Source organism: Pholis gunnellus (assembly GCF_910591455.1).
Source record: "Pholis gunnellus genome assembly, chromosome: 1".
Taxonomy (NCBI): Eukaryota; Metazoa; Chordata; class Actinopteri; order Perciformes; family Pholidae; genus Pholis; species Pholis gunnellus.
Window position 1 is genome coordinate 7,106,530 of NC_136528.1, and position 144,179 is coordinate 7,250,708.

Sequence of the window (144,179 nt, forward strand, 5' to 3'; positions counted from 1 at the left end):
AAGAGACTCTAAGTTACTTTAGAGAGTCACAAGCCACAAAGGTTGGAAACCACCAGTCAGGCATTTAAAGGATACGTCTGGTGATATTTATATATTTCTCTTATTGTCGACAAACTCCGCACAAAACACCCACACCGACGATGAATTGATCTAATAAGTATTCTCTGTCCTGATGTAGCTTATTCCTCTGTGCCGTGGAGCCCTGTTGTTGTCCAACATCTAATAAAAACAGATCAATGAGCCACACTGCTGCTCTGGCTGACATGTTCCTTCATTACACGCACGCTGCAGTTTATTTTGCTGTGATTCATTCTGAGAAAAATAGTCTCCAACAAAATGCTCGACTTCTGTTTGAGTAACAGTGACAAACCTTTATGGGTAAAAAAAGAGGAGTTTTTATGTTGTTCCGATTTTAAAAAGCCCTTTCAGGCAAATTTGTGATATGTAACAAATATAATTATATTAAAAGATATGGATGAGTTTATTTACCTGGAAAAAACACTTAGAACATTACATTGTTCTGGTAAACACACTGGAAATACTTAGGAAATTAGGAAATCCTAATCTCTGTTTTAGACGATGAGGCCAGACACTTGTGTTAATGAGTCGTATCTTAACATCACTTTTCAAAGCAATGCAGTGAAAATGCTTTCTTGACAGAAACAATAACGCTAACAGAAAGTGATCAGAGGTGTTAAATCAGACGACAACCAGCACAGACAAGCAGAGGAATATACGACACTGAGCGCGGCTGCTGAAGCGGAAGGTGTTTTCAAGCTTTGGGGCGCCGACATCAAAGACTCAAAGTCACGTTTGGTGCTCTGGCTCCAGCTCAGTGGGATTAAAACATGTGAGAGATGGAGCTGGGAGTCAAACCAGGAAGAGGAGCATCAAACAAGTGGTCCTTGAGCATGCAGCCGTGACTGGGCAACTGGCAACCGGGCAGCAACCTCCAGGTCTGAAAAGTGAAGCCGATGCTTCATGTCTTAAAGCTGCATTCTCTCTAATGTCCACCAGGGGGCGACTCCTCTGGTTGTATAGAAGTCTATGAGAAAATGACTCTACTTCTCTCTTGATTTATCACCTCAGTAAACATTGTAAACATGAGTTTATGGTCTCAATCTCTAGTTTCAAGTCTTCTTCAATACAGCATGATGTTCATTTAGTAAATGATGGTCCATTTAGAGTCAAACAGACCATAAAGCAGGGTATGCTTTCAGTCTATTCATGCGACGAGAGGAGTCGCCCACGAGTGGCTACTATAAAGAAAGCAGGTTGAAGGCACTTCAGCATTGGCTTCACTTTTCAGAAGCGGAGGTCTCCTCCTGGCTCAGACCTCAGCACATCACCGCACGTCAAACAGTCTGAAGTGAAATGATTTGCTTCAGCCTGCCAGCGTCTCTGGTGAGGCTGCTGGGTTTAATAAGTTCCAGACTGTGGTTGTACTGGACATTTCCCCGGGGTGGTTCTACACGGTTGACCTTCCCTCTCCCCCTTTGAAGTGCAATCCGCCCAGAGAGGCCGTTAACACGGGAAGATATCGCCCGTCTGTGATGTTCGGTGCCTTGCAGGAGATATTTTAGGGCGTGTTTTTATACTTAGCTTGAACAACTTCCTTTTCACTTAATGATTTTCCTACGAGAAGAACCGGAGAAGAGTCCTGAACTTGTATCACGCTGTGGGTTACACACAGGAGCCTGCAGGTGTGTGGACACATCTAATAAGTCACACAGTTCGCTCCACACGCACGTTCCTGTCGGGTGTTCTGAAACCTGGTGGCCTGCTCATGGCTTATTATCTGACTTATTATACTGAGTTCACACACAGGTCCTCTGCATGGACAGTCTCTGCATCGTGTTTCGCTCTCACACGACGGAACTACTGGAAACACAATCTCTCAATGCCTCACTTAGTTTGTTAATCCAAGGAATTCAAATGAAGACATCGGTGTTTCCATTATTGTGTCGTCCCCTCTGAGTCTGCAGGTGATGAAGGGATGTTTGGTGGAACGTAAAACCCACAGCACAAAACACACACAGGTGTGAATAATAACAGTAGCTGTGACTCTTGAGGACCCTGGTGTTGAGGCTGACGGCCTCCTTGGACGCTCAGCCATCGTTAATATCGTCACTTCCACCCGATTTTCCTGCTTTGACAAGTCAAAGTAACCAAAGTGAGTTCTTGTTTTGCAGAAACTACAGGAACTCTTGGGGATGAAAGGCTCGATCAGTTATATTTTTTGTCATTTAAATTATGCGTTTACATGTAATGAAAAAAATGAAAAATAACCATTTTATCTAAACGGATTATACTTAAATATTGCCTGTTTTAGTTATTTTATAATTAGGATGTAAAGTAATCTTTAAAAAGCTCTGATGCTTTTCCCCCCATTTAGATTTGTACTATGAATAATTAAGTCTACAAGTTTTCAAATCAACTTTAAATACTTTGGGTTATCTCAATTGAAATAGTCTCCGATGTTTAGTCTGCGCTCCTCTAAACGGTTTATCAATCGCCATAATTAATGACATTTAGGGTTTGTTTTTGTATGTTACCATGCAGTTGGTTATCAGCACACAGCTAAACATAGCAGCTGAGCGTTTCTATAGAAGCGCAGTGTTCATGTTAAATGATTTGATCCATCACTAAGCCCTGCTGGAGCCATTATACTCCCAGATTGACCCAACTCACCTATAAGCCGCCTCACGCCGTCTCTCACCAAAGAAAACAGAAGATACTCGGCAGCTTAGCCGATGTTTCCTCATTTAGACAAGAATGTTTCATGTTAGGGACATATTCAACACTTGAAACCGAGTTCTTAAGATCTATAAAACCTTGTAGAGCAACAAAAAAACTCACAGCTTAGACTTACATGTTAGTCTGGCAGGCTATTATTAAAGACCTGCCAGACAATTAGGGAGCAACAACAGCACCTTTGTTCTAAATTCTAGTTCTGGGTCGATCACGTTGGCTTCTATTTGGATTGTGGACGGACGGACGTGTGAAATGGCCTTAAAATAACGGGTCAGCACTCCACAAACAACCCAATTGAATATCTGTCGCTGTCAACTTCAAGACTAAACGCTGTTGCAAACAGTCCTTTCACCGTGTGAATAAACGTGATACAGTTAACACATTTACTTTAGTCCTTAATTAAAATAATTATGTTTTTCCTCACGAGTATGAGTAATAGTAACAATAGTAAAAGTAACGTGTGTGTGGGCACACACACACACACGATTGATGCCTAAATTCGTTGTATGTGAAAACACACTTGGCAGTAAACGGTTTATGCAAACAATCCATTGTGAAGCAGGAATCCGGTGAACAAACGACCAGAGCAACACAAAGGCCTGCGTGCCTCAGGACGGTGGCGGAGGACAGAAATAGCTCCGGGCAGCTGGCAGAGGACGTCCACTTCCAGCTTCTGACCAGTTTGCTGCTAAAAGAATCCAACGGCGTGCAGAGTTTAGTTTTGCCCTGCCAGCATCTCAGTCTGCAGGACCCTCGATACCTTCGACTGAAAGCCGGTTTCCTCCGTTTCAACACTAATTACGGTTGATGAAAAGAATCATGCACACAACAGAAGTTAGCGAGGCGCTTCAGAAAACGATGCGCTGTCAAATTCAGCTTTTCTAGCAGCTCTGACAAAGACACCAGCAGGAAGCCCTGCATGTTTAGTATGCACGCGGACAGATTGTGATGCATTATGGCTGCGTGGGCTGCAAGTAGCAAGGCTGCAAACACCGTTAAAACAGACCCAAGATGCTGGTTTAATTTGATGAACGAGGTCTGCATTAGCTAATGTAGAGGGCATCTTGTTCGTGTATAAAACGGTTGTATATATTTAATACAAATAGCAAAAAATTACCAATCAGCAGTCTAAATGCAAACAGTTCAGCCTGAATGAAGAGGCTTTACTTTCATCGCCTTTGTTAAATAACTTGCTCTGCCCATAATCAAAATACCCAAAATATCTGGAGCAGTTTTCACCAAAGTAGAGCTTTCATTATAGAAACAAGCTATGTTGCTGTACAGTAAATAATGCTGATCACAATTTCCCACAGCCCAAGGTGACTTGCTTTGAATACCCAACGATATATTTAGTGGAATAGCTTAGAAGACAAATATTCAAATTAATAAGCTGGCAGGTATTTTATCATAAATCACTGTATAGAGACACAAACACCTTGTGATGGCGTTAATACGACTCGACCTCTGAGGATTATGAATGTCTGCAACATAAAATGCAGTAAATGTGGAAACAATTAAAAAACTAAACAAAAATGTGGTCGTCACAGGATCACCAATGTTGTTAGAATTTGTCCTCTAAGGACCACAAAATAAATCCTTCATAGCTGTTGATATATTGAGTCTTTTATTAAACAACAAGATAATAAATGAGTGGATGGACACAGAGGGGTTAACGGTACTAAAGCAAAGTTTATTAGAATAAACAAAGAAAACATCACAGAGACAAAATAGCTATAAATCTATCGTTTTCCTCCTTTTGTTTTTCACACAGCGTGGTTACTCCAGACTTCAATAACAAACTTGAAAAGCGTGAGTGAGTCAGATTTGAGCTGATAGGTGTCGAGGTCATTCTAACTGCTTCGACCCGCCCGGATCGCTCACAAATACCCCAGAGAGATGGGTTTTGGTGAGGAAAATCTCTGGTTTGTTCCTATTTATAGTCACAGATTATTCCACACGGACGCAATCACACACGCAAACACACTCCGACCAAATGTCTTAACTTTGGTCTTTTTGTCGTCCAAACAGGCTGCACCTCGCCCCAGAGACTCTTTTGTCTAAATGAAGCGAGCCACTCATCACCTTCAGGGCCTCACCGGTCGACAAATCACTGAAGTCTGAAGGACGATCATGCACACGCCGTTTATTTATAATTATTTACAAATCTGTAAAACCCATACTGTTCTTCTCCTCCGGACCCTCTTCTCACTCGGGGGAGGGGGGGGCGGGGACCGGCTGGCTGAGGTTCGGGGTTAGTGGATCCTCGTCAGCTCCTCCACAATCTTAATGACCTCGTCCACTGTGGCCTCACGCTTCATGCCGCTGCCGTCATCGATCTGCAATTGAACAACGACCACACGGTGACCCAGCAGATGGGACAGATAAACAGGAACGGGGCTTTTTAGACACTCTCCACCTTGTTGTTTTGCTTCAGTTGTTTCGAGGTGAAGATGAATTTAGAAGCTTGTATCTGTTATCTGTATGATTGACGGCTTCATTTTTCCCTGGTCGTTTTTGAAATCATGCATTTTATCATCGTATTTGTGAATCTCTTCTCTTCTGTATCTCAACGTGATTTTACTGAACTCAGCTCAAAAAAAACTGTCATCTACTGTCATTGTTTTAGTCTTTCTTCTGCTGTACACAGTCTTGTCCAGCAGGGCTTTATATACACAGGACACAGCACATTAATACAGCAGCAGACAGCTATTGTAACTCCCACCCTCCAGTGCTACCCTCAGGCTAACGTTGTTAGCTCTGTCAGCACTGTTACATTGTTAACGCTGTTACTGCCGTTTGCGCTGCTAGCCGCCAGCTCAACTGTCATCTTGCTGCGAGCTGTTTAGGGACGATAGAAAAGCTCCCAATCTCGTATTTAGCTCTTTTAAAAAGGTTTGAATTAAGGCTTTTCAATAAAACTTCAAAAAAGATTTTACAATGAAACAATTAGTTCATTTTTTGGATAATTAATTCATAGTTAATGCCACTTTTTAAAAAGTAATGTCAAACATTTAACAGTTCCAAGATGTGAGATTATGCTGCATTTCTTTGTCTTAAGTAAATTGAATATCTTCATTTGTCTTCGAGCCCCTACCTCCTCCCCTACCTCCTCCCCTACCTCCTCCACTACCTCCTCCCCTACCTCCTCCCCTACCTCCTCCCCTACCTCCTTCCACTACCTCCTTCACTACTAAGATTACAAGTATACAATAAATTATTGTAAAGGTGCATATTTTTAGCTGCACAAGGATGGAAGTGAGCAACTGCAGCTGCAGCATATTTTATTTTTAAAGTAAATGTTGGAGCTTGGTTTGAGTTTCATGGCAGAGAAATCTTTATCAGCTGCTCTTGAGAGGCACACAGGGAATAGTCTTTGTTTATGAGCTAAAAGTGTGATTTCTTTTTTTAATACCTCGAGAGTAAAGAGAGACACAAAGCAGAATATTTTTATCTGCCAAAAGTGATATTGCCACCTGTTATTTATTCCCAGTTCTCACTCACGGAGCGAATAAAAGTGTCTGAAAGTTCAACAACGCTTCGAGCCAAATACACAAACGACTTCACGGCTTCAGTTTGTTGAGCTTGTTATTGTGGATTTATTTTCGATGGCTAAATACTGGTTCCACACGCTGCACATGTACTGTGAGCTCCTACCTGTAAAGTGCTGACGACCTCCTGCATCTTGGCTCGACCGAGGTCCAGGAAGCTCTCAATCAGATCTCCGTCGATGAATCCTGTGGCCTGCTCCGTCTTTCGCTCCGTGTGGAAGGACCTCCAGGTGCGGCGGAGTCAAGGAAAAGCACTACAGGTCGTACAGCAACAAGGCTGGACCGGACATACAGATACAATATCGCACATTTGACATTTCTTCCGGGCAAAATAATGCAGAAAGACGTGTGGGAGGTCTAATAAAACCCAGCTCTGATCATAAGAGCAGACAGAATCCAGCGTTGGTGCAGCTGAACCTGTAGAGAGTTGTGTATATGGGATGTATAACACAAAACACCTAGTTTACTGTGTTTGGGTTGTAAGTGTAATCACCTTTAGTTCTATATTATCATACAAGTACGAACATATAACATATTCTGCAACTAATGCGTGCAAAACAGTTTCCCACTGGTCTGTACAAACATGCGATTTTAATGACAATTGTTAATTATATTCATTTAAATGTTTGAATAAATGAATTTGATTTTTGGAGCCTAATAAATAAATGTTAAAAAATATGGAAAATGCCGCTCCAGATTTCCTAAAGCCTGAGGTGAGATATCTTTGCTTTGTCTGTTCTAAAAGCTAAATATATTTCCTTTATTACAGTAACAGACTAAAGAATGAAACTACATCTCACACCGGTGAAGCTGGAACTACTTGCACATCTTTTGCTTAAAGCCACTACGAGGAACTTTTATGTTGTGTTGCTGTGGCGGTCCCTTTAGAAAACCTCTCATGTTACTGCAGCAGGGTCTGCCGGTCGGCCCCTCTCAGTCCTGGTTCTGGCCTAGAGTGGCCACGACCACGACCACTATTAAATGCATGGGATGTCTATTCCAACACCTTCCGAAGCCAATTAAAGCATCTGCCACTTCACCCTCCGGGTCTACCGCCTACAAATACGTCGCTCAGTGCCGCTGGTGACGGACGGCGAGCGTGAAGTGTAAAGAAGGATATAAGCTGTGCTCGATCTTGCCCACACTCTTGATGACCTTGTTGAGGCGGTTCTGCAGGTCCAGGAGGAGGCTGTACCAGCCCTCAGACAGGGACGTCACCAGACCTAACACACACACACACACACACACATACACGTCAGTCGACAAGAACATGAAGGCGTTATATTCACAACAGATTAACATCTCGCTGCATCAGACGATTTCTCTTCAGCGAGCTTCATAATAACTAAATTAGAATATCATTAGTGTGAGTGTGCAGTTCCTCCCGATGCAGCTTTCATGCTTGTATGCTGAGACCGCGTTGGGAGCAAAGTAGTGCGATTCTAATACCTCAATAATTCAAGACTATCCCAAAATGTTGTATTTCGAGAGCGATTCCCCTGAAAAGTCAGATTTTTTTTAGCCTTTCCTCTAAATATTCAGGATGTGTGACAGCGAGTGCATCGTCGCGATGCTCTCGGGAAATAATATGCACTGAAATTGGCAGCATGCAAAAAGGCAAACGTGTGAACAAAGAAGGTTTGTAACACAGAGCTCGTTTCTCTGCAGTGAACCAATGAAAGTGTCGGCAACAGTTTGGCTGCAACGGATTAATACTTTCTCTATTTATCTGTTGATCACTTTCTTGATTCATGGATTTGTTTTGTCTTCAAAATGTCAAAAATGAATGACAAAGCAAGATTGTTTATACAACACCTGTATGTTTACATGTTGGTTTGTTGTCATTCAGGTGAACAACAACGTTTTCATTTGTCATTATGCTTTAGCATTTCATTGTATGTAATTCTAATAATTATTTGCATTATTATTACAAGGTTATATTATTGTCATTGTACAAGGCTGCGCAACCAAATGCTAATTGAAGTCCCATTTTGCTACACAGCAAAACACAAAAACATATTAAGTGCTTTTCCATTCTCATATTTCTATTAATGTGGACATTTTTAAATGTATGAAAAATATACTGGAAAGGCTGAAAATGTAAAAAATATCGAATAAATGTAATTAAATGAAATCCATGCTTGGCGGAGGTGGAAAAGTTGGAGGACGGATTAAATGCTAATTAGAGTGAAAACCGCTCTCACATTCGACAGGACACTCAGGACACTCATGACACTCATGACACATACGTCTTAAGCGTCCACTGAAGCATCTGCTTCACTTAAAGAGCCACTAAAAATAAAACTACATCAACATATAAACATAGAGGCAAACACAAACATCACATCTGTGTGGACAGGTGAGACTGAAACCTTCCTCTAATCAACACTTTCATGTGTTAATCAAACCTACAGATATTTCACAGGGAAACATAAAAACACCTAGAACGTCTCCAGAACAACCTGCAGCAGAAAGCTTTGAGTTTGGATAAAATGATTTGACATGTTCTCAGACTCTCTCTCCTCCTTCACCTTTAATCTCCTTCACACAACGTCCGGGTTTTTCAACGACAGACCGATACACGTTTATTAAAACTTTCTCCACTTGTCGGTTGGGAGACTAAACGTGTGGCCTGCAGGCTTCTTCCCAGAAACATCTAACTTATCACATGCTCCATCTTGACGAGCACGGGGGGGGGGGGGGGGGGCATTCTTCTCCATTAATCACTGAAGTCCATTTCAGTCTACCTCTGCAGAAAGTTTCTACTGCAACGGTGGTTCTCATTTCCTGTTCAACTTTCCTGAAATAATGTGCTGTGTTGTTGGCTGTAAATGACTTTGTCCAAATGATGTGCACTCCCAATCTTTCATCTCCGCCGTCATTACAGCCGGCCTGAAAGCAACTAGTTTAAATCTGAGCAATGAGGTGCAGAACTACCAGTTCTTCTCTCTCGGAAGAGGAAACATCAGCGCTGAATAAATGGTTTGTGTATCCTCTAAGTGGTCTCCAGTCTGCAGTCAGCTGCCTTTTGGGATCGCGATGCACAGATACGGACATCGATCCGACACCGAATATATAACTGAATAACAGTTCAGCACACTGATATTTCTGTATTTCAACAGTTATGAAAGCAATGTTTAGGTCAAGCTCGGTGTTGCCTTCGACATAACAATAATAACCCCAGTCATAGAGCTTATTAATGAGACACTATCGGATCAGGACTCATATCTCATATCGGCCCATAACCAAAGACCAGGTGCTGCAATCAGGACTGAAAATAAATCCATATTTTTTAGAAATACTGGGAATGAAAAACAACTCAGTGCTTCAGTGTCAAACTGACAACAGCTGGTGAACTATTTAACTATGAAATCTCGTGCTGACTTTCCTGCATTTGCTGACTTGAAGACAACTTTTTTCCTCCACAGGATTTCATGACCAAATATATATTTATTAATATCTGTGTGCTCGGTGGGTTTACTGCCGTCACTGTGAACTGTTTTCTACCAAAAGAACGAGATGTTTGTGGATCATCCTGAGCAACAGGGACAGTGTTTGTCTAAACAACATCGAAGACGCTGTGAGCTCCACAAACTTTCATTGAATCAAAGAGAAAGAAGTCTCAGCAGCATTTGCAAAACCTCGGAATGTAAATCCACAACTGTCTGTACGGCTAGATAGTCCCCGAGGTAAGTGGGAAAATGTGCTGTTCTTGAGTGAACTAACTTCAAGGGCAAACCACTGTCATTTCTCAGTTAGCGTAGCTTAGCACAAAGGCTGGAAACAGCTAGTTGTGTGTACCTTTGACCACCATAGTATCATCACTTCATCCTTGAGTCCAGGTGGATATTTGAGCCAAATTTGGAAGGAATCTGAAATATGTTGTTCATGAGGAAGAAGCGGATGGACGGATAAAACCCTAAGCAGCCATGGCAGCCATGGCCGGAGGCATTTTGTTTCTGGGTTGTCGTAAAAATTGTTATATTGTTATATTGGAGGGTTAAGAGCAGGAATATCTCTTGGCTCTAACCAGTTACCAGGGAAACAGTAGAGAATCCAGGAAATGATTGCTTCCAGCCAAGAAATAGTCCAAAATGCAACCTTCCCATAAAACCCTGAATTAAAAACAACATAAAAGATGTTAATTAGTGAGCTCTAAAGTGCCAGGAGGGAGATTGTGTTCCCTTTGGACAGAACCAGGCTAGCTCTTTCCCCCTGTTTCCAGTCTTTGTGCTAAGCTAAGCTAAGCGGCTGCTCGCTGGAGCCTTAATTATTAATAATATTCAGCTGGCTATAAATGATCGACCTTGAGTATCCACAAGAGAAATATTCCTTTCAACGTTCAGTGTGTAGGATTTGACGGCCTCTAGTGGTGAAGTTGCAGATTGCAACCAACTGAAACTTGCGTGTAGGAGAACTAAAAAGGTCACAGAGGCAGTGTGTGTTTTGTCCGTTCTGGGATACTGTAGAAACATGGCGGAAACACCACGATTCCTATTTTATGAATTAATACACTAAAGAAAACATACTTACACTCATTTTCTGCCAACAGATCTCTCTAAATGCTTCACACTGGCCCTTTAACAGATTCATTTAAACAGTTTGGATCAAATGAAACCCTTTAAAAACTCAAACGTAGAGCAAGGGATTTACCTGCAGCAATATTTGTGTGTACATGCTTCTGTGAGTGTGTAATTGTCCGTGTGCCTACCGATCATGCCGTTAACGGTGCCGAAGAGCACGGAGCCCTGGGTGGGCGTGGAGCTCTCGCCGAGGTTCTGCAGCACCAGCGAGCCGTGACAGAAGACATTCACAAACTCCCCGAGGTGGAAGACCCCCACCTCCTGCAGGTGCTGCCGCTCCTCGTCTGTGGTGGCCGCACTGGTCACAGGAAGGACGGGGGGGGGGGGGGGGGGACACACACACACACAAAGAGAGGGGAGAGGGAGGGGTTAGAAACACAGAGGGAGGGAACATGTGGGAGGTAGCGGGGTCAAGACAGGAGCAAACAGAAAGAGTAAAAACAAAGAGAATACGGTTAAAAAAAAAAAGCAAGATGTGCAGAGATGTCAGAAGTGTTGGAAAAGGTCAGAGAGTAATAGAGAAGTAATGGATAAAAGGGTGAGGAGAAGTGGAGAGAGCAACAGGAAGCGAGATTGTGATACAAAAATAAAGGTCAAAAGCATCGAATGGTGCGACCTGATGCATCAGATGCATAATAAGTGGCGGCGTGAATGCAACGCACTCACTTTCAGACCACATCGTTCTTTCCGTCCCATGAAATCAACACTTAGAAATATGATAGAAAGAATGACTAAGGTGGGAAATGAAGCCGAGCACATTTGGATCGATGATGTCGCCCTAAAGAGCATCGCGGGACTCCGAGTAGAAAGAGCAGCCTCCGAATGACATAATGTTGATTGCGGCGGATAAACGTCGGCGGTGATTCAGACGCTCTTTGGCGTCAGAGGAGCAGCTCAGGGGACCAAAACGATTACCGGAAAGGTTGAAATTCATGCGCAGAAAAGAAAATCTCACCGCACTCCAGCTCATGTGTAAAGAATCAGACTTGACGTTTTCCTCACCTGTCCTTCTGGCAGACAAACAGATTGAATGCGTTCTCCGCCCCCAGGAAGTTGTCGTCGTCCAGGATTTCCACCGCACTCATCCAGTTAGGATTGAAGTCACGAGCAATCTGACCAAAAAAGGACAAACAAAAGGTGTTGAATTACACAGGAGCTGTGGCCTAAAAGGTTAGAGAAGCGAAATTGTGACGCTTTACCACCACTGGGGTGCCTTTGAGCAAGGCCCTTAACCCCAGAGAGCATTGCTCTTAATAAATAAAACAATGTAGTTCTCGCCTCCAAGTAAATACATTATCTATGAGCAGAGAAATGCTGACTGCACACAAGAGCTGAAATCCAAACAGTATGTTTCGGTACAATAGACTTTTTTTAAAAACCCTTAAAGACACTCGCATATCAAACTAGAATTACCTCGTGTTGCAGTTTACATGCATGTTTGCATCCATTTTATCCCGTTAGATATTTGTGGGAAATTGTCGCGATTAGCTTGTGAATTCTCGAGTTAAGGCCAAAAACAGTTCATCCTTGAATGCAAGAGGGCGTTTGTGCCAAATTTGAATAAAGTCCCTCGAGGCGATCCTGAGACGTCACGTTGGCGAGAATGTGACGGACACGAGGTCACAAACGATCTTGACCTCCAGAATATGAACAGTTTATTCATGGCTCCGTGTGGAAGTTTGTGCCAAATCTGAAGGAATTCTGTCCAGCGTTGCCGAGTGATCGCGTTCCCAGGAATGGACAGGACGGACGGACGGACGGACATCCCGATAACATAATGCCTCCGCTCGTTGGCACAGAGACTTAAAACATGATCCACACTTCATCTGTGAGCAAAGAAATGGATTTCAGGCCTTGTGTGCTGTCAGCAAACAGTGAGTATGGTTCAGAACAAGTACAGGGGCGATAAGATGCTTTATAAAATACACTTGAAGACATAAAGGGGAATAAAATCCCAAATAGCCCAGAACATCTGTTTTATCTGTTCAGGCAAGTATTCTGTGAGCATTGTGATCAGAGCCAAAGGAAAGGCTGTTAGAATATTTGAAGTGCAGACCTTTAACGTTCTAGTGTAGCTTATTATGTCACATCACTGTAATTAGTGGGTGATGTATATGCTCGACAGTAATAGGAATCTGGCAGTTAAAAGGAATTGTGTTAGAGTTATACGAGGAGATTGAAACCGCTCAAATGAAAAGAAGCGGCTGGAGAGACGAGAGGAACGTTAACATGGCAAACTGATCAACGAACAGCGTTTTGGTCCGAAGGAAATCTCTGGCTCTTCAGCTGCTAAATGCTCCACTATGTTCACCAGCTGGTCGCTAACGGATTCGGTCTCACAGACCGTCTATAAGAAGAGGACGTGGTCACCGTGATGTCAGCACTTGGTTTGTTGACTGACGTTTTGAAGCCACGAGTTCGCAATTTTGACCGTCACCATCTTGGTTTTTACAACCAGAAGAGGCACAAGAGGACCGAGTGAAGTACAACGTTGAAACATTTTTAGGCCATCAACTTTCATGTATTAATATCACACTGAGAAAGTTGTAAGACGTAAACTCCCGGACCGGACAACGCTGTGGTACTGACCTGTCAATCACTGTAAGCCCCGCCCCAAAGCATACCCTGCTTTATGGTCTGTTTGACTCTAATTTACTAAATGAACATCATGCTGTATTGAAGAAGACTTGACATTAGAGATTGAGACCATAAACTCATGTTTACAATGTTTACTGAGGTAATAAATCAAGAGAGAAGTAGAGTCATTTTCTCATAGACTTCTATACAACCAGAGGAGTCGCCCCCTGGTGGACATTAGAGAGAATGCAGGTTTAAGACACTTCAGCATTGGCTTCACAACAAGAAGTTTTAAGAAATCAGCCATAACTGGGCCGCCAAAACTTTGTATGCAGTTTGCTGCAGCAGAATACGAGATTAGCCGTGGACAGACACTGACAGACAGACTCACTCACTCACTCACTCACTCACTCACTCACTCACTCACTCACTCACTCACTCACTCACTCACTCACTCACTCATTGACGGACGCATACAAACACACGACCGGCTGCACGATGCTCCTGCTGCACAAAATTACAAAAAAATATATAGATTTTAGCTGCTTCAAGGACAGAATGATTTCAAATGTGTTTTCAACAATTACAAATTCCTCTTTCCAATCTATCATTTTGAGGCATTCTGAGTCATTTCATGTCTCAGAATAAATTCAAGTCTCTCACACTTATTATAGCGAGCACTGCGCCACAGCATGCCTTCACAACAGCCTGCATGACTCGTCCTCAAATCTCTTCATCTCTCTACCACAAATCAATTTTGAACACTCCGCTCATCAAAAGGCTGGGGGGGGGGGTCATGATTTGTAGAGAGAGAGGAAAAACATTCATACACCAGCGAGAAGCTAAAACATGCAAGTGTGGATAAACAGACACCAACCAAATATTCGTTTGATGTGTGATAGTATAATATAAACCTACTACGTATTTTCACAACCAGCAGCCTTTGCCTGATGGAGAAGAAACCTGATTATGTTTCCACAGCCTCTTCTGACGGAGCGCACTGACATGTGAACCCTTTTACTTGTTCGCCCTTCACAGCTCTCCTCACTAAGTCTTCCTCACCTCCTCAAAGTTGCCCTCCATGGGTTTGTACGCCAGCAGCAGGACGGACCTCATCAGGTCTCCCACCAGGATGAAGTCTCCTTTGGTCTTGAGGTAGAGCGCCATGATGTTGTTGTAGTGGTTACACTCGGTCCTCAGCTCCTTCTCAGCCGTCCACTCGTACAGACGGACCTGAAACAAAACAGATGAGTTATCGTTTGCCGGATCGGCAATTACAGCTCCAGGAGCGGTATTGATTAACGGGCTGGCATTTTTAAGTCCCACGTTGCGCTCAGCGAGCGTTGATTAACAGTCTGAGTTATCAGCTGCCCCATTACATGATGAGTTAACGGCTAATTACGTAAGCACGTTTCACACGAGCCGCGCAACGATTCTTTAAAAAATGGGATTTGAGGGATTCGATGAATCTGTGTCTCTGGATCTAATTGCTGTTCCCTCGATGTCAGAGTGATGTCGAGAACACCTCCAAGACTGTTCATCAAAGATTGGGATGAGGCCAGATGTTCAGAGCTCAGCGATGTTTGAAAGATCGGCACGGCCATTAAAAGTAAAAAGCGTGTCTTCCACTCGATCTTAGGAGCAGCTCAGTTTAAAGTGGCATTTTATTTAATGAAATGTAGCTTTCATGCATTATTCTTTCTTCATGTGGCTTTCATTTTTTAGATGTTCTTTCAATTCAACCCAGTGTTTTGTTTTTTGTTATACTTAATTGTTTCTCTTTTAACCTTTTGTGTCCACTTTGTTCTAATATTCTTTGTTTTCCTCATCCTTTAATGTGAAGCATTTTTGCCAGAACAATGCTGCACAGTATATATATTTATATATTAATACTTTTAGGGGCAAATCCTCCTCATATAAACTACCTCATCCAGTGATCGGTATCTTATCTATTTGTTTATTATACTGTATTGTTACCCAGCAGCAAACCTTATCTCCATTATCTAAAAAGGAACAAACGGTGCGCTTATCAGTTTTCTTTTAGTCCTCAAAAATAATAATAGTCTTTTTAAATGTATCAGCCAAGTTTATCAGAGTCAAACAGGCTTGTGGTGTCTAATGCAGCAACGGTAACATTGCTGTTTAAAAACGTCTGTGTCCATTTCTACCACAGCTGGGAAAACATTCATCATGTTGACATAAATATGAAGTTTCTGCGTGTGACAGTGATGAAGAGTTCACCATTTTCAGCCAAGAAAATGTCAGAGGAAAGAGAACGACGCACCGTGTCCGGCTGATTCAATTGTTCAAAAAAAGTCATTTAAGAAGACATTTCACGAGCAGCTAATGTCAGATGTTGTTACCGTGTTGTATTATGTTGCACTGAGGCTGCCGCCAAAAAGGGGGAAATGATGGATTCGCCCTTAATGACTGAATTCAATGTGGTGTGTAATAGTGAGTTTAGAGGCAACCGTTGGTTCTCTGATTCAGAGAAGACAAAATAAAACAAATTCAAATGTCTTCTGTGATTAAACTTTGATGCAGCTGCACCCAGAAAGGCAAGGTTAAGTCACAATTTGAAATATTGCTCATGTAATTTAGAGTTTGAAGATAATGTTGTAGAAAGGATCCCATCACTATTTGATTCTCGATATCTTGAGACAAAGCCTCCCTTTCAAGCGTTTAATCCTTTAAATCTATCTATAGCTCGGTGTGGATGAGCTTTGGTATCACAGCACAGCAGGGGGGAAGCTGTTTCTTTCACTGTATGTCAACTGATCTCACAGAGCAAATCCATAGGCGACGCTTCTATTTAGATATTGCACTTTGAAATAACCGAGGAGGCACTTTTCTTCCTGAACAGAAGATCACATGCTTCTTTAAACTGTCAGTTTGATGTGAGCCTCATCCAGACTGTAACGACTACGGCTCTCTGTATCGAATATCAATCTAAATGTGGCATGAAAACCTTCGGATTATGTGCATTTTTTGGGATGAGATAATCTCGTCAAATTGCAGTTTACATCCACGTCTGTCCAAAATCTCATCACTTCATTCTGTTATACTGTACATTATTTGGGAAATTAGCATCAGAATTATTGAGTTCTGGCTAAAAGCATGTTTTTTGAGGACCGTTGACCATCAACATATTTTCAGTTCTTCCTTGTGTCCAGGTACATGCAGGCTTGACATAGTTTCTCACATTACGTGTGAGGAAAAGTGCAGTTTGTCTTGATGTTAAGGTTAAACAAGGAAGTGAGTGATAAGTCTCCCAATACCGAAAGCCTGGGCTTTAAAAATGGTCGAGTGTGTCCAGAAATTTGCATCGACCTCCAGTGAAAACGCAGTCATATCACAACGGACAGAAAACAGAAGCACAATTGACCCTTTGCTAAGCCCCGCCCCACCACCGAGCCCACACTGTCACTAACTGCACTTCCTGACAAATAATAGGACATGACTTCAGCAGCTAGCAGAGCACAGATGTGCTAAGGATAGTTAACGATGTGCTAACGTACTCTGCTAATGTTAGCTCCACAGGTTTTTAGGTAGAAACGTAACGTTTCAGAAATGTATATCTCCTTTCAACCTCTCCGGGTAACGAGTATCACTATTCAGATGAGCTCCAAATCCTTAAAAAACAGCCTGAAAATGTAGAGAATTTGAAAAGATTGGATGAGCAATGGAGCAGAGCCGGATAGTTGGCAGATGTTTTGCTATGATTGGCCAATCTACATGGCCAGGGACTCAGCAAAGGGTTATTTTAGACATTTAAGAGTCTCTTTTTGACATTGTTGCATCATCTGAAGTTCATATATTTCAAAGTCTACCTTGAAGCAAATCGAGCGGTTCAAACTACATTTCTTCTTCAAGTTTTCACATGAACTGTGCAAGTGCAATTCAGAAAGAAAAAGCCACGTGCCCTGTGTGTCTGGCTGAAAAGGTTTGACACCATCAAGCACCACTTACTGTGCTATTGATGCTGGCCAGCAGTTTGCCATTGAATTCCACCATAGAATAGACGGCTCCTTTCACCTCCTTCTCAGCCACCGTCTGCAGCTTACCTGCAGGAGAGAGCACAAAGTGAGAAGTTAACACTCTCAATCTCAAGCGTAACCACTAGATCTTAGTTAAGCAGAGGAAATATAACTGTGACAGAGAGGAGAAGGTGGAAAGGAGTGGGTTAAAAATCCACGATGGTGGATTGGAAAGTTAAAAAGGAGGGTAAATGAAAGAAAGTGCACCTTGAGAGGGACAGAGTAGGAAAGGAAATGAGGGGGAATCAGTAGCGGCGAGAGGATAAGAAGTGATAAGAACATGATTAAGTGAGGAGGGGAAACAAGAGCACGATAGGACAAAGTGTCCGTGAGGGAAGAAACGGGACAGAGGAGAAAATGAAACCCGTTGAAGGATGAAGAGAGCAAAATGAGCCGGGGCGAGAAGACAAACAGGATACGGTCGGCAAACAAGACAAGAGAGTGGGTTTGTGTTTGTTTTTCCTGGAGAGACACGGAAGAAGCTACTGACCGTCGGTGTAGTGGAAGACGATGATGCGTCCCTGCTTGGGCTCGGCCTCCTCCGGGTACACCATGGCGGTGCCGACGATAAAGTACACAGACGGGTCTTTTCCCAGACGACACGACACCATGCTGAGGGCGTACTCGCTGGGGAGGAACTGATGGGCGTGGAGGACTGATGGAGATACAAAAAAAAACACAAAATACTTTAGGAAACGAAGTGTGAGAGCAGCTCAATACATCTCTCTCTGTTGATAAGGTTTTACATTCACGCCTGTCCTCCAGTGTTCACTATGAACAGACGATTCTTTTTGTTTTTCTGGGATCATTCCAACATGAAACAAGAGGTTTTACAGAAGACAGATTATCTAAACCAGTGGTTCCCAAATGTTTCCCCTAAAGCACCCATTCTCTATCATTGACTAGGATATCTTATGGATATCTCATTTTTATTTATTTGCACATATATATGAAAAAGTAAAGGTTTGACCCATGTGCAGGAGAGATTAGAAGCCAAAAATGGTTCATGAAGATACTTCCCTAATTAGATAACAGTCATCCTTAAAAACGGGATTAAGGATAAAACAAGCATACAAAGATATATATATATATATATATATATATATATATATATATATATATATATATATATATATATATATATATATATATATATATATATATATATATATATATATATATTTTAAATCAAGGTTTGAAGCAGTAACACAAAGACCGATACAAAAAAGTACAAAATACATAAAAGGTGATGTTTACAAGTTGAGATGCATTTTTGAATAACGATGGTGTAGCTGCTGATTGTAGTGATGGTCGTTGTAAAGAGATGGTTTTCTGTATTTCAATGAAAGTGATTCAAATGAGACGGAAGATAAAAGTTCTCAAGAGCGTCTTGTGGAATATGAGAGGAAGTCTTAAAAAAAAGATGAATTTGTGATCATTTTCAATGCATGACAACAACCGTACAGAACAAGCGATGAACTGAACAATTCACCCAAACAGTGAACACAATAACTGCAGGAAGTTTGTGTAAAAACATTCTGAAACATTTTGATTGTTTCCGGTGAATATTGTATTATAAAATGATGAGTTCTGCTATTTGTAGGATCCTTAAAAAACCTTCAGAATGAGAACTTTGTTTTTAGTTTGTTTTGTAATCATACAAACTTAATTGGATTATTTTTCTATTATTATACTCCCAGGACTGATTTTCTCTTAAAATAAGCCTAAGTAATCTAAAAGTAATTCTCTTTGCAGAAATGAATGAAATGCTGAGATAAAAAAAGCAACGGTGTGTTTTATGTAAAAGTTTTCTTACATCGTTATCGGTGGAACTTTTAGCTCCACACATGAAGTCAACGTGTGACCCGAGATCTAAATAAATGAAAGTTAACTCCATGTAAGACAGCTTTATTCACAAATCATGATCCTGTTGTTGGTTATAGTGAGGCTTTATTAATGCATTAGACTGAAGGTAACTTAACAGCGAACACGGAGGCTCGTTTACAGCTTGTATGGCTCCACTACACGTCCTTTTTTACTGATAGGCGCCGCATTCACCGTTAACTCAGGAAGTACAAAGCCGGCCAAGAGCGTTGAGATGATGTAATGAACTGGATCATCCAGGTACCACAGCCACAGTTCATGGACTGGGGTGTTTTTTATTAATTCATTCATCTCCCTCACTCTCCTGTAACTTTTACTGCACCTGTCAGGGAAGGACACCTTTCATTATCATCACTGGGTTTTTATGCCAAATACAGTGAATAAAATGAAGCGGCACCTGGGGAAAGGCACCGCAACGGTTCGCACGTTCCGTAACATCCAGACATGCAGATAATTACGCGGCCATTAGACAAATTGGACACCGTCGATGTTGATTATACAGCAGCTAAAGAAATCAAGGCATGCACGCTCATTATGGACAAATCTTATTAAGAAATAACTGCATAATTCAGTGGAGTAGCGGTAGCTAGATAAATGATTGCCTATGTACATGAACCCCACATTTCTCCACAAATAACAGACTGCCAGAGCGGTTCAATGTCCATCTGTAAAGTCAGTACCAGACCCTTCACCGCTGCATTAAAACGTCTCCACAGCCGACTGATCAAAATCTCCCCCCATGTTAAGAGAGCGCTTATCCGACCGCGCGTTGATAAATTGAAGTCAGCTGTGGACACAATGTTGCTGAACCAGGCCCTTATTTACATATCATTAACATATAAGCTACACTAATGTATGCTGGTGTAATAGCTCTTTTACAAGGCACGGCTTGCTGCAGCGAAATCTGCATTGCAAAACAGAATGGAGCCCAAAAAACGCCACATTCAGTGGGCTTCAACATGGAAAAAGATCTGCATGAAGCCCAACGTGTTCAATCAATAAGTTATACAAAGAAACACCTGTTTGTGTGTGTTGGATATTGAGCAATAATAAAAAAAAATAACTTTTGCCCCCTCTTCTTCTGCCTTTTTTCATGCTGAATGACTTATTTCAAACACATATCTCTGCTAAACACAATATCTAAAGTGGTGTTTTTCTGTGATTCTTTGACTGAATGAAATTTCAATTTCTTTGGTTGAGGACAGCCCTCACAAAATGTTAAATATCAATCATTTTTTGGAGCACTCTAAATACAAAGTACAAACTAATAACATAAAATGAAGGACGATGACGGTGAAACAGATAAATACAAGCTTGATTGTAAATAAGTGAGAACCCATTTCAAAATCAGATTTGAGCTTTTAAAAGCTTGACGGGTGGATTTTGGGAACCAGCAAGAGTTTCTGCACTGACCTGGTTCCTCTCCAGGCTGAGCACAATGTTTTAGCGTACGAGAAGCGGCTTTGTGAGATCAGATGGAAAACGTGCACTCTGCCGTCTCACCTTCAAAGGTGTGCTGGTCCACGACGAGCAGACTGTGAACCTCCACCTCTTCGCCAAAGGAGGTCTCGTGAGGAGAAGTGCTGCTGGGGAAGAGCTTGCTGGAGCTCACGCTGCTGGAGAGAGCCTGAAAGGAAGTGGAGTTATGAGACAGGACAGGAGGAGAGGTAGTCGCAGGAGAAACCTAATAAAGGTCATAAAGCAATTCAAATCTTGTATTTCTCAACAATACAGACGGCACCATCTGTTGCACCAGATGTGCGGCATTTCAAAATCAGGTAAACATCTTTCTGGTCATCACGCGTAAAGAGGCTTTGTTTCCACAGAACACAAATGAAAGAACACACCCGTTCCCCTTTGGGAAAGCTAAAGAGCCAAGCTGAATGGACACCACACAGGCTGTCGCTATGAATCTGGCTGAGAGGACTCTTTGATAAGCTCTCCAGGTAGAAATCTCTTTTAATTGTTGGTCCTGTTAGTCTGTGCTGCCAGCTGAAACATCGTCAGTACTCCTTGACAACAAATTCAATGTACTTTGAACTTGGCTTGAACTCTTGCAATAGCTACATTCAGAGTATCCTTCATTGCTACTTCAACGGCCACTGCAATACTGTGCGACTGAATGAATACAACCCACAATTGGCTATGTAGTGGGGTTAAATATCAAGTGAAAAAAGAACGAAAACCGGCTTATATAACAATTTTTTACACTAAAAAAAGTAAATGATCAGTAAAAACACAACAGCATTAACATTTAAATCCTGGTTTAGAAACTCTAGCTCCAGCAGACCTGCTGAGTGACTAACAGGACAAGACATTTGTTTGTCCTGACAAGCTCCCAGTCTCCCGCTATAAATAATGTGCTTAGTCAGCATGCCTGGTTGGATAAGAGTGCAAAACAAACAAGCCCTCGGGTGTTTATTAGCCGAACAAAACATAGAGCTACAGCACCTGAGTGCTCGCGCTGGGGCGCACGGCAGATGTGGTGCCGCTCACATCCTGGATCTCCACCCTGCTGGATAGAACCCCGAAACATTGGGAAACCTCCTGGTAACAGATCCGCCTGGTGGGGGGTGAACAAAGGGAGAGAGACGGAGCAAAGGGAAGACGCTGGTAAACATGAAAAGAGCAAACAATGGTAAGCTGAACAAAAGAAGGTGGGCGGGGAGGCTGGTTTCCGACTGGATAGCACAACAGTGAACCTCTTCATAAATTATTGAACAACCTTGAGTCGTGGTTGTCACTTAAACGTTTGAGCTCAAAAACAAGGAACAAAAAGTGTAATTCTGCGGATGTGCAACGGCACCGACAGGAGCACGAAGCTCGAGTCAGAGCAAACATGAAGAATACACAGCGTGTTTGTCAAGTCGATGGGTCTGAAATGTTCAATTTGGAGCTTCTGAACTCAATATTTGAGGATGGGACTGACCTGGGAGACTCATAGAGAGGAACGGTGCGAATGTGGAGTTTCTGAATCTCGTCGATGGTACCGATGGTCAGCGTGCTGTTGTTGGCCAACGCCAGACTGTAATAAAAATAAATACAAAAGCAAGACGCCGCATTAGCACAGGGGAAACACGAGGAAAATACACTCACTTCCTGCAAGTCAAATCGAAGACTGTTTGCATTTCTGTAGCCAAAAGAGAACACACTTCTGAGCCAACTGCATCTGCTCGAGGATCAAAAGGAAAGAAAGTGGAGCTGACGTGTTTATGAATATGAACTCCTCGAAGCCCAGGGGGAGAAAACACAAAACAACAGTTTCCCAAAGCCGACTGGCAAAAAAAAAACCACACGAGCGGTAAAGCGCCCTGCTGCCGACCTGTCGGGGTAGCCCTCGGAGTTGAGTGGGCACATGTAGTTGACCTCCTTGAGGTTGACGTTGGAGAAGACCAGCTTGTGGTTGGAGGAGTAGATGACGGTGGGTCGGTCGGAGCAGGCGAACACGTTGGAGGTGGACAGGGACCTGAAGGTCCTCAGCACCGTGGGCTGGGTGCCGAGGGTGACCTTCTTACGCTCGCTCAGGGCGCCTGGGGAGGGAAGGATGGAAACACACGTTAGTCCAGTTTGAAAGGTGGGTGCACCAATCATTGTGGCTTCAGCCAACAAAGTTTGTCCTTGTGGGCAAAATATCTGTCGTTTCTTTTATGGTCGTAAAACCATCCAGTGAGCCCTGCATGGAAGCATCCGCTTTCTTTTCTCCACTCATTAATTCTGATTGTCTTTCCTTTCATTTGTGCACAACTAACAGTCTTAATAGTTCGTATAGTTTGCATTTGATGCCCTTGTATTTTGTCCCTTGACCACGGCACACATGAAGGGTGTGACGGATCATAAAACACACGGTTCAGACGGTATCGCAGCTTTGAGTCACGGATCGGAACAGAAGAGAAAAAGAGAGCAAATATAACTTCATCATCATCACAGATCCATATCGGCAGATACAGATTGTTTTTGTTGTGACAGCAGCTGGTTTACAAAGCTCCAGACTGCATCTACTTCGCCATCGTCCTAAAAATCATTTCAACTGTTCTGAAGTCAGTGTAAACCAACAAAAGTTCTAAATGTTATCTTTTTACTTTGTTAAAGTCATCTATAGAGTTTATTTCCATAAAAACACACAATTCAAATGATATTGAAATAAAACTATTCTTTTTCTTGTCATTATTTTAATGATGCGTTATAAGCGGCTTAGAGCTCGTGTTAGCGAGTTAAACAGCTCATAACTCATCTCTAGTGTCTGTGCATTGCTGTGAAAACATCTCCAAACAACATTTTCACCAAAACTACATTTTACAAGATAACATTTGAACACATCATATGTTATTATTTACCTTTGTCCAACACTATTTTTTCACAATGTAAGTGAATAGAGCCTCCGTATGCCAGCTTTCATCTCGTCCATTTAAACACAATGTAGCATTATCAGGAACCCGCAGCTAGAACGTGTTAATGCTGATGTCCTGGTCGCATATATGTAATTAATCCGCGGTTCGGAGCACATGTGAACCGCGGATTAATTACATATATGCGAGGGGGGGGGGGGGGGGGGATCAGTGGTCCGTAACACCACTAGTGCACGTTATGACTCTGAGCTGATCTAAGAAAAAATTATATTTATACATATGTTCAATATCCTATTAAATTCAGAACAAGATGGAAGAAGGAACATAGAATAACCGGATTAAATGAATATCCCCGTGTGCGTGATAATAACGTCCAGGTTTCTCATCACCGCTAGAGCTGAAACGATTATTCCGTCAACATAACATCATAAAAGGTTGAATAAAGCATCCGGGCTTCTAAAGGTCGAGAGAGAAACCCTACAGCCAGCTTTAGTTATTTGATAGTGCAGCAATTATAAAAGGCTCTTCACGGGGAGAACTACACCGCTTGTAAAAACAGTTGTATATTGTTTTCTGTCGGCCTTAATTTATTTTTTTTATTACTTGAAATTACATCACTCGGGTGTCTTGACCAGGTGGCGTCCTTTCAGTTACATCACCCGGTCTCGGTCTTGGAGATTTAAGATATTTAACAGACCTCATCACGAACTGGGGTTGAGAAGCTTGAAGGCATTAAGCAGGCAGAAGAGACTACTGAGCTACAACAGGAGGATAAAGCTTGACCCGTACTTGGGACTGAAAGTCAGGACGTATCGGCGATCAGCTGCTTCCATTTTGAACAGCAATACAGAGCAGAAAGAGGACGAACACTGGTTTTACATGTGGCTACAAACACGACTCCAAATGACGACAATAATCCTCCTCGATAGTTAGATGTAAAAAATAAATAATTTGCTCAGAGGTTTGCTACAGGCTGCAAAGTTTCTCTACCATTACACGCAAATATAGAGACCGAGTGCAAGGAGTCATTCCCTGAAAATCACGCCCAACAACCGGCGCCACAATATGCAACGACAGCAGTGAAACGCTAACGGAATGCCTGTAACTATAAAACATTAGATTTCAGCATGTCAGGATTATTTTAGCACCCTGTGTCTACCAGGGGTAAAGTTAGATAACTAAAATGATGAGATGGAACAACTTAGCTGTCAGCAAGCTAATGTTAGCAACTTACAGTAGGTAGCTTAGGCGCGTGCAAACTGGATAGCTTTCTGATTAATCCACACGTCACTATAGCACAAGTCAAAACACGTTAACTTAACTTACAGAAATATATTTAGCATAAAACCGACATTTGGACAAAACGCTTGCTGCAGACGTAACATTAAACATACTGAGTGTCTTTAACAATCTTCCTGCTGACGCTCTCACGTCTTTATTGCCTGATTTTGCTTTTGAATGATTGTAACAGTGAATAAAGACCAACCGGCTTTACAGGAACAGTGTTGTTCCTTAGTTCCATTGTCTTCTGTCTCGATCCGGTGATGTGTTGGTTCACTTTAACTCTGTGAACTGTAGCTTTAGCTTCTATCTTTTTACCTGTTTTCACTGATGAATCAGTTTGACATCCTGGATATTTCCTTTTAACACATATTGTCGACCATTCTGTATCCCTTTTACATTTCACACACATTTGATAATGTGGGGGGGGGGGGGGTTTGCAAAGGGTCACCTGCTCTCTGTCTCAATAGTGCTGGCAGTTACGCAAGTCTCTGTGAAATAATATTCTAAACATGTTTTCAGACAGCTGCTCGGAGAAGTTTGACAAAGCTCTTATCGAGCAGTTCCAGTGAAAGACCTACCGGTCTGCAGGTCCAGACCGAAATAGAAGAGCGCTCCGTCTCCCAGCGCACACAGCAGGTAGTAGCTGCCTTCAAAGGTGGTCATTAGGATGGAGCGAGGGATGATCTCTGAGGACACACACACAGTCAAATGGGTTATTTTTCTCGTACTCTGGAGAAACCAAAGTGAAAACCAAAGTGATGAACGTCTGCAAAGATGTTGCTGTCAGAAAAATCAATAAATGTTGTCGGCCAGACAGGCTGGTAAGTTTTTTTGGGGGAAAAAAAAAAAATAGCATTTGAATGCTGCAGGGTAAATATAAAGTCTTCCGTCTTTTCCGTTTACCAAACATGAGTTTCTGTGGCTGCAGGCCAATTACATCTCAACAGCATTGGCTGTGATTAAATGCTTGTTGGCTGACTCTCCACAAAGCTGCAACGGTAAAAATAAAAGTCTGCAAAATCTTTACCGTGGTAGCGTTGATCCAATATAGGGCATCCAAAACTCATGTTTTAACTGTGCAACGTTGCAGAGTAAAAATAATCGGCAGCTAGAAATATCGACAATTAAAGCAGCACTTTAGCTATAAATGTGACGGTTTGCTGTTTAAAACATATTAAAAAAAGCTTAACTCCGCAGTCAGACCGTCCTCGTTAGGGGAGTCAGCGAGAGAGCAGTTTGTAGAGTTTGCGCATTGAGCAGCTGTCAATCAAACGCACTTGGAAAATAAAGTGTGACACGGTGGGAGAGTGTGCAAATGTATTATTCGTGGGTGAAGCACTCTAATTAGAAAGTGAGTAAGAGTCCTGCCTGTGCCGCTGCAACGCCTTATGAAACTTTGTCTCCAGAGACCGGTGGCTTTTTGATAAGTTTAACCCAAAAAAAAAAAAGGCCCTCTCTTGCATATTTAAACATTCTAAGTTTTAAATAATTTTCAAGCGTCTAAATGCTGCACTATAAGCATTTTGGGTGGGCAGCAAAGTTAATATTCAAGCACACACTAAATAATTAAGTACTCGATGGGAGATGCTATTTAACGTTGAACAAATATGGAGATACAATTCATTTGAGCTACTTCTGCACCATCATAAACTCATCCGTGGACTTATTTAGTGGACATATTAAAAGGAATAAATCGACATTCTGTCCACTCCAAAGGAAAGAAAATTTGCTTATCAATCAACATGTTGCAACTTGTTTAAGTCGCATTAAAATAGGGAAAATAGTTTATCTTTTTGATTTTGTTTTAGTCGTGATTTTCACACATTGTAAACCGGTAACTCATTGAAATTTACTATACAAATATAGAATAAAAGAAATGAATGTAAGTGATACTAATAGCCACATTTATACAGAATAAAAAACATGTTTTTGGTCTTTTTCACTGTTGGGTTATTTCATCTCTCCTGTTACCAAATAGACAACTGTTGTCTGAGATGAAAATGATTCACACACATGGAGCTGTGACACTTGCTGTGTGCTTTCAAACAAAGTACAGTTCGTCAAGGTTGAGAGAGTTTAAACTGTAGATAAATTACAAAAAAATAAACCTCTCCTGGTCTGTATTCAGGCCGTCTCTTGTTCAGAGATAACAGGCAATGAATGACAAAACATTTTGCCCTTCTGCTCCACATTTTCCCCCTTTATATGTGAAAATGATTGAGCTTTCTTGCTTTCTGAGAGAGCCTGGTTTAGATTAGGACTCATTGCTTTTGTGTGATCTGTGAAGTCCATTGAGACATTGTATGCGCTATAGAAGAAGAAACCCATGACGTGACAGTATCTGCGTCTACCCATCTCTCTCCACGAGTCAGTAACAGCTTTCCTTTCTTGCTCTCACCTCCTCCCAGCATTTCCTTGTGCAGGGCTGTGAAGCACGGCAGTTTGAGCACACGGGCAGAGATGTCGGTCCAGAGTCCCACAGCGCAGAGGGGTGACTCACCGCCACCCTCCCCCAGAGGCGTGATGTCCAGGCAGGCCACCTCGTGCTCCATCTCCGTGGTGCTAAAAGAAGGCGTAGAGCACGGGAGGACATTTATTTGAAACACGGTGGAACAAAATGGTCATAAATGTGTTAGTGATGTAATACAATAATGTGGGTTTTTTTTCCCCTCGCATGACATTTGAGAAATGCTGCAGTCGTCCACAGCTGGACTTTTTGGTCTTTAAAACATGTACAGCCACTTTGTTGCTCTTCCTTGTGTGAGCTCTGTGTGTGTGTGTGTGTGTGTGTGTGTGCAGGGAAATTAAGTATTGAAAACAAATGGTGGCATCCAACAGGTGAGAGCAATCACGTCTTTAACAGACTTTGTATTGGTTTTAAATCGTCAAAATTATGAAGCGACAAGAAAGAAAATCAGCAAAATGAAATCACATTTTGACACTTGACAACTCCAATGTCTTGACATTTATTATTTAGTTTGTGAGCGACAGGCCGATATTAATTATGTTTTCCAACATCAATAAGGAAACTGATTAATTTGAATGCTAAATGTCCGATTACTACTCACTATACAGTATTTTAGAGCTTGGTAACATGACAATACGTATGGTGAGATTAGCGGGTGCTCCGATCAGGATTTTTTGATCACGAGGTCTATTTCTCTGTGATTCTGCTTCTCTTATCTTAGTAGGTGTGCATCATGAACTGCATATAAGAAGTGGACGTAGTCGTCTTGACGTCATGCATATTTTGTTGTGGACTGCTGATTTGGAGCCTCGAGTTCGGCGTTTTGACCGTCGGCGTCTTGGTTTTTGCAACCAGTGAAGTGACCATATTTGGACTGCGGAGGAGTGATGTAAAGAAGCCGTATACGGCTCTGGTAGAGACCTGTCAATCACCATATTGCCCCGCCCTAAAGCATAACCTGCTTTATGGTCTGTTTGACTCTAAATGGACCATCATTTACTAAATGAACATCATGCTGTATTGAAGAAGACTTGAAACTAGAGATTGAGACCATAAACTCATGTTTACAATGTTTACTGAGGGAATAAATCAAGAGAGAAGTAGAGTCATTTTCTCATAGACTTCTATACAATATACTTTTTGCAACCAGAGGACTACTGACTTTATAGTTCATAGAATATTTTAGATCCTAGAGAAAAAAGTTTCTATCTGCTATTTAAGCACCATGGACAGCGCCATTGGATTCATCAACACACAGCCAAATTAGGCTACTGATATTTCAGAGCCGTGGTCGGGGCCACAGAATCTAACTTTCACCAACTTCAGATAAAGGATCAATGCGTGAGGCAGACCAGACGAACACATTCTGCTGCCGCTCTCGCTCTACTGGGAGATGGAGGCGGCTGGATAACAAGGGGGATGCATTTTGGTCAATTTGCTAACGAGAGAGAGAGAGAACATCCAGCCTCATCTCTGCTATTGCTCATACAGCCGACCAATAATATTGTGGGCAATGCTGCAAATCATGGCATTCTTTTTACATCCATGTTATGTAAAAATCTTGATTTATCAGGCATTTCAATCATTGGGTTAGACAACAACAGACATTTCTGTTCGGCTATTTTATCCACAAACAGGTTCTGAATTGAATTTTCATACAATATAACAATCAATATCTTAAATATGATGAAAAGAGGTAAAGCTGTGATGAAAATGAGCATGAATTACATTTCTAAAAAGGCCCTGTACCCCTGTGTTGTAATGGAACCAGGCTACTAATCAATAATGCAAATATAATGTGCAGTGTGTGGAGTACTTACACTATTACGAAGAGCATTTCAGTCACAAACACCTTTAATCCAGCTAGAAATATCTAGTATTTACAGAATTGTTTGCGACTCGCAGCAAACCAGCAGCGTATCGACGTCGGCCAAACAATATTTCACAGGTCTGGCGAGACTTCTCACTGTCTACATTGTTTTTCGTCAGTTATGAACACTCTCAAGGCTGCAAACACTTTGTGCTTCAAGCGAGCCTGGTGGCCATTTTTACAAGCTGTGTGTTTCCGACTCTCTCTCTCTCTTTTTTTTTTTTAAGCTACAAATAGTGTCTCAGGGCAGTTTTATTGTAATGGTGGCACAAAGGCAGCCACCAGGGTAAACCATCGCGCAATAGGATGCAAATCCCTCACCTCAAACCTTTCCACAGATGAGGAGAGGGGAAATATATATATATATATATATATATATATATATATATTCTGAATACACAATACCCAACAGAGCCGCTGTTTGAATCCCAATATACATACACATACATACATAGATATATAGATATATATACACATATATATACAGATATACACATATATATACAGATATACATATATACAGATATACACATATATATACAGATATACATATATACACATATATATATACAGATATACATATACATATATACATACACATATATATATATATATACATACATATATACACATACATACATATATACAGATATACATATATACACATATATATATACACACATACATACATATATATATATATATATATACACACATATATACATATATATATACATTTATATATACATACATATATATATATACATATATATATATATATATATATATATATATACATATATATATACACACATATATATATACATACATATACATATATATACATACATACATATACATATATATACATACATACACATACATATATACATACATACGGAAGATTATTCCTTGCTGTGATATATTTATTGATCTATTAACCTGCAACTCTAGCAGTTACAATAATTTGTTCACAAAAGTGAGTCAGAGTACAATATCTGATTCATGAATCGTCTCTGCAGTCGACTTTGTCACCTAAAGTTATAACAGCCATTTATTTAAGGGTTTTTCTTCGGCTTTTCTGAACTTGCAAGCTGACCCAGTTTGCAGACGTCTCCCCATCAAACGCCCGGGCAGACACGGTGAGGTTTATATGAATAGTTTGACGTTTTGGGGGAAAAGGCTTATTCACAGTTAAATAAGACGATTGATAGAAATCACTCTCGTGTCTGTGCGGGCGAATTTGTGCGAGTACACAGAAACTGGCTGCTGGTCTCAATCTTCTTATCTAACTTTCACCAAGAAAGTTTAAAGGGACAGTTCACCCCAAAAATCAAATGAACATATTCCCTCCCTTCCCTGTAGTGCTGTGTATCAATCTACACCGTCTGGGTGTGCGAGTTGCTTAGTGTTGACGCTATTGTCCGTCTCCTTTCTCTCACCTTGCAGAGGGAAGCGGGCATCTACTCCGGGACGAGAGGACTCGTGAAAGCGCAAGATGGAAACAGTAATGGCGTCGTTCTCCGCTGAGCGGTAACGTAAGCGAGCGGTATCGAGTATAGACGAACGCTTTCCTTCCGGCGAGTGTAGTTCGGTAGAAAGAAAAATAGTTCTGTAGGGAACTACAAAAGAAAAGAGTTCTGAGGGAACTATATTCTTTCAACCTACATGAAACTGCTCGCAACAAGGTCCGTGGATGATCTTGAGTAACCGGGTCATGAGTGTCATACTGTACTGCAGAGAAGGCAGACAGCTCTACGGCACAAATCTACACAACTCAAACCCAAACCATCTAGATTGATAAACAGCACTACAGGTAAGAGGAAAGGGAACTGTCCCTTTAAACTATTCTTTTAATGGTTGATCTCTCGTAATGTCATACCAGGAGATTCAGACATCCTGAATTCAGTAACAGAGATTTATACATGTATCACAAACAAGAGGCTCTGGGTTTGATACTGTATTCAAAGTGCTGTTATAAAACTGCCTGTCTGCGTCCTACCTGATCTGTTTGAGCTCTCCAGCCAGGATCTGCAGGTAGTAGAGGGCTCGTCCCACGGCGAGCACCACCTGCGTGTGGTTGCAGGCGGCCACGCTGATGTTCCTGCCCTGTGGCTCCTTCCACTCGCTCACCAGCGCCTTGCTCTCCTGGAGCACCAGGCGCACAGAGCCCGACGTGATCTGCAGGGCACACACAGTTTGACCTCCATTTAACAAATGTTATTCGGCACAGTATTTCTGGGGAGTGATATGGAGACCTGGAGCCGTTTCAAAGCAAATCCCATCGTTTATATGAGGTTCTGTGCCAGGACTGTTTGCAATCAAGCACAATGTATTTTAAGTCATTTAAAATAGTACATGTTCTGTAATAACATGGTAAAAACTGAAAAGATGGAACATTCAAGAGCTTGTATGACTGGATCTTTTATGGAGAGGACAATAAATCACTTTCCATTTAATCATTTGAGCTCGTTATCATGTGGCGCATGTACCAGACTCTTGAGTCCTGGGATAAATGTTTAAAAGGTTACTGTTCCCGTTCAACCGTCAAGCAAACGTTTTAAACATGGGGGGAAAATAAAGGAATGTGAATGAGGCGCATTTCCATCAACTGGTTTGGAGCAACTGAACTCAGCCACAGAGTAGTTTGCTCCACCGGTAAACAGAGGAGGAGAAGAAGAGGTTATGAACCAGAAACAAAACAAGTTTGAAGAAGCAATAATAAAAAATAACAGACTGCAGCAGGTACACACAGAGGTCAAGCTATAACAGAGCTGATGCACTGGTGGAGAACAGGTACCATGAATGTGTTATGAGATGGAAAAATAAAGCATTTATTCCAGAGAGGATCCTGGAGTCCGAGAGAGCAGCTCTGAAGATCTGTCTTTCAGCTCTGGCTGGGTCTCCAGATCCCCCTGACATGAATAGCTGGGTGCTTCCAGATCCTCAGCCTCGTTTAGCATCGTTTGCAATTTCCGGTTTGTCGGATCTCTGCCTTCAGTTCTGTCGTGCAGATTTAATTAGAGCAGCAAAGCTCAAGCACACAGTCTAAGTGGAGGACAGAGGAGCAAAACAAACTAAATCAAGGCTAAAAGATGCAAAGAACCGCCGAGTCAGGCATTCATCAAAAGCATCCTTAAAATGCTAAAGAACAAATAAAAATGGGATGCTGTAGTTTGCTTTCAGTCCATTTATTCTATTGTCTCAACTCCGTCCTCCACATGGTCTCTTTTAATAAGACAACTGAAGGTCAAAGTTTAAACTCTGCAGCAAGTTGACGGACAACTGTGACCTTTTAACATCTGAGTCAGAAAGCACAAGTCGTGTAAACTATCACATTAGGCCAAATGACTCAGTGTAAATATACTCTGAGAGGAAAGAGTTAGTAAAGACATCCCCGCCTTAAAACTCCAGCAGTGTTGTCATAACAACCAGGACTTCGGGCTCTAAGAGTTGGCAGAAGACCCGGCAGGTTTCATCCTCATTTAAAGAAGAAAAAAAGGCTAAAACTTGAATTTAAATGAAGTGCAATATTCATCTCTACCAAGTGTAAAATACATGAAGTCCTTTTTGCACTTCATACTCGCAACTACCCTTTCAATCATGGATGATTCCGCTGCAGCAAAGTACTTCGTATTAAACAGAGAACGGCCACAGTTGAATAAGTTATTTCTATAATTAATTCAGAATTTGGGAAATTAGATGATATTTCTGCTTTGAACTGGGACGTAACAAGTACTGAGAGTCAGCTAATTCTACACATTAAATGAGCGTCTGCGTTAAACTAACCAGCGCATGTTCTGGCACGGACAGCACATGTAACACGAGTGCGTGTGTGTGCGTGTGTGTGTGTGTGTGTGTGTGTGTGTGTGTGTGTGTGTGTGTGTGTGTGTGTGTGTGTGTGTGTGTGTGTGTGTGTGTGTGTGTGTGTGTGTGTGTGTGTGTGTGTGTGTGTGTGTGTGTGTGTGTGTGTGTGTGTGTGTGTGTGTGTGTGTGTGTGTGTGTGTGTGTGTGGACGAACTTGAATGAGTTGCTGGTGCGCCACGTTGCCGCAGTAAAACGTCTGCTGGTTGTCCACGAAGCCGGGAAGTTCAGTCTCCTCCACTTCCTCGCCACTCAGCATCAACACTCTAGAGGGGGGGGGGACACACTCTGGAGATTAGATAAAAGGCATCCGGGATCAACTCCACACTTATCCGGCGCGCTCGCGCTGCAAACACTCACCGCGTTTGACCCACGAAAGACAGCACCAGCATGTCGTCCGTGTCCTTGCCTGCCTCGGAGCGCAGCGGCCACAGACCTTCAGGGGATTTAGGGGAAAAAGGGAGTTGAAAAGAAGAACATTTTTTACTTTCTGCACCGTTCCGCGGAGAAGGAGAAATGCAATATCTAGCAGGTGTCCCGGCCGATCTTTAGCTACTCCATCTGTCAGATGTTAACAGGAAGACGTACAGGTTACGGATCCCTCTCAGAGAGCCATTCATTGGCTGGTGAATAATTGTCTCTCATCAAGAGGCCGGGGGCAAGAGGGAGCAGCTGAGCCGTTTAGGGCAGAGGCGGTCGATAAACAGCTGAAGCCTAACGAGTGCGAGCAGACCTCGCCTCACCTGTGAGTCTCCTTTAAGCACCAGAAAACAGTCTCGGGAGAGAAACCTCAATTTTCTGGGATTAAGAGGTGTCTGCTGTTGTTAGACCTGATGGGGATTCTTCAACTTGACACTTAGCTACTGCAGACACCGCAGTGCTCACTGGCTTGCCGAATGAAAACAAGTATTTCCAAACATCCCCCCCTTGTTCCTCTGACCTATGACATCCGCGCCATCTGACGAGCAGCAACAGCTGGGCGTCTCGGCCGGGGCGAGGCGAACAGATGTGCAAGCTGGAGCGAGTCTAAGGTCGAGTCAGTAAAAGGAATAAGGTGCGGAGAGAGAGACAGAAGAGAACACACAAACCTTTGATTCCCGGCAGGTCGATGCTGGCGTGCTCGTGAATCCCAATGCCGTTGCGAATGATCCGGAGGGAGCCCTCCTTGAACGCACCGGAACACGTCACCAGCTGAAAGCAGCAGAGACAGACAAAAAGACATTGAATGAGGTTATTTTTACTCTTTGCAATCTTGTGATAAACATTTCCTTTCAATGAAACTGGTGCATAAGACTACACATAAAACAATGTTACATTCTGCTTTAAAGCTGCATTCTCTCTAGTGTCCAGCAGGGGGCGACTCCTCTGGTTGTATAGAAGTCTATGAGAAAATGACTCTACTTCTCTCTTGAATTATTACCTCAGTAAACATTGTAAACATGAGTTTATGGTCTCAATCTCTAGTTTCAAGTCTTCTTCAATACAGCATGATGTTCATTTAGTAAATGATGGTCCATTTAGAGACAAACAGACCATAAAGCAGGGTATGCTTTAGGGCGGGGCTACACAATGATTGACAGGTCGCTACCAAGGCATTGTCCAGTCGATACAACTTTAACCCTTTCAAAAATTTGGGTCGCCTCCCAAAAAAAAAAACAAGATGGCGAAGGCCAAAATGCCAAACTAGAGACTTCAAAACCGTAGTCCACAAACCAATGGGTGACGTCACTGTGACCACGTCCGCTTCTTATACACAGTGTATAACATTGCTGCACATGGCGACTTACAATGCAGCAAAGACTCAAACTGAGCTGAAATGAAACCAAACTTTCCGTTTGGTTCCGTCACTACGTCGATACAGATTTTAGAATCAGTGTCAGTTTATAGAAAAGCTTGTCAGTTCAAACAGCGATGAGATCCAATGCCCTGAAAGTAAATAATCCTGGTGTCTGTGCAGTCTGACTGTAGAGCGACATGCATTCATCCAGTCATGGTACACTAACAGGATTAATACCAGAGGCCATATAAGCTCCGCTTCTACCACCTGCCACCCAACAGCTTCCTCCTCATGGAAATAACAACTGTGAACCTGGCAACCCACAAAACTGTTCCGAGTGTCCCCAAATGGCCTCACACGCTCACGGGACAGAATGAATCCTGTCATCAGCATTTTGTTTGTGCATTTGTAATCATTTAATTTCATCCTACATAAATCCCAATATGGAACACAATCACTGTCCGGTTATAGTTGATTCTCGTCTGAAGTGTGTTGGAATGCGTCCGCACCAATTTACCGGGTCAAATGCTCTGTGTGGATTTACCGCAAATGGCGAATTAGAACAATTATTGGATTTAGTTTGTGGGCCTCAAATGAGCTGTGAGTGTGTGGCTGATTGTGTGCTGGTCTGAACCCAGAGAGTGGCTCTGTGCTCTCTAGTGGACCGCTGCCTTTGGATCCACATCAAGTACCCCGAGGCCTGGTGTCAAACCCTGCCAACGAAAACCTTCTGTGCATCTCTCTCTCTACCTCTCTCGTTACCTCGCCGTTTCATCTCCCTCTCTGTCTCACTGATTTGACACAAAGACGGATAAATGTTGAAATCAAGGAATGTCTTTTTGACAAACCATTAAAAACATGTTAAAGAATGAGCCAAAACCGGTTTCATTTCAACATGAAATAGATAGAATGACATCAAAAAGGGACAAGACAGAAAACTATTCCTTTAGAAATCTTGTCTGCCTTTTAAACTTGACATTGCAATATGGGTTGTATCGCATTATACCCTGAAAGCTGGTTGAAGCCTGCTGAAGGTACACACAGCTTAGTAAACAGAAGCACTAAAGATGATGGATTGTTCGGATACATGCAGACGGGGAACAACCCGATACCAAGTCTTCACTGTCAGTTTTAAATCGTGTAAATACTATTAGAGGAAATAACACACCGCAGCAATCTGCTTTTTGCAACGAAACAAGACAGCCAATTTACGCCTGTGTGTCAAAGACGCCTTTTAACAATCAGGTGTAACAGAATGAATCATATCTACATGCAAATAGGATACCGGCTGCGCGTTAATACCAAGGTCTCTTTTCATTCTTAATTGTGTGCCTCCTCGTCTCCTCCATCCCTTCTGAGTTTGCATGTTCTCCCCGTGTCAGCGTGGGGTTTCTCTGTCTTCACAAAGTCATATTAGATGCAAAATGACTGCTTCCTTTTTGTTTTTGCTGATCCCATGAGCTTTGTGATCCGCTGCACCGCTAGATCTCAGCACTCCCTCTTGAAAAGGCGTCTCAAGGAGGCTTGCCGGAGGAGCTCAAAGCGAGGACACGGCGGTGTTTCCTTTTGCAGAAGCGTGTTTGCATGAAGGAGACGTGCTAACGGACAGTTGTGCTCCACATCTTATACAATCAACGTCGCTTTAAGCTCCTCGATTCCTCCCTCCTCACGTCTCTTCCTCGCCACCTAGACTTGAATCTCCTCCGGGAGGAGAAAGAACGGGACAATGGGAAAGGCCCCAAGTGTAGAGGGACCACAGTCAACCAGAAGAAATAGACTAGACATCAGAAGAACACCCGGACTGCTTATGAAAATAAAAAAAGGCACAGGAAGCCGTGTATTTGATGTCGGCAAGAATCTCCCGAATGCTTTCCCCCAGTTATTCTGGCCAGTGGCTTGTTTGTGCTGCAGTCTGTTTAATTCTGCAGACAAAAAGAGTCAAGAAGCCGGCTGCATGAGCCCAGACTCCCTGAAGGTTGTGACAAAGAGGGTGATGAAGAGGAAAACACAGATGGAGACTCACTATGAGCTATAAAGTGCATCCAGCGAATGTTAAAAGGAGGGGTTTTATTTTCCTCGGTAATCACCATGTCGTGTCTACATCTGCTGGCGAACGCCCCCAAGAAACCTTTCATTCTATCTGAATCACTTGCTTTCAATATGTAGCGGTAATGAAACGCCTGTTATGCCTTTGCTGCTTTGTTGGCGGCAGAAATTCTTCACTTTTTCACAGAAATAAAAAAGGATTCAGCAGTTTCTTTTTACCTGTCCCTGGCCCTGCCTCTCCAGGTCGACCACACACATGTCCACGATGGGGCCCAGGTTGGTGAACGTCTCCATCACCCCCACGTACGAGCCCTGGTCGTTGCTGTCCACGTTGAGCTGCCGGGGAAACAAACACAAGCCTCGTTTTAATAATCCGTGACAAAAGGGATGAGAGTAGAGAAGTGATACACGTTGTATAGACTTCTGTGAAAAGATCATCGCGATTAAAAGCTCAAGATATCAGAATGCAAATGTGAAAAGTCTTGGAAAAAGATTTGCCGTCGCATTAATGAAATCATTTGTTACCCGCAGTTTACTGACATAAAAAGCTTTATTAACAATTTAAAGATTAAACAATGAGTTTTGTCACAGCACAGAAAAATGTGTCATTAACCACCCAGACAAATTTGAATCAGCAAGTATACGGAAATTAAGTTTCAAAAGAATCCGTATTCTCTGCTCTGAAACAGCAGGTCGTGGGTGAGCGCTGATTACGTCTGTACAGTGACATTATATACGACATCTCACTGTTCGCTAACATGTTCGTTATATTGACGGCTTGTTTCCAAAGTGCCCAAAAATAACAGTTGTTGCAGGTTTTAAGTGCTACAAAAAAAAGAAGAAAATTCCAGCTGCTGATGACGATCATGTGATATGACAGAAAGCTCCAGAACAGCTGCTAAATAAACCTCGAGGTGAGATTGTTAAGTCAATACAAACTACATGACTTAACACCGTTTTGACAAACATTACATCTCCGACACTACTTTTGCAGAATGCCGACGTGCTCTCTGGGCACCAGAGCCGAGACCAACAGGCTAATGTCCGGTTTAGCTCAATGCTAACTTGTGTGGGGATAAAACAATTCAAGCAAAGCGGCTCTTCCCGACTTCGCAAATGTTTAATCCGACCAAATTGATTAAATAATAATGAAACGTGTCATTTATACTCGTTTTTATTCTTGTATCTCACGTTTTCCGGCCACTCAAAGCGCTTTAACACTACATGTCATCATTCACCCAGTCACACACGGATGACCCGAGGACACGGAGGAGGAGCCGGGGATCGACCCGCTCTACCTCTGAGCCACAGCCTCCCGTTACTACTCTATTGTTTACACGTGTTTACTATATTGGTTTTCTTATTCTTCAGTGGTAGTCTTTGATGAATCTCCGGCACAAGGATTTCCTTTGGGATCAATAAAGTTATTACCTCATCAAGCGACGGAGGCTAAGAAGTTAGCACAAGTTTAACGGGAACAGGCATGCAAAACGCTCTCATGTCACCTCAAATGACACACAGACGGCAGGAAACCACTGCTGTGGGCTGTGGTGAGCGAGTGTTGTAACTAGTTATTGTATAATGTTCGGGGAGGGGATATATGAACAGTTTAGAAACAGATCTCAGACGGTGTTGAACCGTCTCTTGCTGCTTACCTTCACTAACTGGGAGTCGCCCAGTCTGGAGCCCACGAACACCACACCGTTATCCAAGTAGGTCAAACACTCAGCGATGGATGTCTGTCACCGGAGAGAGAGAGAGACACAAAAACATCTCAGTCACAGAGGCCACGTCCACACTCTGCCTGCAAATAATGGTTGTCTAGCAATGTAGTTTTTATCTTTTAATTCGCTGGTTGAATTATTTTGTTTTTGGTCAAACAAAACGAGCAATTATGAGACATCTACTTGAGGCTCTGGTCGTTTCAGATGGGAAGCGATTATCATTTTTGACCTTTTACATTCCAAACCATTAATTTGAACATTAAACCCGACTCGTGCGATTGACAGCAACAACAGAAATGTCACGGAGGACGACTCTGTTCAGAGTTCACAAATCAAGTCACAACAGTGAGAGCAGTTAATGGCGTTAATGCAACATTTTGTTTGTTTTTTGTCAAATGGAAAAGAAAAAGAATCCTATCGTTTTTAAATTTCACTTTTAAGACTTTTACTTTGTATTAAAGTGGTAAAAACAGACAGAACTCTGTTGACAGATAGGTTTGTCGATTCACCCTCATCAGTGTGAACACTTTAAGGTATTACTGATACACGATAGAGGTTTTGTCTGCCTGACACTTTAATGTGCGGCTGCTGATGCCTGTAAAGATAGAAATTATTTGAAAAGCAATCCGCCGCTCGCTCAGCAGTTGTACTCTGCGTGATTGTTTCGAGCTCCAGCATCACTCAGCGGCAGCTCACCTTCCTGAACTCCTCAGCAAGTCATTAGAGGAAGGAGCCACAAGCTGTGTGCCGCTAACATGCGATTTAGCTTTGAGCTCAGTATTGACATACACTAAAAACAGATACGTGACATCTCGGAGACGTGGAGTAATTTTTTCCTCGCCTTCTCTACAAGTGTAGACGGATCCATTAGCCCGTCAGGGCTGCAAACCATTAAAAACTCAAATCGTAACAAAGAGGAGTGAGAGGAGAAGGCAGCAGGAGGAAAATAGTCTCAAAAGGGTCACAAATGTGTATCTCATGCCCTACAAATGAAAAACATGTTTCATAAAAGCACACATCACAACCGTCCTGTGGATCCAAAGGTCTACAAATGTTTGTGACATTCTTCTGTATTTATTTACATATTGTTAAATGTGTGCGCACAGATCAGGTTACATTTGCGTCTGGAGATTCTTTTTTGTTGTTGTGATTTCACACAATTTCACCGAAAGCCCAGATGTCCCAGGTTTCTACCAGCACTTAAACGCAGCACGTATTCGTGGTTCTGTGTGGAGCCGGAGATCGTGAAACGAGTCTCTAAACACGCAAATGTAACCGGATCCGTGCGCACACATGAACAATCTGTGAATACATCAATAAACTAATCTTCTTATATTTATATGGCACCTTTTAAACAAATTAAATGCAATTTGAAGTGATTCACAAATGATTAACAATACAAAACACAAGACGGAACTGAAGAGAAGACGAAGAGACTGATGCACACCAAATAAAATTAAATAAAAACACTGAAATTAGAGCAAAATGTTATTAAAATTAAAAAAATAAAATAAATACTAAAAAGCATAAGAAAGCTTTTACGAAAGTGAAGATGAAGTCGAAAAAAAATGTACGTAAAATTTGAATAATTATTCAGGTTTTGATGTGTTCAAATCACTCGGTGTCCGAGTGTAGATTGGAACACACGTTTGTGAATCGCTAAAATTAATCTCCATATTTGTAAATCTTATTTATCATATTTTGTAGATCATGTAAAACACAAGTGTGATCATTTTGAGACACATTTCACAGAAAGTCAACAGGCGACAGAAAGGTTGGATGAACACAGTGAAGAGACACAGAGACATAGAGAATAAGACTTGAGGAACCTCTCCCAGCAGCTCCACATGCAGGTCTTTGAGCGCCACTGTGCCGTCCATTAGCTCCTCCTTCTCCAACAGAAGCATAAACAGGCGTCCCTCCATGTCCCCCAGCAGGTAGCGAGAGCCGTTGGGGTCCACCCGGTTGTGACAGACAATGGTGCTTTGCTGTAAACGAGAGTGGAACAAAATCAGTAAAATAACACTCACAGTGGAGGAGCTGCAATCAAGCTGCTCCTTGAACTACGCCAGCACAAAAGACGTCTTCCTCAATCGTCTCATGCATCATCTATTATAAGCAGGAGAGACCGTCCTTCACAATGTTGTATTATGAAATCATACTCTGAGGAGTTTACCTGACGAGCATCCTAAATCTGACTCAAAAGAAAATGTACTTTGTTCAAGACCTTTCTCCGTCTCACGAGATCTGACAATTGAGGTTTACAAACGCCCCAGCTAACAGGTTTTTCGGGGGAACAATGCATCATAAAACTCAAAGTTTGCATTGTTTACAGCTTTGAAAACATCTTTCAAACAACTATATTCATTCAAGTGTCTTGCCAAAATCTACATTTTACAAGATTACTTTTGAAAATATGATGACATTATGATTTACATTCGTCCAACACTCACTGAACGGAGCATGAGCGCATCGTGATGGAACTGAATGGAACCTAAAAAACGTTAGCTGTTAGCACCGACCCTGCAAACGTGACTAACTCTCCTGTTTGTGATCTCAACATTGGGGGGTTGGCGACTAGAAAGCATTAATCTCCCGATCGCATATTTTTACTGAATATTGGTCGATAATGATCAGTTTATTTCACACTATGATGGTAAACTGTGAAATGAATCCGTGGCTCACATGTGTGGCGAACCGGGAGAGCAGATCCACGGCCCAAAAAATAAGATAGTGATGACCAAAAAAAAACAACAACATGGCGACGAATAATAATTCAGGTGGCCACAACCCAAAAACCAAGATGGCCACGACAGTCTGTGGTTGGCATGTCCTAGAGTAAATATATAAGATAACTGCATGGCCACTTTAACAGAGTGATGTTAAAAACTTTACGAATACAAACAGGAGCAACACTTCTCTTTCCACTTGAACAAAACCTTTGGGACGTTGCGAGTCACTCTCAGCCTTCAGTCCTGGTTAGATCTCGCCTCACACACAAACATGAGCCCAACCAGACTCAACTACACCAGAACATGTAAAAAACATCTTCGGGGTTTTGAATTTGAGCTGCTGGAGAGCCAAAGTCTCCGGTCTCGTCTAGGAGTCATAATTGGAATTGGCATTTAAATCACGCAGTGTGACTGAGCTTCCTCTCCTTTCCCTTCAACAGAAGCCATCGTCATTGTTGTTGTCTACAGTGAAAGCAGAGTCAATTTCTCACTTGATCGAACCTTTACAAAACTCCTTTTCACAATCCTCCCGCCTGCTGCATTGTTTACATGTTCTGTCAAACCGTGGATCCACTCTTCTCTTTCTAAAGCGCTTTTCTCGCGTCGCTCTGTCGACTGACTGGGAGGTAGTTAGCTTTAAGTGGGCTTCAGACCTGTTATTGGATTGATTTGGTCCGGACCAAGAGAGAGAATTAGACTTTAACTGCGTACCAAATGGTATACTTGTATCTTTTAGTACCTACTGCAGCTGCCCTTACAAAGTACCAACTATTGTATGCTGTATATATTCAATGAGGACATACTACTTCTTAATAATAATAATAATAATAATTATTAAAGCTGCGAGCAGTTATGAACGGGGCCGAGAACGTGTGCGACTGTCGGACAGCGAAGCCGCTAGTCTTACGGTTTTTATCCTGCATGGACCGCCTGTTGCTGGAAATTATGCTTTGCAAATAGTTCACCACTTCTTGTCTACAGAAGACGCGCGAACATACATTATGGTGCTTCATATCAAGTGTAAACCACATTGTGTAAAAGTCATGTAATTCGGATGGTGTTTGTCAGAAAATGCAGATTATCTTATGCCAGCAGGTGGCACTGTGAGTATTTGTGAAAATGAGCTTGTAGACATCCTCAGGCTATGAGGTTTATCAAGCATGTGAAGTTTGGGACAGTTTGGAACAAGTCCAGTTGAGTTAGATTAGCTTTTTTCATGGGGAATCACGTAAAGTAGCCGCCCGCTACGGCTAAGCCATTCCGTCAAACGTAAAGTTTTTGATAACTTTTAATCACAACGGTCTGGAGATTGTACTGACAAAATTTGAAGTGGATCTGACAAAGTCCCTAGGAGGAGTTCGTTAAAGTATAGCGACTAGAAATAGGCCAAAATCTATAAAAAAATGACGTCAAAATCAAAATGGCCGACTTCCGGTACAGTTTAGAGCATGCTCCCAAGAGACTTATTTTTAAATCTTTATGAGATACATGTTCTGACCAAGTTTCAAACATGTACGTCAAGCATAGCCCCGGGGCTGCTCTTTTGAATTTGGTGAGTTTTCGAGTATGGCAAGTCCCCCAAATATGTGCTCGAGTGCGCCCGATGTACTATGAGTGTTCGAATTTCAATAAGGCCTTCGCTGGCCCGACATTGTCGGTTGCTCGGGCCCCAATGATTGTGGTTCAGAATAGCCAGAAAAGCATGCTTGAATAGTGCAAAATGCGACCTGATGCAGTACATCCTGGTATTTCTGGCATACTACATTTGACACACTGTGTTTTGGAGCGTACTAAATCCTGTTCTGGCACACTAAATAGTCTGGTAATATGGGTATTGGAAGGCACAATTTAGTTCTGGTTCGGTTCCTGTTCACGCTGACTTTTTACAAACCAACCAAGAGGAGTAAACAGGAAGATAAACTGACTCACGGGAAACTCGTTGATTGGACCGTTTTGGTGGTTTTGGCGTCTTTCTGCATCGCCAGAATCTAATTCCATCCATTCAGTGCTGCAAAGCTACGAATTATACTGATTATAAGCAGTATTATTGGACTGCAAATATAATGAATGAGGTGGAGACAGGACTTTACAAAACGCACCTTTGCACGCTCCCACACAAGGCTTTTTACTTTTGGATTGCCGTCACACACTTTTTAATGAAGTCGGATACAAGCACAGCAGTTTTAACAGCTTCGGACCCATTATTCAGTGCATACGCGTTGATTTACATATTTATATACAGGACCTGACACAGATTAATAGATCGCTTCCAGATTTCACAATCAACAGATGGATTCTTTGGTAGTCAACATTTTAGAAAGTGCTTTCACACCACAAACGAACTGAATCTGAGACCCACATTTCCGGGCGTTCTCGGTTTTCAGTTGTTTCATCCACACCAGGGTTCGATTGACAGCTTTCACACCGGCCCAGATGAACCTAACGAACCGAGCCTAACGGACCCGAGTTTGTTTTTAAAGCACCTTTAGATTCAACAAGTGAAACCAGTCTGCTGGCCCACCGTAAACCGGTCTGCTGGCCCACCGTAAACCGGTCTGCTGGCCCACCGTAAACCGGTCTGCTGGCCCACCGTAAACCGGTCTGCTACAAACTCAGATACATTCAGCAGACTCCCACGCTGGCAGAACCTTTGATGTTTGTTTTTTCCACTTCTGTGCTCATGAGTGACAACTTATTAATTAGCTGCCAAAGAAATGCTGTTATACATCAAAGCGTATGCTTCTGTTTCCGTCACACTGCTGAGAGAATCATGTGTTTCAGCTGAATACAGCTGAAAACTTAATTTAGAGAGCGGTTTCATTAGTCGAGTAGCACTAACAGATGCACTGAGTAACTCTTCCCTAAATCACCTGCTGTGCGAAGTCGTCGCGATGCTGCTGTGAAATCAGAGGTGTAACAGAGACATGACAGCGTGCAGGCTGTCGACAGAACCAATCAGCAAGATACGAGCCACGCATTCACAGCTACGCTTGTGTTTAGGGAGGCCCCCCGAAAACCCAGTTCTACATTAGTAAAACCTGGAGCATCGATAAGGTCCGGAGTTAAGGGCACTTTAGAGGTTCCAGAGTGAGATGTCCTCGTCTCAAACCTCCTCTCTCTGTCTCTTTGTGCTTCACTCTGACACTCCGACTCAGTGCAGCGTGGCTACATTTTACTCCTGTAGATCTGAGAACTCTCGTCGTCACAAATGCAATAAAACCCTTAAAAGTAAGGGAGGTAACAGCAGCAGTTTATCACAACATCTGGCCAACAAGCAGAGCGTCAATCGTTTGTGGAGCAGCCGTCCGTCTTCATCCACTGCAGGTAACGTTAGCGATGACATACGGAGTTTGATCATAAGAACGGGCTAATAAATGGAAGAGAATCAATTGCTGCTCAATAAAGACTATTTGTTTCCATACGAGAATAATGAAACAATGTTTCTTTTCATAATTTAATGTCTTTTTTCCTGACAAAATAATCAAAAAGAAACACAAGGAGTATCGATAAGGAACCGAACCGATAAGCAGAATCAATAAGAGTTCTAGTATCGATTAAATCCTAACGACACTCATCCCTAACTGTGTTGCATTTAGTGAGAACGACAACTAAAACAACACATAAAAAGTAATGAAACACTTTATGGACTCTTAGTTGTAGGATGTTTATTCACATGGATTTTGATAATCAATATTTCCATGTTCATTTCTTTTCGTTAGTGAGTTTTAAAGTTTGGTAAAACCATGGGCCATGTCCGATCATTTGAAGGCCACATCTGTGTGCATGTGACATCAGCCGATCAATGAATCAGCTTCTTCCTGCTCTGAACTATCGTCATAATATCGGCCTTTAAAAAATCCCCCATCGGTCGACATCTAACCAATCATCAACAGAGCCAATAATCATTATTATTTCATCACAAAGCCAAAGCTGAGCGACGCTAAATTAAAAGCTGAAACTACATCTGAACAACTTGAAATGTTCTTTTCAAAAATGCACGAGACGTCGGTACCAAAGAAGCTCCCTAATTATAGAAGCAGGATGCATCCGAGCGCTGCTTTGGGCCTCGAGCTTTGTTAAATGTGAGCAGACTGCAGAGTGGCACAGACCGCAACTTAATCTTGATAAGATAACACTAAAAGCAGCGGCGTGCGGGGAGCTGAAGTCATCATCACAGTCGTTACGAACCTGCACCTCCATTATCAATCACTAGATTCATAACAACTAAACCCCCAACGCGTAAACCCCGGGGTCTCCTAAATGGAGCAAAATATTAATAATTTGTTCACATAATGGAGATTCTGAAGACTGCTTTCACCACCAACACTTTTAATTGACTTTCCGTGCACCTGGGACTCAGTTTCCCACAAAGCATCTGTTTGACTCGACACCCTCTGAATACTTACTGAACTCTATATTAAAATGATAAAAGTCCAATTCTACAGACTATTGGGAAATCTGGTATTACCGATAAGGAAACCGATGACGGTGCATCACATAGACTCTGCAAGTGGCTTTATATTATTTAGAACTATACTTTGGGTGTCCTTAATACAGAAATGTTTATATATTTGTTGGGATATAATGGTGAGCAACACATTTATATAAAGAAAGTGATCGTTGTGATGCATAGGGGTGCACCGCATCACAAGGTGTTTCGTATCGGATCGTGGATTTGAGGGACCAAATATAGCTTCTGGAGATTCTCCGATCACTATTTTTTGCCGCAGATACCAATTACTGATCGTTGCTGATCCATAAGAAAAGATAAACTGTTTCTGTTGATTTGTTTTGTTATAACAGCTGGTCTTATAGTCTCCAGACTATCGTTTTAAAATAAAATACGTCCGACATCAAAATCATCTTTTTACTTAGTTATAGTCATCTATAGAGATTATTTGCATTGAACACACAATTCAAATGATGAGGAAATAACACCGTGATGATCTACCTTCAACCCAACGCTCATTTTGTCTGAGGGAGCTTGAATGCATCATAATGGAACTGAATGGAGCCTCTGTGCCCTAACGTTGTTAGCTCTCCTCCCCTCAACTTCAACTCTTGATTTGTTGTTAACAATGTAACATGATCAAAGATCAGCGACTAGAAAGCATTAAATCTCATCTCCAGATCGCATACTTTCACTGAATATCCGCCGAATAAACTTTATTTCGCACTATGATGGTTAAACCGTGTAATTAATCCTCAGTTCACATACACTTTTCTTGTTATGTTACTATTAATTATACATTACAACAACTGAAATATTAAACCATCCTTCCTTCGGACTCCTGAAGGGTTTAGAAAGAACTAAAGATTTTACTTCTTCATGAGACAGATGACACATACAGCACTATCAGAACCCATCATGTGATGTCTTTACCTTGATGGTCGGTGGTGCAATGGCCAAGTATTTGTCTCCGTTGTGGTAGGTGATGGACTCTTGTCCTATGATTATAGCGCCCCCAAATGGCTCTGGCACTGAAATACAAGCACACAGGCATGAGAGTCACAGCAGACTATGATTATAATATTCTCATTATGAATTCATCCACAATACAGAGGTCTCTGAGAGGAGGATAAAGCTTTAAATATACGTCACATAACTGAACCACAGTTCACTTCTGTCTGACAAGCTGCTGACTTGTTAGAACTTCACACACACACACACACACACACACACACACACACACACACACACACACACACACACACACACACACACACACACACACACACACACACACACACACACACACTAACTCAAAATGAATCTGAATCATCCCGTTAACAGCTTGTTCAGGGTTCCCTCTCCTGTTCTAGAGATCATTTTTCAGGACATTTTCAGCGACAATAGCGCCATAAATGAATATCTGTGTCTGTGGACGTCTGATATAACAGACGTGCAGTCTAGTGCTTAGAAACGATACGTCAACTCAAGCAAATGAACCAGACATGCTCAAAGATTCAACACTATTCACTCGTTTAAAACAGGTTGGGAAGAAAGAAACGTGATGTCAAGTCATCCCACCTGCATGTGACAACATGTGACGTGATTTGTTCACAGCGTTTCCACAACGTGGAAATCTTTTATTTCCAGGTTTTCCAGGATGTGAGGGAAGCCCTGTTGTTTGTGTTTGACTAACGGGTCAAACTAGTTTTAATCAGGTCGTTATTCTGAATCTTTTTTAATGAATAAAAGGTAAAAATCAGACGATCATTTTCTGTATTTTCAGTTGTTGTACCAACTGATGAATCAACTGATCCTTCAGTAATGCATACATTACATAGAATACGCTCCGATTACCTGGGATGACCATGGATGCCTCAGCCTCCACGTTCTCCTGTTTCCAGGGGCCCTTGTTGAACTCCTTCTCCCTCAGAGAAACCTCGTAGGTCTTCACATGGCGCCCCTGAGGGTCCTAGGGTACACAACACAAAACCACGTTAAAAAAAATGTCTTCAATGGAGGACAGGACATTGAGTTGAGGTTCCCAGTGGAGTTTTGTGCCTCTAACAGCACCATGTAGCTGTTTTTCTATGGAAAAGGGTTAAAGCTGGAGGACAAAAACCCGGAGAACTCACAGACCGGACAACGCCGTGGTAGCGACCTGTCAATCCCCGTGTAGCCCCGCCCTGAAGCATCCCCTGCTTTATGGTCTGTTTGACTCTAAATGGACCATCATTTACTAAATGAACATCATGCTGTATTGAAGAAGACTTGAAACTAGAGATTGAGACCATAAACTCATGTTTACAATGTTTACTGAGGGAATCATAATTAGTTCTTACATGAAAATGCTCACAACGAGATCTGTAGATTATCTTAAGTAACCAGGTCATGATTTTTCAAACACATTTTTTGGGGTGCTTTGAGCACCACAAGCAGAGTTCCATCTAGTCTCATTATATTGGACAGAAGGCCGACATCTCTACGATACGATGTCTCCAAAAATAACACCAAAACAATCTAGATTGATAAAAAGCAGTACAGGTAAGAGGAAAAATATGTATTTTTGATTTTGGGTTGAACTGTCCCTTTAAACTGCTGTCAAACAATACTACAATACAATATTTTACGATCACTATGGACTGTATGAATTTACCCACATTGTCCCATTCCCGTAAAAACACCGTCAGTACCTGGTAGATGAAGCAGACCGTCGGCGCCTGGCAGCCGTACAGGAAGTGAACATCGATGACCTGCAGCTCCTCCAGTCGGATGTTGAAGGCCTTGAGCTCGCGGTTGTCCCGGTCCAGTGGGATCACCTTGAACAAGCCGTCGTACAGCCGCAGGCCGATCATACGGCATTCTGGGTCCACAATGCCGATGATACCCGTTTCTGACGGACGCCCGATACGATCCTGCAAGAGAGGAATTTGGCAAACATGTATACGTTTTTATAGTTTAAGGTGAGACCTAAGAATCTAATAACACTTGTCGTGAATGTTGAATGATTTTGGCAGTTTAACTGAAGTATTTTTTATAGATATTAACAGTGAACTGGTGCATTAAACCAAGGTTAGTGAGAAAAAGGTGAAAATAAATTCAGTTCTGCATACGAACCGTCTATAACAACAGAAACGCATGTTTATTGAGAAGATGTGAGAACACAGTGAACTCTGGACCCACCTGGACGTTGCCGTGGGCCCGAGTGATGATGTCGATGCTCTCCCCGGTCTGTTTGTATTCCAGGATGCAGGCGTTGTACTTGGATGTGAGAATGAACAGCAGGTCTTTGCTCTCACCCTGAAGGGAGAAAGAAAAGGACACCAAAGTCATTAAACATGCAGAGGCCTGCTTTAAATGTAACTCCACCACCCTGATTAGTATGGGCAGCCTGGACCGGTCTGTGAATCCACGACAGAGTCAATAAAAACTATTCTACAGCGATTAGTGTCTTTGTTTTCTAGCAGAGATGCATATAGTTTCCTTTTCAAGGCTCCTAGAATTAAGGTGACCGCGTACTACGTGGCACAGACATCTGCTCAGCACAAGGATGAGGAGGAGATCCCAGCTAAGTGTTACAGTTGTGTGAACATCCTGTTTCTTGACATGCATTCTGTCTCAAAGAAGAAAGTATAGTACAGAGTAAAGAAGGAAACCAAAAACACACGCAACTCTTCAATAAAACGATGCCGACTGGTTCAACAGTTACTCCAACAGACCACCGACTCATTCCTTCTGTAAACAAACCCACCTTAGGCCTGAAGAGCTCCATGACGGCGATCTTTCCATACATGCCCACCTCCTTGACGGGCCTCAGCCCCTCCGCTGTCACCACATAGATCTCCAGACGAGTGTTCTTAGCTATGAGCAGGTTGAGGTCATCCGCAGACGTAAAGTGACCTGGAGACACAGCGGCGTTTATGTTAATGTTAATGACGCCGGTGTTTAGTCGTCAGGAGACGACTGAGAAAGGTGGACAAATGTTTATATTTACAACAGCAAATAGTTTAAATGATAGTGTGGCGATATTATTGGTGCTACTAAAAGATACTTTATTTTCGTCTTAGTCGAATAAGATTTCTTTATTTGTCTTAAGTTGTGCGGTTTTCTGTGGGAAAACTCATTTTTAAAGATTTGTCACTCATGAAAAATCCTCAAATAAAATCACGATTGACTCAGAATGTCTTTGATCGAGGACAACCCTAATATTTGGACTAGGACTAACAATTACTTTCACTATGGATTATTGCATTAGTGACTTGAATTTACTCATAACAAAGTACCTGAGCCCTACCTGGCCGTGATGTTTTAAAAAGTACTCCAACTACTATAGTATACTATTACACTATAATAATGTCAAACAGAGAAAGGCAGGAAAAAGCTCAAACAACTAGTTTATTAATCAACTACATGGTCAATTGTAGTGATTCATTAAAAGTCATTTATCAAGTGAAAACACAAACATTTGCTGTTTTTAAAATGTATAAATACAATAGTGAGACCAAAATAAGCAAATTTAAGATATGACTGAGCTTCGATAACTGATTGGCATTTATTACTTATTCAACATCTTTTTGACTCTTCACTCAATTAAAGAAATGATTGAAACGAGAAATGAAATGAGTTAACAGCTGCAGACTTAATATTTGTATATTGTCCATCTATATCCACACTGAGATGTAATGAGATCCAATAGCCTCTTTAGAAGTCTCTTTTTGACTTTTTATTGTATTTATACATTTCTAAAAACAGTCCCTGACATACGACCTTTGAAGACAAGGCACATGATCGAAATAATAGCAGTAATAATAGTTTAGCGAGTACATATCTAAACATGTGTACACCTTCAAATACATGCACAGAAATATATGCATCTACATAAACATAGCCACCAACATACACACTCAGCATACCAACACATATACCATCCTGCATGTACACACTTTTACACATGTACTCAAAAAAACATAAATACATTTAAATAATGTGTACAATAAATATATACAATGATGGCCTCTTTAGAATGATAGGTAGACACTGAAGGTAAGACAGTCATGTGTACATGTCAAATTAAAAGATGAATGTCACGTGTTCATGGGGAGAGGTGTGATGTGATTAAATAACAACACTAAAGCTGAGATTTCAGCATCAGTTTGTCTTCACGTGTCTTTATGGCCCAGAATGCACTCTGTCTGCACGTTTAACGATCATGTATGTCAGCGAGAGAGTAAAAAATAAGCATTTTATCCTGGAAGAAACACGACAACAGCTAACGTCTAATTCCTCAAAAATAAGAACCGGCTAACGGTTCCAACCGTGTGCGTTAGATTAGACATCACATTAAGTAAAAAAATAGGTGTGTCTCGTGACTTCGTGCAGACAAGTTATTCCTAAACAAGCACGAAAACATTTGGGGTTAGCATAACAACAGCTAGCGGCTACTACAGGCCCCCTTTCTGGAGCACTTTGCTGGTAGCGCGGGAGCTCAGCTAGCACGCGCAGGTGGAAAAACGTTCACTGAAGAAGAAGGAAAAAAACAACAAGCAGCGGATATATTTCTTACCTGTGACGCAGGCGTTCACCGCCGTAGGTTTCTGCGCTGTTACCACGTAGTTGTACGACATTTTTCTTTTGACAACAACAAAAGACAAACACCAGAGTAGTGTGTGTTTTTTAATCTCGCTCAAGTGACAAAATCATTGATAATAAAAAACTTCCGGAAGTAGTTAGCGGATCCGATTTGAGCATGGAGCGTAGACCGTGAGCGGAAGCTGAAGGTAGAGCGCCCCCTGGTATATCGGAGGCCGGTTGGTCTCAACGGTTAAAACTACTAGTGGTGGAAATTACTTAAGTATACTCGAGGCACTTAACTTGAGTATTGCTATTTTCTGCAACTTTATACTTCTATTCCTCTACGAATCAGAGTGAAATGTTTTACTTTTAACTAGAATACATTCAGTGGTGAAATAAGTGAGCTTATATCAAAATCAGAATCAGCCTTATTGGGCTTGTATGTGTACGCATACAAGGAATTTGACTCCGGTTTTCACGTTGCTTTCAACGTACAAACATAGAATGTACAAATAAAAAATAAAAACAAAGACATTAAAGACAACAAAGTAGAACAGAGGTAAGCATAAACATTTAAACATTTAACTACTATGTACAATATAAATATATATCCAAAAGTATATATATGAACACAAACAACAATAACAATGGATTTTAGATATTGTTCGCTGAGGTAAAAGTAACAACATTCCTATGTGTTGTTTTTTAAAATAATATTTTAATTAAATTTTCTTATTTTCCACAAGAACAAAAATAATAAAACAAACAAATAAGAACACAAACAAACAAAAACAGTTCAGAACAGTGAAGCAGAGGTTACAGGAAATAATGTAAAATACTCCTTGTAAAATAATGGAGGAAGATCTAAATAATTCAGATAGCCCCCTAACCCCTAATAAAGACTTTCTGGTCACCAGGGTGGTGAATTCAATTTCCTTTTTATTCAAGTTGCTAAAAGAGCTCACACAAATCTCTCATTCGAAATATCTAAATATGCTCTAACTTGCAGAACATGTTGTGTTTATTGTACATTAGGACCGCATCACTCATATTAAGAAGCTGGCTGAGAAAATAGGTCACCATGCAGGGCCTTTAATGCCTCGAGGATCACACACAATATTACATTTCTTCTTTTTTTCCACTATGAGCTGTTGCACCACCACCAGCAAAGTTTGCCTTGAGAGCAGTGACCCCTGCTGCCCCTGTAGCACTATTACAGAGTTACAATATACACATGTTCCTGAATACAGTGGCAGTAGAAATACTGCTGTGCATGAAGAGAATAAAGACTGAAAGCTGCAGGACAGACTCAATTATTTATTACCTTGATCCAACATAATAAGAGAAAATGACAGCAACATTTTACCACTGTAGTGAAAATAATAATATGTGTAATTGTTCTTGAATAGCTTTCACTGTTGAATACAAAATACATTTAAAAAAGGCAGAATCATTAAAATGGTCGCTGCAGTAAGATCATGCAACACAAAAGCAGAAATGATGTTGCTATTGTGCTTTATAACCGGAAGTCTGATGTTGAGTTGCTGTTTGTTTGTTTTTTTGTGGTGGACAGTTATTGCTGTTCTGTCAGTTCGTTGGGAAATATCAGATTCCACCTGAACGCACCATCATGTGTAGCGTCGTTTTCATGGAAACGGAACTCGAAGACGAAGAACCGAGCCTCAAACCGGTGGCTCGCTAACTTTAATATTAGTTTACCGTTAGTCTGACGTTGAACACGATGGAGGCTGCTGAGAATACTGTAGAAACAAACCACAACACTATCAACATAACCGTCGTCCGTGGAAATATCCTGGTACGCTCGTTAAACGTTGTAAACGTGTCGTTTAATACAAACATCGGGTCAGGACTTTAGGATCTGATGTTAATTACTATATTCTGTTTCCTCTCTTTTCAGCAAGGTGGAAAGACGGGCCGCCTCCAGAGTTTTGTGCAGGTTGAAGTGGATGGAAATGTGCTGGGAGAGTCGGCGAAGAAGCAGCTGGACCCAGCGGAGCAGCGCATTGACTACGACTTCACCTGCAGCTTCCACTGCCCCAGTACCGCCCAGGCCCTCAGTGACCTGGCCCACAAACCCATCATATGTAAGCTGGATCTGTACATGTTGTTCTGTGTGTCCTGATATCTCACAGTGGAGAAAACCAGCCTGACAAGGACATGTGTGAACATTTATCTCCATCTCTTCTTTCAACTTTTGTCAATTCTCGTTTGACAAATTTGCCACCAGCGTCCCCTTTAAGGCAACACTTAGCTGATTATGTCCAGATTTATAGGCTGCAAAGTCTGATATATTGGTATTTTAATTTAGAAAATGTTTCATATTCCTGCCTTTTCTTATTTGTTTATTTGATAAGGGACAGTGCACATTAATAAAAACATTGCTGTAAAGTTAAATAGGGTATTTTTCATAGTCCCAAGAGGCAGATGTTACAAAGTCAACCTAAAAACAGAATATAAGATTACATTTACAAAGTTATGTAATATTCACCCTTTACAAAGCGTGCAGAAACAATGAAAGAAGTGAGAATATTAATATAAGTATTATCATCATTCAGGAGACTCGTATACGACATTGTCAAGTACTAACAAGACAACACAGAGGCTCTCAGATTCAACACACACAAAGCAAATGAAATGAGGGATATGTTAAATAAAAACATGGACTAAAGACAATATCATGCTGCATTGTTAGACACTAAAGAACATCCATGTCAGAGGCACAAAACATAAAAGAATGCAGAGTATGTGAAATATATAAGTCAGTCAGACACAGCTAAACAACAATTAAAGACATGCATGCAGGTAGATGAGGGTCGACCTGCAATTTCAAGACAGACAGACAGACAGACAGACAGACAGACAGACAGACGGGTGACGACAGACAGACAGGTGACGACAGACAGGTGACGGCAGGCAGACAGACAGATGTAACACTTTCATAGCTCACTGATAACATACAGACAAAACAGATTAGAAAACCCTAATGTGTGGCTTTACTGTACGTTATTGTCACACTGGCTAACTACTTTCATGTATTGTTGCCGTTGCGTTTCAGAAGAACCGGCTTTAATAGCCTTCAACATCTATAATGTCCAGATTTCGCTTTTGCTGCAATTTCGTTGTCTGACGATGACGATATTTATTTTAGCATAATTAGTAGGTTTGTCATTTTCCCCCTGATCAGACATCCTGCATTGACAGCCCTCCGTTTTCACAGCTCTGTTTGATGAAAGTTGGTTTTGTTGTGGTCAGTGACGGTGATGGAGTTCCTGCCCGAGGAGAAGAAAGTTGAGGCGAAGACAGCGATGCTGGGCCAGGCTGTGGTCGACCTGCTGCCGCTGCTACAAGGTACAGCTGGATGTGTCTAGATTGAAAGCACGCTGGTGTATCTCCCTTAAATGTCCGTTTCTGTTACGTGGAGGTCAGAGAGATTTTCTCTTCTGTCTTCAGGTCGGTGCAGCTTCTCGTCCACAGTCCCACTGAATCCAGGGACGGCCTCCTCAGCCACAGAGTCCTCCCTGGACTCCTTCTGCAGGGTTGGTTGGTTAATGACTCGACAATAATAGCCTCACTCATTATTAAGGGCAGTGTCACGGCTACTTTAGACAACAGAAAGGCCACAACCCCTGTTTATTTGCAGTTGACAGTTAATAGGAGAAAGCAACACACAACGTGTTTCTTTCCGTTTCCATCTGTGTGTTGACAAAAGATCATTGTGTGTGATTCAACTACTCACTCAGGAGACGTGCTTTCATACTTCTTACTCAGAAACGTAAAATCGATACCTGTTGTCAAATTAATTTTAGTTATCTGTTCTGAATTTAGATATAATAAATGTTCCTAGATTTGCTAATTCAATGAGTGAGTTCTACCTTTGTATTTTATGTACTTTATTTGAGTTATGTATTTTGTCTGGAAGTCATTTTAACGATACTTGCGATCAAGGCTGGATTACCAACCAGACTAATCTCACATCTGTAAAGGAATCTGAACCACTGAGCACAATAAGAGTACAATATCAACTGAGGAAGACACTGCAGTATCAGCTTATGAGCAGATGCTCATACGGTCCATATTCATTATTAATACTTAATAAAATGATTTTAATGGACTTACCACAGTAGGGGCCCACCAGCTTCTTTATTTTCTGTAGGCCCCTGAACATCTGCCATCGATCCGGCCATTCCTGCAATGAACTGCCAGACATTGCCATCATTTAAAACATTTGTTCTGCAACGTGAGGGGTGAAAAGTGGTTTAATTAAAGGTTGTGCAATATAATATTTAGAGTGAGACACTGGAGAGTTATCAATCTGTAGACCTTCATCTACTGAGGTACTGTAGCCAAGTCTTTCATATTGCTTGTATTTATTTAGTGGATTAGCCATAAACGAACATTCACGTGTGCTTATTTAATCTATTAATGCTTGCTCTATTAAGACATTTACCACTTCACAGTATGATTTTATTTTGTAGAACAGTCCTATTTACATCCGCGAGATTAGATTATCGCCCACCATGGTTCACAGAGAGCGAGTGGATTGGATCTGAAACAGATGGAAGTCGTTCCTCCCAGATTTCTGTAATCAGTGAATGTTCCTCAGTCACAGAGCAGCTTGAATGTGCATACAGCAGTTAGAGCCAGAACTAAGCAGATGGCCAGCCAAGTCCTTTCAAAGTGGACAAGGAAGGTAATCGAATCAACTCACCAGAGCTTGTACAGTTAAAGTTTGGGTGGATCTCAAAACCTCCCAACATGTCACCAAGTGTCACCTTTTACTGTCACATGGAAAAGGTCTCGTGGCGTTGCTACGTCACGGTCTCTAATCACACCTGCTCACGGTGGGCTGCAGTGAATCCATATGGACATCTGGCAGATAGGTACCAAGAGAAATAGTTCAAAAAACGACGAGAATCATTGTAATCCAACACATTTCACACTTCATTTCAGGCCACAGAAATCCAAAGGGCTGAATATTTTCCCTCCGGGGTTTGGAAATGCACTGAGTACCTTCAGGACAGTGAACCTCTGTCACGTTACACTTTACATCATTTAACAAATTGAATGGCATTTCCAGACAATGTCATTAAACAGTTAATACATAAAACGTGAATGTGCCTCAGGTTGTGACCCCCCAGCAGTCCACCCTGGATGTGTGTGTCAGCGTGTCGAATCCAGTGCTGTCCGAGGCTGAACTATCAGCCTCCAACCTGCTGACGGTTACAGTGGAGACAGCGTTCTCCGTCCCAGAGTCATGGACGCTGCAGTCCGGCCCCACCTCCACTCCCTACAAATATGCTGCTGCCCTGGAAGTCCCGCTTACTGCACAGGTTTGTACTGTTTAAAGCCCTCCAACAAAGAAAAAAAAATGTAGAGACATTTAAGCACGTCATGATCTTAACATCGTCTGAATCTCTCCAGAGGGAAACATTTTAACACTGTGGCTGTTCGATTCCTCCGACTCCCAGAAAGACCAGGTGCTGTTGTTCTCTGAGGGGAAGCTGAAGGCAGGCGGGCAGAGGGAGCAAGATGGCCGACAGAGGAAGTGGCCCCATCAGGCCCCGCTGGTCCCGGGGAACCTCTTCCTGCCCGCTGCCTTCCTCCAGGAAGAGCCCGTGGAGCAGGAGGATGGCGAGCTGACTGGTTTACAGGTAACCGCACATGTGGCCTGCAACAACTGCTGCTAATTGCGTTAGCTGGAAGGCCTCGGTACGTTGATAGATGTTGCCGTTGGGCACATCGCTGCCACCAACTGTCTAAATATAAAACAGCGTGAAAGTGAAGGATGTCACATGAATGTCGTTCATTTCATAGATACGGACAGACTTTAAGGACATTTGACAGGCTTAGATAGTGACTAAAGAAGTTTAAATACGTTAACAATATCAAAAGTAAATATTCATAATAGCGTATGTAATACTGTAGAAGATCTAAAATTATTAAAGGCACCTTTTATGTGGATTTCCAATCAGTGTTGATCATAAATGTTGTCAATTAAAGTAATGCATTTCTCATGTGAGCTATATTGACCCAGAAAGCTGATTGCTTCTGCTTGCACAGCCCTGCCAGTAGTGCCTACATGTCCCAGGATGCATTGCATGCTTCAGTCCAACGGAAGACTTCTGTTGGTCTTGAGGAGCCGCAGCATTCATTTGTGCACAAGCTGCAAACTCGACTGTACATTCACGTGAAATCCACACAGCTGAATTTCAACTAAATCCAAACTCGTCTTTCTCGGTGCACCGAGGAGTTCATTGCTTCAGTCGACCACATTTACCAATCACCACTGATTGGACACGCACATAAGAGGTGCAGAATTTTCCCTTTACATTAACTCACACACAGAGTTACAGGGCTGAACGTCGAAATGTTCCTACAGGACCGGGAGTTTCGCAAAGTGGCGGAGACCATGAAGAATAGGGTGAGCTGGGACACTGAGATGCGCTGCTTCCTGGATGCAGGAGGAACCACCAGGTCTACACACACACAACACACTCCTCCTCCTCCTCCTCCTCCTCCTCCTCCTCCTATCTCACCATCGTACCTGTTGTTCGTGACTTTTAAGAGATTATTCTCGAAAGGGAAAGTCAATCATCAGTTTTTTGGGGGCTATGTCCGGGCTTTCTTCAAAATAATCACATTTAAGGAGCATAGCAGAGTGTATACTGTAAAACGTGGTTCCCCCATTCATTGCGTTTAAAGGCCAAATGGAAATGAAATGAGGAAGTCACAGAATTCACCTGATCTTGAAGTAACACCCTTATAAAATACGGAATGAGAAATACAGATACAGAAAAAATATTTGAAAATATGTGCTTGAATGTTCAGGCTGCAGCAGAAGATCACTGAGTGCAGACTGTGGCCGGTGGAGATAATGAGGTCGACAAAGGCAGTAAAGATGGTGAGACAGCTTTGTTATCTAAAGATAGTTTCAGAATTGGTCCCTCTCTCTCTCTGTACTATTATGTCCCCTGCAGTGTTAGCTCTCTAGCCTGAACCAAATATAAGAAAAATGTGGGATAACATTCATATTCGTTTCAGGCAAAATAGCAAAAAAGGTGAACCAAAGCTAATGTGAAACATTTTGTGAGCACTAAACATGTTTTATGAGTTTAAAAACCTGAAGCAATGATCAATGACCAAGCAATGTGTCATCTAGTCACACGTGTGTGTGTGTGTGTGTGTAGCTAGATGAGGGGAACCCAGAGATCCCCTTCCATGGTGTGGCATTTGTGGACGTGGGGTGGCTGCTGTATCCTGGAGTCCGCCGCATCCGAGGAGCATACAGCATTCAGTCCTTCTCCGAGGCTGAGTTGCTGGAAAAGGTGGCACAAACATACACGTACAACTCATTAGCTTCAGATTTTTGTTCATTTATTCATAGTTCTTGATCTCGGTCTGTTTACTGGATCAAGCGTCGCATAATGACGGATACACAACGCTTTTTTAGAGGAACACTTTCTGGAAATACGTTTGTTGGCTTTCTTAACCAGAGTCTGATGAACTGATCAATATCAGCTCCACCCCTGCGTGCCCAGTACATAAATATGTTGCTTCTCATTGATCTTTTACTTAAAGGCCAAGCAGAGCGTCAGTGTGTTGAAGGAGCAGGTCAAGGCTGCAGCCAACGAGGTCAAAGATTGTGCTGGCTCAGCTACAGGCTCTTACAAGGCGAAGGCAGGGAAGAAATTGGATGGATTGAGATCGAAGGAGCCAGACAAAAAGGTCAGAATTTTAAACATGAACTTTTAGTTTAGAGAATTTTCAGGAGCATGGAGACATAAAATAGGCCCTTAAAAGCCTTCCAACTTGAGCAAAACAAAAGCAGGATTTCTGCAGCTATTTTTTTTGTTTGTTTCACCAGCCCTGAAAGTATTTAAAGGTGCTGTATACGAGATTGGGAGCATTTATATCGGCTCTCAACATGGTGAAGGCTGAGCCAGCGGCTAGCAGCTAACGGCGCTAACGGTGCAAACAATGGCAGAAGTGCTAACAGAGCTAACAGTGTTTACCTGAGGGGTTAACCAGAGGGTGGGTGCTATGATTCCGTATGAGAGCAGTGCAGAGCTGGCCCGGCTATGTCAACAGCAAGGTGAAGCTCTGCTAACAGCACACACAGAGGGAGAGTGACTCCACTACATCTTTACATAGATGATAGTTGTTTGCTGCTACATTAGTGCTGAACATCGTATAGAACACCTTTAAACTTTACACCCAGGTTGTGCTTGTGAAGGTGGGACCCTAATGTTACCTGTTTCCGTTATGGCAGCAACCTGCTAGTCAGAACAAAATGACTGTAGCCGCCGTGGTGGCTGAAAGTGAGCCGCACGTCAATATGAAGGGAAATGTAAGTTTTTACAGAACAGCAACACAACTCTGTTCAGTATTAGATGCTTTACTGGAAACTGTGGTTGTAGTTAGTCTAATACAGATAATAGCATATTAACACCTAATTCCTGTTTATTGCAGATTTACGGGGAGGCCAGAACTTATATTATCATTGAGATAGCCTTGGAGAAACCGCTGGTACCCAAACCATCTCTCGAGGAACTGTCCAGAAGGTAATTTGTTATAAATCCTCAAAGTGTCCCGTGGTCACTAAGTTTGACCTGGTTGTATTGGTTACTCTGTCTGGCTAGAATGAATCATACTCGTTTTAAGGGACCGTTTTTATGCACTCTTGTCTATTACATTTGGTCGTTGCACGAAGTATGTGCTGACATGTGTCTCTATTTCCTGCAGGGTGAAGGCGTTGATCCCACCCAGACCTCCATTTCCAGCGGGTCCCTGCAGAGCAGAACGAGTAAAACACAGACACAGTTAAAATGAACCACACACCAGCAGAGAGTTTGCTTCCTTGCTGAATACTCTCCACCGGTGCGTTTTCCTGCAGGCAGTGCTGGACTTCCACAGACAGGTGGGCAACGTGGTGACCAATGTTTCGGACCAGTATGGGGAATTGTTCGGAGCCGGATGCAAGCCGCCGGAAAACTGCAGCCGGGAGCAAATGTATGTTCAGATGATGGGATCGCTCAATGACTCTGGGAGATATCTCGCCTTCAAGGAACAGATGAAGGTCAGAACATACATTCTAGGTCGATGGATAAAACTCACAGAAACCCTGAGTGGATCTGTAGCCCATCGGGTTTGTTACTGAGGGGGTGGCTCCTCTGTAACTATTTGACCACATAAATGTTGTGTGTGTGTGTGTGTGTGTGTGTGTGTGTGTGTGTGTGTGTGTGTGTGTGTGTGTGTGTGTGTGTGTGTGTGTGTAGCATGCAGTGGTGAGGATCGTACGCGACAAGATGCAGCGGACTGAGTCATTCACTGACCCTCAGGAGCTAAAACATTTTGTCAGCCAGCTCTATGTCTACCTGGTGGACGAGATGCACATAGTGCTCAACAAGGTAACACACACACACACACACACACACACACACACACACACACACACACACACACACACACACACACACACATAAAGTGTATGTGTTTCTACTGTATACACATGTACATATTTATGTTAATATTTATCCTCTCCTCACCAGATTTATTCAGATGACGTCGTTGATGATGACTCCCCGGATGAGATCCAGTTGAGTTCTTCTCAGCTCAGACATTTTGCCAGAGAGGCTCAGCTTACTGGGGATTATCAGCAGGCTGTTCAGTACTACCAAGAGGTACAATAGCACTAAAAGGCATACTCGCCTCTCGTTATACTTCTGCTCCTCACTCATAATAAATGAGGAGAAGAACTTGCTGAAGAACTTCACAGAAGTCTATTCATCCACTCTTTTCAGGCCTCTAAATGAATTAGTTGCCACACATGTCCACACATGTCCACACTGGCTTCTGTTTGTCTGTAATCATTGGAGCATATCAGTGTTTTGGGGTGTTTGTTTCTTGTCCTAAGTGACCACAAGTCATGTGCAGTGATTAATAATGGCTGGTAAAATAACTAAAGTTGCCACTGAATGTTTGTTTTCTGTTTTGCTGCAGTTGGTGGTGAGGCACCCGAATGAGCCCTCCCACAAGTTTGAGTTGGGAAGCTTTTACATGCACACCGGAGACTACATGAAGGCCAAAGAGTGTTTCCATAACGCCGTGTCCGTCCAGCAGGCACACCAGCCCAGGTTAGAAATGCTCCAGTTACACTTAAAATATTAATATATATAATTATATAGCCATGAGCTCAACACAGAGATCCTGAGCCTGTGTACTGTATATATCAATGAGAATAAAATAGTTGACGGGTGTCTATTGGCATTGTGTAACAGGACACAACAAACATAGTTCCAGTTCTCTGCTCCTAATCAGCGCTAAGCCACACAGCAACATCGTTAATGGTTAAAAACTCACCTCCACCTCATCACTCATTGTCCATCACTAGAGATTTTAACCGCAATCACAACTGATACAAAATGAAAAATCAGGAGCAGCGCACCCTGACTTTTCGTTGGAAGGTGACTTAATAGTTATATGTATTCACAGGTGGCCAAAGAATCAGATTCACTGGTCCAATCTAAGTGAACTGGGAAGTGGTGACCTGTGTGTCTGTGTTCTCTTGTTTCTCCAGCCTGATGATGTGCGGGGTCTTGGCAGCGATGTATGAGCGTCACACGGAGGCCCAGATCTTCCTGGAGAGGGCCACCAGCATCGACCCGCCCAGTGTGGTGGCCTGGACGCTGCTGGGTGAGATGTAGTCCTACTCGCTGCTCTTTAACCGGAGAACCTGCTGCTAACAAAGAACACGTACTGGACAGACCAACGATCGGATATTATCCAGTCAGGGTTGTCTGTCTACCCACAATATGATGGAGGCTCCTGTGAGGCTTCAGCTGCACAAGACACTTGAGAAGTCTTTGTGTATTGGCTGGTATTGTTTTCTTCTGTGGACACTGCTATAGCGTCACAACCGTGCAACACGCAGTTGCAACACTTTGCAGATGTGTAGTTGAGATCAAAATGAAGGCAGAGTTTCAAAATTGCCGTTTGTTGAGCAACGGTACCGGATGTAGGGTGGAACATTTTTTACAAAGTTTGAGACAACTCATATCTTAATTTACTTGGTCAATCTTACGGGTATTTATGAGATGATGTCCAGGTCTAAGTGTGTTGAATGTTAGTGCATGTACGTGTTTACTAGAATTTATAATTTTCCCCCTCCCCACTTTACAACACTGTGCCATGAGTTAGCCGGTGTGATCCCATCACAAGATGGTCTCTAGTTTCTTTTATTTTTAATTTAACCGCAGTAATGAGCCCCAGAGTCTCACTTCCTTAGCTAGGTGGGTAAATCTTTAAAAGCTCATAACTTTAAATTCTTCAGTCTGGTTTTAGTACAAAGTTTAAAAATGCTGAAAAAAACTAATGCAAATGCACAAAAATGGTAAATATTCAAAAGTAACATTCTTTCAACCATCACAATCTCTGACCCTAAATGACTGTGAGTGGTTAAGACAGATGCATGCTGGGAATTGCTCAGTCTCATTTCACGTTTCTGTCTCTGCTGTCCAGGTCTGCTCCATGAGATGCAGAGCGACTCCATCCTGGCTAAGAGGGCTTTCCTGGAGGCCAGAAGGCTGCTGAGGGCAAACAAAGCAAAGATGAGGGAGGAGGAGACGACGGACAGGGAGAACGACAAGGGGGAGGAGGAGAAAGACGAGGGAGAGGAGGAGAAAGACGAGGGGGAGGAGGAGACGACGGACAGGGAGAAAGACGAGGGGGAGGAGGAGAAAGATGAGGGGGAGGAGGAGAAAGATGAGGGGGAGGAGGAGACGACGGACAGGGAGAAAGACAAGGGGGAGGAGGAGAAAGAGCAGCGAGAGGATGAGGAGATAGACACGGCTGCATGTCAGTCTCCCACCGATAAGAAAGGTGAGCAGCAGTGCGATTAAAAGGGTGCGACGCCTCTTCATCTGAATGTAGTCATGTGTTGGTTTTCTCTCGTCACGTGGAGGGAAACCAGGCAGCCGGCATGAAGCCATTAAGACTTTTAAACAGAAACGCTAGAGGCCACTCCTGTTCTAATGGATCTCGTCATGAGTCTTGAATACATGACGAAACACACTGAGCTCTGTTAATAATCACATCCAAAATACTTTTTATTTGTAACATTTATTATGAAATCTAAAATAACAGGAAATGGTGCATGTTGGACAACTTCTCAAATAGCAATGGATTGTAGTTTTGGTTTTATTTCTATTCTTGTGCACTTGATTTAATCTATCAGGACAGAAAACCCCAAATGTTGATAAAGAATGTTGATTTATATAAGTTTAGATGCAGTCTGTTGGTAAGAACCACCGAAAAAGAATCTCTTCTGTGTGCGATGCTCGCTACCTGACAATGTTACCGTCGTATTCTCTCAGACCCAAAGTGTGGAAACCAGAACCAGAACCAGAACCAGGACTCAAAGGTGCAGAGAGACTCTCCAGTACAGCATGTCGGCTCCAGATCAGCTCCAGCCAAACTCTCCTCCACCATTTACACAAACACTGTTCAGTTCCTGCTGCAGAACTGTGCTCTGCAGGTAAAACACACACACACACACACACACACACAGTGGCTGGTGGTTTGTCAAGCTGACCAGCCAGCTGGACTCACAGTGATCGAATATGAATGAAAGCAACCTACGATGTTCCGTACGGCTGTAGTTTTTGGTTTTTGTGACTCTTTAGTTTAGTGAGTTATGGAGCAGAAGTTATTTATGACCACTGTTGATGCTCCAACATCTGGAATATGACAGTTAGCCGTGGAAAGGTCATAAATTGTGGAAATCGGTTTTCAGAGAGTCAAAACACGTTATGGAAAAAATGGAGAATCTGCAATTTTTTTTTAGATTACGCATTTATATTTCATTTATATTGGCATGCTTAAACAAACAATTGTCAGCAGTAAAGTTTCCATAAAAGTTAGAGACTCTCAGATATCGGACCAATACTGACACAAATACAAATTCTATGTTTAAATAATTAAACATTATGAACTGGCATTCTGATTCCTGTTCAAGTTTTGACCAATTTAAAAGGTTTACACTCAAATTGTGATTCCTGTAAATGTAGAAGTTGCTGGTGTACGATTTATTATTTTAATAATAATCTGTCGTCAGATGGCGGAGCGAGCTCTGTCCCTGGAGCTGCTGTCAGACGGTGGTCCCAGCATCTCCTACCCTCTCCTCCTGGCCCAGTTGCAGCTGCTCAGAGCTGACTACTGCGGTGTCGCCGCCAGCCTCGAGGATGTGCTGTTTCACAGAGATACGTGGGCGCTGAACGGCCACGGTCAGTTCCTGCGGGGGGCGTTCACTGACGCGATGGAGAGCTACGAGCGGAGCATGAACTTCCCGCAGCCGCCGTCGGAGCCTCACCTGGTCCTCCTCCGCCTGGGATCCATCTACCTCCAGCAGGAGAAGGTCAGATATCGAGACGAGCTTCAGTTCCCTCTGATCACTCAGATAGTTCACTCGTACTGTCTGATGAATCGGCCACGTCTACTACGAACTGCTATTACAAAGTATTGTAGTCATAGTATGGTTTTCTAGAATCGCAGAAATTGTCAATAAAGGTCAGGAACAATATGTTTTCCTGGACAAGTTTCAAGCACAAATCACAGAATTCCCATTTAAGTTGTTGCATCTCACTGCAAAACATCTCGTATGAAGCGACTAACTACAGTGTAATGAATCTCTTATCTTTCAGTTTGACCATGCCAGAGGTGTCTACCTGCGGGCTTGTGAGGAGTCTGCCTCCTGCCTGACCTGGCTGGGCCTGGGCACCGCCTGCTACCGAGTAAGATCCCACCTCCACATATTTAGACGCAATTGAATTCTGCTTTTGAAAGGATACAAAGCGGTCAATTTAAGCGTTGTGTCTTGTGGCATTACGGTGTTTAACGGGTTATTTCTTCACCAACACTGCTGGGCTCAGTGATTTCACACAACAATCCTGTCCACACAGCGGCATCGTCAGGTTTCAAGTACTGTCCCCATTCTACTGTGAACAAAGCTCAGGTTACCCGAGCGTACTGTGTCGTTCACCTGCAGCTGTGGAGTTGTTTTCTTTTACTCTGGGAGGAGGTGAGCCCCGCTTGTGTTTGTGTGTGTGTGTTGGTAGCTGGAGGAGCTGTGTGTCGCTGAGGAGGCTTTGACTGAGGCCAACCATCTGAACTGCCAGAACGCAGAGGTGTGGGCTTACCTGTCTCTGATCTGCCTCAGGGTGAGTGATGACCTGAAAAAACACACGAGCTGTGTCCCAGTTGAAGCTCGGCCTCCCTTGAAGTCTCTATTTCAAGACAGAGTGGGACACAATGGGCCGACGCTACAAGAATCCCTAAAAAATGTCCCAAAGGATTGTAGCTTTTCTTTACCCAAACACCGGGTGGGAGGCACAGCTGGTGAATCCTTATGCCCTTAGTATCCCAGCATCCTTTGCTCACGGATCGTTGTCGGATTGTTTGCGGAGACTCAACTTCATGCGAGGAGGAAAAGCAAGTTCAGCTTAACCGAAGAGTGTAGAAGCAAAGAGACGACACTCTGGTGCATTTCTGATAACCGCCGCTAGAAGCCGCTGCTGTACGAACACATAAATATAAACATAATACATTTTGGTAACTATGTACCAAAAGAATCCAGAGTTACTTTCCTCGGCATTAAGATGGATGGATTATGCTGCTCTGTACTCTTATGTGATACATCCAGTCCTGTTGGCTTCTTTCTAGCTGTGTGCTTCTGTAGTAATGTTTGTATTGGCTGTAATTCATCACTTTTATTACCTTATAATACATCCACGGGCTGTGTGCTGTAAAGCCTGTAAACCCTGGTGGATGCATTAACGTCCCTGTTCCCAAACGACCGGCTATCAGCCAGTAGCTATAGTAGCACGACATAAACAGAATCTCACATAGTATATGTTTTCTTTTTGTTGTTGTTGCAAAAACACAGAGCCCAATCTCTTATACATCCGTGGTCTTTGGTGTATTGTGCATTTAGGAGATCCTCCTTGACATGAAAAACCCAAAGAGTGCTCGATCCTTTTTTAGCTTTATTTATGTCCATTGCTGACTGCTCATAGACAGAGGGGCAAAAGGTTTAACACCGGCATTTTTAGTAGAGGCATTAAATATTTTACAATAGAATGGGGGGCGTTTTACTGGCATCCCTTGACTTGCAGTAGACGCTCTGAGTCCAAAATGGCGGAGGCGTACCTTCGTGACCTCCGTCCCTTCAGGAATGCAGCCTCTGAATTGGGACACAGTTCAACACAGATTCACTATTTCTCTGTCTGCAACTGGATTTTCCCAGGCAGGTCCAGGAACCTGAACTAACCATGCAATGAACCTTTTGTTTTCAGTTGGGCAAACAAGAGGAAGCTGAGCAGTTCTATAAATACGCAACAAGGGTGAGTTTGTCTGCTGTTTTTATCCGTTGTTTAAAATAGAGCTGGGAAATCTCAATTCATTATGTTTTTTTAGTGAACAAATAAACCACATTTTTTCTCCTTGAGTTAGTAAAATACATGATTTTTTTCCTGCAGCGTTTCATAGTCATTTCACATAAAGAAACCTTTTCTCATTTGTTGGCTTGCAGTTCAACCTGCAGAAGGAGTCACTCCTCAAAGAGTTTGGTGAGCTGAAGGATCAGCTCCTCTTCACTCAGCTGATGTCCTGCTTAGAAACACCCTCATCAAGTTAATTTCATACAAAACACGTTTCAGAAGACATTTTTATTGTACTTTAAGCATTTAACACTTCTTGGGAAAATGAAACGGTCAGATTTTACAGACAGTGGAGATCAGCAACTGTCAAAGCTGTAATAAAGTCAAACGCTGTTCCACATCCACATTACAAAGGAACTCAAAGCGACACAAATAGTCTCAAATGTGTATAAAACAACTGTAATATTGTGTTTTAAAAAATATACAGCATTAACAAAAGAAAAGAAAAACGGCATGTGGTGACAGCTATCACAGAATATTTTCAATTGTTTCACTTTTCATGTCATTCTTACCTGATGAGACCTTGTTGTTCTAAAACGTCTCAGCAGATTTTGGCACAATCCTTCCTGCATTGGAGGGAAATGTTATGTGGAATATGTTTCTGGTTTTCGAATCCTGTCAAATCTATTTGTAATGTATATTTTACATTAAATGCATTTCAAGCCTCATTGTGTTTCTTTTTTTAAATGGGTGTTCCCAAAATGCTATTGGTATCGTCTTGCAAATGCACTTGAAATACATTCAAATACACTGTATGGAAGTGGCCATCTTTTCCCCTGTATGGATTTTCAAGCGCACACTTTATTGAAACACCTTTGCTCTCCATATGGGACCTTTTTATTGGGTTATTTTTGCAGTGAGGTCACTGTCTGACCCGAGCGAACAGTTCCCGCATCCACGGCGAATCCTCATAGAGGCGAGGGTCACCCAGGTACTCTGACGTCCTCTTGTACAAGTAGTAGTACAACACAGAGGCTGTGGACAGAAACATATGTGAGGAGCTTTTTATCACACAAACGAATACAGAGAAAATACACTTTCAGTCCGTTCCAAGGTGCTCTGAGTGATGTTAGTTTATGACAGGTGCTGACAGAATATATTTTCTGCAAACAAATGGACGGTGCTTTCAATACGCAGTCAGCAGCACAACTAATGCGAAGACAACTGAAGTGTATCATTTCGCTTGAATCTCTAATAACCCAATTCAGTTGTTCTGTGGGGAAATGAAGAACTAATCAGGCATTACTTATATTTCTGCAAACTCTCGTCATGTTCTTTCAGAATTCATGTCATCAACTTTCAGTATTGTCAAGAAAATCAACTTGCTTCAGTTGGAAGAGTCCGTCACACTGAATCCCATGTTACAGAGACACAGGTTCTGTGTGTAAATACATATATTAGTGTCCCTTTTTTAGTTTGTATAGTTCATCAGCCATTTCCAAGAGAGTGGCTCCGGTGTTCTGGCTTTGGACAAAGATTGAGGTCACTTGAGAGACATTATGTGATTGTTTGAAGACAGAGAAATAAGGAAATCCCCTCCAGCATTTACAGCTGCAGCTCAGCCCAGCGGAGTTTATACTGCGTCTTCAGGAAGGTTCATAATGAAAGAGATGTTGTGACAGTGAATCACACGCTGAGTAACCGTCTGGGTGGGTCTTAAGTAGCAGACAACACAGAGAGACAAATAAAACATTCTCAAACTTAATACGGGATCAGAGAAGAACAACAGCTCGACAATAAATCCTGTTATCCACTTATGAGCTTATACGTGTATGAAAATCACACCCGCATGGTGATGTGAGCGTGCTGGTAGAGAGGAGAGACTAACTCACTCTAAGCTGTCTGCCAGTGACCCTCTTCAGTGGTAATCACACTGAAATTCAGCGGCTCAGAGGTCTGAGAGCAGGTTACAGAAACACAAATTCACTCTCACGGAAAACGCTCCATGTTGAAACGAGTCAGCATCTTTGTACTTCTGCTCAATGTTTTATTTTGAATGTGTTTTTGGTTAGATGCCTGAAATAAGTTCTGTGGTTAACAGAAGCGTAACCGATTTTTACGTTTTGTTCTACGACATTCCCCTCTCGGGAATTGTGAAGCTTTAACGTGTCTTAAAAAAAGGCGGTTGCTATCAAGTGGCTGCAAAACGTCATCACGTCTACTAGTCCGCCTTCACGGCCTCGTTGTCTTTGTGCTGGCGCTCACGTGACCGTTGTGTAGTTCGTTTCAAATATCATTAAAGTGGTTTTCAATTGTGAAGATTATCTCGCTGAACAAAGTGTGTAAGCATCATAAACGTTTGTTAGCGCTTATTCTCTGCAGTAATCATTTTGTCGAGGGAACCAGTGAGACGCTAACTTCCGGGGTTAAACTACAGAAATACGTCTTCCCTGCTGCACTTTGATGAGTAATTTCTCACTCAACGACTAACTCCTGTAAACTATGTGTCAAATCTAAAATATAATTGATGTCAATAGTACCGCTTCTCTTGTTTCATTTAAGAATATACAGTGATGACCCTCTTTGTTCTTTGTTTTTGACATCCTTAAACAAAGCTCTATCCACAGCAGTAGACACTCAAAATAAATTGCATTCGGTTGGCATTAAAAATGATTTAAATGTAGTAAAATGTTCATCTTACCGACTCTTTGGAACACAAACAGCACCTGAAGGCCGTCTGTCCAAATAAACCTGTTGGTATTCAGCCAACGTAGATTCTGGAAAGATTATACAGAAAACATTGACGGTCATTTTGATGATGCATCTTTTCATGAAAAAGATTTTATAAATGGAGGCAAAAGACTGCAAATTCCAATTCACTCACTAATATTAAACAGATTTTGCTGCCATAGCTAGAAATGGCAAATCAAACATTTCACTGTGTGCATATTTATTTAGAATTTCATGAACATTTTAGGATTTTGCCCCCTCAAAGCCCTAATGAATGTTACTTTGTTTATTATTATTATATGAAAGCCATGCTTGACACTTCAATAGAACCTGTCTGGTTGTTATATTATATATATATACTGTATATATATATATATCATGGTCAAAAGAGCGGCTATAAAACGATGGATAAACACTTTTCATTTCCTATAAATTCTTCTTTATTTTGTCTGCTTACTCTTCCTCCCTTCTGTATTAGTAGACTTGTTTTATTGAAGAATAGCCACCAACAAAGCTCCACCTAATTTGGTGATAAACACATTTATTTTAATATTTAATTGAAATTCTTTTGTAATTTAAAAGCTTTTTTTTGAAGCAGCAAAATCAGATAATGGTGGGAAAGCTGCACTGCTTTCCAAATGACACACTTTTGCTCTTCACTTCTAGTAGATACTGCAGCTGCCTTTACAAAGTACATACTATGCAACTGAGACCCCCTTGCTCATCTATAGCTACTCGCAGAGCATTGTGGGTCAGAATAGCCAGAAAGGCATGCTGGCTTGCATACTGTAAAATGCGACTGGATGTAGTACAAGATCCTTTTGCCAGACTGCATTTGGCATACTATGTATTTGGGACAAACTAAATATGTTTCTGACATGCTAAGTAGTTCGGTTCGAGACCTATGTTTGATAAATTGTGCCCACATTCTGTCCACACGTCACTGAGATCCGAACTCTGGCCAACCTCGGTATATGTGGTCCGGCTGATCGGATCCCTATTTGTGCTGACACTTTAAATCTACAGCTGTCATTTAACCTCCTCCAAAAAACAACTTCCATCATTTGAAACGGGTCCTAACCTGTACAAAGACTACATTTATATGTGTGTGTGTGAAATACAGACTGTGCAAGTTCTGAAATTCGTTCTGCCAATTACACCATAACAGAGAGAGCGCAACATTACAAAATGTGTAACTGTCATAGTCCATATTGACATGTGGTTAGCAGAGCTGAGATTGAAGTCTGGCTTTCTTTTTAGAATTCAATCTTGCTTTCCATTGTTAACGAGAAACAGACCTGTTTTCCTCTCTGTATTGGACGACGGGGTTGTTATTTATGAGCGGCCAGTTCCACTCTCAAACCTTTAGATGCAGTAAATCACTCCGCCTTAAGATTCATCAGTGTGGATTGTTACAGGACACACACACACACACACACACACACACACACACACACACACACACACACACACACACACACACACACACACACACACACACACACACACACACACAACACTGCCTACTTTACCAAAATACCCACTTGCCTGCTCTTTCAGTGAGCAGCATTTGTAACTATTAATTTAAGTTTAACTCGTATTTCTTTTAATCATTTGTTCTTTGAATTGATAAAGCCATGTATTCTTATATCATTTCTATATTACTTTAGTTGTCTCTCCACTATTGACAATAAGAATCCTCCCTGCATGTGTTTTCCAAGGTTTCAAATAAAATAAATGAAATGAACAATGCAAGCAAGAGTCGATCTCGAAGCGTACAGACTTGACAGTTAACGTGTCCCGGCGTGAGCGAAATGACAAAGGTTGCGTTGACAAAGACTGAGTGTAACCCACGAGCCTTGGATCTTAATCTATCTCTGCCCATTTGTGCACAAACAGCTCGTACCATAAGCCAGGAGTGGAGTATGATACTGAAGGTCAGATAGAGAGCAGAGAGCATTAGCGCAGCTCTAAACCGCTCCAGCAATATGGCGACCAGGCCAATCTGGAACACGTAGGTGTTAAACAGCATCAACAGAATGATGATCAGGTTGAACAGGATGCCAATGTCCTGGATTCTGTTGAGGAAGAGCATACAGGAAAAAAAAGAAAAGACAAGAGAGAGGGAGGATGTGAGACCAGAGGAAAGAAAAGGGACCGGATAAGAAAGATTACTGTCTTTGTACAACGCTGATTCAAATCATTCCAGCATCTCAAACGACTCAGTTTAGACGACTAAACTGAACTATCTTTAGCTTATTTTCCCCCACCGGAGCCAGAGATTATGTTTGGCTGATAAATCAGTGAGGAACTTACATGAAAAGTACCAGCTGGACAGCCGGTTCCTGCCTCAGCAGCTCGCTGAAGGAGTTGACGAACAGGTCAAAGGAGAGCAGGCTGAGCTGAATCAGCAACACCAGAGAGTAGTTGCTCGTTTGGAGCGTCTCCGTCCCGAAGGCTGGGCGCCCGGGCGGACTGTGGTGGTTCCACGCCGGATCCAAGGCTGCACTGCACTCGCACACACGCTACATAGAAACATCAATCCACTCACGACAGCCCTGACCGTTTGGGGGTCTCAGCGAGGCCTTCAAGTGGCTCCACACTTGATATAACAGTAGGGCTCCATTTGCTGTTTGGTAAAAAAAGAGTCCTGTTTACTTGGGAAGAACTGAAGTCCTTTCAGAGTCGGGTGTTGTGATGAGCTGCGTGGAACTCACCCATGTCAACATGTCAGAGGTGTTGATTTTTACAGCTCCAATATGAACAGATTCAAGCTGTTCAGTCTATGGTGTTCCCAGGTTTCCTTGAACCGTCATATTTAAAACTGGTGAAACATCAGCACCCGAGTAAATCCAGCAGAGGCTCTGTGGAAAGAGACGAGACAGACACGTTAGTATTCTGATGAAAACCAGTGAAACTCATTGTGTTGCAGATTTACATTCGCTTAAAGCAGAGACTTGGGGGAAAAAAAACGATATTATATTTCCTACCAAACATAACCAGACACATTATCATAAATTAGGTGTTGGATTCCCTTTCAAATCAATGCTGACGGACGATCAGCGCGGCGGCCATTTTTATGTGTACCATTGCCATTGCTTTATAGCACCTTAAAACAGAGTTTACAAAGTGCTTTGACAGACAAAGCAGCAAAAGCAAGACAATAATAACAACAACAACAACAGAAAGCTCAGTGAGACAGTCGATACGATAAAAATAAACTAAGAAATAAAAAAAAACATTTAAAAATAAAAAACCTGAGGATCTTAGGCTGTGAGCTGGTTCATAGGGGGTCAACAGCTCCTCTATATGTTTGGGCCAAACCCATACGTGCTTTAAAAGTGATCAGTGAAATCTTAAAATTGTAGCCATGCTAATTTTCTGTAAACAGTGTAGCATTAAAGCATGGTGGAATTATCAAGCTAGCTGGCCAACTAGTGGACAGCTGGCTAGTTAGCTAGCTTGCTAACTACAACATGTTTTGGTGCTACACTGGTTACAGAAAATGAGTCAAATAGGCCTCCATCTCACTCCCCGCCACTCTGGAGGACAAGCCATGAGCTCACTAGCCAGCCATCCGTCTCCGGAGCTGCATCCACTCTCTTCCAAGGCGAGCTGCGACAACACTTTACAGTCACACTGCAACAATTTTCTTTTGCACCACTCAAATGATGATCTCGTCAAAGGGACAAGATTTTGGTATCAGATGTGCTCTGGATTCCGTTTGTAGTCCAAGTAGTATTGACAAATCTCATTCGAACAGGCTTTGGTTTAATGCAGGTGAACAGCACGAGTGGAGAGCAAAAGAGACGTAATTGATGATGACGATGATTCAGCTTTTTCAGTGATTTAAAATCTGTTTCTAAACTGGCTACTCGTCTCTCAGCTCCAACCCCAGTCTTGCATCTCAAGCTGCTCTCAAATTGAAGAGTAAACAACGAGCAGCGCACTGAAAAGGAAATCTTGGTTACACCACAAACACCAGAAATAAAGGCCTGTCGTCATCAAACCTCTAGATCAGTCCAATGACCACAGAAAACAAAATAACAAAAATAAGTTTGAAGAACTCAACAGCAATGTCTCTTTCCAGAAATCATGACTCAAGATAATCCACCAACCTTGTTGTGAGTTTACAACAAGGTCGCCGTATAGTCCCATTATACTGCAGAGAAGTCGATACCTCCAGACAGCTCACATCAAAACAAATCAAGATTGATGAAGAGCACCACAGGAAAGACCTATTTTAGATTTTTCGGTGAACCGTCCCTTTAACCAGAAAGGTCCCATTGACATCTCTCCTACCAGGGAGCCCTGGTCACGATGGGCAGCGAGTACAAAGTTGTGTAAACAAGTGCAAACTTACCAAAAGACAACAACAGTAGCATAATATACAGGACCTGTGAGTAACGTGTTACCTGTGAGTAACCTGTTACCTTTGACTCACAGGTAACAGGTTACGTATACAGGTAACAGGTTACTCAAAGCCTTTGAGTAACCTGTTACCTGTATACGTAACCTGTTACCTGAGAGTAACCTAGACCTTTGAGTAACCTGGACCTGTGAGTAACCTGGACCAGTGAGTAACCTGGACCTTTGAGTAACCTGTTCTGGGGAGTAACCTAGACCTGTGAGTAACCTAGACCTGTGAGTAACCTGGACCAGTGAGTAACCTGGACCAGTGAGTAACCTAGACCTGTGAGTAACCTGGTACCTTTAAGTAACCTGGACCAGTGAGTAACCTGGACCAGTGAGTAACCTGGACCAGTGAGTAACCTGGACTGCGCTCAGGGTTTATTGCATGTTGAAGACTGAATACACTTCACAAAGTGTTGATACAGGCAGAGTATAAGGAGAGGCTGTACCTGCTAAATGATTGATCATTTTAGATGTATCTTCTCACCTCTAGTGGCATCTTTCCATGCAGACAGTTCAGGTTTTTATCTGAGACTTCAGCCTCTCCATTGCTGTCATTAGTTTTTTTTTTACTACTTTCCACAAATATAAATAGTCACTCTAAAAACAGTGTTTTTAAGTGTTTAAGAGACCGGGATTCTGTAAAGAAAAGTCATGTTGAATCTTTTTCAATGTTATTGAATGTTGAAAATGAAACTCCGTTCATCCCCATAGTATTGGCTTGGATCTGAACCTCTTAATTATTTCGGCGACAGGTAGCTAAATGGAGAGCAGGGCCGTCCTTCAATCAGAGAACTGGCGGTTCGATCCCCAGCTCCGCTAGTCGCATGTCGATGTGTCCTTGAGCAAGACACTTAACCCCAAAATTGCTCCCGTAGCTGTGCCTATGGTGTGATAGAATCTGAATTGTAAGTCGCTTTGGATAGTCTGTTAAATGACTGTAATGTTAATTCAAAACCTCGACAAACCAAAACTATCTGCACGACTCGATGCCAATCGAGGCAAGTCAGAGTTTTGCAAATTTCCAGATGAAGCTCGTCGCGTTTCAAACCGTCAAAACAAGCCCCAACTCTGATTAAGATTACTTTAAATTACAGCTAACACTACATCAAAACATTGAACATTAGATTAAATTACAGCTGTGTACTACACCAGGACATTTAAACATTAAATTACAGTTTACCGTGAAGTAGAAAGGCAGCTTCTCTCTCAAATGATATATCTTCTCCCTTGAGAATTTCCCAGACATACAGAAAAGGAACAAATCCTGAGGTGTTCCTTCAGTTTACTTCTCATCCATTTCATTAAAAAAAAAGACAATCGTACAGAAGAATTAAGAAGAAGACAGGTCCTCCTTCCACTGCTGCTGTTGCCACTTGGAGTATTAGTTCATGGGTACTGTAAATCTTTGCCCTGGCTACATCACTATCCAACATGGCTCCTTCTCACTGTCACCAGGTGGATCCTCTTATGATCCCCGTATTTATAGCTTGGCAGGGCCATGGAAGGTGTGACGAAGATTAGGACTACGTCTGAAGACCGGCATGTCGACCAAAGGACTACTTATTTATAGAAGCTGTCCCACTGAGATTGTGGGTTAGCAGAACTACCAGCTCCTGGACAACCAGTGCATATAAACCAAGAGAAAATAGTTCTGCTGCTGACTTACATAAGCTTTACATAAGCAATTAGGGATTAAGTGACATACGTTTTAAAGGGGAAACGTCTTGTTCTGGTTTAAGAGTGCTATGGATACACACAGAGACAAAGTCATCAATTTCTGCTCCTTCTTCTACTCAGAGAAGAGTGGTGGTTTCATTTCAAAGGCTTTCGTTGTTGTTCACATGCTCCCGTCTTTTAGTCCATAGTGCCATTTAATCTTCTTAGAAAACTCCCAAACAGCTTGTTGCTTTACACAGAAGTGATACGTCCTTTAACTATTTCAGAATATCAGCTACTACCATCAAACTGCTGCAGAAACAACAAGAGTGTGCGTACCTGTTTGAGGCTGGAGTAGCATCGGTCTAAATGATGCAGGCAGTCACAAACAACTCAAGACTGACAGCTTGTGTCTTTAGTAACAGGGTTTATCCCCCCCACCACCACACACACACGCACACACGCACGCACGCACACACACACACACACACACACGCATGCGCACACACACGCACACACACACACACACACACACATACATCTCTAGTAGGCGGGCACAAGATTTTTGTCATGACATTGTGGTGAGTTTGTTTACATTCACCTTGACAACAGCATGGCTGTGACTAAATGTAATATTAAAAGATAATTATTCATAACTGATTTTATTTGTTGCACATGTACTATTTTACTACATCGTGTTTTACCTCATGAGTTCTGGATCTTATTTGTGAAGCCTATACTCCTGTTACCCTAACATTCTGAGATGCTTTTGTTTCTGCTTGAAAAAACAGAATAAATGCCCAAAAGAAATAATGTTGTGAACATTTTTATTGATTTATTGATTTTGATTCTCCGTGGACTGACATTTATTACAAAGGACAACAGGTCAAGGCTGTATACGTATGAGCAGATGATAACGTGTTATTAATGGATGCTGGCTGAGCTTTTACAGTCGCATTTCCATTCAAGATTATATGGTAATGCTTCTGGGAAGGATATCTGGAGTCGAGCCAGAATTAAAGAAAAACACTGTCATCTAGTGGTGAGTGTGTTTTACCACACACACACACACACACGCACACACAGACACACACACACACACACACACACACACACACACACACACACACACACACAAACAATGCTAAACTATTTACTTGTGCAGAGAAGTAGGTCTAATTTTTGTTCACCCCTTCAGGCTCATTTGTGACTCGTGATATAAAACTGACCTGACGGTGATTCAAAGCTGCAGGCAAGTTACCCACTTAAAGGCTGTTTGGTTCAGTGAAGTGTTACATTGAATGTTTACATAAATAATAAAAGAAAAAGAAAAGAGATTATCATTAGTCGCCACTGTAGAGTACAATTATTATGTCATAATTATGAGATAGTAAGTCTATTATAATTATACTATCTCATGATTATGACTTACTATCTCATAATAATGAGATACTATCTCATCGTTATTATGAGATAGTAAGTTATGAGATAAGTATGAGATAAGTCATTATTATGAGATACGTATCTCATAATAATGACTTACTATCTCATAAGATAGATCGACTTACAGGACCTTTATTTTGTCCTCACAGTGGCAGTAATGTTCTTCCATACACACACATAAGCGTTGCCCCGGGACAGAAAAAAACACCCACACCAAGCCCCACTTAAGGTGGCCCAGGGCGGAGTCAGCTCCTCCAGCCTCCCTCAGTCTGTACGGAACCTGAACGCACCACTTCAACCGAGGAAGGTGGAATGAAAACAGACGGTTTTTAAGGAATATCCCATCGCATATCATCGCTTATTGTTAAATAAATATATCAATAGCAGATCAAACAAACAGAGGCAGGTAAGAGTTGTTAGCTATCCACACACACACACACACACACACACACACACAAACGCACACTGCGGTGTAGCATCGACCAGACAAGGAAGTCTTTTTTTTTTACGAAACAGACGGAACATTTAGCAGCTTTCTGTTCAACCTCGTCCATCAAACAGGGTTTTAACCGCATGTTACCGTCTCTTAAAAGTATCTAATCTCAATAAAACATGTGTTTTTACACAACAGCAACAACAGAGAGGTGTAACTTTAGCGTTAGCTCACACGGTGATGGCGATTTAAAACACGATGGAGGTTATTAACACTATGTTTACAGATGTTATCGTGAGCTCTAGCCAGTTACTGAGAACCACCAGAGCACGGTAACTGGGTCCCAGTGGTCTCACGCACGGTTGGTGATGGTAACGTTTAGCTCAGTGCTAACGAGCTAACTTCAGTTAGTGAATGCCTCAGGTGTGATTTAATATGGATTCATTTAAATCAGAGAAACACTAGTTTCTCTTGATAATGAGAGTGGTTGTATAGATCTGAAATACACACATTTCAATTTACAGTTTTGTTCGACTGTATAAAAGTAGTTTTTACAGCAATATTTTGTATAAATTAGTTCTTAAAGGGACACCAACATCTAAAATACATGTTTCCTCTTACCTGTGGTGCTAATTATTATATTATTATCAATCCAGATTGTTTTTAGTGTGAGTTAACCCCCCCCCCCCCCCCCCCCCCTAAAAATACCCGGTTACTCAAGTTACCCCACAGATCTCGGAGGTTTATGATTTCTGGAAAAGAAACATTGCTGTTGTGTTTTTAAAATGTATTTATTTGCATTTTTGTGCACCACAAGCTGCATATTCCCATTATATCTGACACACGGCGAGCAGCTCTATGTCCAATATCTGCACCAAAACAAACTACATTAATATAACATGGCAGGTAAGAGCGAACATGTGTGTTTGTGATAAACTGTCACACAGGAAATATCATAAAGTATGACGTTATTTGGCTCTTTGTCTGCTAATTTGATGGGCGAGGAGTGGATTTGAATCAGGATCTGTGTCTCACACCTCCACTAAAGAATACATTGACAGAAGATGTTTTCAAATCAAATTTTCATAGCTCAGACGTGAAATTGTACTTTTCTTTTGTTCTTTTGTTTCTGGATTTCGCCCCAAAAACGTCATCAGATATCCAGTTGAAGATGTAAAGTAGTATTCAAATATAATGTTGAGAGTTGTGTCTCCATAGCTGCTTACTGACGGAGTACTGTGGACATGTGGACAGTCGAGTCTAAATATTGTTATTTAGAACCAATATGATTTTCCTGCAGTGTGACTATATATTCAGATGATCTAAAGTAAAGCTGCAGCCATCGATTTGTCTATAAAATGGAAGGAGACCGTACAAAAATGGCCATCACAGTTTCCCAGAGTCCAAGATCACATCAAACAGCAACGTATTGAGTTTAAAACGGAAGAACAACAAGAAAAACAGCAATTAATCACATTGCAGAAGAACCAGACTCTGAACGTGTCATCAATTATCAAAATAGATGCCAATTAATTTGCAGCGTCCTGGTTTACAAATAAAGATACAAAAAGAGATGCTGCAAGCATCGGTGCACTGCTTCTGGTAAGGTTTTATTATTTATTATATGGTGGGTTGGTCTCAGAAATACAGCAATTTAGTGTTTTCCCCTCCAACATGCCTCAAATAACCATCAACCTTCACTAAACCTGCAGCGTCTGTCACACTTAATTATACGTGTATGCTTTTACAGGTAAATAAACCTTTTCTGGACCTGTTCCCAGTATTTCACCACCGTAATCTCTTCGGGTAGACGAGACGGTCATTATCTGATTCATGCTGAGTGTGTCAGACGGGTGTCGTACGTATCTCCGCTAACAGGGCAACAACCTTGCTTAATGTGCCTTTGAGCAATGATATCACATCCTGATATAATCTAAATCTAATAAGAGACACGGAGACGAAGAGTCTCAAAGCTGCATTCTCTCTAATGACCACCAGGGGGCGACTCCTCTGGTTGTATAGAAGTCTATGAGAAAATGACTCTACTTCTCTCTTGATGTATTACCTCAGTAAACATTGTAAACATGAGTTTATGGTCTCAATCTCTAGTTTCAAGTCTTCTTCAACACAGCATGATGTTCATTTAGTAAATGATGGTCCATTTAGAGTCAAACAGACCATAAAGCAGGGGATGCTTTAGGGCGGGGCTTACAGTGATTGACAGGTCTCCCACCACGGCGTTGTCTGGTCGTGTTTATTTCTTCCTGTCGTGTTTCTCTTGACTCAGCTGTTTTTTTCATCCGTCTCCAAACATTTAAATAAGGAGTTTTTGTCTGTGAGGTGTTGTTTGAATTTAATTAACAAGGTCACGCTAAGTGTTCCCGCTCTGACAGATGGTCACCAGACAGAGTCCAGACGTACCCACTCACTCATGGTGTGTGTGTGTGTGTGCGTGCGTGTGTGTGTGTGTGTGTGTGTGTGTGCGTGCGTGTGCGTGTGCGTGTGTCTGACTCATGAGGAGAAGAAGAGTTTGAGAAACAGGCAGTCAGCGGAGAGGGCGAGTCTGAGCTTGTCGGAGCAAATGAGCCAAGAAAATTGTGGGTTAAAGACAAAAGATGTGAGACTTTGGGAGCAAAGATTATTCAATGAAGGCAGCGAGTGTTCTATGATGAGATCTATAAACCTTTAAACCTCAAACTGGTGTCATGTTCTCCGTTGTTGTGGTGAAGACACAGTGTCAACTACTGCAGGCTAAATACAGAGATTGTTGGGATAAGCTCCAATCTGTTTTTTAAATATGAATTTTGCCGTTCTAAGAAGACGTTTTTGGCCTCTAGAAGCGTTGGACGTTGGTACCGGGCGGCAAGCAAAGCGGGCGGGTCTAATTTCCAGCCTTGGGCCGACTCTGAGCTCCCACTCAGTGCTTAGTCATGGATCTCTCCGCATACACGTGTAATAACTCACTGGTTCTGCCTACGCTGCTGCTGAGCTAAAGCGTGCTCCCCCGTGTTCTGCATCAGCCTCATTCTTTAAAAGCAAGTCACCATAAAAAAAGGAAGGTTGGCTTTAATTTCAAGCTCTAATTCTGTGTCCCGAGTGCCAACAACCAGCCTGCATTGTACTTAAATCAAAGGGCCGGTGTGTAGCATTCAGGGGTATTAATAAGCGTTTTGTATCATCACCTGAAAACCAGAAGGGTTGTGTTTTTGTTACCTTAGGAGGTATTAAAGGACATGGAATTATTAGGGTCTCCTTCAGTTTAGAGCTGCAACAATCAGTCAATCAACAGAAGCTTTTATTACATTTATAAATATAAGGCCAAATGTTCTCTGGTTTCAGCCGCTCACATATGAAGGTTTGCAGCTCGTCTTCGTCATATGACGGTAAATTGAATATATTCGGGTTTTGCACTGTTGGTCAAACTGAAAAACTAAATTGTTTTTCACTTTTTTTACATTTTATCGACTGATTATAAGAAAATTATGATGGCTAGTTTCAACCCGACTTCAATTTGATATTCTTGACTTAATAACCTTCAACAAACCAGCACACGACATCATCTGTTGGGCTCTGACTTTCATTTTAGAGTAGGGCATCGAACAATGGTTTTGGTTTTGTGCGTAAAATGAAAAAAGGAAGATTTTCCTATTTCTCAAAGTAAGGAATCAAAGAAAGTACTGTTTCGGTTCCGACACCAAAGAGTCATGTTTGTCACATTTATGTCTTTGTGAGAAAGCTTTAGATTTCAGTGTAACGACTTTTGTTGACTAAAACACGTCTCCTGCTGTTTGTTGTTGTCATATCTGACCTGAGATCTGCCGTCTCTTGCAGCATGGGGGTCTACGAGGAGAAGAAGGAAACGTGCGGAACCATCTGCCTGAAATACCTCCTGTTCGCGTTCAACTTTCTCTTTTGGGTAAGTTTCCACTCTGGCACCGTTTATACACCGTTAATGTCGGTCTGGAGTGCTTCTCAAGCACCTGCATGTCTGACATTATCTGTTTATAATAACGTTTTACTCATCAAGTTAGTGGAGCAGATCTTTGGTGCACAGCAAGGCTAAAGAAGAAGAAGTCAGAGGAGGGCAAAAAGCACGAGCATACAAGCTTTAAACAAACGTACCGTGTTTTGAGGAGAAGGAATCCAATGATTTGTGTCTCAGTTTACAGGTCTGGCTCAGATTTCCTGTCACATTATGTTTGAGTTTTACCTCCAAATAAAGTCCTTTAGATAATCTGGCGACGTTTCTTTACGACCTGCCTGATTGTCTGACCGCTCTGACTTCATTTTAGGAGTTTTGTCGTGTTCCCAGATCTCAGCAATGACTAAATATTGTAGTATTTCTTACAATAGACAACTGAAATTATGTTTTTCCTTTAGAACAAAAAGACAGCAACACACATGCACAGAACATGCCCTCTTATGGACTTCATTATTTAGCTTTTTTCGTGGCATAAATAGCCGATGAAGCTCTCCAACAGAGTTTCTTTCAGCCAGCAGATGAATGCCTGCTGCTGTTGCATACGTTTACAGAGGACACAGAAGACGCATTCAAAGCCTTTATTCCCCCCCCAAAAAAACGTTCCGGTATCAGGAATGTGGCGTTCCAGAATACAAATAAGTGATTTAATAATTTGGATGTTCTGTGTGAAGCCAGAGGCGATGGACTCTCTCTAAAATCACCCGTCCAGCTCGGCCCGTGTGTGACGATCATCGGTCTGCCAACAGAGTCCGATCTCTCTCAGACGAACAGTACTGAACTCTTCTCAGTGCCGGATGCCGGAGTTACAGCCACTATTAATATATTTGATTTATTGATATTTAATCCCGTTGGCTTTTTGGGTCGGCCTACCGACACGGCGTCCCTGCACCGCTTCTTTCCTTCGTCCTCTTCTGACGACCATTCGTCAATTTAACTCAAATGCTATTTGTGGAAATATTGTTCATCTTTGTGGTGCAAAGTTTGTTACAATCTAAGATGCATAACGAGCGTTATTAGATTATCAGAACGCCCACAAAGCAGGAAGTGCTGTTGCCTCTAGTCCAATCAAATGACTTGATCAATGTTTTTCTCTTGAAGTAGAGTTTCTACATCTTCCAATTTTTATGCTTTAAATTATTTACAGTGAAACACTTTCAGAAGACAATCTACCTTTCAGACGTTTCATGCAGCACCAGCGACAGTGTGTTGCAGACACGTCTGACTTGAGAACTTGTTTGTGGACGTAAACCAACCGTGTGATCTTTGAAGGCCGGCGAGATAAGTTTGAGTTTAATGCAGCGCGTTGCCCGTTAATCAAAGCGTCAGTATAGCAGCAATGTTTTTGATAACTTCCACTGGCATTGGATTAAGATTCAGTCCAAAATACAGATAAGCTAACAACGTGTGTGTACGTTTGTTGCATGGAGACACTGGGAAAATAGCCAACAGATGAGATATTCTAGCGTTTGGCGATTATTTTGGATGATTTTAACATTTTAGATTAAAGAAGCTACCAGTGATAGTTGATGAACTGTAGATAGTATTTTTGTTATCTTCACTCTGTTTAGTTGCTAAGAAGAATAAATACACCGACATGAACACTCACTTCAGGGTCCTTTGTGACGGCTTCAGTACCTCTTGCTGCCACTGGAGGCCGCCAAAGGCTGAACCTCCTCTGTGTCGTTTTTTTATTTCAAGATATGCAATATATTGTTTGATAAAGTCTCTTTGAGTCCAGCTCTGATGATCGTTTTTAAATAAACTAGAATATTATTAATAATAATATTTTTAAGAAATGACACTTTAAATGCATTACACATATTAGGTGTTGACTACATTTAGTGGAATTATCTCTTTCTCCACCTCAAAAACCAATATTATACAATTTCTGCCTTTTTGTTACGTCTTAGTATTTTACACGTTTATATCTTATGTTTACGTCATAATGTTTAAGACTTGAACAGAAACCAATATTTGCTATATGTTTTGGCCTGTTTCAACTCCAGCTGTACCAATGATCATACACACATGTACATATGTAACTATGTACATGTGTAACTATTGATTTGTGGTCATGAGCAAACACATTGACCATCACTGACATTTTGTTTGCGCTTTATTGATGATCTTTTCTTTATATTTCCACTCTTACTTACTTTGTACTGCAACTGCTTCACAACAATTTCCCCTCGGGACGCAAACAAACCAAACACACAAAGATAATGAACTCACGGAGTATTGTTACAGAAGCTAATTGCTGCTCCGCTCGGTCACCAGTAAACCGCTGTGGTTACCATTTAAAATGTGTGTGTTTTCCTGCCACAGTGTCTCTGGGTGTGGTTACAGTCTGACTCGGTGTCTGGCTTCTTCAGGCCTTCGTCTTCCCTTTTTTTATGAATTAAATCTCATTTTAAATTGTCTGCTTTGGCACGGGGACAGATTTCTGCTGCACCATCTGCTGACTCGTCATAGTGACATCGTATTGATTTAATTTTCCTCATATTCCCTCAAAGCGTTCTCTGAAATAATGCTGAAGATGTCGGACTATGACCGTTACGTGATGGGTTGAAGCATTGATTCTTTTTAAATTGTTGGATTAGTCCATCCTGTAGGTTTGAGGATTCACTTAATGCTTTATAATACTTTACACTTCAAACGATATGAGTTCTCTGTAGAGTTAAAGTCCTGCATCTCAAAATATTACTTTTCCCCGACCAACAATTGGTAAAAAAAGATCAGAGTTCAAGGCTTCATCTCAGTATTTTATTTATTGATTATTCTGTCAGTTATTTTCTCAATTAATCGATTAAAAATGTAAAACAAAAGGAAAATAAATGCTTTTTAAAATGTGTTGGAACCCACGTTGACGTCTTTGATTTGTTTTATTTTTAAAGAGAAGCAGCAAATCCTCTCATGAGAGAAGCTGGAACCAGAGAATGTTTGACAAACATCGTATTAGTAGTTACATTTGTCAATTGACTAATTGCTGCAGCTCACATTGAACCATTGACATGCATTCATTTTTTCCTCCTTCGTCACTTTGAAGCCAACTTCAGTGATAAATACTTCAAACCTCTTCGTCACTCTCAGGTTTGGTTTTTGTGTCTTTAATCCGGTGCTCTTCTCCTCCCCAGTTGGCAGGCGGCGGCGTGATGGCGGTGGGCGTTTGGACCTTGGTCGAGAAGAGCGACTACATCAGCCTTCTCTCCTCCAAGACCTACGCCGCCTCCGCCTACATCCTGGTCCTGGCTGGAGCCATCGTGATGGTCACGGGGGTGCTGGGCTGCTGCGCCACCTTCAAGGAGCAGAGGAGGCTACTGCGAGTGGTAAGAGACCCGTCAGAGGGACGTTCTGTGCAACCTAAAAAACATTCCAACACACCGTGTTGGTGTATTCTTTATTATTGGAGGACGTCTTTATTCTCATGACACGTTGTAGTTCCACTCATGGTTCTTAAATATGTAGAAGAGACACTTTAGCTGTCAGTGATCTGGAAATGAACCCTAATGCTTAAAGAACCATCATACACAGAAAGATTAAGGTGCCATCTGGAGCCGAAAATATTTTTTTTAGAGTGATGCCATAGAAGAACCATCTCTGGTTCCACGGAGAACCTTTCAGACCAAGGTTCTCTTTTAAAGAACCATTTTTTGAAATGCTTCCTTACATTTATTTTCAAGGAACTTCAAAGAGAACTTTAAAGAACCAGAAAAAGGTTCTCTATAGAACCCTTTTTCAATTTTTTTTCATGCAATTTATACCATCTCCCACCAACCAATAACTCAAACTTGAATTAAGAACCCGTTAGTACCCCGAGGACCATTATCTTTCTGGGTATAACATGGAAGTAAAAGATGTAACGACCCCAACATAAATACATTAACGGCACTGTTTACTTTTTTGACTTTTAACTTTATTGCAAATTTCAACAAAATGTGCAGAACTTGCCATGATGAGCAGATGGGCAGGACAGCTTCTTAAATAATGACACCATTCTATAAATACGACATCTAAAAAGCTACAATGAAACAGAATAGAAGTGCCAAAGTTAAGCCTTTCAGGAGCTTAATATCTGCAGGGAATGTACTTCTTTTCAGGAAATGTACTTCTTTTCAGGGAATGTACTCTATCTGCTGCCTGTTCTCGTGTTCCACATGAAGCAGTAACTTGTCCGCCGGCAGACTTTCCGTCCGTTTAACTAGTGTGTTGTTGGAATATGTGGCGATAATATGCAGATGTGAAGCCACAAAAAGCCGTCCGTCCGTTCTCGTGATATCTCAGAAACACCTGGAAGGAAATATCTTCAAATTTGGCAAAAAAACGGATACGAATTTGGCAGATCGAGGCTCGCAAAACACAGTTTTAAAGAATGTTAAATATGCTAATTATGACAAGTTCACGCCAATGTCTAATAGGATAAAGCAATGACGAGGCGGTAATTCTAGTTTATTTAAAGATACAGGCAGACTGATTCTGTGTCACCAAATATCACTGGATATTGCATATTCTGTAGTCGGATGTACATCAGTTTATCTGACATCGCTCTTGGCATCAGACTGGATTTTGTTTCCATTCTTGAACAAGCCAAGCCATGTTTGTTAGAAGGATGTTTTGGCGACACACACACACACACACACACACGCGCGCGCGCGCGCGCACACACACACACACACACACACACACACACACACACACATCGCGGCCGAGGTGTCGGCCTCCATTGGGTTCAGTTCAGACAAAACAAAAAGTTCTTACATATTTGATTTGGCACCCTCTGCACACAGCACATAGGGTTTTGCCAACAGAGACCCGCAAGGCACTGAATATGAACTTGTGCACAAACACACAAAAAACACTGTACTCTTCACACACTGCTACATATTTCATCCACGTATATCAACACGGTAAATGTGTGCATGACGCACGACACTGTGGACAAATGTTTGTGTCGAGGAGTCCATAAGAACTCAGCAGAGCCGGATCTTTGTACGGTACAGAAGCTCCTCGAGGACAAAGGACGGCATTCAGAACAAAGTGATGGCACGTCATTGTTAACTTCTCCCAAAAAACAAGACCAGTAACAACTCTCTGCCTCGTACGTCAATGCTCATTGTATTACTCGAAACGACATATTTGTAGTTTACACAAACTAAACAGTAGTCAGAAAATAAAGTATTCAGTCGAAGGCAAGTGGAATTACTGTTTTATTCTCAAATAGTGTTGTAATAATGTTATAAACGTCAAGAGTACATTTTAAAGGGTAAAATGTGTTTTTTGTCTTAACACTAGATATCCTAATAATAAGAATTAGATTTGTATCGCACACTTTAATCACCAGGTGCTTCACATACAAGGTAAAACGTTTTAGTACGATGTTAAAAGTAAACAATATACATCAAAGAACCAGGTGAGTTAAAATAGGATAAATACAATTATAGACATTTCAAGTCCCAAGTAAAGACAAAATTTAGAGACACAGATTTGAAAGGTAAACTCACGGAAGGTGAGTAGTTAAAAAGACTAATTATAGTATTACTGTGACATTTAAAAGACAAAAGACTGCTTTAGATTATTCCACACTGAATATTGAGTGAAAACATAATTGAAAAGTCTACAGATCTATCTGCACGCAATAGATGAAGTCACCTCCAGATTTATAAGTCAGCACTTCTGTGTAAATTGAGTTGTGTTCACCACCTCTTGTCCTGTGTGTGTGTGTGTGTGTGTGTGTGTGTGTCTGTGTCTTTGAAACGCTCGGTGCATCCGGAAGAGCTGAGATTAGGTCGATGAATCACAGTGAAGGAACCAACTTGTCGGCAGGCAGAGATGCTATCGAGATTGTTAAAGAGGGCAAACATAAGGGTGTGTGTGTGTGTGTGTGTGTGTGTGTGTGTGTGTGTGTGTGTGTGTGTGTGTGTGTGTGGTAAAAGTGATTGTTTTTCTGTATGTGGTGAGTGCCTGGTACCTGCTTGAGAGTACATGAGAGCAGCTGTGATTGGCCACACTGTCCTCTAACCTAAAGGTCACAAGTTGTAACCACCTGATGCAGCAACAATATCACCAGCATGTCTGCAGCTGTGGAGCTTAAATAAACCCTCCCTTTAGATTAAAGGAAGGCCACATCGGACGAAAAGTACGAGCGAGGTCAGTGAGACAAAGAGGAAAGAGAGGAAAACTCTCCCACGGGGAAAGGGGTGTGGTGTGTGTGTGTGTGTGTGTGTCTGCAGACACACAGCCTCATTGTTTTCTAGGAGAAAAAGCGACAGAACGGTGTAATGACTCAGGGAGAGGAGGGAGAAACTTTTTCCTTTCCAAGTGAGCCAGATGGAAAGCAGTCCCAGCAGAGTCTGGATCCACCTGTGGAGAAAGTGACTTCATTACAAGTCTGAGTGTGTCTCTCTCCTTTAGTTTTCTCTACATATCTCTTTCTGCCTGTCTCACTTTTATCTGCTTGTCTTTATCTTCTTTTTGTCTAATCTCTCATTCTGCTGCAGTGAACTGCACAGTATTATGGGTAGCCGGTTATAGCTGCAGGCTCAAGGCGCCCTAGTGGTTTTGGTGACTCACACCTCCTTTAAAAACAGCTTTTCTTGCTTGTTTTATTCTGCCGTGGACTGCCTGCTGACACTAGAGGGCGCTAGTGATAACACAGCTGAGTGCGTCACCGACCTCAAGCCGCTACTCTGCAGCCAGAGACACAGTGCGGTTCACGGTTTGCTCACTTTTTTGTGTGTTTGGCTAGCAGCTAACGTAACTCATCTGCTGCTACACGGGCAGACATCTTGGTGAGTTTATTTAGTTTTTTGGAAACTAGTTGGTTATCTACCCGTGTTTTTAGCGGCAGTGGTTCAATGCTGCTTTGGTTCTGAGGTCGTGGACCCGACCGCTCACTAAATAGTGGTAAGCCTCTAGACGTTTGTACGTCTTCATCTGGCTTATAGTCGGAGGTCTGGAGGACGAGGTCATTTGTAATGTCGATCGCCTCCACACCGAGCAAGTTGTGGGAAAAATCGCTCTTCATCATTTTGTGAAGGATCACATTAACTGCTGCATGCAGGTTCAACCGACCCTTTTTATTTATTCACTTTCCTCTATTTCACATTCACGCATATTTAGGTTCTTCACTTCCTGCCCTCATCTGAATTTCGTGCGACATAATAGTCAAGTGATTTCTTTCTTTCTTTGACTTAAGTTATAGCGAAGTGTTCATGCTCAGTTTAAAATCCTTGCACACCCTGTGTGTGTGTGTGTGTGTGTGTGTGTGTGTGTGTGTGTGTGTGTGTGTGTGTGTGTGTGTGTGTGTGTGTGTGTGTGATGCTGTCTTTGTGTCGCGCATCAAAAGAGGCAAATTCCTGGACTGATATCTTGTTGCATTAACTTTTAAACTCGTCAGAATGTCTTCATCCAAAATCTTTTGTTTATGAGTTTTCAAATTCGTCCGTAAAACTACAGCTGACGTTTCCCACTTAAAAACATACACACACTCTTCTTCAACGACATGAAACAATGTCATTACAAGTGGAGAAAACATGTTCTTAATCTTGTGTCTAATCGAGCAGGTTTATGGGTTTTAAGTGAAATAAACCTGCGCCAAAGATTCTCTGCGCTCTAGATTAACAAAATGTGGCTCAAATGATGTGAATCTACTGAATCAACTCAACTTCTTAAAGCACCTGTTGAATACAGATAGTGAACTCGTTTGTCCATTCATTAAAGTTAGTGTGTAGATCATCTTGAAGCCGAGGCTAGTGGTCGTACAATGTACACGCACGGCCAACTTGTTCATAAAAACAGTATCGTTAGATTTAAACATTGATTATAAAGTAGCCGGCTGGACTTATTTGTGCAGCCGACTCTTAATGGAAAGCTCTGCACGCATCCAACCGTTATCTGCATGATTAAAGTCACCTTCAGCGTGACTCTGAACTCCTACTCGCTCAGTAATTGTAAAGGCAGCGGTACACTTCTAATGAAGTCTGAAATAGAAACCAAGGAAACACGGAGCTGCATACAAAGTGTGTGTGTGTGTGTGTGTGTGTGTGTGTGTGTGTGTGTGTGTGTGTGTGTGTGTGTCCTCGTCGCAGTTAAATGTTGTTCCTTTATGTAGTGAGGATGAAGTTACAAAAACTCTGGAGAAACCAGAAAAGCAGCTGCTGTGAGAGAGAGTTAAATTATTCTATCACAACCCCAGCATGAGTTCTACATCGTCATGTGAGACGTTCTGTTGTTTAACCAGAAATCTAACACCAATGCAGAGCTGCACATGTGAACCTGATGAGAGTCGCTTTGGCAGTAACTACACTGTGCCCTCCGGTCACCTGGGAGAAGAATGGCAGCTCAGAGAGAGAGAGAGAGAGTAGAGAGAGAGTGATTTAAAATCAATAACTAGCTAGAGGTGCTTACTTTTATTAATATAGTCGTGCAGACTGCTGTCGTACTGCTTTGATGTATTTCTGTTAAACTCCCATTTTGTGCCTCGGGGGGGGGGGGAGGGGGAGAAAGTAAACTTCCGATAAACTTATTTGTTGTTTTTACACAAAGACAAATAATTCTGTCGAATATTGTTATTGAAGAGTTGTGATGAAGACGTAACCTTAGACAGTAAAATTGTTAATATCAAACATAACCTTAACAGTAAACTGAAGAAAACATAAATGGAAGACTTAACGAGAAAACCGATCAAAACAAAAATGTTTTTACATAAATGTGTGTATATACAGCATGTGTATATACTGCAGCACTACTACTCTTGTCCACAGGGGCCGCCAAAGTCAACACAAATGTAAAGTTCCTTTGCGGTAGCTTTAAAGTGTTGGATATTGTCGGGCACCAGATCTTGAACATCTAAATGCTTCTTAGAGTCTGTTCAGCATTCAGGCTCACAGTTCTAATCGGCTATCCAACCACAGACCAGGTCCACTTCACTGGCCTGGTTTTCTCTCTCTGGTAGCAGCAGGCCGGAGGAATTTGGGTCAAGGTTTTCTTTGGTCTGATAATATCTCCTCTTGTGCTTAATTCTGCGTAAACTTGCGCAGACCTTCCCTCTTAACTCCCATGGGCCTCAGACACTCTGAACAGCAAACACACAGTGGGAGATGTGCCCATGAGCAATAACTCGCAGGTTCAGCCAGGTTAAGCAAATCACGAATAGAAAACCACAACATGGTTATATGTTATATGCACTACTATAAACATTTAATTAGTTGCACCTGTACAACATCAGCCCTGCAGTAAATCCTACTCTTGTGAAGGTTTCTTCGTCTGTTCTTGGCGTTGCGGTTTTATTCTATTGCATCGTCTTTACATAAACATCCCTCTGTGGTCTCAGTGTCCCACATAAAATTGTGTATTTATGCAATTTGTTGGCCAACTCTGCATATGTTCAAGTATTGATTTGACAGTTTACATGACACTTTGTCCCAGTTCCATACTATTATATACTACACAATGAAACTGCTCACAACAAAGGCGATGGGTTATCTTGAGTCACCGCGTCATGATTTCTGGAAAAGAAGACATTTCTGTCGAGTTACAAATGTATTTTATTTATCCATACGGTCCCATTATATGGGAGAGATGGCTGATATCTCTACGGCCAATATCTCCAAAACTAGTCAACTCGCACCAAACCAATCTACGAGGAAAAATATGAATTTTTAATTTCTGTGACATTACCATCCACTGACTGTGTTTTCTTCTTGTTCTGTGTCCGCAGTACTTCGTCCTGCTGCTGTGTATCTTCCTGTTGGAGATCCTGGCCGGTGTCCTGGCTTATATCTACTATCAGCAGGTAATCCCCCCCCCCCCCCCCCCCCTCAAAGAAACGTATTATACAATGCACCCTGGGAAGGTTGTATGTGTCTGACAGAGATGAGCCGAGGAATTGTTTTAAGTAATAATGTAGTCGTAACAAAAGGGAATCTCATGAGTACGGTTTGTCTTCTGAGGTACATTTTTCTTTTGTATAAATGATGCTCTTTATTCTCACTGAAGTAAAGAAACCTGTCTGTGTGTGTTGTAGCTCTTATGTACACTACTAAACAAATCAATAGAGCGCGCTCGACATGCCTCTTAATCTGAGCACTTCATCAAAAGAGTTGTAATAAAACACAGCTGCACTGTGACTGTTAACCACGATGAAACCAGCGCGGTTAAATCAGATTCTCAGGATTAAACATCAAACGGCCCACTAAGAAGACAAATATCAGACGGACCATGTTACTCTCGGTGCGTTTAGTCCAGATGGAATAAAAAAAGCCTCCAGAAGTCCACATGACGAGGCTGAATGCTCTGTGTCACAATCATTTAGACCCACTTTATTGCTGGTTTTACATTGAATCCCACTGAAACACAGCTGTTCTCTCCAAAAACAAAACTCTACAGACACCGTGTGATGACGACAACAGAGTAAAAACATACTACGAAGCTCTGAATGCACACGGCTCTGCTCACAAGTGATGTCGTTGTCGATGTGCGCAAGACCTTTTGCGGTCCTCGTGAACAGATGATTCTTCTGCGCTGAGCAGACGGGTGGCATTTATTTCATACCTGACCCGTTTTGCTGTTTACTTCTCCCCATAAAAAGTTATCTCTTCAACATGTAACGCAACACTATCGGCTCGTTGTCCGCAATACAAGGCGACTAGAATCAAACCGTTCAAACTGTAACTTTATCCAAGTTACCAATCCAGACAGTTAACTGGGATCCTCCTTGACTCGGAGATTATGCATCAACATAAAAAGGTGTAGAAGAGCGACATTTAACAGTCTGTGTAACGGGATGCAACAAACGTAATCCTGGCCTGTCGTATAATAATAATATAATATATAGAACATATTCCAGCAATGTACCCGGCTCTATCCTGCTCCATACTGTCGTTATTATATCGGCCTTTAAAGCCATCAGTGGACCTCTATTATGTTATATATGCTGCTGTCTTGTAGCTCAGCATCAGGACTCCTCTCAGTCTGGAGGTGCACTGCTTTCATTATAACCGCCTCATTCATAATGCACAACCCGTCTGAACACCCGGCTGTCTCCTGCTTCCTAACACCTCTTGACTCCTTCACTTGCTTCAAACGATTGTTGCATTAATTAAGTTGAGCTTAAATCTCTGACTCCACTCTTCTTCTTCCCTCCCTCTGTTCTCTCTCTCTCTCTCTCTCTCTCTCTCTGTTATTATTCCTCTTTTTTTTCTTCCTGATATTCAGTGAGAACTGATCTTTTGCGTTTTCATTTCATGGAACCTGCTCGTAACTTTGCACAGCGTGACGCGGCGCAAAGTGTCACTTCTGCGCTGAGTGCTGCACGTTTAGCGTCTTTTTCTGGTCGCAGAGAGTTTAAAAATGTCCGACTTTGGATAAAACACTGCGCTCCTCCCCGACGTCCAATCACAGTGGAGGATGGACGAGACAAGTATCCTACGATGTTGTGTGTGTGTGTGTGTGTGTGTTACGCTATTGTTTGTTACTTTGGACTTTATGGCGTCTTCATGAATGAATTGTGGGATAATAACGTTGATCTGAACGCCGGTTCTCCCCGAGATGTTTCCTCGACCCACAAAATCTCACGGATGACCGACAAGTCCGTCCTCTCTCTCTACGCGCTTCATCTACAGTAAATACTCTAAATACAGACATTTTTTTTACTTCCGAGGATATTTCTTATCATATCAACCAGACGCAACCAAAGAGTCTCGGCTGAAAACAACTCTGCGCCTCCAAAGCTCCCTTAAAAAGCTCCCAGCTGTTTTTTTTGGCCATAACTCAAGAATTAATATGGAAATTATGACAATTTCCCACAAAGCTCTAATAGACACGATGACATTTTTGGATTTTAACTGCAACATGACTGTTTTGTTGGAGAAACACAAATGCGAGGCGGTAATTCTTGTATTTCTATTCTATAGCTGCTGTTTTCCACGTGTGAGTTTCATACTATCTGCTCTATCTGTGTGTGGCCTGAGTTTAACACGAAGCTTTGTCCGGCATTTGATCAAGAGAGGAGTGAAGATGAATGTGCGCGTAGAAATGCTCACTAGTTCAGATATTTAGCAACACACGCTGATATTCTCTCCGCATTGCTTTTTGCATTCGTATCCCGGATTCTGAACAGCTTAACTCGTTATTCTCACCGGCAGCGGATGCTACAACCTTGCTCACCTGTCGATAGCCCACATTTACATGTCAACACCTGCAGGTCTGAGGTCAGTTTGAATCTTGAGCTGCTGGTTTTCGACAGGTAAAAATGAAACCTCTCTCCTCTTTGTCTTCACCTCCCGTCTCTCATCTCCCCTCCCTTCCTCTCTTCATCATTCACTCCCTTGATGTCTCCTTCACGCGTTGATGTACAGTGGTTTCCCAGCTGGCTTGTTGCCATAGAAACTGAGCCCCCCCCCCTACTGGTCTAGAGAACAAAAAAAGAAACCTAAAACGCAGACTCCCTCTGTCTTCGCCCTCATCTTCGCCCTCGTGTGCTGCTGTTTGTTTGAACCTGCCGTCCAGGAGGAGCGTTTACATTCTGAATCAGTAGCCGAGTCAACAACTACAACAGATGTTTATCACCGCGTCATGCTCTGTGCTGGCCCGAGGCGTCTGTGGTGCTATAGATATGTATAATATATATATATACGTGTGTGTGTGTTTGTGCATCCCAACAGTTGAATGAGGAGCTGAAGCAGAACCTGAGAGAGACCATGACCCAGAAGTATAAACAGAGCAGCCACGAGCACGTCACCGGGGCTGTGGACAAGCTGCAGCAGGAGGTAAGCGTGTGGACGGACGGATGGACGGATGGATGGACGGATGGATGGACGGATGGATGGATGGATGGATGGATGGATGGATGGATGGATGGATGGACGGATGGACGGATGGATGCATGCAAGGGGTGGGGGAAGAAATTGAGGCCAAGTATCAATCTTTCATTTCGTAATCTATTGATATTGCAAATACAAATGAAACTTTTTGCACAACAATAATTTGTTTTAGTATTTTTGGACCATGTAGACGATGGGTTAGGGTTAGGGTTGTTTCTCTGTGTTTCTTAACTGGATCCTCGTTAACCGGCGCCGCTAGTCTTCCTGGGAAAACATAAAACATACACTATATGAATAAAACATAGAGTTAAATCAGTAAAGTACAGACAGATACACGGATATATATATAGTATCAGTACAGACCATATACATTATAACTTCTTTAAAGAAGGATCATGAGTCTACAAAGTTAAGAGTTCTAGTCATATGACATGAAGCGAGTGAAAATGTTCTTATTAGAATAAACAGATGTTGACTAACGGCATAATTTGCAGTAAACTCGGCATATTCCAAAAGGTTTAAAATCGAAAAACAAGATTGTATCGTGACTCACGTATCCTGATAATAAATATCTTTGGGCCTCTGGTGATTCCCACTCTACTGGAAACACCTACCAACTTGTGAAGGCCGACCTGAAACTTTAAAATGACATCTTTTAGGAGTGCCGTCTTTTCTTTTTTATGCTCAGTTATAAGAATCCTCAGGATGTCTGACATCACCATTTATTCTTTGTTCTTTCCTCTAAACGTTCACATTCACACAGAATCCACCTTCCAGCACCTCTAAAGCTCACTACTTAACATCTCATCTCTGTTCACTCCACACACAAATAAAACCTATAAAACCCGCTGTGTGTGTGTGCGCTGCAGTATTTTATGATTGGGACTACTTGTCAGTCAGCCAACGGAGACTCCAGGACGGTCCCGCCCCAATAAAAAGTCCCAGCCAGCCGTTTCCCCTCGTTTTCAGTCTTTATGCTAAGCTAAGCTAACCAACCGGTCGCTGTAGCTTCGTATTTGCTGCACAGATATCAGAGTAGTATCCATCTCCTCGTACAACTATCGGTAAGAAAACCAATGTTTGTCTTTGCTTAAAGTCTTCCATCCAACTTCTTTTGTTTTACTACTTCACTTCTTCAAAAACTCCCCCTCTAGAGATGTGAAACGTGTCTCCCTCTGTCTCCCCGTCTCAGTTCAAGTGCTGCGGCAGCAACAACTCGTCGGACTGGGCCGAGAGCGTCTGGATTCGCTCCAGAGACGCCGACGGCAGGATGGTGCCTGACAGCTGCTGTAAGACGCGCACCGATCTCTGCGGCCGCAGGGACCACCCGTCCAACATCTACAAGGTGGAGGTGAGAGGCTGAGGGGGTGCTGTGGGTGTCAAATGGGGCTGACTTCTCAGCGCGGGTCGGCTGGATCGGTATTCATGTGAGAGGTCGGGCGGTATTCCGGTTTCATCGCCGTTCACCGGTGTCGCGCTCGGACACAACGCGGACTTTGCAAGAAAACACCTTTACCGTGATAAACGCACACGTTTATGCCGTCTGCGGTCCGTTTTGTCACGGTGGCTCTTGCTTTTCATTTTCAGCGTCCACGTTGGCAGATTCGAGTGTCTTTTATTTTTTTGCCATTTTTGCGCCATTTCTCTAGATCTGCAGCCGAGCCGCGCTGTCCACGGTAACAGAGGTTGCGTAAACCGGATATTTTCCGTCATTTACTGAATTCTTTTGAACTAATAATGACGTTCGACGCTCAGTCTAATTCATTTAGGTGATTTTCTTGTTTACAGAGCCAGGTATGTTTATGAACACCGTTTTCTTGTAGCGGAGAGCTAGCGCACCGTGAGGAGGTATTCCCTGAATTTGACAAAATGTCTTTTGGATGAGAATTCAAAAGACATTTCGCCTTTTAAAAGCCTTTAAATACTCCTATGTGTTATTATGATAAATAATTATGATGAAATTGAACATGACAACGATAAAGTCTAATGCATCCACTGCTACGGTCCACGTGTCATTGTATCAAGATTCAAACGTTTGGTCAGCTTTTGCCTTCTTCAGAAATGTAAATTATTTTACATGTAAGGTCATTTCTATTTTGGCTGTTGTGAAAACAGTCAGTATGTGAATAAAAACCAACGCTTTCTCAAAATATTCTTAATTGCTAAAGATCCGTGTTGCTCAGCAGTACAGTTCACTCACAACTGAAAACAACAGCAACCAACTCTGAACAATTCACATCCCATTTACATTATGGGGCAGGCTACTTCTCCCCAAACACACGCAGGTCTATACCTCAGTCATTCTTATCATGAGCCTTTTTTTTTTTTATGTATGTACACTTAGATTTCCAAAAGAGTGAAACTTGGTAGAATCATGTTTTGAGTGGAGCATCCCTTTTTAATTGGGTAACACTGTGATATGAATGTACCTCTTATTTCTGTCTCGTCTCCGTACGTCTGCATTGAGACCGCGTGGTGTTAAGAGCAGCAGAGACAGAAGAGACAAAAACGTACATCATGACTTTTGATTTTTTTTGGCTGTGACACATCCCACTTCAACTTCTTTTGTTTTTAACATTTAGGGAGGCTGCATCACCAAGCTGGAGAAATTCATCTTGGACCATCTCAAGATCATCGGAGCGGTGGGTGTTGGGATCGCTTGTGTACAGGTGAGCAGAGATTAAAATAAACGTTTATTGTATGTATATATATATATATATATATATATATATATATATATCTCCATTGAGGTGTTAAATTCTGTTTCTCCTTCCCCGCCATCCAATCCCCAGGTCATAGGGATGGTGTTCACATGCTGCCTATATCGAAGTCTGAAGGCAGAGCCGTACTAAGAGGAGCAGCAGAAGAAATGTGTGTGTGTGTGTGTGTGTGTGTGTGTGTGTGTGTGTGTGTGAAGGAGGTATCTTCATGGACCACATGTCACACTCAAAGCAGCCCATAGGTTCTTTTCTTTGCATTTGCACACAGGGGGAAGGAAAAATTAGGCGAGGGATCAGATTCTTGAGGATCTCATTTGTTGGGGAAAAATAAAACACTACAAGGTTTCTTGAAGTAATTAAGCACTCAAGCTGCAGTCTCAGCTCCATCTGTGAGAGACAAAGCCTCAGAGAGAAACCGATGGGAATATTTTAACACCGATTGTGTAAATTAGCGTAGCACAGCCTCCTCGGGACTAAAACATTGTAGTTTTTTTCCACTCCCGATTCCCACAATGCGTTTTTTTTGTTGGTTTTTGTACGGTTTGCGGACCAGGTGCTGCGCCGTAAAGATCGGCGGAGTAAAACTGGCACTTTGCAGAAAAATGTTGATCCTGGTCGCAGCAGCTTTCCCTCTCTCAGCAGCGTGATTTTATTTTATTTTTTTAACACGCCTCCACCTCTGGGGCCTTCTTCAACCTGCAACAGCTTTTACTTTCCACCTTAACCAGCCAGCCAGCCATGCGTTGTTAAATACTCGTTCCGTTGTGGCCTTCCTTTAAAAGAAAAAAACAACTTCTAAAACTGTTTTTATATTTTGTAAATGATTATTTTCAACACTTTGAGGTGCTTTTTTTGTGTCTCCGTAGTGACATATCCGTGTTTTAATCAACTCTACCGCCTTAAAGACATGCAGCGAGGTACTCAGTACTCCGAGTGAAGGTACACAAGTTAGTGCCTTTTAACGGCAGCATTTAACCCGTGAAGTGATCATGTTGACTATTCATAACAAGCAGTGCCACTAATATTACTCGTAAGAAAGCGCCTCATGTTAGCTTTTTATTTTTTATATATATATATATATATACAAAGGATTTATCCACTGATGCCAAAGCTGTCAGCCGTAACTCTGTCAGGACCTTCTGTATCTCCTCCAGCCTTATTAGTCCACTGACGTCTGTCTTCTTTTAGATTGTTGTCACGAATGAAGATTTTGTTTACTTTACTCTATAGGGCATACATTTATTATTGTATTTAACGGACACATCGGTAAGGAATGATATTTCCCCCGTGTGCCTCAAAGCCAACACTGAATTAACCTGCTGTATTTCTGTCTCTGTGATAATCCAGGAGTTGTTTTTAGTTTGAATAAAACATTGACCAACAATACGCTGCTGAGTGATTTGTAAAAAAAACCCACCATAACTTCACTGCACTGAATGTCCTTCACCTCACAGTTATCGGGTTATGTCATCCCCCCCAAAAAATAACATTATTGTGTAAAGACGAAAACCACGTGTCCCGTAACCAGTGGCCCTGACACAATTGGGCGCCAGCTTACAGGTGCATTAGTGCATTAACCCAAAGTCAATTCCCTAATGTTGCTGTACTGTGGCGATCTGGGATGCGAGCCACAGTCCCGACGGCTGCTTCGCCGGAGTGCATTACCTATATATATATACCATGACGGCTATATACGGTCTGTAATGGGAGGTGTTCTGCCAGCTCGTGTTGTTGTTGAGTGACTGTGCATCGGTGTCGTTACAGCAGCAGTTACTGTGTGCAAACACAGGGAGGCAGCACTCGCCAAGGCTGGTGAGAGTGTGTGCAAAACAGCTGGTGAGAGTGTGTGCAAAAACACCCAGAGGCTGTTGAGGATTAACCCACTAAGTGTGCTACGCGAACGAGTCGGAAGATAATCAACCGGTCGGCTCGCAGCTACGGGCTTCTAATTGGTTTCTGCCCGAGACCACTGACAAGGCAAGGTTTAGCCATTTCTCCCATTGGTGAAGATTAAGGCAGAGCAGAAACATTTCCCCCCACACACACATGGTGAAATGAAGCAACGGAAATCTGTGTGTGTGTGTTTTCTCTTTTTTTTTGAAGGTGCTCTCACAGCACACCTGGTGACAGCTGAGTCATCCCGGAACAAAATCTGTGAGCCCGATATCTGGAGGGGATTTCTTCAAATGTGGCACAAACGTCCACGTTGAATCCAGGTTGACCTGATTAGAGTTTGGTGGTCAAAGGTCGCTGTGACATCCACTTTTCTGGACATCAAGAATTCATCCGCTATTTATTCCGCACAAACATCTAAAAGGGTTAAATAATGAAGTGCTCACATGTTTGTGTGTGTGGGGGGGTGAACATAGTTCAGCACATGGCTGTTTCCTATAGGAGCAGACATCTGTGGAATGCAAAGTCGTCTGTCCAGCTCTTGACACGGCCTCGAGTTTGACTTTTAAATAGACGACAGGAAAGCACGACGAGCCTTTGAACAACCAATTGTGTTGCCCTCCGCTGATGAAAAGCCTAATAAATCTCCCTCCTCCGTTGCTCGCCGGCAAACACAAAAGGGGTGAGTTGATAAACGTTGGCGCATGACATTTCCAAAATATCTCGCCCTATACTCAGGCGTCCGTTCGGTGCACATGTGACCCGCTGCACCTCGCCCTGTAGAGCCATCCAGCAGAGAGGTATGTCATTTTCAGTCCAATGGGAGGCCTCTTCTCCGTCCACCTTTTCTTTTCTTTTTTTTCCCTGGAAGGTGAATTCTGTGACTGGGAGTCTGGAGGAACATGCATGCATTCATACCCAGGGTCACCCAAAGGCAGGGGAGCCCAAGGGTGCTGAAACCTCTCTCCGAGTCTTATTTCAGGTTTAGTTTGCATTATTCTCTTGAGATGGAGAATTTCGTTGTGTCTGATTTGGTTTCACAGCATTTGTCGAGAGCTGAAACCGCTGCTGTCGTCACTGGGTTCAGGTAAAGGTTAGTTCAGAATAGTTTAAGGTTACCGATGACGAAATGAGTGTAAGTGCCGCAGCGGTTCCCAAATCTGCAGGTCAGGACCACCTAAAGAGGCCGCAAGGTAAATCCAAGAGGTCGTCATGAGATAAAATAAGATAGAACTTTATTAATCCCGAGAGATTCACTAAAGATTACAACAGAAGAATAGCAAAAAACTGTAAAATAATAGATAGAATAACAATTATTAAGTGAAAAAGAAATACTGATTTATTATTTCACATTGTTTGAGTAGCGTAGCTTACTACTTCAATAAATAGAAATAAAGAAACAAATATAGAATAAAAAAGACAGATGATGAAGAGCAACTCTGGCAGCCTGGAAAGAAGAAAAATCTTGTCTGCGAATTAAAAAAAAGTTTATTTCTTTCAGCCAGATTTTCGCTCCCTCACACACAAATGTGAATAACTCAATCTGAAATGACTCGTTAGCTAACTGGCCTCACTGGGAAGAGATATGCAACCTTTGACAAGCGGCTGCAAATAGACACTGCATTGTTTGAGGTCACATGCCAAAAAAAAAAAAAATGTTTTGGACTGTGTGTCAGCATCAGAATCAGGTGATTTCTGTAGTCAGGATATTTTACGAGCTCTCTGAACCTTCATCGGCCGACTCCAGGTCCAAACAGGAGGTCTAAACGTAATCTGCTCTGCAATGTTGAGCATCATGCAGACACGGACACATCTCAAGCCTCTTGTCTCGAGGCCTCGACTGTTTACATTGTGTGTGCGCGTGAGGAGGAGGAGGAGGAGGAGGAGGAGGAGGAGAAGAGATGTAATCACGAGTCTGTAGATGGCAGCAACACTCTTGGCCAATCTGTCTCAATAAAATAGGGAAAAAAAAGAAAGTGTATTGTCTTGGCGGTCAAGTGCTGCCAGTCGAAATTGAAATGAATTGGAATATTCCAGCGAGAAGACAAAAAAAAAAAGAAATCCAGTTTCGGTCCTCATGCACCTGAGCACATTAAACGGGCCAAATGTATGCACAGTCACGCTCTTGGTGCATTTTCTTTTAAAGCAGTCTGGATTTATTACAATGCATAAAATAAATAATACAGAAGAACAGCTTCTTCTTCACCCACATAATGATGATGATGACTCTGATCCCACATGACATTTTTTTTACACTGTTCATCACTTTTATTAAGCGCTGACCTTTTTTTCGCTGTGTGTGTGTGTGTGTTTCTGTAAGGGGGGGTGATTATGTCATTTACATTTCCTCCAATGTTGAGAGAGACCGGCTCAGCAAACCGAGAGACTTTGAGCCTCGGTAGGGTTCAACAAGCTCCCTCCTCAGACTAATACTGAGGAGCTGTGTGAAATGAAACCTCTCACTGAGCCGCCGCCTTTCAGCTTTTAGGAGATGTCACTGGTGCATCTGTCGGGGGTGGGGGTGGGGGGGGTGGGGGTGCACATTGGGTAAAAGCTCCTGCATGCTGACAAGAGGCTCACATGTGGCTCTTATCCCTCTGCATACTGATACAGAGCACCGTGCTCTGCAGACGTCACTCCGCCCGTCACTCACTCGCACCCTCAGGCTCACTTCAGCCTTTTTTCCCCCTCCGCTCGCTCCCTTTAGCGTAGCGTCCCTCAAACATCTGGCTCTCCATCCTTCTCCGTCATCAGGGGTCACGTCCCATCCGGGCAGAGGAGACTCCGAGTCCTTCGGTGTTTGGAGCTCCAAGGTGGTTTTTTTGACCAGCTGGCTTTTGATCTTCCTCCAGGGGGGGTCAGAGTGGATCTGTGTGTGTGTGTGTGTGCAGCTGCAGACGTGGAATCAGATGTTACACAACACATTCGTATGTCCATCCCGTTTCGTGTGACATTATCTTGTGATCGCACTAACCCAAGAAACACCAACAAATAATACGGTTAATAAAATCATAAGAAATTCTAACACGAGGTAAAGAAAACTTTAGAACGTTGGAAGGAAGAAACTAAAAATCAGAATGTTATCTGACCCTAAAACGAGATAATGAATTGGCAGAATGTCTCTCGACTGTCGGAGACGGATACCGACCGAGTTCAGGCTTGGCGAACACAAACTGGAAATCCAAAAAGGAAACAAAAGAATCACAGCAACAAGTATGTGGTCACTGTTGAGGGTTGAGACAAAGATGCACTTCCTCCTAAAAAATGTAAGAAACTCTTATTTGAACAAATTCAATTGTTATCCCAACTTTCAAAGAGCTTCAAGATCTTTTTAAAATGACAAATACTCCTCGCAGGTCATTCGCTTTGGCATGTTGATGCCACACACATTTGTTGAAATGTAATCCGAACACTGTAAATATATCATTATCTAACAATAGTACATTTTGCTCAATGGACTGAAAATTCTAGTCTGTTTTTGTTTTGTTTATTTGCTTCTTATTTGTGATGTTGTTCTTTGTTTCACTGCTGTTTTGGGTAGTTGGGGTAATTGTTCAATAAGAATTAAGGAAATGCACAAAAAGCTCAGGCTTCAGTCTATAACCTTTTTCCTTCAGTTTGATTTGATTTGATTTATTTGATATAATGATTTTTTTTTCTATTTAACCACTTTTATAACTGTATGGCAAAGTTGTTATGAATAAGTTACGAAAAGAAAAAAAGCTAAACTAATACCATTCCAGCGGAGCAGATGATATCAGGTTAAATATCAAGGTCTGAGAAGTACATTTCTACATTAGAAGGGCAACATGGTTTTATTTGATTTCTGACTTTAACATAGAGAGCCAAATGTCAGTTTGAACGTCTTTCACTGAAATAAAACCAATTTAACCGTCAGATTAAGCTTCTGAGGAACAAAGTTCTACATGAGGACGCCGTGAGTCAGAAGAACGATATGGTTTTGATTTCCAAATGAAACCTTGAGTTTGAACTTCTGTCACCAAAATTAAATTAATTTGACCGTCGCATTAGATTACGCCGTCACTTCTTTCCAAAAATGCAAAAAAGGTTGTGAATTAAAAGGACGACGTGGTTTAATTTGATTTCCCACTGAAACCCAGACAGGAGGGAGAATATGTTCACTTTGACCCTCTGAGCGCTAAATGAGGCTTCGTTTGATTTGCAGAAGGTCAGAAGGAAGAGAAAACATTAGAATGGTGTGAAAGGAAATATATTAAAAGGACATAGAGGAAGAAGTATTTCAATAATTGACTTATGTAAAAGTGGTAATACCACACTTAAGAAATACTACAACACAAGTAGAAGTCCAGAAGCATTTCATCAAAATGTCCTTATAGTTTACTCGTTATGCAGAATGACCGACTTTGTATTGAGGTATTACTGCATCTTAATTATCAGTAACATGCACGCAGTATTGTAGTTGGTTGAGGTGGAGCTCGTTTGGTAGTTTAATCTATAACAATGCATCATATCTTATGACCTGATTATAGTTTTGCAATACATGTTTTGGAGTAAAAAGTACATTTATTTGTCTCTGGAGTGAAAGTATAAATGGCATTAAATCCATGTATCTGTAGAAAATACATGTATTGTACATACCTAATGTATGTAAATTTCACCACAAGTTCTAATAAAGTGAAAATCATTTATCTCCAAATAGTGATGATAATTTAGAATTAGTCACGGATTATATGCTCCTTTTTATGAATACAAAATGCTTCTACTACCCAGGATGGTTCTTCACTAAATTATCTGAATGTCATGAAGCTTAAAACAGGCTGTTTTACTCAAAACATCTGACAGAGTGGAGATTCACAGAGTTCACAGGACAGCAATGAATATTACTACACTCTATATGTTCTATAATGACAGGCTGTTTGAATCTATTATAGTGATAATGACAGGGCATTAGTGTGTGTGTTATGGTTTTAAAGGTTGCAGGTGCGCTTGATTTATCTAATTGAAAGGATCTCGACTGTGTCGAGGGTCAACGACTCTTGTGCATTAAAAGATTCTCTAAAGTGCATAATGAAACGCTTATCGACATACGGGGCGAGATGGTCGCGTAGATATAGATTTTTACATCTTTAACTTTCAATCAGAGAACGTGCTCATGCATGTAAAATCATAATTAAAGAAGAACCAATGCCTGCAACACAAGCTATGGTGTTATTAGTGGAGCATTGAGCGCCGAGTCCACCTGCACTCGAAGGGGCCCTGAAGGGGACACGATGATTGTGTATCTTTAGTATTGTTTGTACATTAAGATTAATCCGGTCATCACAATGATATCACAACACAACACAGTGAACAATATCTAATTTAGGTAAATGTACAGTTAAGTGCACCAAGGTGCTAACACATATCTGTGTGTGAATACTTTTTTTGTAATATACGACAATTCTCTTTTAAATTCTTCCTGACTTCTCTGGCTGAGCCGCAGTGATGCAAAGAGCCCTCAGGGCGTCTGGATACTGGTACAATAATAAAGTCAATGTTCTCGCTGCTCAGAGAGACTTTCTTCTTCTTTTTCAGGAGGTAGTTGCAGTGGGATTATGAAAAATGTGGTCTTTATCTTATTGGGAATGACTCTCAGGCATATGAATGTCTATGTGTGCGCACACACACACACACACACACCGACACTGAGGATGATTATCTAAACCCTGCTCATTCACAGATCGATATACACACTCACTGTGATTACATGTACTGCATGAACTCTGTGTCGCTGTGAAAAAAACTAGATTAAAGTAATTCAAGTATTAGAAGTAACCCAACGTGTCTCTCTGTTCCTTTTCAAGTAAAAGTACATTTAAAGGAGACATTGCGCTCATTTTCAGGTTCATACTTTCTACATGTTTAGGTTTCTACATGTTTACATGCATTGATGTTGGAAAGAAACAACACATGTCAGTGGTGCAGTGTGGGAAGAGAGTGGTCGCAGCTTCATTCAAAGATGGCTGGCTAGCTAGCTATACTAGCTTGTCTGTCTCCAGAGCGATGAGGAGTGTGGTGGAGGGTCCGTTAGACCCAGCGCTGACGCTGACCACCAGCACGCTGTTTAGCTACGTTTATACAACCAATGTAGCATTAATAAAGCGTGGGAGTGTTAGCAAGCTCGCTAACTAGCCAACTGTCCACTAGCTAGCTAGGTAGCTTGCTAATTCCACCAATGCTTTAATGCTACACTGTTTACAGAAAATGAGCCCAAAAAAAGCTGTATAGCTGATCGCAAAGTGCTTTGTGTGTGTGACTAAAGCATTAAGTTGTTAAATGTTACTCATGTGCTCTGACTCTCTACGCTTCTTAACGTTACTACTTATATATATATATATATATATACTTTATACTTATATATACGCTCTATTAAAGGTACCGTGTACTTCTCCATTGAGCGTTTTAAAACTTTCACTGTATTTATATAGCACTTCTTTCATTTCTCTTCTGTGAGAGAAGAACACATGTTACACATTCCAACTTTATCACCATGATAACCACGCCTGACTATTTAAGAGCCCCCCCCCAGCAAACATACATGATTTGTGTCATAAACTCTACACTGGGGGTTTTGGTGTAGCAACTTTATAATAAAAAATTGTATTAATGTGGTTATAATTAATATCTTTATCATAACAATGTCATGTGAAAACAATGTGAAAGGGTGTTGCTCGTAGTGAAGAAACTACAGAGAGGAATCACCCGAATCTGCAGGAGCTCCACTTAATTGGTTAATTGTTGAGCTGTCCAGCCCACAACTTCATACTGTTTTGATTAACCCTCACAGCTCTCAGTGTCGGGCAGGCAGCTGTTTTCACTGAACACGCTCTATAAAACCCAATGAATGCAACCTGCTCAGCATCAAGTGGCGGACAGACACAGTTAGAGACTCGCTGGTGAACATAGTGGAGCGTTTAGCAGCTAAAGTGACAGATATTTCCCTCTGGAGTCAGTAGAGATCTGAAACAGAGCTGTGAGAGAGTGAATATTGGACACAAAAAAAACTTCAAAGTTGCTCCGTAACTGCTGGATGTGTTCCCAACCTAAGAGAAGAGACCACTTCAGAGGGTCACAGGATAAATCTCTAGGGTCATGATAAGATTAATGGGATGTAAAGAAGTCAGTACAAATTTGACTTCCTGTTTTGGACTCTATTGCTCTCATATTGTTTTTGTTTGGGGGAATATTAAATTTGACCTTTTAGGTTCTTGAATGTGTCACAGGCCTTCAACGGCTGTTTGATTTGCACGCGCGGGACCTCCACGCACTGTTAGCTGTAACAGGTACTCTTCATTAAGGACTGTAAGTACTTGAGTAGTAACTTTTCACCACTGAGCTGGATCATAATTAATGCTGCATGATTGTGTAAGCATCACTAATGTTGCAGCTGGTAAACGTGGACTACTTTATATGCTGCAGGGTAACTTTATCCATATCAATGCATCATCATTTATTGGATGATTTATATTTTGTAATTATAATCTGAATCTAGAAAGTAACTGATATTGTAAACTAAATGTATTTAGTAGGAGTATTTATTATAGCATGGAAATACTCAAGTAAAGTGTCACATTCCACCAGCGTCTATTATTATATGTATATATTTACATTGTAGTGGCTGAGCTTCAATTTGTCTTGCTTGTTGTTTGGCTCGTACTTTTCCCAGTGAATACTCCCTCGGTTGTTGCTGTTGTGTTTTGGAGCTTTTCTTTTACTGTGAGGTTTTCTAGAGCCGGGTAATAATACTGTTTATTAGCTTTGGGGATTTGTAAACATGATTGGTGTCCTGCACAGAGCCCATTCACATCATCATTTCACATTTTCAATAACATCTCACATTTTTCATATCACAATTACATTTCAACTGCTGAATTCCTGCTCTGCTATTTACATTACTGCCTCACTCAGCTCCAGTCATCGTCAACCTCATATCCAGGTTTATCTCAGCCACAAGCTGCTTCTCACTGCATCTTTTGATTTCAGTATGTATACAGTACATTAATAATGATTGAGCTTATGTGTGTAAATGGGTTTAGATTCATCCATGGAAGTTCACCAGTTTATTTATACTCCTTATGGCCTGATGTCCCCAGCAGAACAATGGCCACATGAGGACGGTCATGGATGTTTAATACATCCGTGTGTCTAGAGCTTATTAGCTCACACATAGATTCCACTTAATAGATAGAATAGAGATCAAACTCAAAAGTGAAAGTCTCTCCTTTCTTGCATTGATTCATCTCCTGAGCATCTTTATCTCAGTTCTTTTACATGCACTGAAAAACCATTCCTGCACTGCGGGCTTCCACAAAATCAAACAAATCAACACAAAAGCTGATTAAGTTTGAAATGAGACCGACGAGTCATCTAATACTTTTGATTATGATGGGATTTAACGATTTGAAGGTAGCCGGTTGAGGTGTTTTCATTGGGGCTTAGTTAATACGACCCCAGCTTTAATCCTAATAATATTATGTAAGTGCAGGAATGTATCTGAGAGTCTTCTAAAGTCTTGTAAATCTTCAGTATTTTTTACCTCACCTTGTTCTACCTCCCTGAGACTTCCCTCCTCCCTCAGATTCAGTCAGGGTGCAATATGACAGTGCATAATATTTCTGCAGTTTTAGCTTTTTCTTTTTTCTGTTTTGCTGTTGTTGTTGCATTGTTTTTTCTTTTTTTCCCTTCCCTGCACGAGGAGCCAGGAGCTGTTGATAGCCTCCAATCTCTGTGTATATTGATGGGAAAAGAGATGGCGGAGGAGGTGGGGGTGCCGAGCGTGTGTGTGTGTGTGTGTGTGTGTGTTCGAGGTGGGGGTTGCGAGGTGCTGGGGCGTAAAAAGTCCACTACCATTTGTCACAGTCGACTGTGTGCCTGGCTGTCAGTGGCGCCTGCCTGCACGCCGCAGCAAAGGCCTCTGGGAGCCCTGCGTCTCACTGCGTGCATCTGCCAGGCAGCCCCCCCGAGCGCCTGTTGCTCCCTCTGCGTGTGTGTGTGTGTGTGTGTGTGTGTGTGAGAGATGGAGAGGGTACAAAAGAAGAACACTTAACTATCTACCGGTGTCAATCCAGGAGACTCTCCATGGACCGCTACGCCCTGCGAGGCTCAGGGTCACGTAACCAACAGAGAGGGAGCTGAGCCGCAAGCTTCTGTCAACAGACCGCTGTTAGCCGTGCGAGCCAAGACAGTGCTGTTTAATTGACCAACACACTGACTCTGTGTTTCACAAGGCGGTGTCACAAGGTTCTTTTTGATAAAATGGTAGAATCTTTCAGTGAGAACCGCTGATTGACACATGCCCTCTTCATTATATTTCTCTAGACTTGCTGAACAGAGCTGGTGCTGCATGACAGACACATATTTTAAGGAACTTGATGAACAAAATTCTTATTTTTTTATACTTATTTAGAGGGGATCCTTATTCGTGGTTGTTAAAATCATAATTCATATATTAATATAACAATATGTCGTCATATTTTGGAGGGAGGTTTGGCTGGATATGTCATTATTTTATTATTATGATACTAGTATGTTTCCCACACGATCCTCATTTTTACACCAAAATATTTTTGTAAATCACAGTTTTTCAAAATGAATATTAATGAAAGAATAAAGAATCACAGCAGGTTGATTGTTTTTATTCCCCTTTGCTGTAGAGAGTCTTACCAATTTTCCTGGCTGGTTACTGGTTTCCCCGCCATTCTCCTCCTCCTGTACGAGTAGACACGCTACCGTAGCGAGGCTACGTAAAAACTAGCCTGTTGAAGACGCGGCCGACCCCGTGGGTCACGTGACGTGATTTGTGTAAAACAACAGGCAGGAATAGAGACGTGCAGCAACATCTCCTGTCCACACACACACACACACACACACACACACACACACAGACCAGTGCTTGTTGTCCACATGATTCATCTCTCTGGACACACAGGTCATCAGCTCAACATGGTAATGAATGAATGAATTCCCCAGTGTGTGCCGAAGTTAACGTCGATCACAAGACGGGTCCAGTCTTAGTCAAGCTGTCTCTTGCATTACGGTTACGTAACTGAGAGAGTGCAAAAGGACATGTATGTGTGTGTGTGTCCAGTGTGTGTGTGTGTGTCCAGTGTGTGTGTTTGTGTGTGTATGGGGGTGCGAGCTCTGTTCATTCTATTCACAATTGCATTCTGACTTTGCTCTTTTGAGGATTATGGAGGTGGCAGATAGCTTCAAAGAGTACCGTTTCTAAAGGTCATCGTTATTCTCGCGCTCCGTTTTTTGATCCTGAAGCAAAATAAAAGAGTTTTTAGGATCACAAAATCTTTATCAAACCTCCAGATTCTACCGTGGTTCTACTGAATGCTTTGTTATTATTCGTCAGACACCTAAAACGCGCACAACAATCTGTAATGGTGGAAAGATTTTAAGGAGAGCTGAGTCAAATGTAAATATGTAGTAATTGAGTAATGAGTAATTTAAACAATGTACTGTATTTATGTTACAGTAAATATTCTGGATGTGTTGGACCAATTCTTTCACTTTTGCTCACGATCCACAGCTCAGGACTCCCGCCTTTTTTGCAACCTTATTGCAGATCAAGTGGGGTATTTTTTTTTCTATTTAAAATCTATTTATACTGAAATGTACGATTGAAAAGAAGTGACATATTTCTGTGCAACAGCAAACTGGAGCGTTGTTGAGCACTAGCCAAGTCCTTGCCCCTGCGTAGGTCAGCTTGGGGTTTCCCAATGTGTCAGACTGCGTTCTCGTCCCATTAACTCGCTGTTAAAGTGCCCACAACAACAGCTCCTGTTCATCCCGACTTTAATGGAGATATTTATTGATTCTTGCTCTTTATCTGTCAGAAAGCTCTTGTGCCATGTGACTGCGTGTGCAGCAAGAGGAGATCCACGCTTGCATGTGCACATGTGTTGTTTGTTGGAGGGGGGGGTTGAAGCTGCTATAGCTCTGAGTGCATGGCGCGCCGCGGGGAGAAAGAAGTGTGTGGGAGTAATGTTGTGGGGGAAAAAACCCATAATAAGGGTTTGTGAAAGTGTGTGTGTGTGTGTGAGAGAGAGAATGAAATAGAAAGTGTGTTTATATTTGGATCCAGTGGAGTAGTGTTTGGGAAGCTCTGTGGAAACGTGACAGTTTTCTCCAAATTCAATGTTATTTCAATCCTGAACTCCAAAACTGTACTCTGGCTTTGAAACTGCAGACTCCCCCCAAACAACAGAAGCTGTATGAAAGCAAATACTTTTGTTTCAGAAATGTCTTGATTGGCAGATATTGAGCCACTTGTTCCCTCTGTTTTATTTATTTTTTTATTTTTAAGATTAAACTCTCACTAGGTGGTATTAAAGAATGCCGGCTTGGCGTTCCCGGGCCAGATGAGATATGTTATCTCTCCGGCGTGTTCTACCTCGGGGTCTCCTACCAGTTGGACGTGTCCAGAAAAACCTCCAACGGGTGGCAACCAGTAGGCTTCCTGAACAGATGACCGAAACCACCTCAACTGGCTCTTTTCGAAGGAGCAGCAACTCGACACCGAGCTCCCTCCGGGTCTCTAAGGTTCAACCCATCCACCCTAAAGAGGAAACTTGTTTCGTCCAATCTCATTATTATGGTCACTAGCCAAAGCTCATGACCATCGGTGAGTGTTGGAAGGTGGACTTACTGGTACATCGGCCCATATTCTGAGATTTCGCGGCTGTTCGCATGGCGCCGTTCTGCTCCCCAAGACGAAAAACTTTCAACTTTTAGACTTCTGCAGTGCGCACATGATGTCGTGTGATAAGGAGCAACCAATGGCAGCTGGCTGGATATCTATTCTTATTTCCCTACATATCAGTCTACGTTTAAACATATGGAGGTGAAGTTAATGACTTTAGTGCAGGACTATAGCTTTACTGTCTGTCCAATGCAATGTTTTACTTGCGTCACCCTTTTCCGTCCACTGACGTCACAGTCATGAGTGAGGCTCACTGTTAAACACACTTCATCGTCCTTGGTTGCTTAGTAATGGCAGGAGCAACAGTTACGCCACCAACACCTCTGTCATATGGCCTTGATAGACTTGACAAGATGTGGATGTGCTGTTTAAACACACAGACAGAGCACGCAGGCCCATGTAAGCGCATTATTTTGCTCTCTGCAGCGGTTTGTTGGACTGATGTAATGGGGTTCGGCCAAAACGTGTAATTTCACAGCAGACATTGCTACTCGTCAGTGCAGGAGAAGCACACGTGTTACTAATTACATTAACGACGGCTCGGCTCAAGCGTTTCAGTGAGCTGCGACAGCGAACCAACGCTGAAACTGAAGCAGCTTAACGTTTAATTCTTATCTTTTACACCTGTGCTTTATTGCACCGTGACATGGAAGAGAAGTCTGCAATATTTTGAAGAGAATTAAGTCTCTTCTTGTAACGTTATATATCATTTTATTGTCCAAATTAACGATTCATAGCAAGTATTAGTAAGGTAAATATTATTAAAGTTTTGATTTTACACGTGTCATTTTGTTTAAAATGGGACCTTGCATTAAATAACTTGTCCACAAATGAATGAATTCCCTCCACCCAAAAGCACTACCATCTTCTGTTCCACCTTCACATGTAGCAGCTCTGAAAACAACTTTGTTTTTCTATCACATTGTCCGACCTCCTTCTTTAAATTCCTTTTTCCTCCTTTATATCATGTGCAGTTTGTCGTTTGTTCTTCTCGGTGCAGCCTCCTCCCCCGTGTTGAGCGAGACAAGGACTTTCTAGGAGTGCACATTGCACCGAATCATTCAGTCAACAGTGAAGTAGACTCACACGAAGACATGCATGTGTATGCATGTACTGTATGTACACAGCGCCTCAGGGAAGCTCGTAGCAGCACGTTTGTCATACATACTCATCGACATCCATGGACGGCTCATTATGATCATTCAGTGGTCCTGAAATGAGAATGATCTGCTCACATCCTGAGGCTGAGCGTGCTTTTTCTCAGCAGTTTAATGTGAGTTGTAAGTTTTCCTGCAAAACATTATGAACTGAGGGCCAGTGGGTCAACTGGCAGAATATTTTAGGGTCAAGTTAGCCTGGAAATTGTGATTCGTTCTCTTCTTGATCTGCTTTCAAGTCTGCTAACTTCATGAGTCTTGTTCTTAGGGTTTCATGTGTCTGAGTTTAAACTGTAAAGGGTCAGCTTAAGAGAAGGCCCGACGAGGCATCAAATTAAGAGGAAAAGTGTTATAAGTACAAGTAATATTTCCTTTCTTGATGCTGTACAGGATGTGGGGAAAGGAAAAGAGAGAAAGAGAAAGTCATGGACAGAAATTAAAAGACGCTGCCAGCTGACACTTTGACATTTGGAAGTGAATCAAATTTCATGTTCTGTTACCGATCAGCCAAAAACACGCACATGAGCGCGCACACGTTCGTAAACGGACGAACCCACCGTCCTGTGGCCACACAAACGATCTTCTACCTCATCAGCAGAAGCCTCCCCTTTAAGAGCGTATAGGCTACCAAATGACTGTAATTGTGGACGGGAGCAGCCGACTAATGATATCTGTTTAATTTCCTCTGAAGCCTGGCTGCCCAGATGTAGGTCACAGGGTGATTCATCGGGGAATCATCCATGCAAAAAAAAAAGACACAAAACAAACAGAAGAAGGACAACATGGAGACGTTAAATGTGTGGGAGCTGCATGAGCCAGTGAAATGCCTCCTTCCATCGCTGTCTCTCTCTCTCTCTCGGTGTCTCTCTTGGTCATTTTCATTCTGCTTGCAGCTCAACGCCCTTCACCGTTTGTCCACACGCCTCTGTGCAGTCATCCTATCCGCCTTGACAAGGAGGGTCTTGCCAGACGCTCATTTGGAAATGGGTTAGGGCTGCATGAGTGACTCAATTGAGATGCATCCGAGGATGCTCGTCTTGCACCGGGGCCACTGCGGTTTGCGGGCGACACGGCCGCCGCGGAGGCGCTTTTTCTATTCGTTCAGACGGGCTCATTAACGTCAACCCCCACGACGTGACAGCGAGGACGAGCGGCACTATTTTCTACACACTTTGTTCCCTGTTGTGCCGCGCTGTCAAACTAGTATTTTGTATTCAAAGTAGTTGCGACAGCAGAACTTTGTTTCTCCAAACGGTAACAATGATGCGTTTTACGCACACGGGCGACGTGTGTTGATATCAGTGTTGCGAAAATGAGGTGCTTGCAGGCTACTTTGTGCTGTAAAAACCTCTTTTTCTCTTTTCTATGATACTGTACGTACGCACACAGCCACGGTCCGTAGTCGACCGGGCCGATTTACTCCCAGGGCAGTTTTATCAGGTTGAGTGCCAAGCGGTGATGTAACTAGGCGCTGACCTCACTAACTAACTCTCAGTGTCAGGGAGGGAAGCCTACACATAGAGCCTGTGAGCTGGATGGGACCTGACATCATTGTATGAACCTGTCACAGCTGAACTCTGAACGTTTTCAAGGTTCAGTCGGTTCTCAACATAAAAGACATTTCGGGGTTGAAATTTTTGAGGAGCCGCCAAATATTTAGGATGGCATTGAGAGCCTGCAGAGAGGAGAAACACATGTAGTTTTGATAATTGAGACGTGCATAACTGTTCCTGAAACACGTCACTCATTTGGGGGCGTGCCCGTTCTGATTGGACCGATTGTCTGGCGCCCAGTTAGAGCTTTTTAATCTATTGACTATTTGATTGATTTCCTCCCAAAAAAAAACAAATGCACAAGAGAAAATGTTAACCAATGCTATTGATTCCAGCTCCGTTGGGATACGCTCAGACTTCTCCCAGGCGACCACCGGCATGTTACTTAGCATCTATTTAGTTTCATGCATCTGTTGAGTTTTTGATAAAGCAGAATTACTAAATACTTTGAAAGTGCCAGTGGGCGTCCCCATGGAAAGTTGATGACTGAACTTTTCTTTCTAGCGGTGTGTCCTACTGTTCACATCAACAAGTGCAGCAGTGTGTTCGAATCCTAAGTTCAAAAACAGGACGAGACAGAGAAAGCATTTTGAAACAGAGGACTTATGTCACCAAGAGAACTTTTACAAAATCCTATTCTTTAATCAATGAGATTTGCATATTCATTGATTATATTAAATATATCATTTTCATTCACATTGTTAAAATCGTACACAAAAGAGACCGTGAATCGGTGTTGGATGAACCATTATGTTCCATCAGATTTAAGCCGAGGTCAACGTAGTTACATACTTTGTTGGTGCCGACACCCTCCATGTGTTTTTCTGTAACTTCTGAGAATTTAAAATGAAGTGGTTTTCAGTGACACGTTGTTTAAAGAATATGGTTTTGCATTTACTTAAGTTTTTCAGTCGTCCTCCCTGTTGCTCCGAGGTCTTATCGTTCTCCTCTATGAGATTAATATACAATCCAACGAAAGATGACAGGTATCGAATGAAATGCAGCATGATGATATATGAATTAAATGCAGGGTGAAATTGAACAACATCAAACTGAAATGACTGTAGTTGTTTATCAGGATAGATTTAAAGAAACCACAGCAGTGGCTTTGCGTGTCATAGCCTATTTTAATCACATCATTATAATTCACATTACTGTGGACTGTTCTCCAAAGCACACCTCAGCGTTACACAGTCCTTTTATGGTGTGTGGTTCCAGGTTTATTTCTATGCATATCAACTTTTAAAGTCTTGAAACTTGCATGAGGCGATCCATCACCGTGAACATCATGTCTGCGTTTTGACGTGAAAGTTATGTTCTTGTTGTGTGATAAATCAGTGCAGGCGTTTTCAATCAACATGCCCACACACACTTAAGGCTGGGTAATGCTGCAAAAGAACTAGTACATGTCAACACGTCCATTTTTGCTGCCAATGTTGCCTCGGCAATCAATCAGCTGATCCACTTCCTCAATACATATATTTTTTGCAGACCTATAACATGTATATTTTCCTGTATATGTGTCTCAAACATGGTCAAATCTTTTAGTTGATTCACAAGAGTCGCCGCATGGGCGTTTAGTCAGCATTTCAGCCCTTGATTGAATATTGTGCCGCTGATTGTTGGTGGGCGGGGTTTTGCAGAGTATGGCGCGTTGCGCTCGGTCTCTGTGGATGAATTCATCAACAGCTACTGAGCTTCATGTCATCGGAGGTCCCGGTTTAGGAGTCGAGGTTCGGTGTGAGTCCGGCTCAGCGGAAAATAACCACAAATGCATCGGGACACGTTTCTTTTTATTTATTTTGAGTAGACAGTCGTGCAAGTGTCAATAACAAACAAACATTTAGCCCACTGGCAACTTTGGCAAACTGTTTTGATTATAAGATGAAGGAACATTTCACTGAACAAACACTATCCCAAAAGGCAACAGGTCCCAATAGGCTATAAAACTGACAGCATCTCTTATGCCATGAAATAAACAAATGTAACTCTAATTAGCTTCACCTTTGTCTTCCAGATCAGGGGTGTTATTTGCGCTCACCATAGTGTGACTGGAACCTCGCACTTGTGAACCTTGGTTCCACATTATATGCATCAATGTACAATCCATGTTTTCTGTACAGTGACGGTTCTTCACGGATACATGAATGGCCACAGCCCTGAAGACAACTGATTAAACTCAGAGCTCAGATTGTTTAGTGGATCTAGAAGGAGCACCTTGTTGTTGAACATGGGGAGCAGTAAACCTCAGGTGATCTGTAGTAAATAGACTCAAATATGAAATAAATGAAATCGTATATGGTCCATTTATTCTTATTTTGCAGGAACAAATGGACCAAAGACACAGAACCACTCTGACTGTATTTCTTCAGTCGTTTTATCCTCAGAGATTATAAATGAATCTGTTCTTCTAATTTTGATGAGTGTTGAGATTCACTTTATTAATTCCCTGGAAAGCTTCTTTGACATATTGCAGATATTCAAACTGAAAGTAATTTGACCGTTGTATGAAAATGGACGACTGAAATAAAGAAGAGTTCTATGTGCTTCTTTCTCACAAATTTGACTTTTTCTATGACGAGAAGCAACAGCAACACGGCGTGCCTCGTGTTTCAGATCACATTTCAGCCGTGTTTAGTTTCATCAAATCTCCACATAGTTGTGCATGAGTCAGTTAAAGAACAATCTGTGGTTTTGAGATGCTGTCAGAGGTGAAATTTCTCAGTGCTGGACGTCCGCCTCCTGTCGCTAAAGCGTCGCCTCCTCCCCGTCCAACATGTGGGGTCGAACATCATGACACAATATTACAGCCACATTACAGCCCGGTGGACCGGTTTTATCCCGCTGTGATCAATTTAATCTGGATGGATCCGAAAAACAATGAATGATGATATAACAACCTGGGCGCCGGCCACTTGTCGTTCCAAAATTCAATTGTTATTTGGCCAGAAGAAACGCCTGCACAGAGAATCCAATGTGTTGTGACGGGACACTTCTGAGTTAGCAGGCTACTGAAGCAGCACTGCAGAGGAAGACGGTGCTAATTGTAGTTTGGTATTTTTAAAGGACTCCGAGTAAATGCTATGGAAATGTTACACGTGTGCAGTATATGGGTTCACGGTGGTATTTATTCTGTGGGGCATCTTTTAGTGAGCCTTCAGGAAAACATGAGCAAAAAGTACTAGATTGAAAATCAAAACTTTTTACTTTTAGTTTGATAACAGAAGTAGTTAATTTCATTGTTTTCTTTTATTACAGTGGACTGTGTCATTATAATTATATATTTTTTTGTCTACAACTATTGACATGTTACCAATGGTGCTGTCCGGTAACGTTATTCCAGGGTTTAGCCGAGTTTTGGAGAAACATGGACTTTTGAATAATCATTTAACTATTCGTAACTATTGTTTACATGTGTACTTAAGCATGTTTATGCATGAGTGTATCTATGATCTATGTTCTATGCGTGCATATCGATTGTGATGCTGGCACGTGCATTGTGTGATGCAGCGGCTTGGAGCTCAAGACCAATTTCAATGCGGGACAATCAAGTACATCTTATCTTATAGTTCCTGATACCCTGTTGGAAACTGATTCGGGCACAGAGGTCATCAGGCCGTCATCCAACGCCAGCACAGTGGCCAGCCGACGTACAATCATCGGCAACCTCTGGTTCTGCTGTGTGAAGCCGATGCGGAAGTGTCTTTAAACCTGCATTCTCTCTAGTGTCCACCAGGAGGCGACTCCTCTGATCGTATAGAAGTCTATGAGAAAATGACTCTACTTCTCTCTTGATTTATTACCTCAGTAAACATTGTAAACATGAGTTTATGGTCTCAATCTCTAGTTTCAAGTCTTCTTTAATACAGCATGATGTTCATTTAGTAAATGATGGTCCATTTAGAGTCAAATACCAGTCCAGAAACCAATGGGTGTCATCACCATGACTATGTCCACTTCTTACATACAGTCTATGTGGACAAGTAACCTCACAGCAAGCCATAGTATGTCCGATTGTGCATGAAAAATTGCCGTCTCCTTAGCTGGTAAGCACCGACTTGTGCTGAGTTGCACGCATGTTTACAATTATAATTTCGGGATGAAGGTTTAATTTATGCGCACTGACTCACAGTGTCTGAGGGGGAAATTTGAGCGTTTTGTGCAGCTCTTCGCTGAAGCTTCTCAGGCATTCTGATTGTTCTGACAGTTCTAACTTATTTACATGTCACACTAAACAAAATGTGAGAATGAATGTGTGTTCAATTTTTACAGTTGCTATTTCTAGATCACAGCGGTGAAGCCATTGGATGTTTTTACTTTATTTTTATTCTTTTTTCACTTGTGTATGGAGAGGAGAGAAGCAGCATGCCTGTAAATGATACCAACACACGTTCTCTACGTACGGTCCTTGTTCTCTACGTGCGGTCCTTGTTCTCTACTTATGGTCCTTGTTCTCTACATGCGGTCCTTGTTCTCTACGTGCGGTCCTTGTTGTCTACGTACGGTACTTGTTCTCTACGTACGGTACTTGTTCTCTACGTACGGTACTTGTTCTGTACGGTCCTTGTTCTCTACGTACGGTCCTTGTTCTCTACTTACGGTCCTTGTTCTCTACGTACGGTCCTTGTTCTCTACTTACGGTCCTTGTTCTCTACGTACGGTCCTTGTTCTCTACGTACGGTCCTTGTTCTCTACTTATGGTCCTTGTTCTCTACATGCGGTCCTTGTTCTCTACGTGCGGTCCTTGTTGTCTACGTACGGTACTTGTTCTCTACGTACGGTACTTGTTCTGTACGGTCCTTGTTCTCTACGTACGGTCCTTGTTCTCTACTTACGGTCCTTGTTCTCTACGTACGGTCCTTGTTCTCTACTTACGGTCCTTGTTCTCTACGTACGGTCCTTGTTCTCTACGTACGGTCCTTGTTCTCTACTTACGGTCCTTGTTCTCTACGTACGGTCCTTGTTCTCTACTTACGGTCCTTGTTCTCTACGTACGGTCCTTGTTCTCTACTTACGGTCCTTGTTCTCTACGTACGGTCCTTGTTCTCTACTTACGGTCCTTGTTCTCTACGTACGGTCCTTGTTCTCTACGTGCGGTCCTTGTTCTCTACGTACGGTCCTTGTTCTGTACGGTCCTTGTTCTCTACGTACGGTCCTTGTTCTCTACGTACGGTCCTTGTTCTCTCTACGTACGGTCCTTGTTCTCTACGTGCGGTCCTTGTTCTCTACGTACGGTCCTTGTTCTCTACGTACGGTCCTTGTTCTCTACTTACGGTCCTTGTTCTCTACGTACGGTCCTTGTTCTCTACGTACGGTCCTTGTTCTCTCTACGTACGGTCCTTGTTCTCTACGTGCGGTCCTTGTTCTCTATGTACGGTCCTTGTTCTCTTGCGGTATAGTAGAAAAACGAGCACCAACAAGACTTTTTGCATCGACTTGGTACTGAAGTGTCGTTTCTTGTGACTTCTCTGCTGCAGTTCACTGTTGCTCTGAACTAGTCGAAAGAAATATAAAATCAATATGTGGCATTCAATGTTGATATTTTGGCAGGCCGCCACAAATACATGAATGTATGGGAAACATTTAATCCATGTCCTCGTTTTTTATCCAATCTAATGTAAGATTCAGGATAAACATTCCCATGTACTGTAATTTGGAAGGGTTCAGCTCATTAATGTAAACATTCGTCGCAGAATATAAGAAAAAGGCCTGTTTAATTAGTCTTTTTTTATATATATATGTCAACACATTGCATTGGTCCACCGGGTTCACTTTATAGATAGAACGTTTTTGGCCCTCTGAACCGTCGTGCATTTCTGTAAAAATAAACTTTGGGCGTGAAAAAGCCACCGTGCCGAGGCTGCCAAATGAACTTGATGAATGAAGGAAGAAGGGTTGCTCAGTGTCGGTCAGGTGTCGGACTGAGCTGTGCTGCAGTCGTCATGAGTGACACCATGAAGTGCATGAGTCACAGGGCACCGAACTGAACTGGCTTTGAGACGCCGACAGCCATTCAGCCGGACAGCTGGAGGTGGCCGTGTGACGGTGTTGTGGGGGAATCGTCCATCCTCACTTGGGCGGACTGTGATGGATAAACAGGCCGGACGCGATCAACAGCTTGTCGCGCAGATTCTGGGGTGTGCGGGACACCGGACGACTCCCTGCACAATGGGAGATTTCGGCGACACCTACGGTACTTTAATGTGACACGAGTCGGCTCCAGAGAAGGATTTCACGTGAACATAACAGAAACCAATTGTTTTCAAGCAAGTTGCAAGCATCTGTGCCATGTTTGACCCACATAGCATCTTGGTGTCCAGACGATAACTCATCATCTTGAACCTGCTTTTTTCCTGCAGTAAATCCTCACTTTGTGTGCTTTTGGATCTATATTTTCTTCAGGATATTTATACTTTGTACAGGACGTCATTAATCCAGATTCCATAAAACATTTAGCTGTACTTCAGACTTTAACATCATCATCTCTCATTCTATGCAGCTAATGGACTCTGTGTATATCAGCTGTCAGCTCTCTGGCTGGTTGCTCCATTTTTCTTACCTCGCGGTGTAAGTGTTAAAAATCATTGGGCTTCATTTCTAAAGCAATTAACCCGATAGAACAAAACCAAACTCGGTTGCCAAAGTGAGCAAACTTCAGAGCGCTGTCAAATTTCATTGTGCATGTAAGCTATTTGGAGCGTTTTCTTTTTTTTCTACAGCTTTTGGAGTGGTTTTGTGTGCATCCACATGTTTACAGATGTGGCTCAATGACGTCAGACTATCAGCTGCCAGTTTGTACAATCAAACCTCCTTTTCCTCCCAACCAGAACTCACAGTGTGACACGGAAAATGTTTTTTTTTCTTTGTGAAATGGCGGAACAAATGAAGACATCCAACAGTCTGTTGTTATTGTAAGAACTTTGGTTTTTACATGTCACGCACACATAGAGCCAAAGGACTCTGGGGGGGGGAACAAACGTTACAACCAGCCGCAGGTGATCATAAGATCATCCCGCTGTCACTACACACCAGTTTGCCCTCTCTGTTTTTTTTTCTTCTGTTCATTCAAAACAGCCAACGAATGCTGATATTGTTGTAGTTGTGGGGAAGAAAGAACAGGGACTGAGTCACGCTGCAGAAAAAGTACCTGAGGGGAATCCTCCTCGTCCAACAGGCAGCTCGGCTTCAGTGCGTTAAGAGATGAGGAGGTTGAGTAAGTTTGATGGGCTTTCACAGTAAATTCCTTTAGTTCTCTTCCTGCAAAAAAATACCCTCAACACTTTATTTATTTTTATTTTTTTGAGATCCAACTCTTTGGTAAGCCTTCACAGCTTTGTGGCAGAGATGTTGGCACCTGAATGTTCTAGAGAGCCCAGTGGAACCACAACTTGTGGGTCCTGATCCAGAAGTAAGAAAACCTCATTCAAAATCCCACTGACATTTGTAACCACGCTAATGATTACAAATAAAGCCTTGAAACAGAACAACAGTATAGGAGCTATGTTTCACTTTATAGAAAATCTAATATCCTTAATTCAATATATATTTGTTTTTAGCAGCCGTTTCCCACAAGCCCTAGATGTTTGAGGCAATCAGTTTGATTATTTTATAGGATTTTGCATAATTTTACATGAATATAAATATTCTCATAATATTGTGATAATGACATCACTATAGCCCAGCTCTTGTAATATCACTATGAAAACTGTTAAGGTATATTTCACTATTTCAAATGAATCCCAGGATTACATGCTCCTCTTCGTTGAGAAGATTCTAGACCCTGATTGAGAATTTACATATCGAACTCTGACTGAAGTGATGGGAGAGTCAACGCGAGGGAGAGACGCCAACAGCTGATTTTATTGAATTGTTTGTGAATTCAAAATGTATCTCGTGCTCTGATGCTACGTTCTTATGTGAGTGTGAAATAGCCGTGTTGTTGTTTCTGAAAGATGGACGATCCTTCTTGTCTTTAGCACATTTTCCCGCCGCTAATCCGTCTCTTCAGATAGTGGAATAATTCTGGGTCACCCCTGGAAGATTCCCTAAAATTCTTTAGACTTATTGTATAATTCTGGAGATACAGGCTTTACTTTACTTAACATCAGTATAAGTAGTTTATCTCATGTTGAATATAAAGTCTTCATCTGCAAATTGATGAGATTAATGCAGTAAAAGCATAAAGTCTTCTGAAATGGAAATGTATTATACTTCCCTCCTTTTCCTAGCATGCTCATACTGACATGCTTCCACTTCACGTGTATTGCTTCATTCTACCTCCAATCACCATTCTAGTTGTTGTTGAAAATTGTAAAATCCACGTTACCAAAGCGGTGGACACATTAGAGTTGTTTTGCTCTGACGATTGTTGTCAGGCGTCCCGGTGCCGGACAGCGAGCCAGCCGGCGTCATATTGAGCAGAGGAGGCAGCTCCATTCATCACTGGCTGCTGCAATGTCGCTCAGCACATGAAACATCGGCAGCTGACAGATGTGGGTCAGCTTTATCGGCCAGAATGATAATCGCCGTCTGTGCCGCCATGAATCTGATGTTGGGGGGGACTGAAGAACGGGCTCCAAAGGTGCTGACGTACCCCCCAAGAATCAAAGTCACAGTAACGGAGCAGCCGTTTCTCAGCTCATATCTCTTAACAATAAGCTTTCAGACATTTTGACACATAGTAGCAAAGGCACAGATTTCACAAATAACATTAAGGATGATTTTGTTCTCGGCTCATTCCCTGTTATGACAAATTAAAATGTCTGCTGCTTTGTTTTAACGGCTATTCTTCAATAAAAACTACTTATGCTGCAGCAGGGTGACTTTTACTGTGACGAATATGGAAAATAAAATGTTTTACAGCCGCTCCTCTGACCGCTATAGTCACAGCCAAGGTTGCAAACCTTCAAGCTGGTTTGTTTTCAGACTGAAATAGTTCACTCATCCCTACAGGAAGATGTGTGACTGTGATGAGCAGCAATGCGACGGAGGAACAGGATCATGAACGGATCTACTCTCAGGCTTGTTCGTCTCATTTGGTTCATCGTCCACAGACATCTTCTGTTGTGTCTGAGTAAACAAAAGCACGTGGCTGATTATACAGGATGATGTCATTGAACCGTCCAGGTGCAGATGAGGAAGCTAAGCTGTCGAGTTCATTTCATTTTTTCATGTCCTGCTGAAATGCAGCGCAGGAAGAAATGTAAACAAAGATTCACACATTAAAGAGCAAAACTGAATATTAATATTTTCTATTTGCGGTTCTGCACATGTAAAAAAAAAAATAGGCTCCGCACATTCTTACAGTACGGAGTGAGTAGTGTGTTTTATCATAATAATAAAAATAATATGTTTTTATAGCACCTTTAAAAACCGAGTTTACAAAGGGCTTTGACAGACAAAACAAGGCGAAATAACAGAAAGAATAACTAAGATGATAGTTAAACCCTGAACAAATAAAATACAATATGATACGAACAATAATATAATATAGCAATAACACAGTAAATATACGACATCACATCAAAGCCAGTCTGTAAAAACGTGTCTTAAGAAGTGATTCAGGAGAGATTACTGATTCTACGAGCCTTAATATAAAATGATTGTGTAGTGGCAGCATTATTCAATGTGGAGTATCAGTCTGAGGTCGGCTTGTTGTCCTCACCAGGTTCTGGTCGGGTGAGCGGTGGAGGTTTGCCGGTGGGTTCTGAGCGAATGAGCAAAGGGAGGCTTTGTGGACGTGCACGGAGGGAGAACGGGTTCCGTTCAGCTGGATTCACCACCCACACTGCAGGGACACGGAGCTGGCTGAACATCGGCAACGGTTCCCTTCAAACACTTTCTAAGGTAGCAAGCAGGCAACGGTATGGATTTATGAGTGTAATGACCAGCTACAAGGACAAAAGATTTAAAAACAAAAACATGCATTAGTTTCAAATATTGAGGTTGACACATTAATCGCAGCAGGCCTACTGCTGGGCCTCAGGAATTATTGCGTTGGGTAAAAAATCAGGTATGTGTCCGGCCTTACGCATTGCAATGAGGGTAAGCGTGAAAAATACTGAGTGTAAATGAACTTGAATGAATCTGGTTCACACACAGCAAAGCTTTCTGGGAACAATAAGGCATGTTTGAGCGGTTAGAAAAGAAAAATAGCTCATGCAGCAAATTCAAAAATCAAAGTCAAGTGAAAGATTGTTGGCCATCTTGTTGTTTGGTTTGGTTTCGATGTAGAAGCCCGGTGAGTTTGATTTAGTTATTTCCATAAGATAAAGTTCAATTCAGCTCACTTTGTTCTAATTCGAACCGTGTTTCCTGCCTTTTTATCCTCTTTCCATGAAGAAGGAGACGCTGGTTTCCTGTTGTGGGACGAGCTTCAGTGATTTGGATGATACCTGATGAGCACGGTCTGGGTTCAGTCCTGGGTCGGCTAACGGTTCTGTTGGTTTCCGTTAGCTCTCTTGTAAAATGTACGAAATATTTTGCCTAATTTTATGCATTTTGAGCTCCGTTCCAACTGTGATCCTGATGAAACAGCTTTAGAGGCACAGTGATGGATTTCTGTGGAAAGGCTTTTGCAGCTTTTAAGGTGCTGCTTGTATCCTTTTCTTTTTTGGGCACACAGAGGATGTTGGATGTCGTTGCTGTGTTTGTCCCGTTCTGCTAGATGAAATGACGTGAAATCCGGGCCGCTGTGATCCCGTTCAAACAAACTTTAAAGCCTATTAGTGACTTTGCATTTCCCCCATTGACGAGTCTTGGCTTTTGTTAACTGCAACTAATTAATCTTTTGTGTGCAGGCCAAAGACAAGCAAAGTACACGACGCACACAATGCAAACTCACTGATTATCCCTCATTTCAACAGGATGACAATCTCCTTACAACAAACACTCAACAAATACCCCCCAAACGCCCTTACGGAGGGATTTGGTGGAGAAATATGCATTTTGTTTTTGTTCACATCTTACTCTTACTTCAGGAACGTTGTACTTATTCTAAGTAAGAACAAATGAAGAAGGGAACAATTACGAATCAACCAGCGCCCTTTACAAAGCCGATGAGCCGTCCAAAATACAATTCCCTCTTTTCATCTTCAGCCCAACCTCAAAGGTTTGTGAGGGGACTATTTACTGAGCAGCTTTACGGCAGAATGGCTCCGTCTGCTTGTGTTGTGGGAGGTGGAGGAGGTTCTTTAGATGCAGAGGATTGTATGCGTGGACTGAGATATGACGCAACCATGAAACTCTACGTTTCAGTTAGTGCTGCTGCTTTGAAAAAAGGGCAACATACCGGATGAATATTCATGTATTTCTGTCATCGAGATGTTTGAGATGTGAGACGTTGTTGGTAATACATCAGGTGAATAAATAGTTAATTCCACAGAATCTCATACGCTCCAGTGTAATATTGACGTAGCAGTTTCCAAAGAATCACGGTGTAAATCTTAAAGTTATTGCTACGTAAACCTTTCCTGGTTTGAATGTGACCTAGTATTATTGCACGGAATAGCATCATAATAAAGCGTCGGCATGTTAAAACGCATACTGTACTCAACCCCAAACCGTTTTTCAGCACCTGAGTTTCTGCAGCGTCCTCGTACGTCTTTGCTCTCGGTGCTGTGGTGCTGCAGGGAGGAGCAGCAGCTCTCACGTCCTCCACAATCAAGTGTTTACAGACGTGGCTCCCTCTGTGCTGCTCAGGTCCACTGTGTGATGGAGCGAGGGACGCTCAGTGAACGTCCACTGTGGGTTATGCCTGACGAGTATTATTACGTTCACCGCTTAATGCTCCCACTAGAATTGAGGTGTTGAAGAGCTGAGCGGTATTTTAGTTTGACAAAAGTCTTAATTTACCCAGAGTTCATAGCAAATTAGTCCTGATTAAGATAGTCAACTAGACAGTTCTGTGTAGCGGATGCATTTCACTTCTACCTGACGTCTGGATAGATTGAGTTACATTATGATGCTTTCATGCTTTGTTCAGTAAAAATGAGTATTGGACAAAGTAACACTTTAACGTATTATCTTGTAAAATGCCGATTTTGTCGAGACACTGGAATACATCCAGTTGTTTGAAGGAGATGATTTCACAACAATATAAAACAGATATTAGAGATGAATTATCACCTGTTTAACTTCCTAACACGAGCTCTAAGCAGCTTATAATACATCATTAAAACTACTAATGACAATATGTTTTTATCAATTAAAATACAATCTTTTATTGCCTAATCATTTGAATTGTGTGTTTTCTATGCAAATAACCACAATCGATGACTATTACAAAGTAAAAGGACCATTTAGAATTTGTGATGGTTTACACTGACTTCAGAGCAGTTTAAATGGTTTTCGGGATTGTGGTGAAAAAAACAGTCTGGAGCTTTGTAGACCAGCTGCTATAACTGAACAAATCAACAACAAAAATGATCTGTATCGACCGAAAATTGCTCGAAAAGACGACCAGCAATCCGTATCGGTGCCAGAAATATTCAAACGGGGCATCTCTAAAAGTTATAGTTTCTTTTTCTTCTGATCCGATCTGTGACTCAAAACTACGATCCGATCTGAACAGTGATTCTGTGATTCTGTGATTCTCCTGAAGGGTCCTGGTACTGGTATCGTCACCAGTTATGCAGCTCAGCCATCACTGAAAACAGAAACATTAGCACCTGTGCTGCTGCTGTTCATGCTAGTTCTGCTGATTGCAGGAGGATAACTGAGTAGCTTGTAGAATTAGATATATAGATTAGATATACAATGTGCATTATGCAACTCTATGACACACAATGGGATGAGTATTGTAGCGTCCAGTTAAGAGGAAATACAAGCAGTACCCCCCCCCCCCCCCCCCCCCCCCGGTATTTCTGCTCTAAAGCTTCAAGACGGAGGATTTATTTCACCATAACTCCTTTTTTTCATCTATTTCCACTGAAATGGCTCAAAGGCAACATTTGATGAATTATTTCTGTGGTCATTTTGTGGGTGTGGTGGTGTTGGCTTCTCAATACAAGAGGGAATAAAAGGACGCTATTTGAGGTAATGGGCCCATTTTCTGCACCACTCGGCACAATCGGAGCCATGGAGGGTTGGATAGTTTAGGTTGTGCAGTCCAAAATACTTTAAAATAAAGTAAGCATGAGTGAATTAATACCTTGTTATTGTTTAAAACGTATCACAGTATATCACACAGTATGTGTTCAAATTAAATATTTCATACTCATTGCCTTTGCACGAAGTAAGTGCATTTTACCCCCCAATCAATTTGTATTTCAATGCTTTATGTCTTACTTATTTATTGAAATGTACTACACAGTACATCGTACACACTGTCTCTAGAGGGTGCTCTATTTTTCCCAGATGAAGCATTGGGATTTTAATTGTGAGCAGTCACACACCAGGTGAGAAGACAAAGGAAAGAGCTGAAGCTTTGAGCACATGCAGTACTTTTACAACCAGACTCAGTCCAGAACTCATTAGATGGTCCGTGCATAAAGCAGCAGAGACATTAATTCTCCTGCAGAGCCGGTCTGGGGACCTGGACCAGCACACCATCACTACTTTTCCTGCCAGTCTGTCTCCTCTGATGATCAATTGCGGCGAACAGAAGGCAGCTGGAAGCTCGCTTCTCAAAACTATTGCAGTGTGCCAGCTCATTTAGGTTGGCACGCCTCGATTAGTCTTTAATCTCACTGGCCTTTGCTAAATCCTCTTCATCATTGATAAAATAAACTGTCAGCTGAGAAATCGTAAGCATGCACAATGAAAATCAGGACCTTTTGGATTCCTCTGCAGGTTATTTATGCTTACATGTAAAAGAAGAAATCACTGAGTCTAAAACAAGTAGGTTAGTGAGGACGGTAGTGTTGTAGGGCACATTATTTCTTTATTTATTTTTAAATTAATTAATTTATTGAGTGTTAGTTTTACAATTGTATGCAAAAAGACAAACACTGACAACCCCAAAACATATTTGCCAATGCAAATGATCTGCACACAAGCATAAAGCACAGGACATAAAGCTGCAGGGCCTCTCCGGGTCACCCCTCTGCTCCCCGGCCTGAAGATCATCTTGTCTTTTTATGTTACTGATGGTTTTGCCCTTGTGCACAGATTCATAAAAGATAAGATGAGATGAAACTTTATGGATCCCTGTGGGAAGATTCTGTCACTGCAGCGGCAGAGGAATGGCTTTCAGCAGAGTTGGGGGGGGGGGGGGGGGGGGCAGAACTCAAGAACACAACTAGAACATAAAAAGTAGTCAATGGAATGATGAAAAAATAGAGAATTCATGAAGAGTGTAAACATTTGTGGGGTGAAAACATACTCTGCAATTTTAACTGACTCTTTAAGTGGGACGTATTGAACGATTGATTCATGTGTAGTCCCTCCAGATGCCTTGACTGCGGACATAAATTTTAATTTGTTGATTTGAAATAAAAGTTTTATACAAAATAAATTATTTTTAAATGTTCGGTTCCCACTGTTAAATCAAGTCGTCCATATGAAAGGTCAGCCTCGTAGAAAAAAAAGTATGGAAGCCCATTTCTGTCACTGTGAGGAGAAAAATAAAGATCCTATAAGTCATTATAACGAGATACTATCTCTATGTTGACTCAGCATCTCATAGTTATCACTAAGTATCTCATAATTATGACTTACTATCTCATAAAAATGAGATACGTATCTCGAAACTATGACTTACTATCTCATCAGATGCACAAATGCAGCGAGAATTAAAGAACAATAAAAGAAATGTGCGCTCTGCAAGAAGAGCGTCGTGTCGCCCAACAACCAGTGAATGCCCGCGTTTGTTTATGTGCATGATTTAAAGCTTCCAGCCGGCAGAGACTTGGTGTCTAGTGGTGTTTCGTTTAGTCTAGACGGGAAGGGGTCACGTCCGCTGCAGGCGCAGAGCTCACTGCAACCCCCCCCCCGTCTCCACCTGTCTCACTGCTCTCTGCCTCGTGTCTCTCTCTCTGTTTCACAGCACTCTGTCTGAACAAGGGCAGGATGACTGTGAGTATGTCGTCGTCTCTCGCTCTCTGTTATCGGGATGAGGGGGGGGGTCAACGTGGGGGCGGGGGGGCTTTCTAAATTAAACACTGTTGGAAAGAAAGCTCTGTATTACACCTGCATTAAAGTGTCACATGTGTGATATATGAGAGCTGTGAAGGAGTCGAAGCGTTTGTTTTCTAGGACACTGTGGTGACCGGCGGTCAGGTGACCCGCAGAGGTGCTCGTGAGGCTTTAGCTGCAAACATTGAACAAGTACTGTGTTCTGTTTCTCTCTTAGAAACCTCTTAGCATCCATATTCACCCTCAGCCTTTCGTCTACTCTCTGCAGCACCTTCTGCATTAGTAATTCGGTACACAGTAGATCATTTATAAACATTAACATTTCAGAACCTCTAACTTTTCGGGCAATGTGTTCTTGACTAATATTTGCATGCAGGAGAAGAAATAATGTACATTTAGACAAAATGAGAATTATTACCGGGGAGTGTTTAACAGCACATGAAGTAGTTTGGATTTTCTTAATAGAGTTAGTAGTAGAGTTGTGTATTTTCACATTTCTCTATCATCTTGTCTGAACCACTTGCATTCACCTCATTAATTCATCCAAATATCTTAATGCCTGCGTGAATTAAACAAGACCCCATCTCCTAATACATACATAATAATAAGACGTTTAAATTGCCAGGTATCTGGGTGACTGCCCGTAACTCCCCGCCGAATCAGAAAACCTTTTGTTGCAGCCGTTACACAGGCTGTATAACGGCTGTTATGGCTGTTGTCTGCACATTTTGCACCGCCTCTCTGGCAAAGACTGAGTATCAGAAATGAACGTCGTTGTTGTGACGTCGCCTATCGGTTTGTAGACTGCGGTTTTGAAGCCTGGTTTTGGCCAAATTCTATATATTCTATACAACCAGAGGAGTCGCCCCCTGATGGACATTAGAGAGAATGCAGGTTAAAGGCACTTTAGCACTGACCTCACTTTTCAGAACAGGAGGTTGCCGCCTGCTCACCAGCAAAGCCTGTGCGTAGTGCAGACGACAAAGGCTTCCCCTCGACCCTTTCGGCATCAGCTGGCATGTTGCGCTAGATTAAATTGGGGTTAGTTGAAAGTCTGGTGCGTTTTATACTGATGCTTCACTGTTCGTTGTGCGCTGGTATTAAGACTCTAAAGGCCACTTCCCAAGCATCTATATTTAACGCCCTGGGCGTGAATGTTCCTCGGCACAGAAACATTTAACGGACCAATGTTGCTGCAGAGAAGAGGCCCGTCAGAGGCGAGAATCAGAAATGGAGCAAATTCAAAATGTTCGACGATGCAGCTAGGAAAAAAACAATAGTTACCAAATGTATCCAAAAGAAACCAAAAATGTAAACTGATTTAAACTGCTGAATGTTCAATCCGATTTCTACAATGCATCATTTCTTTTATCTTCCAGCAACAGGAAAGCAACAGAATTATAAGCTTGGTGTTTACGCTCGGTGCTTCTTCCTGAAGTGAATCTTAGAAGTCATGTTTCACTCCTCTCCTCATATTTTTATGGAGACTTTATTGTACCGTTGGAGCATGTATCAAAGACCCAGATATTTTTTTGCTCATCTTTTGTACTGACGATACAACAGCCTCATGCCTGTCCAAGCCTTGGAAGCGCTCCAGCTGACGGTCACCTGCCATCGTGTTTGCAGAAAAATTAAAAGGGACTTTTGATTTAGGAACACCCAAAAATAACTCTCCCATCTCGGTGGAGGAAATGCCACTCTTCACCTCCATCTGGTCCGTTATTTTTTTGCAAGACACCTTTCTGTGAATTGTTGACCTACTTAATCTCTCGAGCCTGAAGCACTTTCGGTCCCTATGTCTCCAGAAATATGTTGTAACGACAGCGTATGTCTCCGCCAACGTTTAGCTTGTGATTAGTTCGATACCTTTGTTTTTAGAAGAGGAAAAGATGGGAAAACTGCCTCTTCTTACGACACATAGCCCAATTAATAGCTGAATCCATAAAAAAGTGTGTTATTAGATAAACCACTTAACTTTAAACCATGTAAACATCATGATCGATAAAAGCTGATTTAGGTGATTTCTCCTGGTAATTGGTGATACGGTGTGCATGTAGATGTACTCCGCTAGAAAGCTCCTCAGTAATTCGAAACCTCCTCTGGCCTGTTGACATTTCCTATTTGAAAGAGCATTGCGATAACCGGAGAAGAGCCGCATGCATCCACAGTGTTGAGCTGAGAGCTGAGTGTGCGGTGGGTAAACAGAGCTAAACGCCCCGCGTCGTTTGGAAACGGCATCTGTGGAAGCCAGAGGTCAGGAGTCTTGTGTACCCAGACATGTGGTGAAAAACAGCTAGGGGAGGCGATTTTTAACAGCATATCATCAGACCTTAATTAGTAAAGTGGTCTTAAGGGGCCGCGCTTCCCATCTGTCCATCTTTGACATATCTCGTCCTTCACATCTCGTCCAGAGGAAGAAAGCACGAGTGGCCGCCTGTCACTGCATTGCTGTAAGTTAATCTGGCACATTTGGAAGCACAGTGAGTGTATTAATAACACAATTTGTTTTAGCTGCACAAAATGTGTCCCAAGCTTTTGCCCACATGATGCTTTAAGGAAAGACAGGGGTGTAACGATGCCAGAAATTGCCAAATTAATACCAGGATAAAAACACTTTGGGTAACAGTAACGTGAATTGAAACTCACCTTGGATACTTTCGAAGTTCATATGCGATCTACACCTGGAAATGATTACGCTGTATCACAGACCGCTGCTCGTTCCCTGTGTGGAACGAGAAGTCGACGTTGATTTATTTGTCACGTAACTCCCGTGGTTATTTAAACCCAAAACCACAATCTCCACGTCGCTCTTTTGCATTTCAAATATGGTCACTTCTGGTTATTGGTTTGCGGCCCTAATCAAAGATGGCGACGGCAAAATTGTCAGAACTCGAGGCTTCATAACGACAGTCCACTAACCAACTGGGTGACGACACGATGACTACGTCCACTTCTTACATGCAGTCTGTGGTTAGAACATACGAGCCGTTGTATGAGAATACGTCGCACAACACAGTGTTCTGAACAAACGAGCTCTTCTTGCTCCGCTTTGCTGCTCCACCGCTCTGTTTTGCGAAGTAACCGCTCCGTCCACCGAGTGTCGGCTCACGCTGAACAAAAAACAAAACGGACAGAGGAGTATCCAAAGGCTTTTCATTGGCATTGTATTTACCCAGAATTCCTCCCGTCTGTGATGTGCTCATCTCTGTCTTTCTCTCTCGCTCCTGATCCACATTTGGTACGGCTGGATGGTCATTGTGCCAGTGGTAGAATTGGAAGAGATTGTGTGCCGGCCTTTCCGTATGTTCCCCCTTCAAGTCCTCTGGATGTGCCCGCGGAGCCGAGAAGCCGCTAAGCAACAGCCTCTTGAGAGGCAATTGCTTCCTGGTGATGAGGTGAATTGACATTCGCTTTGCCGCGGTGCTGTTTATCCCCCCCCCCCCCTCCGTCTGCCCTCCACCCAACACAGAAGCCACATCAGGAGTGTGTGTGTGTGTGTGTGTGTGTGTGTGTGTGTGTGTGTGTGTATGAGAGACTGAAATGCATCGTCTCTCTCTTGAATTAATACAATAGATGGGTCTGTGACTGTGCTATTCAGATTGATTCAGAATCGTCCATCCACAATGGAGGACGGTGGTTTCTCCTCGGCTAACGCACTCTCTGATGGTATCTCTTACCGACACGCTTCGGTGCGTCTGAGCGTTTCTTGCCTCCAGACGCAGTGAAGGGAAAAGAACACATTCTGCACAACTGACAGGGTTTATTCTTCTTACTGTCAGAGCTATTTGTAAAACAACTACTCGTTGGTGACAATTGTTTTTTAGAATATGAACAATGTGCACTTCATTCTTTTTGTGGAAATCTCTACCAGAAGCTTTTATTCTACATAGTGGAAGTTAAACGCAGGGAACACCAAAATAGACTGACGGCTTCTCTGAGGATATTCATGTAGAGGCTGCAGGTTGGGGAGGAGGTGGTGTTGTGGGGGGGGGGGACTTTTTTCTATAACATTACCTTCACAAGCGCAGCTGTCACTGCTGTTGCATGTTTGTTTTTTTTCTTGTGGTTTTAGCGCAAAAAAATCATTAGCAGAGGGGAGCTGAAATGAAAAATAAATAAAAAAATAGCCGTCTTTTTCTGCCTCATCAGTGAGATTCAAACTGAGCGTGAGTTACGTAAGCACTGCTAAATTTATCAATGCTCGTTTTATGCAAAGCCTGAGCTCCCAGGCGCAGACTGTGTGATGTTCAGAAGGGGGGGGGGGGGGAGCTTTTGCTTCCCTGCGAGCCATTTGTGTTCTATTTTTGTGGCTGGAAAAAATAAGATTTAAAAAAGAAAAAAAAAAAAAAAAAAAAGGTGATGCTAAATTTAGCTCCATTTACTTGAAGGAAAGCGAGAAAGTGTGGCTTCACGCTCAGAGGCGTACAGACAATCAAAGCAGACTTCTGACAGTTTACAGCAGGGGGATTACAGTGAGGAGTGAATGGCAGGCGCAGTCTGCATATGCTGCTTTCCTCAGTTCGTGTGTGTGCGTGAGTGTGAGTGAGAGGTGGAGAGTGTGTTGTTTTTCTGGTGTGTGCCTTGAAGGAAAAAGTGTGTGAGATAGTGCAGGTTGTCTCACAGTCTCTCTGTTCGCTGCATTCGCACAGAAGTCTTTTGTCAGATTCAAAAGTGGCGAGTCCAACATCTTCGCAGACAAACAAGGCGTCTCTCTCCTCCTCCATGAAACACACACATCTCACGACCTCCACTGACAACATTTAAACCGTAACCTAAACCCTCTTTATGTCTCTAATTCCACACGTTAATCCCCCCCCCCTATCCTAAAGTTAATCCTAATTCTGTCAGTTGGAAGTCTTAAAATTCAAGCCCTTATATGAGAGGTATATGTTTCTTTTCCTTTTTTCATCAGTCTGTCATTTATATCCTGTTCAGAGTCGTGGGGGGAGCTCACACTGAGTAAGAGGTGGGGTGAAATAAAGGGTGGCCTGTCTGTCACACACAACATAAAGACAAACAATCAATTCACTTAACCTGCATGTCTTTGGACCGTAGAAGGAAATCAACACAAACATGGGGAGAACATGCAAGTTCCTCACTCTCGTTGCAGTGGTGTAACGATAAGTCCTTTATTTAATGTACTTATGTTTCTATCTGAAGTACTTTAGACAATACTAAATAACAACATCCTAATTCAACAGAATGATACTAAGCACTAATGGTTCATAGTAAATTAGCATTTGGATCTTGTTTCTGTAATATTATTTCCATTCAAACCGGATGTTGGATTGGGAAATATTTAGTAATATTAAATAATCAGCAAGTATTAAGTAATCGGATAACATTATAGGACAGAAGGGTAGTTTTATTTGTGTCATTGTAAAAGAATGTGTGAGTTACATTACATTTTATCCAGGACTATACAAAAAATGTCCAACATTAAGACCATATACTGTAGGTTTCTGCATTCAAATCCAGAGACTGAATATAAGAAGTGGACATAGTCATCGGGACGTCACTCGTTGGTTTGAGAACTGATGTTTTGAAGCCTTCGCCATCTTGGATTACGGCCGTCGCCATGTTGTTTTTTTTGCAACCGGTGAACAGAATTTACCATATTTGGAATGCGGAGGAGTGACGTCTAGTCTCTGGTCGTGACAGCGACCTGTCAATCACAGTAAGTCCCGCCCTAAAGCATACTCTGCTTTATGGTCTGTTTGTATGGTCTGTACACATGGAATGCCGGTCCGTGAAAATATTGTCTTACATGAAGCCGGTCCGTGGTGCAAAAAAGGTTGTGGACCTCTGCTCTAAATGGATCAGAATCTACTAAATCAACATCATGCTGTATTGAAGAAGACTTGAAACTAGAGATTGAGACCATAAACTCATGTTTACAATGTTTACTGAGGTAATAAATCAAGAGAGAAATAGAGTCATTTTCTCATAGACTTCTATACAATCAGAGGAGTCGCCCCCTGATGGACATTAGAGAGAATGCAGCTTTAAGACATTTTCGCATCGGCTTCAATCGGCAGAACCGTTTTCCGCCTGTTAAAACTACAAACTGAGGTGAGAGATATGGAAAAATCAAGTCATGTAATAAAGACTTCAGTTACTAATTGCCTCTCTGTCTGGTATGGAGTTTCCCCGACTCTGCATTAATATATTTTAAATATTTCCTTGCACTTAAATAACCACAACGCCTCACATTTTAACAGATAATATAATGTAAAGCCTTCCATATTTCCTTACACTTCTATTATCCCTCAAGACCCTCATAAAAAAACAAAAATAAGCAAGATAAATGTTTGGATGCTGCTGATTTTACACCTGCAGGATTTAACCAGGCCTGCAGAGACACAGTGTTTCTTCTGCACAACTGCCTACTGCCACTGTTTAAATGGCCTGAGGAAAATATCTCTTGGAGTATCTGTAATCAGAATACATAATGGCGGTAACCATGACAAGTTAATTACATCTACAAGTCACGGAAACTATTCCCAGCGCTGTTTATGTGGTTTAAATCCTCAGACCGTCACAATCCGACATGATTCGGGTGTCACCCTTTACAGTAAATGTTTCTGTTGTTGAGTTGTTTTTCTTTTCTCTCACCTTCACACATGGTTGCACTGAAATCCCACACGCCAGCAACAATTCAGTGACTCACCTCCCATTTGTGAAGCCTACATGCGCACCCTGATAGTACTACAGCCGGGTTCTACATATGAAAATGGATCCCCCTTCAACTCTGCTGATCTGTGTGTGTGTGTGTGTGTGTGTCGTATGATGTCGGAGCATCATGAATCGCGAAACATTTGCAACACAATCGGCGTTCCCACGTTCAAAATGGAGGAGGGGAGCTTGTGCTGCGAGGAGCCGCTGGATCCAAGTCTCTGTGCTACAGGGATATGTTTTACAGACCACACTGCCTGTTACCATGACAACAAACCGAAATTCCCCCCCCCTCCACACACTTCACCCAAGTGCTTCTCAACACTGAAACAATTCTCCCCTCTCCGCTCCCCCCCCCCCCGCCCCTCCAAGTTACTACCTCGCCTCCCTGCTCCCAGCATCCTCGGGAGTTTAGGGAATACACTTCAATTGGTCTCCCGCAGATGAGCGGAGCGAGACGGATCACATGACGGATCACATGACGGATCACATGACTGATCACATGACCGATCACATGACTGATTCAGATGTCAGTGAGATCACCGCCTCGTTTCTTCTCTCTCTTCAGGCGGTATCAGCTACTCCGGCGGCGGCGGCGGCCGAAGAAGAAGGACTCAGTCACCTGTTTGGTCGCTTTACGCCACACGAGCAGAGAAAACACTTTTGTTTTTGGTGTCCAAACAGTAATAGACCCCCCCCCCCCTCCAACCTTACCTTGGAGACAGTGGCGATGACGGTCAAGCTTCAAGCTAGGGTACACTTACACGCTGTGGGTGGTCCCGACACCGAGTTACCAGACCTGAAGAGTGCAAATGCCAGACCAGACCGTGACCCCTCGATCCTCCTTCCATTCTCAGACCTCGCGGGGTCGGAGACGGATGAAGATCAGGCAGACGCTCTATTCCGGGCCAAGTGCATCTCAGATTTGACATTTCTGACAACGGCTGGCACTTTCTGTCTTTTGAAAATATTGAACCTCAGAAAGGTTCTGTCGCAGGAAATACAACAAAACAAGAAGAAAGCATAAACATTCAAGCACCATGAATATGTGGAAGAGACAAACGTCTGACAGCATCCACTTCTTTGCTGTTTCTATAAGAAAGCTGTGAGAAAGTGAAGCACATTGGGATTGAATCCACACTCAGGACAGTCTTATCAGATTAATAACACCCTTTCCAGACAACCCAAACACTGATTTCTTCTCACTTTTTGTGTGCAGGAAGATTTGAAAACTAACAAGCTGCTTAATCCTCCCGACTTCAAAGCAGCTGTTGGGCTGTGAGATAAATCCAATGGAAACCACTGATGTTTTGATGTAACTTGGTGTATGTGGGATCGTGCTGCCGGCTCACACTTCCTGATAATTGATCTTATTATGTGGTTTGTTTGTAGATGTTTGCATCTATCCATCTATCTCTCTCTCTCTGTCTGTCTAATAGAGGTGCAACGGATCATACAACTGACGGTTCGGATCGTATCACGGATCAGAGTCACGGATCAGCACAAAAGAATAAAGGGAGCAAATAAAACTTCTTGAGATCCCTGATCACGTTTTTTTGCCGCCCATACTAATTGTCGATCATTGATGATCCATATTGGCAGATACAGATCCCTTTGTTGTTTGATTATAGCAGCTGGTCTACAAGGCTCCATCTGTCCTTTTACTTTGTTATAGTCGTCTGTAGTTTTTTCTTCATAAAAACGCAATTTAAATGATTAAGAAAAAAGAGATTGTATTTTTATGGATTAAAATAAATCTTGTCATTAGTAGTTTTAATGATGTATTATTGTATTGTAAACAGGTCATAGTTCATCTCTAATATCTATTTATGTTGTTGTGAAAACATTTCCTTCAAACAACTGGAATTATTCAAGTTTCTCACCAACTCTACATTTTACAAGATTACATGTGAACACATCATGATAATGTCATAATTTACCTTCGCCCACTACTCATTGTCACTGAACAGAGCCTGAATGCATCATAACGTTCGTTGGCCGTTAGCGGTGTTGCTAACGTTACTAGCTCTTCTGTTGATTTAAACACGGACTGATTGTTTACAGTTCAACGTTATCAGAGATCGGTGACTAGAACAGCAGAAATGCCGAAGTCCTGATCACATTTTTTACTGAATATTGGCGGAAAACGATTGTCAGTAAATCTTTATTTCACACTGTGATGGTTAACAGTTAACAGTGGTCCGTTAAACCACTTCTATCTATCTGTCTATCTATCTATCTTAGACGTATTTCATTTTTACAGCAGTACTGTTAAATGCTATATCTATCCTTGACAACACATCTATCCAATGTCGTTGACTGTCAAACCTAATAAATTGAGTAGTGAAAGGAGTTAGCCAGGGGAGTAAGTCCAAGGTCAGCTCCACTGGATCTAAGTGCAGAAGCTGGTAAATGTTCCCCTGGGGAGGTCACTGGCCCGAGTCGTGCTGTATTTGTCTGGCAGAAGGCCTGCTGACATTTTCTGGATGTATAAGAGCAGTTTGTCCGTGCCGGCAAGCACAATAGTTGCCGACAACTTTTCCGACCCCGCAGCACTGCAACAGGAGCATTGTTTGTAAAGGAGCGGGTTCCTTTTTGGGATTTGGGCGATTGGGTTTCAGGGGCCAGCGGCTTACAGCACGGCAGCGTTGGGTTTCCTTCCTCCCGGAGGGGGAAGTGGCGGACGCCGAACTCACTCGCATGAATGTACGAAAGCAGCCTCCGACCACGTGGCGAGATATTGTTCCCTGTCAGGTGTTGTCTTACACCTCTGAGTGATGCCGGCGTTTTCCTGGTAGACAGCAGCAGACGCTAACTGAGGCAACAGGAGCTGTGGAGCGGAGACGGTGACGTGGCCGCACTCCGTCTATCTGCATGTAAAGTTTATGATTATATTAAGAACATGAGGCGTTTTGCTTCAGCCACAAATCTACAAAAAACAAGTTGAATCAACATGACTCCATTCTTCCCTTTTTAAAGGCCTTTTCGAGCTGTTATTCTATCATGAGTACTTTCACACAGAAAGAAAATATCACGTAGCGGGAGAAAGAGACATGTTTTTTTTTTGGTGCTTTTAAATTGCGGATAAACTCGTCAACCAATCACATTGTAGACAGCAAACTTTATCGCTCCTATTGACCCTGACAAAGGTCCACTCCTTCCGCTCTCCCCTTTCACAATAAAAGCCCTAGACGTGTACACTGCGTAGCTGTTTAGCAGAGAGGAATTCTCTCAGAGCATTTTGCTAAAAGGAAGCTCAATAAAATGGCTCACTGTAGCTTATCTATTCCAACTTTTCTATTGAAAAAATGTTGCAACTGTTGCAAATTTGCATCGCTAGGAATAGTTTTAATGCAAAATATTCACAGGTGCATTTTTGTGTTGTTTATTCGTCACGGCTCCGTTGTGCAAAGGCCTTAAAATGTACATGTGTTAGAGTGCAGTATTGTTTTTCTCACATTACCAGTCTCACCAGACTGAGGATAACAGTAGTAACCAACCTTTGGATTTGGCCCGCCTGCATGTCTGTTGTGGACCACAAAATAACAATTGTGCACACAGCACCACTCATGGTGTGTCCGCGTTTGCTCTATCGATTCTAAACAATACAAGTATGGAAACAGTGGAAACATTTTAGAACACAGTGTAAACCACAATAACACCGTTAACAATGCAAGAAGACACATACAATGATAATTATGGTCATCCGTCTGTCCCCCCGGTGCATGCTGGGAGGTTTGTTTTTTATGCCTGCCTCAGAATGTTACAATGGAAAACATACAAACCACCGGCAATTTAATTCCAGATTAGAAGAAAAAAAATGTAAATACTTGTGTCAAACACAAGAATACAAAATATGAATTTATTGCAGAGCACACAAAGAAATCCAAAGAGGTAACAAATGTTCTGCTGCTATCTCAGCCTGGCGGCTCGTTTGTTCACATTCATAGTTTATGCAAGCGCACGACCACGAGAGCCGGCGACACGTTCCGCATCGCTGCTTCTTCAGGTTCACTCGCGATGAGTAGGCGGTCGTCTGAATGAGCCGGTCGGCCGCGTGTGTTTGGGCGTGGGCACGTGTTCCTGTGATCGTGTAGGACGGACCTTGTGTACCTTGCCTTGTTTAGTGGAGACAGCTGTAAAGAGTGAGCTACTATAAATATCTTCAACGCTGGTCTAATTCTCTTTCTCCGTGACCTGATCCCAGAGTCGTACATCGACCTTTCAGGGTCGCTGTCATGCACAACGAACTCATGAAGAAACTCCATTTAGTTTCTCAAAGCTTTGTGGAGCATTAAGGATGATACATAATGTTGTCAGGACTTTGTGTGTGTGTGTGTTTTGCAGCGAGGAGGCACAATCCGGCTGCCGTGTGTCCGTCAATCACCAGCATGATGGATGATCTGGTGTTTATCCAAGAGTCAAGTAATTGCACCACAACAGACCCCATTTAAAATATTTAAACGGTGTCCAACACGAACGGCCCGGGCATCGAGTTTCAAACGCAACCACCGTAAAAGGCCACCGGGTGAAAACGTCCTGACGCACTGTGACACTCGGCCCCTGCTGACACAGTCTGTGTTCTGTCTGAAAGGCTGAAGTCATGTACGTAAACATGTCCAGCAACAGTTCAGCAAACATAAAAAACACAAGCACATGAAAAAGTGAGCGTGTGTTACGGTGAGAAGTGGCCCCCAAACTGGATTCAAGTCATCAGCAGTTCACGTCTAACAACGAAAATAACACATCTTAAAAAACACTTTTGTTTTCTGAATTTTTATTGAATATATTATATTTTTCTTTAATCAACATTGCACATATTCCATTTTTCAATCACATCTCATATTGCTGTCTACAAAATGTTATGAATGTAGAAAATCCAGAAGTTGGAAGGTTTACCAAAAAATAAAACAAAAGAAAACGGAAAAAAAAGAGATATAGAGAGAATTAAGGTCAGAAGTGACTAGCTCCAAAGAAAGAGAGAGAGAGGGAGAGAGAGAGAGAGGGAGAGGGACAGAGGGAGAGAGAATATAAACATACCTTGGGTTAGGATGCATTTTTCTCAAAACAAAGCATCATGCAGAATAAAAGCAAGGCTGGCCAAAAACTCACATGGATATTTCTCAACACCTGAACTGTAGAAATATTTTACATGTTCATTAATAGTTACCGTCAGCTTCCCTTCGCTGATCCGTTTCCCTTCCTTTTTTTTTGTCGTGATTCGACGAGGCAGCGGCAAAAAGAACAGTTTGAATATTAAGCGTACACAAATGCGAAGCAGTAACATTACAACAAATACCGCCCCCTTTTTTTCCCGCCACTGCCATCGTCGCCAAAAAAACCCCAACCAGTATGCATTATCTGCGACTACCCATGCTGCATCTGTGGCCGCGTGTAGATAGTTTATGTCTCTGCAGGTGAGATGATGGTGAGAATCATAATGACTAATGTAGATATACTGAATTATAACCACCGTAGAAATGCGACCGTGGCCTCGGCTGACCAAACTGCACCAGCTTGCATAGACACCTGATTATTATGGGTTTGAATCCCATCCTCGTCCTGTCACACTCGCATCTTAATATGTTCTTTCATTTATATGATTTGTCCTTGTATGTGTACTTCATTCTTTTATGAAGCACACCGTGGCCCTCCTTCATCAAGTTCAGAAACTACAATAAAATGATCAGACAGATAGATGAATCGGAGACAAATCTTGTGTAAAAACATGTATGAGTCAAAAACATGCAGGCTAATGATTCTTGGCCTTGTCGAGGGAGAACGTGCCATTCACCGCATGACAAAAGATCTGCTGCGTGTCACCGCAGTAACCGGTCTAAACAGGCTAAAGTACTGTGCTTTCCAAAAGGAGCGTGTGCTTCTCTAAGACTGTCAGCAGACTCGGATTCATGGCGATCCTGAGATCTCAACGCGCTGCAATTAAAGAAGACGAATGAAAACAGACGAAAACAACAAAGTGCAACGAAATAAAACGAGCTGCAAATCCAGAAAAAAACAACCAAACATGTTCTAGTTTCCAATTGTGTTTTATTTCTTTGCACCTGTTTTCCTAAATGCTGTATTGACGAATTGGTCGAAGACGTTTTCGTCGTGTGCTCGTGTTTTGTTTTGTTCCCAGGTGTTTTCTTATGTTGCAGCGTGCGGCGCTCCCAGGACGTTGAACGTTTTACATCCCAAAAAAAAAGTGACATATCACAGAGCAAAGCACATTTATCACACAGCATGAAGAGATGACATAATGTCCTAAAATGCCTGCTGTTTTCCGTTAGGGCTGCAACTAACGATTGTTTTTATTATTGATTAATCTGACAATTATTTTGTCGGTAAAGTGTAAAAAAACTGGGTAAAATATAATTTCTTTATCCTAGTCTCCCACAGCTCGAAGAGATGTATTCAGACAGCTTGTTTTATTCGAATTACAATCTGTCTGTGTGTGTGATTGTAACACACACACACACTACACTGTGTCAACTCTGCAGTCGTCATTCAATAGCTGGAAATGCTAATTCCCTTCTAGCGATTAGCACTTCACTTCAGCAAAATAATCTGTCTTCGCATAAAGTATTCTGTCTCTGGTACACTGAGCCAGAAAAAATAAAGGTGTTCCCAAAAATAACAAAGTTAAATGTATGTTTAATGTTTAAGCTAATGAAGGCTATTATCATTCAATCAATACCATAATCTCAGAATGTGCCATGTTCTAATCATCATCAAAAGGACAACGAGTACTAACCCTGTTATTAACCGAGTGACTTCAGCTGACGTTATCTGTGGAGACCGAGGCCTTTTCAGCAAACACGTATGGATTCTGCAAAGCATTTTATTTCCCTCCTATCTGAGACGTAACCAGGCAAACACTGTAATCATTGTGTTTGCACCAAAGAGCATTCATACTGTTCTGCAGGAGGCAGCTGGTGCAAAAACAACCCCAAAATCCAGTCAGTCACATAATATTCTGCAAGAAACAAACACAAACTGAGTCCCTGTCCAACAGTTTTGCAGCGCTGCTCATAAGCCGCCTTGTTTATGAGGAGATTAAGACATAAAACGGGTTCCTGGTGTTATTCAACACTGTGCATGTTACAGTAAACACTCAAGTTTTCATCCTCGGACTAATGCGATACTCTTCTTTGATGTATGTATCTGTGGTACGTGATGCCAAACAGAGCCAGACCGAAACGTCGACAGTGCTGCTTGTGTGCATTGTGAAGATATTGGGCTTAGCCAGGTTGTCTTTTATTTTTTTAAGATGCCCCTCAGCTGCTGGAGACAAGAAACATTAAAAAGTGAGATTTCTTTTAAACCAAAATTCAGTTCACAAACTCAGATGTGTTAATAGTTGGTTTTGTACCAACATATCCATCCTGATCACTGCGGGCAAAGGCAGTCAGTGTTACCAGATTGGGCGGTCTTCCATCCAGTTTGGCCACTTTTTATTTAATTGGGCAGATAACAAATTGTCTTGGGCAGCTTGGGATGATTTGGGACTTTTTGTACCATCTGGACGGTTTCCTCTGTCAAAAGAAAATGTGGCTATTTTAGTAGCGATGGATAACAGTTGATCAATAAAAACAAATGTCATTACGACCATTGTAGCCTTATTTTCTGTAACCAGTGTAGCATTACAGCATGGTGGAATTAACAAGCTAAATAGTTAACTAGCGGTTAGCTGGCTAGTTAGCCAGGTTGCTAATTCCACTGTTTACGGAAAAGGAGCCGGCGATCCGTCTCTAGAGCTGCGACTACACTTTACTTTACTGACTGTGTTGTCATCGTAACACCAAACGCCATTTTCTTTTGCGCCTTGTCAAATGACCACGGAGAACAGTTCAATGTCCGTTCTACTCCTATTCTATTTCTATGGAGGTAACACAATGGTTGTTGAGCATTTGCAGTTTTACGAACTTGGTTATCTGTTGGCCGTCATCCCCAGGAATTCTCGACATGGTTTTGATCTCTGGGAAGTGAGATCCCAAAACACACCTTCATTCACCGCTTATCGCCATCGGTGCCACCAAAGAGAACAAAACGGAGATCTTCAAGATTGTAACTTTAAGTTACTATCTGGTCGTAGCTCTGTGATAAGTGACCTGCAAAAGGTTACAACTCTTCTTAGAAGTTAGTATTTAAATGTTCGATCGCTCCTTTTTTATTATTAAAACCTTCTTTTGGCTGGTTTGGGGTTTGCCTAATTGTAAAAATACAACCCTGAGGTTGCGTTCCAGCATCTGTTTTATACATGGAACTGAAAAAACACACTGATGAAGATGAAGAGCTGGCCCGAGAATCCAATTTGGGACTGTTTTGTGTCAAATCTGGCAACACTGAAAGCAGCATCAAATTTAGTACATCACGAAATCACACTGTGCTGTTCTGCAAGGCTTTAGATCTGTGGTCAATTGGTTGTTGTTGGTAGTTTTTTTAGAAGGAATCCTTTTGCTATTGATTTCGTGAGGCATTCATCTTAAAGTTAATCTTGCCTACAGCCGCTCTGTGCAGAGCTCAGAGGATTTGAGTCTCAGAGTCGTTTAGGCCTCAGAAATATACATGAGCTTCAACAGAGAAGCTGTTTCTCACGATGTGAACACCGAGATAGCCCTTCTTAACGTGATAGAAATCGCCAACAAGAATTTCCTTTTGAAATAAGTTAAACTGCGTTGGGGGAATCTCCTCTGGTCAGTAGCTGTGACACTGACTTCAGCTCAGTATATTATACGTAGGCCCTGCTGTTTTCCAACTCGGAGGTGATCATATTAAAACATTCTCTCACCTTGTTTTGTGTATTATCTCATGTTAACCTCCCGGCAGGTCATTGGCTGAATCACAACAGCATCGCAGACGTTATTACTATTCAGCAGCAGAGACAAATTTGATTTGTTGTTTGTTCTTCTTGTGTTAGATATTTCCTAC

At 42.1% G+C, this 144,179-nt stretch overlaps 4 protein-coding genes across 5 annotated transcripts; 2 read left to right on the forward strand and 2 right to left on the reverse strand.

Annotated features, from left to right (window-relative positions):
• Positions 1-4,425: 4,425 nt before the first annotated feature.
• ddb1 (damage-specific DNA binding protein 1) lies at positions 4,426-51,651 on the reverse strand. The gene is made up of 27 exons (XM_079159609.1): positions 51,507-51,651; positions 49,695-49,843; positions 49,127-49,243; positions 48,637-48,858; positions 47,801-47,915; positions 46,877-46,974; positions 40,591-40,749; positions 38,693-38,776; positions 37,257-37,373; positions 34,303-34,405; positions 33,575-33,650; positions 33,372-33,480; positions 31,353-31,531; positions 27,412-27,575; positions 25,592-25,699; positions 22,706-22,913; positions 22,313-22,408; positions 21,835-21,946; positions 20,887-21,010; positions 17,990-18,154; positions 17,432-17,526; positions 14,525-14,695; positions 11,888-11,997; positions 11,014-11,183; positions 7,423-7,525; positions 6,409-6,532; positions 4,426-5,090 (listed from the first exon to the last, which is right to left on the reverse strand). The coding sequence occupies exons 1-27, from the start codon at positions 51,565-51,567 to the stop codon at positions 5,007-5,009; spliced, it is 3,423 nt and encodes a 1,140-aa protein (XP_079015735.1). The 5' UTR covers positions 51,568-51,651; the 3' UTR covers positions 4,426-5,006.
• A 1,604-nt stretch (positions 51,652-53,255) lies between these two features.
• On the forward strand, positions 53,256-67,223 carry cfap70 (cilia and flagella associated protein 70; the record flags this gene model as incomplete). The annotated part of the gene is made up of 26 exons (XM_079160518.1): positions 53,256-53,330; positions 53,433-53,619; positions 54,788-54,883; positions 54,986-55,071; positions 56,659-56,865; positions 57,004-57,186; positions 57,915-58,009; positions 58,364-58,436; positions 58,723-58,860; positions 59,114-59,260; positions 59,805-59,882; positions 60,005-60,096; positions 60,278-60,338; positions 60,429-60,611; positions 60,811-60,942; positions 61,084-61,215; positions 61,535-61,668; positions 62,112-62,227; positions 63,053-63,126; positions 63,316-63,412; positions 63,907-64,067; positions 64,647-64,946; positions 65,233-65,322; positions 65,647-65,748; positions 66,883-66,930; positions 67,119-67,223. The coding sequence occupies 26 exons, from the start codon at positions 53,256-53,258 to the stop codon at positions 67,221-67,223; spliced, it is 3,192 nt and encodes a 1,063-aa protein (XP_079016644.1).
• Positions 67,224-67,321: 98 nt separating this feature from the next.
• LOC306707804 (transmembrane protein 138-like) lies at positions 67,322-76,165 on the reverse strand. Of its 2 annotated transcripts, none has more exons than XM_079175422.1 (6): positions 76,108-76,165; positions 72,414-72,560; positions 72,013-72,325; positions 71,603-71,774; positions 69,668-69,743; positions 67,322-68,001 (listed from the first exon to the last, which is right to left on the reverse strand). In XM_079175422.1, the coding sequence occupies exons 4-6, from the start codon at positions 71,726-71,728 to the stop codon at positions 67,889-67,891; spliced, it is 315 nt and encodes a 104-aa protein (XP_079031548.1). In that variant the 5' UTR covers positions 71,729-71,774; positions 72,013-72,325; positions 72,414-72,560; positions 76,108-76,165; the 3' UTR covers positions 67,322-67,888. The 2 variants fall into 2 exon arrangements, with proteins under 2 accessions (XP_079031548.1, XP_079031547.1); XM_079175421.1 differs by lacking the exon at positions 76,108-76,165 and adding an exon at positions 75,293-75,493.
• Positions 76,166-77,479: 1,314 nt separating this feature from the next.
• On the forward strand, positions 77,480-98,540 carry LOC306697743 (CD151 antigen-like). The gene is made up of 8 exons (XM_079161774.1): positions 77,480-77,617; positions 81,476-81,560; positions 84,761-84,952; positions 91,342-91,416; positions 94,286-94,390; positions 95,637-95,795; positions 97,027-97,113; positions 97,237-98,540. Exons 2-8 carry the CDS (start codon positions 81,477-81,479, stop codon positions 97,294-97,296), a joined length of 762 nt encoding a protein of 253 aa, XP_079017900.1. The 5' UTR covers positions 77,480-77,617; position 81,476; the 3' UTR covers positions 97,297-98,540.
• The last annotated feature ends 45,639 nt before the right edge of the window (positions 98,541-144,179 follow it).

Coding starts and splice junctions, on each gene's coding strand:
- ddb1 (XM_079159609.1), bottom strand. CDS start 51,567: ATGTCGTACAACTACGTGGTAACAGCGCAGAAACCTACGGCGGTGAAC. Junction 47,916..48,636: donor CGGTCTGCTTCATCTACCAG/GTACTGACGGTG, acceptor TGTGTACCCTAG/GACCCTCAGGGGCGCCATGT. Junction 33,481..33,574: donor TCTTTCGTGGGTCAAACGCG/GTGAGTGTTTGC, acceptor CCCCCCCTCTAG/AGTGTTGATGCTGAGTGGCG.
- LOC306697743 (XM_079161774.1), top strand. CDS start 81,477: ATGGGGGTCTACGAGGAGAAGAAGGAAACGTGCGGAACCATCTGCCTG. Junction 94,391..95,636: donor TGGACAAGCTGCAGCAGGAG/GTAAGCGTGTGG, acceptor TCCCCGTCTCAG/TTCAAGTGCTGCGGCAGCAA. Junction 95,796..97,026: donor CCAACATCTACAAGGTGGAG/GTGAGAGGCTGA, acceptor TTTAACATTTAG/GGAGGCTGCATCACCAAGCT.
- LOC306707804 (XM_079175422.1), bottom strand. CDS start 71,728: ATGCTGTTTAACACCTACGTGTTCCAGATTGGCCTGGTCGCCATATTG. Junction 69,744..71,602: donor TACTCCACTCCTGGCTTATG/GTACGAGCTGTT, acceptor TAATCTTTCCAG/AATCTACGTTGGCTGAATAC. Junction 68,002..69,667: donor GTTTGTGTTCCAAAGAGTCG/GTAAGATGAACA, acceptor TTCTGTCCACAG/CCTCTGTGTTGTACTACTAC.